The 144,179-nt window shown below is 37.5% G+C and overlaps 1 pseudogene; it reads left to right on the top strand.

Moving 5' to 3' along the window:
* The first annotated feature begins 38,305 nt into the window (after positions 1-38,305).
* LOC119045830 (glycylpeptide N-tetradecanoyltransferase 1-like) lies at positions 38,306-86,114 on the top strand (annotated as a pseudogene).
* The last annotated feature ends 58,065 nt before the right edge of the window (positions 86,115-144,179 follow it).

Genomic DNA, 144,179 nt, shown 5'->3' on the forward strand with positions numbered 1-144,179 from the left:
ATAAAAAAATTAAAAAAAAAACAGAAATGTAGGAACTCTCTTATAGTAGTTGACATGGATTGTGTATATAAGCAGAACATAATGTGAGAAGCAGAGCGTGTTCAGTCTGAAGTTTTTCCCAGTAAATGGAGTATGCAAGAAGCCCCTGTAAGCAAGTGGCCACTAGGCTCTTCATATTTATAAAATTCAAATCCTCACTTGACTATGGGGGAGTCATCTCAGGAGACAGATTTCTTCTTGAGGTTGTCATAAAATGAATCTTTCTTCTTGGGGTTTACATTGCTATTCTCTATTATATAAAGATGTAACAAACAAAGATTTTTCTAATAATACACCATTAAAATGAAAACATACAGAGTATATCAAAGATAATTTTGTTTCTAAAAATGAAATGTATGTATTTTTTAGATCCTAATATTATGACAGGTCACGCTTGATGTTATTTAAGTCCAACTTTCTGGCATGAACAACAGTATTATACATAAGCCACATCAAATTAAGTGTTTCTAATTTTTCTATTTACCGATAAATTCAGCCTTGCACATATAACCTTAAGAAGAAATTCTTCATAATCTTTTCAAATTATAGTAATTTTCACATATGCTTGGTCCATATTTCTGCTCTAGATTGGGTTATATTACTTTGTAAATATTTCTTATGAGATAAACTTTCATACTGGAGGGTTATTTCTCATATTAGGCCTATTCCTTTCATATTCCTATATTCAAAACATGGCATAATATGTTACAGAAAAAAATTTATAACAGTTAACAGTTGTTAAAGACAATAAACAAAACTTTATTGAAGAAGAACTACTGTAGTAGAGTTTTACAGCAGAGGAGAGAAATTAGACTCAACTCTAAATACCAGGACAAGTGGATATTTGTAGCCAAGGAGCATTGTGGAGGTGAGTGGATGGAGAATTGCTAAGAGGGTAGGGGCTCATTGTTAGATGGATTCAACAGGATTTTTACTGAGGGAAAGCCAGGGTACATAAGATATAGCGAGTGGGAGATAGGGAACATGATCAGTTCGAGGGAAGAGGATTTTCCCTAAAGTAAGGGCATAGAATTCTTGCTAAAGCTGGACTAAGCAGGCCAAGGAGAGAACCCAAGATCAGAGACTAGTAAAGAAGAGGATTCAAAGGACCCTGACCCAAATAAAATACGCATGTTCTCTCCTATGTAAAAAAGATGCACTCTAGTGGAGGAGGGATTGAGCAGAGGGGAAAAGAAATTGTGTTGTATTGGCAATCACAGATTAAATATATGTACAAATGTTATAGAGAAGTGGAAAGATAAGAGGCGTGTCAGCATTGGATGTACCTTAGATTAAGGCTCCTGAGTCACCGATACTCTAGTATATAAAAGACTGGCTTTTCACACATCAGTATGCATAAAAATTATCTTGAGGCCTTGTTTGAATTTTATTCTCAGACCCCACACCTAAATATCTGAGTAATTTTAAGGGTCCATGATCCTGCAGTTTTAATAAGCACTCCAGATTATTATTCTATTACAGGTGACCTGTAGGCCACACTTTAAAATAATACTGATTTGTGTTATTTATATTTCTCCTCCCTACAGTGTGGTTGATGTTAGAAAGTGCCCCTGAGAATACGGTGATAGGGTGATCAGGCCCAAATATAGAAACCAAGAGATGTGCCAGCAAGACTGTGTAATTTTATGGCCCCTTACCGTGGTGTAGTTGATAGAAAATTTTACTTAAGAATCTGAAAATGAGAAAACAAAGTAATTGGAGAAACCATTGCAAAAGTTGAGTCTAAGAATAGAACAGTCGAAATAAGGAATGAGCCCTAACAGCAGTAGCTCAGTTGGTTGAACATCATCCCATGAAGTGAAAGATCACCGGTTTGATTCCCAGTCAGGGCACATGCCTGGGTTGCCGGACCAGTCTCCTGTTGAGGCATGTTGGAGAGGCAACCAATCTCACATCCAAGTTTTTCTCCCTCTTGATCTCCCTCCCTTCCCCTCTCTTTAAAAACAAATAAATAAAATCTTCTTTAAAAAAGAGTGAAATGCATATTTTAGATAGAATAAATATTTTCTAAATGGATAAAATACAATGCAATTATATCAATATTCAATGAATTCTTTATTTCAAATGTATCAGTTACAATATTTACAATTACACTAGAAATGATAAATACCCAAGAAGTCTAAAAATAGGGAAATAATTAAATTAATCAGGACTTCTATCCTAATAGGATGTTATTTTCACTACTTTGAAGAATAATGACATTAGTAAGTATGTAACATGTTATGTCAAAAGAAAAATAAGAATCTACAATAATGTCTTATATATGGGTCTTTCCATGTAAGATATGTGGTAAAATTTTAGGTGTTTTGAACTCTATAATTTTCTTTGATATTATATGATACAAAATCAAAGGCTAGACTTTAAATCTTAGGTGAGGTGAATAAATTATATCCAGAATCAGAAGGTTTGGTCATGAATGTTTATTAGTTCGAAGTAAACAATTTTGAAATCAAAAGGTGTTTTGAGATTATACTACTATTAGCTCTAGGTTAACTATCTAAAGCAGTGAGACCCACATGTGGGAAGCTTTTTGAAAATGTAGATTCCTTGGAAACTAGACAAGTGATTCCATTTCTGCAAGTCTGAGTAAGTCCCTCAAATTTGAATTTTTCAAAGGCTGTACTGGTGGCTTTATCAATTAGCAAGAGTTGGCAACCACTGCTGTCAGGAAGGCAATTTACATCTATAAGAATTCCTGCAATGATCAATATATCAAATGACCAAAAACAAAAGACAAGGCGAAACACTGTCAAATTCTACAATGTTTATTGTACATAACATAGTGAAGAAAGTAGAACCTCAGAGGAGGTGAAGAGTAACATGAGGAAAAATACTTGGGAGGGACTTAAGTATTGGCAGCAGAAGTAGGGTAAGATTGCACAAACCAAAAGCTTCATCATCATTTTAACAACCTTCGTGTTAAGTGGGAAAGTGATGAGAAAATGTGACTTTGGAATAACCGGAGATGGCAGTAAGAGAATAGCACCATTTGGGGATTCCCGCTTTCTTACCAACGCAAAGAGTAAGCCCCACATCCCCTCACTAGAGGCCAGGTCCCTTCCCAGACTCTTCCTCCTAAGTCAGATACAGGTTCTGAGGCAAGGGAAGCCTCCTGGGAGACGAGGTTTCTCGGCATTTGGGCATGGAAAGGCATGTGTCGTCTATGCATCAGTGTTTCGTAAGGTGAGGGGAGGCACATCGGAATATGTGTGGAAGGGCAAAACACTTATCCTTTGTGTTTATTAAAAGGAATTATGGCCTTTAAAAGGCAAGGAATAAATAAATCAAGGAATAAGTTGAACTTGAACTTTTGCAAATAGGTATAATTTACTTACTCAGAAGACAGGTGGAGGTGAGAGCCCTTTTAGTGACAAGGAGTACATATACCTGAGTAAGTCGGCCAAGTGTCTTTCTTCTGTGGACTCAATTTCTTCTTCAGTGCAAACACTGTTGTTTATACTTACATTCCTCTGGCTCATGTTGGCTCAACTGACAGAAAATTCGTTTTATGTCACATAGGACCTGGGATTAGGAGGTCAACAAATTTTCTTAAATGGAAAATCCAATACCAGCTTGACTAGAGTTGACTGAGGGGTGAGTGTAAATGAGGCTGTTTGTGATTGGTAGTCATATTGATCAGAGCCTCAAGTTCTAGAATAAAGAGTTTTAACTTGGCCTTACAGTGAAGGTTCCTGAGGATAATGAGAAGATAAACTTGGGTTTTAAAGAAGACAGTCCTTAGCCAGCAGTACAGGAGACGAATTAAAGAGAGAGGAATCAGGAAATGCAATTAACATGCTAATTAGCTAATTACCATGAAAGGCAACCCAGAATACACCATCAGCAGTAGAAAGAAAAAAAAGGTACTGGATAATATAGGGAAGTTTTTTAAACTTAATTAGAGTAATATCGATTAATCATCTGCTAAGTGCCAGTCACTGTTCTAGACCACGAGGACATCAGTGAGCAAAACAGAGCATGTATTCTGTGGGGGGAAAACAAACATAAGGAGCCATAACCAATAAATATAATCAGTAATACATATAATATGTTGGAATTTAGAAGTGTTAGAGAAGTGCAGCATTTTGCAAAATGAAATAGAACGGATGATCGGGGGGCCTCATTGAGAGGGGAAGGTCTGAGCAAAGATTTTTAAGAAGGTGAGTGAGCCAGTACTATGAAGGAAGGGCATTTCGGGAAGAAGGAAAAGGAAGAGCAAAGACCAAAAAGTACGAGTGTGCCCAGGGTATTATTCCAAGAACAACTGCACTTTGAATTTGAAATCTATCTCAAGATATGTTACTTAATTGTGCCAGTCACCAGTTACTGAAATTCGGGATTTTTCTGCTGAAAAGAATCTTCCTCTTTTGCAGTTCTGCTTCAGGTCAGATTGGATTAAATTTCTAAAGGACAAAAGAGGTAGAAGAAGAGTGAATTAAGGAGTCAGCCTTGGGTCATACCCATAAAGTCAGCTAGAGAAAATGAAGGAGGTTGAAGAAACCAGGACAAACAAGACAGTGTCTGTCCTTAAAACCATATAAAGAGATGTGGCTAAGAAAAGGAGGCTCCCAGATGCCCAGTGAAGCAAAAATGGTTAAGGGGGATGAAGACTGCAGAAACAAACAAACAAAGCCCAAACCCATGGGGTTTAGAGCAGGGCTATTGGAGTACTAAGGCTTGAATGACCCTAAAAGACAGCAGTTCCCGCTGACTGAGGACACAAGTTTACAAGGTACCCAACTGGTGGTGTTTCCTATACCAGAAACAATGAAAAACCTGTGCTTTTAAAAATTAATAGTATTCCTAGGCAAGGAGTGTATTAGTTATTCACTACTCGGTAAAAATTAATAATTTCTTAAAATCTGTCTTTGACAAAAAAAAGTGTTGACAAGTTTGAAAGACTAAAAGTAAATGTTAGACCTCAAACTAAAGATGTGAGCAACTTCTCATTCCCTTTGCTCTCCCTGTTTGCTTTGGTTTTGTAACGAGGCACAACAATAGTGACATGTTGAGGAACGGAGGCTCCACATGCTTTGGAGGAGCAATGTTGCGTATTGTTCAATTTGCAGAACTTCTCTGGCCTGAAGTGTAATTTCCTTTAAGTCATCACCAAATATGAGGCCCTGATCAATACGACTACCAATCACAAACAGCCTTTGGTCATCACCAAAGCTTGTACTTATTAATGTAACAAGACTTTTTTTAAGGGCACATTGATGTTCTGGTTTCAAAAAGCCATCAAAAACACATGGTTATCATAGTGTTAAGAACCAAGTCTGTCAATATTTGATAATCTCTTCAATAGCTCCCTTATTGGATTTCTTTTATTTTTAATTATTCAGAATTAATATATAGCAAAAAGTAATGGCTCAATATACTTCTGTAAGAATATTAATAAAAGGATGTGTAGTGGTCAGGGATTTATAAAATTGGTACAGTCAGCTGTGGTTACTGCTCCTTGGGCTATGACCTAGAATTCATTTATTCAAATATCTTAATGTTGTGTGGTGAACTTACCAGGAAAAGTGAGTTAAAACAGTGGGAGATTAGACTTTTAAAGAATGGAAAAACTGGTGGCAGTGAAACTGTACCAGGTGTTAAACTGGTGGAGTCAGACCAGACCTTGGTTCAGCAACTGCAGTACTTGAATTCTGGCTAAGAGAATTCAGAGCCAACACTCAAACCATAAGAGAACATTTATTTAGAAAGCCACAGATGCAGAAGAAGTGAGCTGTAGAAGAAATGGGCTCAGGAAAGAAATTATAGAGGCAAAAGAAGAGCCCTTGGAACTTAGAGAGAGAGAAGGAAAATCCGCCTGGGTGAAGGGCGTGCGGGAAAGCATGGGCGTGATGCACAGAGAGAGGAGCAGGTCCTCAGGTTTGAGGGTGTTTATCAGAAGACCTCAGGAAAGAATCCCAGTAGAATATTCATCAGCTTTCCAGCTGTGTCCTCTTAGGGTCATGGTCTCCACTGATTGGTCAGTGCCAGGACAGGAGGTCATCCATAAGTGTACCTGGTCCTGATGTCAGCCATGGTATTGACTATCTGGTTTTACTGCCTTTCTGGGCCTGGAGCTGAAACACAATGGAGGTCTGGATGTATTTGATGTGGGTAGGAATCTCATCATCCTGGGGGCTTAATGCTTAAAGGCTCTTCTCCAATAAGGGCCCCTTTATTGGTTCTCCATCTAAAGGGGTCTATTGTATAACTAGCAACATGCCAGGAGAGGAAAGGTGAGAGGAGGGTCTGAAGCACATGACCAGCAGTATGAAGTTCAGAGGATCTAAACTGTATGAACAGAGATATGCTAGGGAAGGAAAGATCACCCAGAGGGCGAGGTCCTTGTTTTCCCAGTTTTGCCCCCTGCTAGGGGTGAAGTTCCATACATGGCCCATCATCCTCACTCTGTTTGTGCCTATCCAACTGTCCGCTAACCACAAAATATCTGAATATAAGCAAAGGGATAGGCTTTCTGGAAGGGAAAGTGTGTCAAAATTGATGTAGTAGAAGTTATAAGTAATTTCAGGATTGATTACAAGCAACTTGCTGAAGGAGACGGGTTCATATTGAAGGTTAATATATTACCTTAATTCTCTTCTTTCCTCTTCCTCTCAGACTCCCATTATCTAGCCCCTATTAAAGCCTGTTCTCAGGAAGCGATCCAGTTAGTCTTTTTACTTCATATAAACTTAAATCAGTGAGTTTACACTTTTATTTACATTTTAAATAGGAAAGGAAGGTTATATTTCCATTTAAAATAGTTACAAAGCAACCTGCTAAGGTATGTAAGAACAGAGGAATTTTATGGGTGTTTTCTTTTGACTTGTTGGTTGCACTTTTACATTTATTTTTCCTTCTGTTTTAAATGAAAGGAACTGTGTAGTTCTCGTAATTGCAACATGATCATCATCTTGCTTTTAATTAACCCGCCTTTTTCTATCTCAGGTCCACAACTAAGTTAGCTAAATTTGTTAGAAAACGAAAAATTCTAACTGAACTACTTGTATCTTTTACTATTTATTATTTGATACAGCTATCATTATGTTTTAAATTAAAAATTCTTAAAATCTCAATATTATATTCTGTGATAAAATGACCCCATTTTTCTTGAAAGCATTGTCCCGGAAATGATTTTTTAACAGGTAGCACTATTGGGTTTTATTTCTTGGGAAGGGAAAAAACATCAGTCAGAGTAGTAAGATAGTAATCTAGTATACTTGGTGTTAGGAGACTCAAGGATTTAGCAGTAAAAAGCAATCTTTATTGCAGAAAAAAATGGCATACTTTGTTAAGAGGAAAAGAGTTGAATTGCTATTTTTGACTGCAAATCTGGCATCACTAGAAGTAGTCACTTAGAAATAAAAGCTTCTGTAAAGCTTTTTATTTGAATTGGTCATTTCAGTTGCATAAACAGTGGAATTGTTAATTTTTATAAGCACATACATACACATGTGTTTTACTCCTTCAGTCTAAAATGTATAAGATACATGTTTTATAAAAATAGAGTAAGAGAAAAAAAATAATGTTTTATGAAACATCTCAAAGCTCTACTTTAAAGGATAAAAGAAATGATGTTTTCTCCCTTCCCTAGCAAAGAGCAGCAAAAGAAAAATTGGGGTGGAGGAAGTAAGGGAATCCAGTGAGAAGGTGAGGCTCAGCTGGAACCTGGAGATGCCATAGTGAAACTAACTTGATTATCTCTTCTATCACTAGAGTAGTTTAAGTCAAGTCTGGGGGTGGGGGGAGGGAGGTAAGGGGTGTGTGCGTTTGCACGTACATGTGCATGAGCGCAGGAGACACCATCCAAGACTTAAGACACTGAACCTGAGCTCAGGGGGAAGAATTGGAGGTATAAGAGAAGGAGATATTTGATTATCTTTCAAATTTATGGTTTGACACTCACAATGGCTTTTGTTGCTTTGGAAACATCATTTCACCTTCTCGCGTCTGAATTTTTTTTTTGAGAAAAACATCTACTACATGTCATAGCCTTACAGGAACAATTTAATAGTTCCTGCTAAAAGCCTGTGAGAAATCTCAACACAGAAGTTGCATTTTTGTAAAGGTGTTCTCAGCATCTGTCAATCTTAATTTAACAGATGGAGAACTTGATGGGTTTATTTACTAAGCCATCATTTGCAGAGAACACAGAGAAAATAATTCTTCAGAAATTGTTAAAGTGACAGTTAAATAATTGCCAGAAAATAACAAGTTGACCTTCTTCAGTGGCACTTCTCAATTATGGTTTCAGTGTGCTCAGTTTTATTTCATCAGTTTTAAGTCACAAATAAATAGGAAGTTTCCCTGGGGGGGGGGGCATTGGTGTGATCTTGGAGAAAACTCCCTTCCTCTGAATTTGTTTTATGAGTTGTGGGATTTTCTCTTGACTTGACCATACATGGATGGTCTAGCTATGGCCATCACCAGAGTGGCCTGCAGGCGTCTCAGAGGCCCCAGTGGGATCCACACTAGGATCCCAGACAGAACATAGCAAGGGAAAAGCATCCATATTGTGTTTGTACTAAGAGCAAGAGTGTTTGCTCAGAGCCCCATTTGTCTTTTGTGTATATGAATATCAGTAATTCTTGAATACATTGCTAATACATAAATCTAAAGACAAATAGGCTGGCCATCTTTTGGCTAATGTTATTCGAGCTTTCAATTCGCTTGGTGATTCTAACTTATTCCTGGGGCGAGAAGGGGACAATTTTTTTGAAGAATGATTCATAGGAAGAGATTGAGCCCAATAAGGTCATTTTTGGCTCTTTAATAATAGTTGACTGTTTGAAGCACAATTCTTTACTGATAGTAGGTGTGTCATACTATCTGGGATGGTGAAAGGTATTAACTAGATGGAACAATTAGATTATTTCTTGGTTGCTGCTAAATTTCTAAAATAAAACATCCTTTTAAATTTGACACTTAAAGAATGATTGAAGTAAACAACTTCATGCTATGTATGTCCATAAATTCAAGTGCAGGGATCATACAATTATTGTCTTTTGACTTAACTTTATAAGAAGTAATGTAGTAAAAGTAATTGGAAATGGGCCCTGAATGTACACAACTGAAAAATGCTCCTTGTGGTGAGTACTTTGAACTAGTTTATTTTTCCTTGTGATAATAAATCTATTAATTGGCAAATGATAACAAATAGAAAAGATTTATTAACTCAAAGTTCTAAAACATATTAATTACTTTATAATTAATATTGCAATGTTTTTATGATACTAATCCAATAACTATTTCTAGTTTCCAAATCTCAGCTTCTCAGTTTTTTCCACTTAAGCTTTTAAATATGTTCTTATAAATTTTCTGACTTTAGCTTAGCTGAAGGTTCAAACTTAAAGGACAGTAATAAACCAAAATAAAACACACCAATCTATTTTATTTGCAAAACCAAACCAATGTTTTTAAGCATTATGACACAGTTTATAGTCATCTTGTAGTTATAATGTAAACATAAAATCAATTAGATCTTTTCCAAATCCTGAAACAGTTGTGCCTCCAAGGATAGCGCTCTGAAATATTAATCCACTCTTCTGTAGCATTAGAGAAATGTCAATGAGGTTGAACCACCACTGGACTGCTCTTGTAGTAATTACATACGTTGGACTTTACCTTGGAGTGCCTGGCATTTAGCCTTCAAAGTAGTGTTGAGTTTGAGTCAAGTACAGGAATGAATACGTGGGACATTTACTATAAGACTCTAGAGTCTAATTTCTGCTCTAAACTCTTATATGTTAATTCCTGTGAAGTCTTAAGCATCCTAGTGAAATAAACTTGCCTAATATCACTTCTACATTCCACTTTCTCTTTCAACGGAAGCATAAGGCAAAGGACCATGGGTGGTTTATTCATTCATTTAGGGAACCCTTAGTAAAAGTCTCCTTTGTGTTAGGTAGTAAACAAGGAGGTAAAGGCTTACATTTTAGTAATAGAGTTATACATTAAACACATCTTTTCACCAATCTTTCCATAGATGCAATTATAAGAATCAGCATAATGGAAAGAACAGGGCGAGATGAATAATATAACAGAATGCCTTAACATAGAATGTTCAGGAATCTCCAGGGGAAAGACATAAGGGAAGAGAAATATTGAAACAAAAGCAACCTAACAGTAATGTCCCATGGATATAGTTATTAGGGTATTTCCTCAACAGAACTGTAGGATCACAAATGTAACTGTAAAGGATTTTAATCTTTATAACATATGTATAAATTATTTCATGATACTTTTAAAGTTAAGGTTATTGACATGCCACACATTAAAAAAATTCTTAACTTTCTCTTCATAATCTTCCTTTCTACTCAATCTCATGGATTGACTCAATTCTTATAAAAGTGTTTATAAGCAGTGAATAGACATACATGATGATGAGTGTTTATGTATGACTATTTGTGGAAAATTCGGGGATTCATATACATCAGATGAAGATCAACAGAGTATCTGGTTGCCATAAGACTATGCTTCACCCTGCTACCTACCACCTTTGCTGGATCCTGAACATTTGTAAATGTAAAAAAGCTTACTGTTTCCATGGCTGGGTGGCTCCACTGTGTGGAGCATCGACCCATATACTGAAAGGTTTGCAGGTGCAGCCTCTGGTCTGGGTGCATATGGGGAGCAACCAATCAGTGATTCTGTCTCACATCAATGTTTCTCTGTCTTCTCCCTCTCTCTCAAATCAATGAACATATCTCGGGTGAGGATTAAAAACAAATAAAGTGAAAAATAAAAGCTTACTGTTAAGTTTTTAATTATATGAGACTCTTTAAGATTCCAATAGCTAATGTATTTTATATGATAATGTCATAATATAGTAGTTTGGCACTGAAAACTCTTAACTGTCAATGGACTCTCCAACCTGCATTTCCAGCATCATCACCCATTGCTTCCTGATGCAAATGCTGTGCCTTGGCCAGATTAGTTTATTTACTTTGTGTCTGACATACCTTAAGTTACCTCATTTCCAAGAAATTCCCCCATCTCAAATGCCCACCCACTTTATCTTCTTTAAAAGCCTACTCAGTCTTCGTAATATCATCACTGACCACCTTACTCTAGAGTGCTTTTTCATCTGAATTCCATTTTAGAAATCATACAAGCTCTCTAGTACCATTTCATATTCCTGGATGCCCACCTATTTGGTAACACTTATGAAACTGTGATTGCCTTTCTTGTGTTTTCAAGTGTGCTTTCTCTTTATTGTGTGCATAGGTTCCATTTTCATAACAGATATATATAATGTCCTATATTCTAGATATCCCTTTTATGCTTCAAATTCCTTTTTTCTAGCTTATCTTTAAATTCTTAATGTTAGTTAATTCAAATTCTGTGTTCAGTACATGCATGTTACTGGGTTGAGGAAAAAGAAAGAGATTTAGCTACAACCACCAAGCAAAAGAACTGCTGCTATCACCACCAGGAGCTTTCTGGCTCCTTGGATTAACATGCAATGGATGCAATTCCATACAATATTAATTGCTACCAATCATGAAGCAGTTAAAATACTCCCATAATTTAGAAGCTATACTTGAATTAAAAAGTTTTCTGATTCTGTGTCAAGCCCATTGATTATCTACTACTATTTAGCTACCTTTATTTATTTAGTGGTAACAATTTCTTGAGACTATGCAGAACATTGAATTGGAATATACAATTCCTGCTTACTGTTCATATTCTAGTATTAGTTGTAATTCATTATTAGATATTGTATGTAATTATATATCAACCATAAAAATAAGCATTAGCCAGTTTCCAGGATCTCAAAATACAATAAATCATCTCAAATTTAAGGTACTGCTTTTTTTTCTGTTTTATGGATTGGTTTTTCATGGGGAGGTAAATTATAGGACTATTTGCTACATATAGTTGCCTCTTTTCTCTTAAACTAATGATGAAGAAAAAACAGAAAATGACTTATCAGAAAGGAGTAGCTTCCTTCAATTTTAATTGATAGCTGGGTGATTAATCAAATTGTGACACATCCATGCAGCATAAGGTAGCCATGAAGAAGAATGAGTATATAATTCCTGATATACCAATATAGAGAGTGCTCCAAAATACAGGGTTGGCGAAAGTAGCTTTACAGTTGTTTATATGGAAAATAATACAATAATAAATAATATAAGCATAAATTCTGTGTTTCATATACTCACAAATATAATCTACTTTTGCCCCACCCTGTATATAATGAACAAAGCTTAGTATAAATCAATATGTGTGATATGCTTCTATTTGTGTAAATATAAATTTAAAAAAGTATGGAAGAATCTACATGTATGTGTAAAGATGTACCAGGAAGATTATGCAATTGGCTAATTATGCAAATGACTTTGGAGGAGAGGGAAATGATTAAAATGAAGACATGAGAGGGAAAGTTTTTAATGAGTAACTACATATTTTCTAAATTTTTGACCATGTGAATATATTAACTATTAAAAATAAATAATATTCAAATTTAAAAAATGAAAATACAAGGGAGAAACAAAAGAAAGCATTCATTTCCTTTAGTGTGATGGAGTCAGTGAAAGTTTTCTGAAAAATATAGACTTGTATCAAACCCACAAGAATCTGAAAAACATCTTCAAAACTCCTGTTTTTTATATTGTTAATATTCAAAACGTTTCAATGTCAGGCTAAAAAATGTGTTTAGGGATTCCAAGGAAAACAAAAATGGGATAAAATCTTATGAATCTTTTTGAAGAGCATGGAAGTAGTCATCTATGAAGTCAGTGTATGTGGTCATGAGTGTTCAGTCAGTGTGGAGTTCTAGCACACACATTCAAGGCATGATGGAGAGCTACCATCTGCACTCCACAAGAATGCACTTAAGATCCAAGTGTACTGAGCACCTTCCTCTATATCAAGCACTTTTCTGGAATCTGAAATAACAACAAATAATATAGCAAAAACAAATACGAAAATCCCTGCATTCAGGAATCCTACAGTATTGTTGAAGGTATAGATGATAAATATATGAGAGGTCTGTCTAGAAAAAGTACAGCCATTGTTAATATAATGAGAATGGTTTGCATGACATCTCTGTAACCTGGCATCCAAGGAGAGTGGACTGGTGTTTGCATGTGTAAACAATGACGATTTCAGTGCACTAGTCACTGGGGGCAATAGATGCCATTGAATGAGCATGTGGACTGTGTGGCTGCCACATTCAAAATGATGCAACAAATCGGCATCAAATATTGCATTAAGCTTGAATATTCCTCCACAGAAACTGTTCAGACAATTCAGAAGGCTTTCATTTCAGGGATGATACAATGAGTGCAATGCAAATAAAAGTGTGGCACAAGTGCTTCAAAAAGGGTCAAGAATCTGTTGAAAGTGATCCACATTCTAGAAGACCTGCAACAAGCAGAACACCTGAGAATGTTGAACATGTATGGGCTGCAATCCACAAAGACCGGTGACTGTCACTGTGAGAACTATAAGCTGATCTGGGGGTTCCAAAAACTACTGTGTCCAAGATCTTGACACAGGATGTTAGCATGAAACATGTTGTGGCAAAATTTGTTCTGCAGCTTCTGCTACCAGAGCAGAAGGAACATTGTGCTACAGTTGCTAATGACTTGATTCAAACCATTACCAATGAACCAGATTTCCCAAGAAGGTCATAATCAGAGATGAATTGTGGGTCTACAGCTATGATCCAGAAACAAAGGCCTAGTCATCCCAATGGAAATCACCTGGTTCTACCCACCCAAGGAAGGCATGCCAAAGTCACAGCAAGCAAGATCAAAACCATGTTAACTGTGTTTTTTGATTGGGAATCAAAAAACCTCATGAATATACCTCTCCAGGTCAAATAATTAATAAGCAATACTACCTCAATGTTCTTCATCGGTTGAGAAATGCAATACAATGACAATGGCCCCAGCTGTAGGCAACTAATGATTGGCAGCTTCATCATGACAACATGCCTGCTCATGAATGATGCCTCATGAAGGAGTTTTGGTGAAACATCATATCACCCAGGTGACTCAGCTCCCCTGCTGTCCAGATTTAGTGCCCTGAGTCTTCTGGACTTTCCCAAAACTAGTACCACCTTTTAAGGAGAAGAGATTTCAGACCATCAGGGAGATTCAGGAAAATATAATGAGGCAGCAGATAGCGATTCCAACAAAAAATTTTGCAGAGTATTTTGAACAGTGGAAGAGGTGCTGGGAGAATTGTGTGAGGTCTCAGGGCTCCTACTTTGAAGGGGATGGAGGTGTGACTATCCTATGTACAGTGTTTCTTATATCTTGTATTTTCTTCCATAAATGTCTCTATTTTTCATAGTGTGTAGCTGGATACTTTCAGGACAGACCTTATACTTATATATTTGCTAAGATTGTCACTGACATATTTATAAAAGTCAATGGGGTCATTTCTTTCTTTCCAAGATGGATTAAGGAGGTAAACAAATTGCAAACCAACTGCTAACCATTACTTTCCCAGAGAGTCAAAGATGATGTTCATGCATTTTCATCTGAACAAGGACAGAGTTGTCATTAACTGTGATGGGGAAGACAGTGAGTAGAGCAGTCCCTGGGGAATAAAACTGTAGGAGCTTAGTTCTTCACATTCTAAAATGAGAATTAGTCATTCAAATAGAAATGACAATTAAGTTAATTACTTGTATAAATCTGGAATTCTGTACCCTGGAATATAGACACAAATGTGGGAATCTTTCACATATAGATGGTATTTATAGCCATGAGATACAACCACACCTAAAACAAAAGCAAACTAAAAGGACAGCTAGATCAGGAGTGGAAACATAGAAATGAAGATTTCAAGGAGGGTTAGCAACAGGGGAGTGGGAGGAGGGAAGGGGGGAGAAGGTACAGAAAATAAGTAGCATAGACAGTAGATAGAAAATAGATGGGGGGGCAAGAATAGAATGGGAAATATAGAATCTAAAGAACTTGAGACACATGGTCATAAACTAAAGGGGGGTAATGGTGGGGATGGGGAGTAGGGTGGAGGGGAATGAAGGGGGGAATAGAACAACTGTAATGGCATAATCAATAAAAAATAAATTAAAAAAATTTTTTTAAAGATGTGATCATCATAAGAATGAGTATAGAAAAGTAAAACTTGAAATAGCAATATCAGATTTAGTAAAAATATTAATCAAGAGCCTTAAAATGTATATATCATTTTATTTTTAAAAATCAGTTTAAATTATTCACCCTGTGGGATAATCATAGAAATGCTGAAGGATAATTATTGTCAAGTCATTTTAATAAAAAGACATTGATAACAATAAATGATAGAAAATACTTAAATTGCATTCATTCATTCATTAAAAATAATGGACATATATGTGAAAAATTAGTAAAGTAGATTAAGAATCTACTTGATTTTAGATAAACCAAAAGTATATTTTTGCATAGTTTATTTTTTAAATCAAGAAAGTCTTCCAAATATTAGCAAGTGGTTATCTCTGAACAGGAGATTTTTCTTTTTCTTCTTTATTGTATTTTCCAAATTTTCTATGTAAATTGTATATTCAGAAAAAAAAGTCATCTGTAAGTGAAACAATGAATTACATGAAAACTATAAAGACAACTAACAATATGAATTTTATATAAAGAACATTTTTTAACTTATCATTTTCACTCATTCAAATCATTTATTATTGAGGCACCACCATGGGTGACCACAGGGAAAGAGCCCAAAAGATAAAGTCCTTTCCCACATGGAGCTTACATTTTGACAATAAAGATGCATAAAACTAAACATAAGCTCTGTTGACGAGTAATAGATACTATTAAGAGTAGATACTGTACTAGACAGATATTATAGTCATCAAAGAAGTCATTATCATTTTTCTGCTGTGTCCTCTTCTCTTTCTCCTGCCATCTCCACCCCAACCCTTACCAAACACGTTTATGTTACCTTCTCTGTGAGCTGAACAGAAGAGCTATTATTTAAAGCAGTAATGTGACTTTGACACATAAGACCCTTAGATTAATGTTTTAAAGTTACAATTGGTCATTTTCTATGTGAACTTTAGTTTCAGTGTTTTGGCAGGAGAATGAAACAGAGTTATGTAAAGCTAAATTTAAAAAAAATTAAATGGAGAAAAACAGGTTTCATGATAACATCCCTGAAGTACTTGAAATAGCTAAAAAATTCTTTCTTGTTCACATGTGATCCATTAAACAACATTCCAAAAGTATTATCCTACTATGTACCCCTGTAGTCAATATGCAGGCTGATCAACTTAAGCCTTTTTATGTGGCATTAATTTGCTGTTTCACCAGATGATCTCCAAAAGAAATGAGATTAAACTGTTGCAATGATATGTGATTTGACTTAAAAAATAAATGTATGATTCAAAAAATAAAATATTGGAAAAGGTATACCATCAAGGTTGCAAAATGATTAAGAAGTTATAAAAATAAAACATTCAATAATAGATGGTTGCTTGAAGAAGAGGGTGGTAGTTGACTGTGATGAGCTGTGAGGTTCTCTTCTATCCTGGATTCTCACATGTTTTATACTCTCTGTTTCCTGGTCTCACTTAAAACTAACATCATATAGCGAAGACAATGGATTATTCAATCCAATCCTACATAAAAGAACATTAAAATTTTATTTAAGGAATAGTTATAGTAGCATGTATATATAATACATTTGCATAGGTTCCATTCATTATTTCATTTCTTTAGATAATGTTTAGTAAGAACCTTTTGGGTGTCAAGCCCTGATCTAGGACTTGGGAAATTATAGAAAGCCTGTGCCCTTATGAAATATCCATTTTTGTGGAAGAAACAGACAGAAATAAGAAACAAAAATTTATAATATATCAGGTTCGGTAAATATAATAAACAAAAATAAACCCAGGTATGAAACGAAGTGAAACATGAGTATTATTTAGTTAGCACCGGGCAGCAGATAAGTAATACCTATTTTAAAAGGTGGTATTTGAGCACAATGCAACTATTTTAAGAAAGACAGTTCAAAGCACAAGAAACAGGAAGATCAATGTCATGGAGACGGGACAGGCTTTCATGTTCAAGGAGGAGAGGAAATGGGCTAGGAAATGATCTCAGAGAAATAAATGGGCTACATCAAGAAAAGTCTCATGGACCATAGTAAAGATTTTGGATATTATTTTAGACATAACCAGCCTCCATGAGAGAACTGAGAATAAAGTGACATCATATTCTATAGATGGTGCTATGAATTCTTCCAAACATTTAAAAATAAATAAAAGCAATTGTCTTTTTTTTGTCACTAACTACAGATATATTTTAAGGATAAATTATAAGTACACAAATTTGTATAAATAACAAACATATAAATATACATAAAATATTACAAAAATTTATTTAAAAATATAAAACAAAGTGGGTTTGTTTTAAGAATGCATTGTTTAGCATTTGAAAATTAATATGTTTCAACACATTGACATGATTAAGAAGAAAAATATAATTATCTGAATCAATGCATAAAATAGTTGATAAAATTCAAAATGTATTCAGGATAACTCATAGACCATTCTGAATATATGGGGTAGTCTATAAACAATAAAAAGTTTCTACCAAAATATCCATAGGAAGTATCAAATTTATAATGAAATATTAAAATCTTTTTACCTAATGTGGGAATGAGGAAAGGATGCTTGGTGTCACAAGTTCTATTTAAAATTTTACTTTTAGTTCAAAGTTTGACATCCATTGGACGGCTTGCCTTCTAACCTGCTTTAGGTACTCTTATGTGTAGGTGCATATCTGTTTACTAGAGTTATATCCTCCTGTTGGACTGTTCCCTTTATCATTATGTAGTGTCCTCCTTTGTCTCTTGCTGTAGACTTAGTTTTAAAATCTTTTTTGTCAGATACAAGTACTGCTACCCAGTTTTTTTTTCTTTTACATTTGTGTGAAATATATTTTTAGCCTCTGTGTATCTTTCAATCTGAGATGGGTCTCTGGGAGGCAGCATATATATATGGGTCTTATTTTCTTTTCCATTCAGCTACCCTTTTGGTTAATCCATTTGGTTGGAGCATTTAAGCCATTTACATTTAAGGTGATTATTGATAGATATGTATATAGTGTCATTTTATTGTTAGATTATTTTCCTCTGTTTTTTTCTCTCTCTCTCTCTCTCTTTTTCTTCTTATAGCAAGCCCTTTAACATTTGTTGTGGTACTAGCTTGGTATTTACAAACTCCTTTAGCTCTTCCTTGTCTGGAAGCTCATATTTCTCCTTCAATTTTAAATGATTGCCTCACTGGGTAAAGTAGCCCTGGTTATAGGTCCTTGTTTTTCATCACCTTGAATATTTCATGCCAGTCCTTTCTGGGCTGAAATGTTTCTGTTGAGTAATCAGATGCCATTCTAATTCATGTTCCCTTTTAGGTAACTAGCTGCTTTTCTCTAGGAGCTTTTAGAATTATTTCCTTGTCTTTAAGCCTTGTCATTTTTAATTATGATGTGTCTTGTTGTAGGCCTCTTTGAGTCCAACTTGTTTTGGACTCTCTGAGCTTCCTGGACCTGAGTCATTTTCCTGCACCAGATTCAGGAAGGTTTTGGTCATTATTTCTTCAAATAGGTTCTCGATCCCTTGCCCACTCTATTCTCCTTCTGGTATTTCCATGATGCAGATACTGTTACACTTCATATTGTCCAAAATGTTTCTTAAGCTCTCTTCATATTTTTACATTTTTTCCTTTTGCTGCTCTGCCTGAATGTTTTTCCTACCTTGTGTTAAACATAACTGATTCAGTCCTCTACTTCATCTAACCTACTGTTTATTCCTTCCAATATATCATTTATTTCAGATACTGCATTCTTTACTTCTGAATGGTCTTTTTCTCATGCTGTTGAGTATCCTTATAATCATTACTCTAAACAAGAGGTCCCCAACCCCTGGTCCCTGGCCTGTTGGGAACCCAGTAGTTTGCAGGAAAGAAATGAAAGTCTTAGCTGTCCTTTTACCTCAACACTATGACACCTTATTTTGGAAGGTGAACATGATCTGCCTACCTCAGGTCAAACTCAGGTTTCTAAAAGCCTGAAAAAGTCCCAGATCCCTGATACAACTAACTGAAGGTTGACATAATCAAGAAGACAGAAAATACTACAATAGCTGTATATGCAGTGTGTCTGTGAGAAAACTGAAATGAAGACAGGAGAAAAGGATGTAATCAGGAAAAGAAATTAAATCTAAAGAGATGGTATTTAATTATATATGTTCTTCCTTCAATTTCCCCTTCCTGTGTTTCTGTAAATGGAACAGTGACCTAGTCAGTGGTTGAAGCCACAACATGAGAGTTATTCTAATTCCTTTCTTTCATGCTTGTTAGTCACTCCCCACCTGCTTACCATCAGAAGATTTTCTCAACTGTACCTTAACACCTTCTTGACCTCTCTCGTGACCTATCTAAACTGTTTCCCTGCTTCTGCTCCTATTGGAGGTTCAAAGTAATCCAAAATCTCTGACCTCTAGTTGGAAGCTCTTTCCCAACATCTTTCTTTAAATTCCTAGATGCATGTTCTAAAGCTATGCTCCCAGCTTCTTGACTTTGTGAATGCCTCCTCTGATCCATATCATATTAACTCAGATGTACTGAGACTTATAGTTTATCTAGATACTAAGGAACTGACAAATAAAAGATTTAAAAAACTGTAAATAAAAAATTTGATAAGTATGCATATGCATGCTTACATGTGTATGTATTTTCAAGTGTTTACATACATGCATGTGCATACATGTCTTGTATATGTGTGGTATAAAACACACTTATGTTTTTAAAGTCTTGTGAATAGTAGGATTGTTAGGGATATAAAACATGCAATATTGGTGAGAATACATAAAGTGTGTCCTCTTCATCTCATGTGTACTGTCCATCTCTTGCTACCCTGTAACAGAGTTGGCAGGTTAACACTTTAACACATTAATGAGCACATTCCCCTTGAGTCACCCTGGGTGGAGCACTGATCACAGAAGAGAGCTCTGATTATCCTCTAAACTAGGTTCGCTTTGCTCACCAGTATGAAAAAATTTTAAGATGATAACTTCAATCCATTCTTGTATGGCTCAAGAAGTATTTTATAAAATTATGTAAATTATAGAACATGCTGAATTAAATATGAAACTAAAGAGATTTTTTAGCAGGATCTTCTAAAATATATTTAGTGAGGCTTCTTAAGCTTTCACAAAAAATCCATACCTGCTTCCAGAGCAGTGACAGATAATACAACTGATGTTAGACTAAAGAATGTGGGAAAATTTAATGTATGCATCAGGCCTAATTGTACGTCTAAATTTATGTGACAATTATTTCTGGTAAAAAGAATCCAAAGGTAATAAATCTAAGTATACTTAGTTTATTATAGTTAAATATACTGGTTTTTTCTTTGTTAATTGTTAAAGACACTGTGCTAAACTAATGACAAAGGAAATAAGTCCAATAAGAATAATGAAAGTAGGTTAATCTCCTTAAGCTTGTATAAACTATGTCAGCTTCTATTCTTTCCCCAATAATGTAAACATGATTATAATTCTAAAAAAAATAAGTAGAATATAGTCATTCCCTTTTCTATTTAAAGAAATTCGGACTAAAGCAGAGTTAGTTTTACCTATAAAAAAATCCTTGTAATTTAATACACAGCAGAAAAAATAAGACTTCCAAGGACAAAAAAAGAACTCAATATGTATGCAAACATTTGTAATTTCTAGAGTGGTACAAGTATATACTTTAAGCAAAAGTTAAACAAGGGTTATTCATTATTCAAAATAAATCAGAACAATGTATTACTTTGCAAAGACAAGTTGCCTTCTTTAAACAAAGTGATGCATTTTGAACTTGAACCTGATATGATTTATGGTACTGATATATTTAATGAAAAGGCAGGATATGGCTGATTATTCCTTGGTATTCCAGCATAAACTGTAGGTCATATGAACATGTGGAAATTGATTATAGTAAGATCACTCACAGAGTTATACCCATTCTCTTTTCATATAACACTTGTGGGGGCGACTTTCCTCGCAAGTTCCCCCAGCCACCATGGATGAAAGTAAATATGACTAAGACATGAGGTGATCTGCTTGGGGAGGAGAAGTGGCCATTTTCCCAGAGGAAAAAGGCCGTGAGCAGTAGCCAGTTTCTCAGTGGGAAAAGGTGTTGAGCCCACTCCTCTAGAGACTTTTATTGGATTGTAATACACAGGAATACAGGGCAGCAAGGATCAAACAGTAGATAACATTTTAAAGAAATCTGAGGACTTAGTATGAGTCAGAGTCTGTCAGGAACAGTTTTAGGGTTTCCTGCTCGAACCCTTAACATATGAATGAAAGCACTCTTAGCAGAGCAGATTTCACAGGTTTATCAGGAAGTCTTTGTAATGCCAGATTTCTCCCCAGGACATGCTCTAGCAAGGCAAGAAGCCGCACCTCTCCCCAACAGGTATTCAGGCTTAAGAGAAGTAGAGTCAGGAAGCACTTCTCCCAGAGAATATGGGGACTCAGGCTTTGTCAAAGCCGGGGAGTGAGAGTCCATTGCTCCCTCTTTGTTGCAGCCCTTCCCCCCCTCGAGTCCTTCCATGAAGGCCTCCCAAGTGATTGAGTCTGGCTTAGGTTGTCCCCCACTATGAGGGGTCTTACCTGTCATTTTGACTTAAGACCAAACTTTGGGGGCAGGGAGAGGAAACTGAGGCAATGTCTGCTACCAGAGACAAGCTTTGTCTCCTGTGGCTCGCATTCCAAAGGTCATACCTCGCCCTTAGCCACAAAGGGTAGAGACATAATTCCTAGAACTGGGCAGAGTAGACTACAACAAACACTGTTCATAAGTAACCAAAAATAGCTTTTGTTCTATTTTAGCAGCTTTAATTTTGAGATATACAGAAAGTAAGAGGAAGCAAAGGTAATATATTTTGGTTTACACAAAATGAATGAAAATGGGAAATCATCAGATATAATTTTAAGTTTAATTTAATTCAAATGGCTTTTTGAAAACCCGCCTTTCCTGTTTTCCAAACCTTGGCTAATAATCAAATAATGGATTTCTATTTTCCACCTGTTAAAAAAAACAACTCTATTCCTGAAAGTAGAAAGCACATATTTAATATGGCTCCGATTTTATTAGGAAAACATAGAATCTATTAAAACAAATTCAGCTAAAGCAATTACAAAATGGTCATTTCCCCAGCCTTGTGTTTGGTAGAATGCTCAATGTCTCTCCAATTTCCACAAGAATCCTGCGACTCTTGTCTTTCTTCTGAGTGGCCCCTTCATCCTAGGGTGACACAAGAGGAAAGAGAACCACGAAGGCCAGAAGTTGCCCATGTTCCCTCTCTCCTGGTTCAGTTCATTCATCCCATGGACCAGAAGGCACCTGCACCTGTTTCTGCACCATGTGGTAGAGCCCTGCTACTCAAATAGTTTCTAGACCAGCAGCATCCTTTTCTCCTGGAAGGTTGCTCGGGACACAAGTCACAGGCGCCAACCCAGACCTAACGAATCAGATCCACATTTAATAAAATCTCCAGATAATTCATATGCACACAAATGTTTGAGAGGTGCTGCTCTAGGCTACTTATTTGGTGCCTGCATGCTCTTCCTAATAATAATCCTAATGTTCGTTGGTTTTCTTTAAATGTTGAAACTATGGATAATTCCCTTTTGATTCAAATGATGCCAATAACCAGATGCTTACTTTCTGTTACATCTTAGAGATGCCAATTCGTGTTAAACTAACCCATCTTTTTTTGTGGTGGTTTTCTTGCCCTTACACCATTGGCTGTCTTCAGTGAGCACGTGTGTTCCACCTCACAGATCTCTCACTAAATCTACTGTTAGATTTTATCTCACTGCAAATTAGATCTAATTCTGAAGAGGTAAATTATTTTCTCTATTGAACCTTGTGAAAGGGGAAGCAGGGATATTGGGAATGTGAAGTGACCTCATTTAAACGAGGTTACCAACCAAATGGCAACAATGGATATTCATATAAAATTATTGAAACAATCACTTCTTGGACTTGGCACATATAAATCAACCATTAAAACAACACAAAATAAAAGCATTAGTCATGCTTTGTTTGGGTAAAATATTGAAAATACTTTAAAACAGAAGTATTTGTTCTTGCCAAGTGGTAGGATTTTTGTAATTAATGGCTTCTTCTTATTTTTTTAATAGTCTTTTCATGCTAATGCTTTTTTACTGAAGCATAAGTTCTGAGGCCTTAGTTTTCAAACAGACAATTCCTTTTACATTTTCACTTTGCACTCCTCGCTTTAAGATTACAAAGATATTTATTCTCCTTTCTGATTTTACTGTGGTTATATGGCCAAGAGCACAGACTGTCAGTTTTGGCTTTGCTGACTCATTTTGATTGTAAGATGCTGCTCTTTCCCAAGCCACCTTTCTTCAGTTTCTCTTTCCCTCCTTATCTCTAAGTACTACAGCAACCACCTTATATATAAACAACATTAAATGACAGTTAAAAACTCTTTACAGGTAAATCGAAGTTCTAAAAGGTTTTTTTTGTGGAGCCTTTTTCTATTCCACCTCTCGTAGGTATTTAAAGATGTCTCAGACAGGATTTAAACTGCCTGCATATAATGAGACTGGTTAAGATTTGAGGTAGTTCAAGTATTTCTAGAGTAATCTGGATATTTCAGTGTTTACTTCTGGAAAAAAGGTGATTATATTGAGAAATCATCTCAATTCTCCACTTCCTCTTAATCTCTGCAGTAAGACTTTTCTACCATGACTGCAGTAATCCAGGAGAACTCTTATAGAGGCTGTTAGATTTTATGTGATGGTGGTGTCCTCCTCCATGAATATCTCCCAGCTCAGCAAACTCCTGCTTGTGGCTACATAAGGCTATAATTATTTAACTCCTATTCCTAACTAACCAGTGCTTATCATTTACATAGTGGTTAATCTCTTTAATATGACCAATTCCCTTAAAGGATGAATCATCTAGTGGAAATGGAATTTAATTTAAAGATCACAACAAAAGGCTTCTTCTGGTCCAGAATCTGCTGTTCGCTGACTGATATCCTAGAAGGCACTACTTGAACTCTGTTTTTTTTTTTTTAAATTTATGACAGTGTTAATGCTGACACTAAACTAAGAAGATTATTTTCAAAGGGCATTAAATGCTTTTTAATAAGTTCTTTAGAACCAACGTTTAAAGAAGTCCAGGCCATTAACTGTTCTCTACTGCTTTTACTCAATCGCTGCATTGTTCTCTGTACCTCTTTAATGTGTGACACAAACATGTTTCACTAGTTACCTTGTGTGAGTGATGGAAGACAATTTTCCTGTCTGTTGTGATAAAAGAAAAAGAAAAGGACCTGCTCTTTTACAATTGATCAATATTCCCTTTGTGTTTTCAACAACTTCATTCAGTTATATGCTGTTTTTTTTCCTAAGATAAGTTTCAAGATTTAAAATAAGGCTTAAGAAATGATTTTGCTGTTCAATATTCTACAAAACTTACAACTCTCCATGATGGGGAACGCAGAATATGGTTTTGCTGTATCCTTATTTTGTTAAAATGTGGGCACGTTTGTGCCTTATCTTGTACTGGAAATCTCTGTATTTGGAAGAAGAAAAGCACTGTAACAGTTTCTCCTTTATGGACAAAACTATAACAATGACTTAGAAGCCTTTACTTGCTTTTATGACAGTAAAATGAGATATAAATTCAGCACAATGCTTTTACAAAACAATGAAAGAGTATTTGGGATGGCTCCAGTAATCACTGGTCTACTTGTGTAAACGTACTTTGTTCTTAAAAATGCGGCCAGGATGCTGATGGAAAATCAGTAAGTGGAATTCTGCTTCTTCTATATCGTTTCTGAAATGCCTGGGTTACATAGAACAGGCAGAATCTTTTCAGAACCATAATATTCTAGAGATCTGTACATGATTTGACATTAAGGCTTTTTCTTCTGTAAGACAAAAGAAAAGAAAGTCAGGTAGTTTCTAAAACTGACAGTGACATTTTATTCATGCACACTCCCTCTTAATCTTTGCACTGTACATTTAAAAAAATACTCCAGAGTAGAAGAACATTTTGACATATGAACTTAAAGTTCTCGGTGTGGAAACATACCTGTGAGTAGTTAGTTTCAAAGGAGGTTTTCCTAATTAAACATTCATTTGAACAGATTAGGGAAACTGAAAAGTGATTGATTTATTAGTTTTGCTTAGTTCAGACATTTTGAAAGGAAATATATACTAATTAAACTCTGAGCTGAATCAATACCAAAGAGAAATTTTAATTTGTAGGATTTATCCTCTAGAACAGAGATGCTTCCTTTTATAAATAAATAAAACATGGTCAAGGAATTCTATTTAGTAATTACTTAGAAACTCAGTGAATATAATATTCACTTTAAGTCAAATCAATAAATTCACTTTGAACAAGGACTAAATAGATGCTTTCTTGCAACTGGGAACTCTTAAAAATTATTTAAAAGTGTTAATGTTTTAGAGGATGAGATAATGTCATATAAAATGAATGGATATGATGATAATACACCACATATAAACATGTCAGGAATTTGATGGGATGAGAATTGGTAACAGTCAAGAGTAACAGATGTATTAAAGAAATTAGCCCTGGCCAATGTGGCTCAGATGGTAGGAGTGTCATCCTACCAACCAAAAGGCTGCAGGTTTGATTCCTAGTCAGGGCATGTGTCCAAGTTGCAGGTTTAGTCCCTGAACTGGGCATGTACGAGAGGCAACTTATCAATATTTTTCTCTTGCTTCAAAGTTTTTCTCCCTCTCTCTCTCCTTTCCCCTCTCTCTCTCTCCCTCCCCCTGTCTCTAAAGTCAATCAACATGTCCTTGTGTAAAGATTAAAGAAAGGAAAAACATTAAAAGTATGAAAAAAGCAAATTGATCATTCAATTTAAGGTGCTATTTTGAGGGTCTGTTAATGGAACATTGAATTGTGGATAACTTTAAATAAGTTCCTGTTACTGGAAGGTTATTTCATTTACTATATAGAGTAGTATGTAAAACTTTAAGCTAATTATTGTTCAAAAGATAAGAAACAAAATAGGCAGGGGGAAGTATTAGGAAAGGTGTTGGGAGAATAGGGCAGTGTTGGTGCAACCTATGACTTTGAACATGGTACTTCACCTCTTTTTTTGTTTGTTTGCCTATGGAGACTACTACCTGTTATCACTGCATTTGTCTACAAACAACAGAGAACCAGGTATATACTGGCTGAAAAGGAATACAAGTTAAAATTTCTTTTTACTTATCAAGAAATCCTAAAATAGGTAGCCCAAGGCTATTCTAGTGGCTCAAAAAAATGAGCGTGAATGTCCCAGGCTCAGTCCAGCTCTCCTTAGTTTGTAGGACTGTAGCCTTAAGGTTTGTCCTCCAGGTATATGTCCCACTTAAAGCAGACAGAACAGCAACAGGGAAAAAGCTACAGGTACTCTCTCATCAGGAAGGCCAGTTTGTTTCAAGGGTCAATGGCCAGAATATGGAGACTCATAGACAAAAGGGAGAGTGGAAAACAGAATTGTTATGATTGACTTTGACCAAATTTGATCCAACACCTGGCCCAAATAAGTACATTGGCTCTCTTTAAAAATATCAAGAAAATGACGATGGATTTTGAGTGGACTACCAGAAGTGTCAACCACAAGGATCCAACAGACTCTAGACAGGAAGGAGATTTTAGATGAGGGGTACTTAAATGATTTAAACTCAAGTTTAAGGGCACAGCCTCCGACAGCCAAGTCAGCCATCTGAGGGAATGGTCCTCCACAAGACTACCCTCACATCAGATAGCAGCCACAGATTCAGAGGGCTCGGGGCCACCCTAACTTCAGACCAGCTGGCTACAAATTTGGAGTCCCCAAAGACTCCCTCAGGTCCAATAATTTACTAGAATGACTTAGAGAACTCAACTACAGTTAAAATTACAGTTTTATTAGAGTGAAAGGATAAAAATTGGTACCTGCCAAAGGAAAAGACGCAGAACGAAGTCCAGGAGGGCTCACATACAGAATTTCTACTCGTATTTTCCCATGGGGTATTGGATGACATTACCTCCTCCTAGCTACAATTCAAGACTCAACATTTAGACTCAATAACTCAGGGTATCGCCAACTGAAGAAGCTCACTTAACCCTTTGGTGCCCAGGTTTTTTATTGGGACTCAATCACGTACTGCTCACACGGCTGACCTTAAGTTTTCAACCCCTTCTGGAAATTAGGGGTAATGCCTTTAGTTTCTAGTGCCTCCAGAAGTCAAAACTGCTCTGTGATTTATAAGTGTCCATCATGTATCCCATTGTTAGACTGCCTGGTACCAAAGGCCTCAGGCAAAGACATTCCTATTCAGGCAGGACATTTCCAGAACCAAGAGATCACCTCCAAGTAGCCAGGGGCGAAGGCCAGACCTCTGATGTTAAGGTTAATCTTCACCACACAAAAGGATTGAAAAGAAGTTCTGACACAGGTCTCATCATATAATTCTAGCAAACAAATTACCACCCATTTACATTCTTAGGTTCCTGCCTAATATAGAGCACTGCTTTCCACATTAAATGTGTAGGTTGTTTTGTTTTGTTTGTTTTTTTGTTTGTTTTTGACATTGAACTTTTTCTCCCACTCACATCTTCCCTGTGGTGCAATCATACATCTTCCAACAACACCAGTCTGGAGGAGTGTGAAGCCTTAGCCCCAGAAAACACCAGTATTTCTGGATGGAGCCAAGCTTCCTCCAGGGCAAGATATAGCCTCATCCTTAACATTTCTTCACTCCACCATGGCCTCTGGCCATTCTCCAGCATTCAGCATTGCATCCTGGATTCCACCATGCAGCCTCTATGAACTGGACACACAAGCTGTTGGAAAGGATCCCTTCCTTGCTCAAGAATCTGAGCTCTTGGCTGTGCTGGCTCAGTCCCAACATTACAACACATTCTTGGTCTTCTCAGTGCCAGACAGAGTTTCTCTGCCTCAGATGCCATCCTGTTGTTGTAGTTGCTGCTGCTGCTACTGTAACCTTCTGCCTGGGGAACAGCCACATGTTTCACCTGATCAATCAGTGATCATTTTACTTCCCACATGGCCAGATGCTTGGTGCATCTGCGCATTAAAATCTTTTCGAAATCCCTGAGGAGGATGGAGACAGAACTCTGGGTCTCTAAATTATTTTATGACACCTATAAATATTGCAAAGTAAGTAAAACTGAGGCCACAGAAGTTAAATGATTGGGTAAAAGTCCCAGAGGTAGTGATTGGCCAAGCCAGCACAAGAATCTAGATCCTCCTAGCTTCGTTCCTTGATTTCCCCAAGCTGCCAGCCAAAATGGATTAGAGCCCGCAGACTTTGCTGTATGAGATATTCTGCTTGCAGAGTCTCATGAAGCCTGAAATCAATGATTTCTAGTGGCTCTGTGTACCACAACCAAATCACTGAGGGCAGAGTCTCCTCCCTTCATGACTCTGGGACTATAAACCTTCCTTTAGATCAGTGATCTAATCTAATCTTTTAAGTGTTAAACTCTTGAACTTTTTCCGTTTTATAAAGTCACTGGGTCCAGCTCCATCGATCTGCTTTTACCCTTGATGGAATTATAGAGTTTCAGATAGTTAAAGGAGATAGCTGTCTTTTCACAACGAAGAAAAGGAAGTAAAGAGAGATGCAACAACCATACCTAATTAGTAAATGAGCTGGAATTAGAGCCCAGGCCTCCTTTCTCTCTGCCCACTGTCTTTGAGGGGCATGGTTTAGTTTTCCACACAGAGAAGGAAAAACAAAATGCAGGTTAAGTCACGAGAGACTCATCACCCTAATATTCCTACCCCTGCACCCAATGCCCATTCTGAGAATGAAAGGTAACTAAAAATATAGTTTGTTATTTCTAGTTTGTCTTCTCCAAAGAGGTGGAGTGGGCCCTTCTTCACCTATCCCTTCATTCTGCTGCCTGTAATGCAGACCCATGGCTGGTGCAGCTGTTAGGTCAGGGCCACAGAAGTGGACGCATCAAGCTGGAGAGAACTGAAAAGATGCCATAGCAGCCATGCATTGCCTGTGCAGACTGTGTGAGTGTGTGTGTAAGGGGGAGAGATTTTTGTCTTAATTATGAAATGAAATTACTCTTATTTTGGTATTCTGTCACATGCAGCCAAACCTATCCAACTAAATTTCTAGGATTAATGTGATTTTAAAAGGATTTAACTTGAATGGGTTCATTTTTAATTTGTCTTTTAATTCTTAACTAACATTTAATATCTCCTGTTCCAGAATATATTTCGCCCAGTTTAAGTTGTACCTCTCATTTTGTGTTATTCATCAACCACAATCCACTTTCACTCTTAATAACATGATTTTATATTAATATTTAGCACTTCCTAAGTATATCTTGACTTCCCCAATAGTTGTAATCTCCTTGAGACTAAGGTCCAACCGCTTGTTAGAATCACTTATAGTTTCTAACTCTATTGAGAACACACAAGCCTTATAGTAATTACTAAGAGAATTGTATTAAGTGCGTTATTGATGTCTGTTATCAACATAAGTTACTTATAATAGTTAAAAGCAGCAACATGTCTGTATATATGTTTGTATGTGTAGCTCACAATGTTGTGAAGCAGGTCATTGTATTGATGAACAAAAGTGGGGTTTGGCTACCTGCTCTCGCCCACAAGCAGATTCCAAAGACAAGGGTTGGTAGGGAAGGAAAGACTTCTTCATTAAAAGCTTGCATGATTTGGGAGGACAGGAGATTCCCTGGCTCCAGGTTCATCTCTTCTGGAAAACCCAGACAAAGTCCATCTCTTCCCCAAAAGACTAAAACCCAAAACAGTACCCAGAAATCCCACTCCATCCTTATCTGGGCTTTGGAGCCTAAGGCTGTTAAACTCTGCGGCTTCAGGCTTCTTCCTGGGATCTGCACTTAGGGCACTGCCATCGCCCTGTGGCTTCCAGGACCGATCCTGCAGACACTCCAGCCTCCACATCCACACCAGTGGGTCCCAGAGGAAGTGAGCATTTCTCCCTTCCCTTTGTTTAAATCTCCTCTCAGAGGGTGCAGATCCCCCAACCAATCCTGTTTTTTCCCAGTCTGGACTGACAGGACAGCACATCCCTCTGCCACCGTGTTGACCTTAATGGTACACATGCTGCTGTGTCCCTGGTCCCATCTTCAATCAGGGACCAGAAAGCGGTAGAAGGGCGTTTCCCTTTGCCAGTCTTTCTTGCTATCCTCCCACATGCTGCACGCAAGGCTTCCTCCTGCCGTGTCTACCTGGGAGTGGAGAGATCTGTTATCTCATGCAACACACTGCCTCACGCATTTCCTGCAGCCCCTACCTCACTTGGGGCACTTTGGGGTATCATTAATATCCCTGTTTTGAATTAAAGAAGGAAAACAGAATCAAAGAAGTTTAGAACCTGCACAGTAACCTCCTTACAATGTTCATTCTGGAAGAGATAGAACTAGAACAAACCCTGGCCTTCAGAACACGCATGGACTACCCACGGCACCCCATTGCCCTAAATTCACGAATAACTTTATGCTCTCCATTCAGCATGGCATACCTTAGATAGTGTCCCTGCCATTGAAATCATTAATATGATATCCCTTCATAGTAGCAAATAATTATCCCTTTCCATTGTTCTGTTATATTCTCAGCTACATTCTTGAGGATAGTGGCAGAAGTGGCTTAGCTGTACACAGCAAGCCTGCTTCAACTTTTTTAGTGAGGAGTTATCACTAGAAGGTGACAACCAGCTTCTTGCCCTAACTGAGCTGCCATCCAGCCAGCAGGGTTCCATTTTTAGCATCACATAGTCAGGGACAAGGGGTGGCAGGAGGGAGATCCAAATGGTTTCCTGCACCTCACAGTGGACCTAAATGCCAATTAGTGAATATTTAAATAGTCATAGAATTTGAATCTGTATGACTTGACAACTTCCCAGAAACTTGCTGCCATCTCCCAACCTAATTACAGCCTTAAATATTGTTACCATTAAAAACTCATAATTTTGTTTTCCCTTATAATGTTTGTATTGGATAAAGTAGTCCCAGGGGAAAAAATAATGAAAAATACTCTTCTATACTCTTAATCTTTGATCTGATGCACAGCTGTATCAGATCTATCTTGCAATTTGATATATTCTCAATACTTTTAATTTTTTTTTGTTTATTTTTCAGGTCTCAATTCTCAACTCTGGTCTTTCATTATCTATAGTAGTATTTTCTACCTTGTTATGAGCCTACATATCTTAATACCGATTTAAAATTAATCATATTCCCAGTCAGGGCACATGCTGGGTTTGCAGGCCGGTTCCCTGCAGGCCAGTTCCCAGCAGGGGACCCATGAGAGGCAACCATTCATTGATGTTTCTCTCCCTCTCTCCTTCCCTTCCCTCTAAAGATAAATAAATAAAATCTTTAAAAAAAAGTGAAATGAACTATAAACCCAGATTCTTAAAAATAATTAATCACAACAGCAGCTTCTAATCTCAAAAGCAAACATTCTTCCCATCTCTTTGCATGACTATCCACTCAGGAAGTGGTAGAAAACAGATGGAATGTGCAAGTTAATCTCAGATGATGAGGTACTTTTGTGTAGTACATACATTTTCAAAAAAATGAATGACATTTATCTTTCAGGTGAAAGTGTGAGCACTTGGAGGAAAAGCCATAGAGTTGAAGCCTACATACATAGAATGCATAACTCTCTGGGAACTTTTCTCTTTCAGGAGTAGCCTATGACAGTATTCCTGAGGACATAAAACAAGCTCCATATGTTCATTATAGTACTAGGGAAGGTATCTGAAACCCAGAAAGGTGACTCAATTCTGTGATGTCAACAAGGACGGGTAGAAATTGCTTGATGATCTCCCAAATTTTGGTAAGCTGGAGCTACTCCTCATTGTCCTGAAGGCTTGATTTCTTTGCGAGTAGAGTGAGAAGGCATGACAGCATTGAACTTCCTCTAACACTTAGGGAATAGCTGCCTGTAGTGGTTTTCTGAGTCCTCTGTAGTGCCTAGCCAGTGTTAAAAAGTGGTGCATTTTGCGGTGGGATTTGATGGTGTACCATGATAAACAACTGCCAAATCCTGGTAACTTAACCCAAAGACTTTCTCACTTCTGTTACAGTACAGTGAAGGTTGGGATGGTTGATCAGCTCTACCACTGTTTGGAGACCCAAGTTCCTTTAATCTAATGACCTTACTACCCCCCAAGGTCCAAGACCTCTACTGGACATTTTGCACTTGGAAAAGGATGGAGAACATGGAGGATTTCACAGAGGGTTTTGAAGGCTCGATCCATAACAGTTATTTGTTTGCATCCACATGCCCAATTGCCAGATCTTAGTCACAAAGCACACCTTACTATAAGGGAGGGTGGAAAATGTGGTCTACATGTGAGCCCAGGAGGAAAAGGAAAGAGTTTCGGTGATTGGCCAGCCAGAATGATTATAAATGAGAAAGGAGTCAGGATAGAGAAAAAGGTGAGGATAAATAAGCCAGAGTTGGGAGGAGATGAGATGGAAGGTTTGGTAGAGATACTGCCTTTGAACAAGAGGGAGAAAAACTCATCTGAGACTAGAGAGAAGCAATGTAAGTGTTAATGAGCAGTAGTAGAGGACCGTACAACTATATTTCATTCTAATCTCCAGAGGAACTCATGAGACAGACAGTGGGCCCAAATGCAAGATCACCACATAAAGTGCCAAGAAAGCAGGAAGGGATGAATGTCAGCCATTGGCTGACTCTCTAAGGCAGTGTGCTCTGGAAGCCTCTGTGTCCTCCTGGAAGAGGGCTAACGTTTTCTTGGCACAAAGTCATCTTGTGCTTGAGGGGCCACCAATCATCCCCATGTGTACCTATTTCTAATTCAGCCATCCAGAGAAGGAACCCTATGGGTTAATCGTGGCTGCACTCAAGGCTAGGGGTGACTTGGAGCAGACTACAGCAGCTATATGAGAAGTGGTGCTGTGCCTCCCCGGTGTGGCAGTCTGGGAGCATTCTGGAAGGGACACTGGACAAGTGTTCTCAGGTCTCTGGAGCTGGATCCTTGCATTATAGCTTTGCTATTCTATTTAAAATTACTCTTTATTCCAGTATTTGAAATAGACAGTGGAACATTTCTTTCATACCCTGCAGATTTAGAGACATTAGAAGGAGGCTATTCTTAAAAACTTACCTTCATTGCTAATTATTGCTGAGAGCTTACAGCTACATGGGTTTTGTTTGCTGTGGACAACTGTCAGTGCTAGAAGCAAAGCAAGGTGGATCTAACTTTACCCCTAGCTAATTAGATGATCAGGAGGATCTCTTCACATCTTTCACCCTGCATTGTCTCAGCTGTAAGATGCTCTCATTTTGTTTGTACTGATGGTACCTTTATTACATGATGACCAATTTCCCCTTCAGTTCTAACATTTATAGATTTTAACATATGTGACAAGCACAATCTAGATTCTAGGATATGTAGCAAGGACAATATTTTAAACAAATGTATTTTCATATAAAAATTTAGGAAACCCAGAAATATACAACCTTGCATGTTATTTTTTAATGAAAATAAACCAGACTACTTATTTAGAATGCAAACAAGTTTTATAAAATATCTTTCTACAACGTTTATGAAGCACTCAGTAGCACTATTATAAAGCAGATAAATAGTGAAGTGATGACATAAAATTAAATGTGTTTTATATGTGTATATTAGACCAGTGCTTATCTCACAGTAAACACAATATAAGCATTTATTATTATTATCATTATTACTATTATTGACACTTTTCCCTCATTGGGAAAAATATCAAGTAAACAGTCAACTGCAATAAAAAGTTTTCCTAAAATGAAATAGAATTTTAGTGGAGTTTGTAATGTGTTTTTAGATCCTTTTATTCTGGTGTAGCTTTGGCCTTCTACAGGGACACTTGTAAGCCTTTACTGAAATATTTTCCTTTGTAAAACCAGTTATAATAAAAAAGAATATTAAAATTGTATAGATTTTCTAGCAGATTTGTCTCTTCATGTTTTGGGTCATATAGTATATTTCATTTTGTTGTTTTATTAAAATGTGCTTTAAGTCCTTGAGTTTCTGCATTGGTCACCTTTTTCTCTCTCTCCTTGCTCCTTAATAGCAGCCTTGAGCCTTCACTACTTAAATGCATTGTTAAACATTTTATTCCTCATTATATTGTTACTGGCAATGTTTGCTCTCAGTTCTTGACTTTAGCAAAGAAAAAATTCAGATCCAAGAACTCTACCACAAGAGCAAGTTTATTTAACATGCAAAGAGAAAGTATACTTGAAGAGAAGATTCAAGTGGGCCTCTCAGAGAGCTGCCTTGGCCTTTTAGAAAGAAAGTCACACAGGCAGAAGCAGTGAGCCAGCTGGGCTGCGAGGACTCAGGAAACAAGTTGCAGAGGCAAAAGGAAGGCCTTTGGAGACAGTTTAAGGGGTTAGCCCAGGATGAGCTATTACTGCCCGCTGCTACCCTGGTTGCAGTTCTTGTGAGGACCCTTAAAGCTTAAGAGAAAGAAAGCAAAGATACAGGTCTGATGAAAGATGGTTCAGGTGTGGGAGAGAGAGAGACAGAGCACGTGTGCACAGCGGGTCCTTTGTTTTAAGGGTTTTATCTATTTTCTAAAGGCAGAAATTGTAGGGGAGAGTCTCAATAGAATATTCATCAGCTTTCCGGGTGTGTTTTAATATGCCACTTCATCATAATGAGAGTATAGGGTCAGGGTCATGGTCTCTACTGATTTATTGGTACCAGGGCAGGAATCATTAGTTAATGCTCCTGGTACTAACGTCAACCCAAGTGACGCTTTATCTGGTTTAAGCTTCTGTGGGCCTGGTGCTGAAACACAACTGAGGCCTAAATGTTATCTCTAGTTTGACCAAAACTCTGTCCCTGTGGTCAACAGACCTGAGGCTTTGTTCCTGAGATTATTTGATGCTGATCAGAACTTCACCATCCCAAGGATTTAGTGGTTACAGGAGTGGTTGTGCAAGGGCGAGGGAGGCAGGTGAGTCAGGATGCTCTGTGATGCCAGTTTCAATCAGCTCGCTCTCTGTTTCCTAGCTTCTTACTATGCTTCCTCAGTACGACCAATACATGTCAAATATTTATTGCCTCATCATTATTAAGGTATTTATCTCTATATGAATATAAAATGTAAATATAATACATAAAAGAGAAGAATTTTTAAGATACCCTAGTAGGTTTTTGAAAAGGCTTCAAGAATAACTAAATCTCAAACAAAACTTAGATCTTAGCATAAAATCTTTTCCTATCAGAAAAGCAAATGAAGGCAGTATTTGCATTCTGAATTAGAATGGTAGTAGGCTTCAAAGTGAGTGAATAATAATCATATCTACTTGACATAACCACGTGGACTGTGATGTAATTAAACTCAAGATAATAAAATGTTAGAAACAAACTAAGGAATAAAAAAGTAAATCTTTTTTTTTAATTTATTTTTTGTTGATTATGCTGTACAGTTGTTCTATTCCCCCCTTCATTCCCCTCCACCCTACTCCCCATCCCCACCATTACCCCCCTTTAGTTTATGACCATGTGTCTCAAGTTCTTTAGATTCTAAATTTCCCATACTATTCTTGCCCCCCATCTATTTTCTATCTACTGTCTATGCTACTTATTTTCTGTACCTTCTCCCCCCTTCTCCTCCTCCCACTCCCCTGTTGCTAACCCTCCTTGAGACCTTCATTTCTATGTTTCCACTCCTGGTCTAGCTGTCCTCTTAGTTTGCTTTTGTTTTAGGTGTGGTTGTTAATAACTGTGAGTTTGTTGTCCTTTCACTGTTCATGTTTCTTTAACTTTTTTTTCTTAGATAAGTCCCTTTAACATTTTATATAATAAGGGCTTGGTGATGATGAACTCCTTGAATCTGATCTTGTCTGAGAAGCACTTTATCTGTCCTTCCATTCTAAATGAAAGCTTTGCTGGATAGATCAATCTTGGTTGTAGGTCTTTGGATTTAATGACTTGGAATACTTCTTTCCAGCCCCTTCTTGCCTGTAAGGTGTCTTTTGAGAAATCCACTGACAGTCTGATGGGGACTCCTTTGTAGGTGACTGTCCCCTTAGCTCTTGCTGCTTCTAGGATTCTCTCCTTCATTTTAATCTTGGCTAATGTAGTTATGATGTGCCTTGGTGTGTTTCTTCTTGGGTCCAACTTCTTTGGGACTTTCTGAGCTTCCTGGATTTCCTGGAAGTCTATTTCCTTTGCCAGATTGGGGAAATTCTCCTTTATTATTTGTTCAAATAAGTTTTCCACTGGTGGCTGTTCCTTTCCCCCTTCTGGTACCCCTATAATTCGGATGTTGGAGCGTTTAAAGATGTTCTGGAGGTTCCTAAGACTGTCCTCATTTCTTTGAATTCTTGCTTCTTGACTCTTTTCTGTTTGGCCATTATTTGCTTTCTTCTGGTCCACTCCATTGATTTGAGTCCCAGTTTCCTTTTCATTGCTATTGGTGTCCTGTGCAATTCCATTCATTTCAATTAGTTTCGCCTTCATATGTTTGTCTAATTTGTGGCTATAATCAACCAGTTCTGTGAGGATCCAGATCACCAGTGTTTTAAACTGTGCATCTGAGAGTTTTGCTATTTCTTCATCACTTAGATTTATAGGCTCTGGGGCTTTGGGATCTTCTTGAGCCATTTTTGATCTGTTTGCACTTGTTAAGTATGAGGAGTGGAGCCTTGGACTCCCAGGTCACTGGGTTGTGACTCTGTATGTGGAGTCGGGGTCAGAGCAGGGAAATGGCGGTCCCCTCTGCTGTTTCTCGCAGCTGGGTAAAGAGCAGATCTGTAGGTTCACTTAGGTTGTTCACCGGGGCAGGGCCACTTAGGTCACTGGATTATGACGAGCAGGGAAATGGCGGCACCCTCCGCCGCCCCTTGCTGCTGGGGCTGCTGCCTCTCGTCCAGTCGCCCACTCCCTCGCTTGTCTATCCACACATGAATGGGAGACCACAATCAACCCGCAGCCCTGCTCCCTCGCTGTTTCCCTGCTATTGCTTGCTGAGTTGCCCACCAGGTCCAACCCTGCGCCTGGATTCCACGCACCCAAGTCTGTCTGACCAAGTTTTCCTGTGCTACCCCACTCTGCCATCTGCTGCTTTCGCCCCTCTTACCAGTCAGGCTGAAGAATTTGTTGTTATCAGACTTCCAAAAAGTTCAGTTTTCTGTGTTCTGGCTGTGTTTTCTGTTGCTGTTATTTAGTTGTCTCTAAACTTGGTTGTGTGAGGAAGCACGGCATCTCCACCTGTGCCTCCATCTTGGCAGAAGAAAAAGTAAATCTTTCTTATAAAAAGAAAGGAAATTGAGACTCATAGCATAAATGACTGCCTGAAGACAGTACTGGCATTTAGTGGCAAAACTTAGATCGAGGGGGCCCTTGACTGCCAGTCCCTCTGTATTATACTCTTCTAAGAAAACATGCAGAATCCAATGACTGCATTCTACTCCCACCTAACAGTGAGACCTGGCAACACTCAAGGACCCTTCTGGGCCTTCATCCTCATCTGTAAGATGGTAAATCTGAACCAGACAAGAGTCTAAATCTTTTTCAGCCCTAAACTATGATTCCTTGCCATGGTTTATTTTTCTTAGTAACATACATGAGATCTTTTTCTCAGGCACAATTTAAACTTACAATTTTGGAACTATAACTATGGATATGAGGCTTTTAATCATCAAGATGTTTTTTTCTGAACACTTTAGCTGATGCAATTTTCAGAAATTCAGAAAACAAATTTTGCAATCACTCTTCCTAATGATTGAAAAGTGGGTAAAAGGACAAATATGAGATGCATAATTATATGGTCCACTTAGTCAACAAGTGTGCAGGCACAAAAGTTTAAAAATGGGGCATCTATCAAGCATTTTAACTGTACTTATGACTCATCCTATTACAGATTTTCTTCCATGGGATCTATGTTTATTAGGAGCATGATCTCTGGTTAATGACCTTGGTTCTAATTCTGAGTTTTTCACCTACAAATGATATGATTTTGAGCAAGTGATGTCTCTAAATCTTAGTTTTCTCGTGTGAAATGGGAATAAAAGTAGTATTTACCTCAGGGCGGTTAAGGAAATAAATGGTAGTAATGTGTATCAACATTTAGTATCATACTTGTCATGCAGTAAACACTTAAGAAATGTCTTTTCTGGGTAGTTAATTCCTATCCTGTCCAAGTTGTTATATAAGTTAAACATTGCCTCCGTCTATAATGAAGAGTGATTGGGAAGAAGGACAACATCGCCAAGCAGGGAAACACCTGGCCTGGTGCCAGTTCACCGAGGGAGTGCTTGGTAGGTAGTGGCTAAATGAATCAATGGTTAGATGGCCAGATAACAGTCCAGGGCAACAGGAAGCATTGCTGCAAAACCAATAGTCCTGTAGGATGCAATACCATGCATTTGATTGCCTAATGTCTTCCCCCTTAATATACAAACTCTTAGTTTCCTTATTTCCCCTCCCCATTCAGTTACAGAGCTTGTGTTAGTAAAAAGGAATATGTGAAATGAGGAAATATAATATTTCATAAATTTACACTTCCTTTTTGATTTTATTACTAATCCATAAAAGTCATAACAAATCTTTCATAAAACTTTTTTGCATATATGCCTGAAGATTACTTTAAGCCTATCCTGTTTTTCTTCACTAAAGTGCAAAACTATACTGCTAGTAATATCTTTCGAATTACTTGCCAAGGTAATTATGCCCTTAGTACACTCTGTTCTTTCAAAGTATTTTTTTACATGATTTGACATTTGGTCACCATAAAAAAGATCATGCAACTCATTATATAACTGCTATTAAAGTATCATATATATGATATAGGGCAAGGCGCTATATCACAAGGTGAGGGGCATGGGCATACCTTCTGAGTCATCTGTCATAAAATAGATGACACAATAACGACATTATGTGCTAAGTGATGTAGAAATCCAAATTTGTATTATAGACATATTTCAATGGAATGAACTCTGCCAAGACAATGCATAAAACAATTCTATGTGTAAGGTTCAGTTTTCAAAGTCACAGTTTCTATCTGATCTATTTGAGAAATCTCAGGGAACTATTAGGAGGTGGAGAAGCCATTGGAGCAGACAGCTATTGAGTGTATTATGCCCCAATTCTGTGCCAAGGCATTGCACTCTGGGAATTTTGCATATATTACCTTGCATAAGTCTTACCACAGTCTCATAAACTGAGTGTTCTTACCTCTCTGAGTTCAGAAGCAACTCTCCCCATGTCATCCAATGCATCATAAGCTGAGAAAGAACCGCAAAGCCTCTACTGTTTCTACTCGACCACTTTTCTAGGACAAAGTAAAATTCAATCTTTGATGGGCATTTTCTTCTTACCAGTGTATAGCTCAACTGTTTGTCACTGAATTACCACATCTGGAGCTATTTCATCTTTTTTGCTTACATTTTACTTTTAGACACTATAATAAGAAAGCTGCACTCCAGAAAGAAACACAAGCTTTTATTCACATATAAAAATAGGCTAACGGCAATGACAGGGATGACTGTGACACGGGAAGAAAAGCAAGTGATATTGCCAAATCTATATTAGGAGTTACAGTGTTCATTGGAAAGGAACTTAAGCATCTCACATTGTGAAATCGCATCTGCTGAAAGTGTGGTGCTACAACGGATTCTGTTTGCCATATGGTGTGTTGATAAATCATATTTCCTCAAGAAGAATGCTCTAAGGAAGAATGCTTAGGAGCAAGGGGAATGCTCTAAGGATGGAAGGAGAAAGGAATCCTGCAATCCACACTCGTATGCACTGAATAATCATACGAGTCCAAATGCACTTTGATTATAGCACCATGCACAGTGACTCCACGCAGGCGACGAGATACCAGACTCTGCCTGTCGCACCATTCTCCAGCTATTGCCATCAGCCCGAGTGATGTATTTCAACAGGATGGACCCCCCAAGGATTGCTCCATGGATCCCAGGGACCGTGTAAAGGAGACCAAAGGCAAATGCCACTCATTTTTGAATTGTTGCTTTTATAATTATAACAAAATAAAGGGACAAATAATGAAAAGAAAGTTAAAATATAAAAGTAAGGTCTCCCCACATGGAAGGATTCAGGATTCAGCAACATTATCAAGGATATGTTTAAATACATAATTATGGAACATTCACCAACTCAGAGGTTAGATAAAAAGAATATTGATTTAATCATAATTCTTAAAATTTAGCACTAATGAGGCATTGGAAAAGAAGCAGCTAAACATTCTTTAGTGAGGACTGAACCAAACTCATTTTTTAAATTTGAAAATGTTCTACTTAATTATTTAACTATGACACACAATTGTGCTATGTACAGTTGTTTTGGGGAAACAATTATTTTCAAGCATGCAAGCTGAAGTATTAAAAATGTAATATGAAAGCACCATGGGGAGATTAAAGTAACATAAGGACATCTTTTCAGAATCTTTCACAAATTCTACTCTTTTAAAATATTTTCTTTATTTCATCTTTATTTCATTTGGTTAAAATTAAAAAAATGGTTTTATTTTAACCAGAAGTGTTTAAAGTCAAGAATGTCACTGATTTCTTGAAGTCTAGAGCTCAGATAATGAGAGAATATTCACCAAAGCTTCGCAGAAACACACAGTGGGTGAGCAGACTAGCTGTTCTGCATCTTCACTCCTCAGTGGAGCCCTTACCCGGGAAATCTGCCTTTGCTGCAACCTCGATGAGTAATGAACATTATAGGTGTGCATTTCTTTTCAGGGCACCATTTACAAATACTTGTCCTCCTGTGGGAAAACTGATTCACTCCTCGCTATGTCCAAGGCTTTTATAGGTAATATTGTGCCTCTTTTATGGGTGAAGGCTAGGGAAGTGAAAAGGCTTGGAGAATGGAGGAAATGTGCCCTTGGGTCAGGCCAGAGCCCATTTATGATTTCTGAGCCCATCCTTCAACATTAGCCACTTGGCTACACATTATAGATCACTCTACATTGTAAAATAACAATATATACCTAGTGTCAGAATTACTAATAATACAAGCCAGGTATCTATATAACATACTTACCTCTTTTACAAAATAATTCTGTACCACAAAGTTAATTAACTGTACAGTGCATTTGGAGATAGAGTATGTGATCAAAGACATTTTAACTTAAATACCTTATTTGGTATATTTGTATGAATTACAAACACTGACCAACAAGTAGTCCTTGTTGCCAGAAATTTTACCTTTTCTAATAAAAAGTTATAGATATTTTTACCTTCTCAACAAAAAGCATATCACCTTAATGCAAAGTAATAAAACACCAGGCTACAGAATGGAAGCTTTTCTACCTGATTGAAATTTCATGTTTGCTTTATTATTTAATATCTTAATTGTGTTTTACTCCAAAAGTTTCTATAAAACATAGAAATATTATATCTTAGATTTCAAGACCAATCCAATATTTGACAGGACCCAGGCTGCCCTTACATCCTGTCACTGATTACCAAGGTGACCTCGGATGACACTCCCGCCCACAGTCCACAGCTGCCTGTTGTTTTCCTTTGGTAGCTGCATAGGAGACAAAGACACGTTCTTTGCTTTTTTACTCTTTATTTTTTAGGGAGGGGGGAAGGAGGGAGAAAGAGAGAGACAAGAATGTGAGAAACATCAATCAGCCACCTCTCCTGCACCTCGATGGGAAGAATCTGCACCCCAGGATGTGCTCTGATGAGGAATCAAACTGGTGACCTTTTGCTTTGTGGGAAAGACACCCAACCAACTGAGCCATGTCGGCCAGGGCACATGGTGGTTTCTTTAGCCCACCCAACGCCAATGAACACTGCGTACTTTTCTGTTGTACCTAAACAGACATCACTGGCTTGACTGAAAACCAAGAAGAGTCTGTAGTGAAATTTCATCCTTAGAAAATCAAACCTATTTCCTGCTATCACTTTTGCTGTAATTTCATATTCAGTCCAAATCTTTTTCTGACTATAAGGTTGCACCTACATTTAATTACTTTGCTCATTCAAGAAAAGGTGGGGGACCCTTAATGTATTCACTTTTAAAAAATAATTTTCTTTCCTTCTTCAGAATGTAAACCTTTTTCTTTGGCCATGTTGACTTACCAAAGTCATTTTAGGATCCAAGTTAAGTCAAGAGAAAGTATATACTGAGCTCTGGTTAAAGTCACAGTGCTCATTAATTTTTAAAGTATTTTTATATCTTATCTCTGAAAGAGAATGAAGACAGTGCATAGTACTGTGAGAAAGACAAGTCTTAAGTTATCAGGAAAAATCTGCTTTTAAAGCTCATTTTGAAATGAAAAGAAAAATCAAGGTCTACACCTGATTCACAGAACTTTGAAGCTGATTGTGATTTTTGTAACAACTTAATCTAGTCTACTACATGAAATTCCTAAGGTTTGGTGAAGTTACTAATTGGGGTTTGCTTATTTGGCCACATAACTAGTTAATGTCATTGCTGGAACTAGACTTCACATTTTTAGTGGCTGGACCAAGTGTGCTTAGGTATGGACAGAGTGAGAGTTAGGACTCGTGGAGGAAAGAAGAGTGGGCATTTCTATCCTGAAGTTCACAGAAACTCTCATCTTTTCCGGAGCAGCGCCAGTGGCCAACTGAGCCTTCTTAGAATAGGAGGGAAATTGAGTTTAAATACAACCAAAGCTGGTCTGTCCTGGCAACATGCCGTTAAATAGTATGTTGAACTTTGAATTCAGATGTTTGAATTTTGGACCACAGACCACTGTCTGAATCACCAGAGGTACTAATTAAAGATGGAGATTCCGGGGCCTCATGCAATCTTATTGAATCAGAATCTCTGGGAAATGACCCAGAGAACTGATGTTTTAACAAGCTGTTTAGTGATTTCTGTGAACACAGCTTTGAGAAAGTACTCATGAAGAAGCTGCATCTTCACACACACACACACACACACACACACAAAAAAATCCATGTGTGAGAATTCAGATGGACAGTATTCAGACTTCTGTGAGTTTTGCATATGATGGGCACTCTGTCTCCTCATTAATCCCAGAATCTTCAGGCCTTCCTCTGCAGATGAGACTGGGGAAGCTATGCAGGCCCAGCCCTGGAGGCCCAGGTGCACCTGCTCATTTCAGGGACTGAGATGTCGCCCTTGCATCATGGTGAGCCCCAGGCCAGGGCAACAGTCTCCCAGGTCCCTTGTCTACAATATAGACAAGATATGGATTTGTGCGCATTTAAGGTTCTTATCATCAGAAAGTGGACCTGCTTTGGCAACTTACAAAGCGAGGAAGCAAGAGTGATGGTAGGGCTGCAGGTGTGGGGGCTGCAGCCACCCCGCTGTATTCTTGCTGAGAGGCAGGGGAGTGGGGTGTGAAAAAGTAAGCAGACTTAACAGGAAAAATGGAGATCCCCTGAAATCCCGTAATTGTTTTCTCCTTTTGAATTTATAAGGCATTTTGTAGTGGAAAGACTTCTTTCCTACACACTCTTCCGAATAATCAGAGGGAATATAACTAGTGAGTCAGAATACAAATACAACCCCTTTAATTCCCCCTCCCCAGTTATTTCAAACACCCTGAGTTCATAAAGTACAAGGCAAGCAATTGAATGATGTTCCCCTTCCTCCACAGAATATTAATATATGTGGGGTTTTTTTAACTGAAGGAAGTGTGACTATATTAAATTGATATTAGGACAGGGGCTTAGGTAATTAGGAAGCTATATTTTAAAAGATAAAAATATAAGAAATAGAATTAATTAATAAGACTGTAGATATTAATACTTGATTATTTTTCAAATAACATTCAAATGAATGTAACCCTTTGATTTAAGTGCAGGAGTTGTCTTTTATTATGCGTATAATTTTTATTTCATTTTGATAATTCAAGGCCATCTCCAGGATGCATTATGCTCTCTGTGTCCTCGGAACAAAGGGATCATTCTTGAAGTTTTGTGTTTTAAACACAGTGAAATGAGAGTGACAGTCATGAGTAAATTGATTTTTGAAAAAGATCTCCTCTCATTGTGTATGTTTCTTTGTAGTGTTTTAAATAATGCTGTGTTTTTAAAACTTCATGCATTTATAACTTATTTGCTTCCAAGATATTGTAATGAATGACAATGAGTTCTATACTTCTTTTTTTTTTTTTTTGAGTTCTATACTACTAATGTAACAGAGAAATTATATAAACCAAAGAGGTGTTTCAGATACTCTCAGTGGTATATTTAGTTTGGGGCTTACAGTTTAAGAAAAAGTAATGCAAAAAAAGGACATCCTTGTATTAAAAACCATGTTTTGTAGGTTTTTCTACAGTTCTTTAATTATTTAGAGAGACTGGATAGTGACATGAAAACAAGGACTGCACCTCCTCGTGAGCCTGGGAGGTGTGGCTGTTCAGTCTCCTTCTTGGAGACTCACAGTGAGCACACATTAAAAATCAAAGACTTCAGGACGTCCTACAATTCAAAAGAAACCCATTCAATTTTGATTCCTAGTTCAATTGTTACGCAAATTTAGTTTCATAGCCATAGACATTTTTACTTTTTATACATAACAACATCCTCCACACTTTTCTTTTAAAACTATTTTTGAAACTCTTAAGTTATATAATTCTCATCCTCTTGAAAAGAAGCATTCTACTGAGTATTTCTTCAAGATATAAATTTCTCAGTTATTACATTGTGTAAGAAATTTGCCACCAAGGAAAAGAGACTTTTAAAGGGGACATTAAACAATACAGCAGATAAGAACTACAAGAGAAATGCAGAAGAATTATTTGCATAATCATTTCTTGTGTCTGCTCTCAATGAATTTACATTAAATTATAATTATATATGGATAATTCTATAGTGGGGGAATCGCATGTCATTAAGATGTGCACCTTTCTAGTCATGTAACTGGTACAAGACTGAAGCTCTGACCATGTAGGAACTGGATTTCCCTGAACTCTCTTTATTAAAGATAACTTCCGGCAGTCAGGTGTTTCGTAGGCCTGAGGAGAGCAGATAGATTGCATGCTTTGAGTGGTCTGAGTTCTGATTGAAGGGCAACAGCACCAAAGGCAGGATTGAAACTTAATTAAAAAAGAAGATAAATCTCGCTTGGATCTTGCCCAGAATACCTCATGCAGGGCTGCAAAGCAAATTTCCTCTAGAAGCACATGTCTCTGATCAGGTACCTGGGTTAGGGTTCAGTTAAGACCCCACAGTTCCAAACATTGAACAAGATTTTTTAACCTGAACTTTTCAAAGATCAAGAGCAACTAGCCACTCTAATCAACCATGATAATTTCAGTGTGAATCCTGTGTCACTTTACAATTTAACCAAGTTTTCTTTTTTGAGTGAATCTGCCAGCCTGAGTAAGCCAAAACATACAACCCAATCCAGTGAAAATAATAGAAAATAACTACTCCTAGCTGAGTAATTCAGACATTTGAAATTGTATACAATTACAGTTATGAATGTAGTAGGAGGCAAGGAAAAAGACAAGGAGAAAAATCCAGAATCAAAGTAGAACTTAAACAACTTTTTAAAGACACAAACAAAAACTTGTCATAACCTAGTTGTCTCAGAACCACAAATAAATAAAATAAAAGGTTGTATACTGGTGCAACCCCAAAAAAGTATGGAATCTAAGTCTTATTATGTCATTATAAGTCAATAATGAACATAAAAATAAAAATAAAAGAAATCTTTCCTATAGACAGCCAATATAGTAAAACCAAATTGTAAGTAAAAAACAATAATGATGATGAACACAAATGCAATTACTAGAAATGCTACTGAACAAGAGGTCCAAGGGATGGGGGGGAAATACAATATTTGGCCCGCCTAGGGATGCCAAAAACTGCTATACAACAACAGGGGCCCCTCCCAAGGACATGATACTAAAAATCTGCTGGGCTCTTCTGTCCGCCGCCAATTGGAAAGACATCTCTCAATGCCAGAGATTTGTGAAAAGGAAACAAAATGTTTATTTAATGCTATTCAGGCCTAATGCCTCCACTAAATTATCAAAGCCCTTTAGGGTATACTCCTACACCCACACAGCACTCCCTTCTCCCACTGTCCCAACTCTGGGTACCGTAAATCAGGAAAAGAGCACACGTCTGTGTTGCAGGCTGCTGGCACCGTCAGCTGTGTCACCATGCAGGCAGGATCTCTCTCTAGTTAATCCAAAGTACTATGGTACCCTCTCATGGTCCACTGGCAAGAGTCCTTTGTACCCAGTTCCAGTCAAAGTCTCTCCTGCTTTCCAGGCCCCGCGGCCAAAGGGGGCACCCCAAAGCCGCGTGGGCCTCTTCTACCAAAGCTGCAGGGTTTCTCACTCCACCAAAAGCATGTGGCTTTCTTCTTCGCCTGGCTGCAGGGATCTCCATTCTGGCAAAGCTGTGTGGTTTTCCCTTTCACCTGGGTAGTTATTGCCTCATGTCCTGGAGACCATCTTTTCCAAGCTCTCACGCAGGCCCTTCTCACTCCAGAGCACAGACCCTAGTTCCATCCTGAGTCCCCAGCTACTCCCTTTTCCCTTCCTCAAAACTTGGCCACAGCTATTTAACATATCTATGAAACCAGTTAAAGGTTATAGATATGTTAAATAATCATTCCAGAGGGTAGTTGCAGAACTGTTGCTATGCAAAATACCGCTCAATGGCCCTGGCTCTATTCATCCCTTCCCCCTGGGGGTGGCGGTGAAGACATCTTATATGTCTCTCCAATATTCCCATACATTTTGAATTCTGGACACCATTCCAAATCTTTTTTTGGGTGCCCCCCGCCCCCCGGCTGCACCCTGTATCAGAAACAGAAAGGGGAATACAGAATAATTAAAATAAAGGTCATTTATTTACATTATTAATAAGTATAGGCAATTAGTATAATGTTCTTTTCTTCCCTAAATGTCTGCTTGCTGGTAAATTCTTTTACTTGAATAACAATCCATGAAAATATAAAAATGCTATTGCTTAGAAATATTTCTAAATAAGTGACTTTGCTATGTCTATTCAATTTTTTAGAGGGCATTCATCCATTTTTAATTTTTAGGTTCTGACAAATTCAACTTATGGAAGATCCTTCCAGAAAACATTTTTCAGATTTGGAATGCTTCCTCTCTTAGTTCATTAAGCATTAACTATTCCAGTATATTACACTTGCCACAAACTGTAAGTGTATAAAGTGAAATGAATCTTTCTCATTATAGTCATGTCTCACCAACCAAAAAAGAGTTGGGACTCATTAATATTTAATCTGCCTATCTGCTTGAATATCTGGTACACGTCCATCTACTTAGGTCGCAACCTCCACTTTGCACAGAGGGCTTCACTTGGCTGGAGTTGGATTTTCTGTTAATACTGCCCTTGATGTGATCATCTGACAGGTAGCATAGCTCAGTTTACAGCAAAGGCATTCATGTATTTCAGTCCTAAGGTCACAGCCTTGATGCCGAAGGCAATCTTCTAGTGACTTTTGAACAGACCCGGATGGTTGATGAAGGACGCTTGTGTGTGGATGCCTTAGGTTAAAGGGAAGGGACATTGCTAGTTGCCTGTTAATTAGAAATAATGAGGGAAAGGAAATTAAACCCTGCTGCCTCCTTGCCCCGATTCAAAGAGACATTGATCAATTGAAGTTTCTAAATGTTCCCTCTAAAATTATCTCAAGTCCTTAATGATGCTTGCTCCAGCTCCTGCTCCCAAGAGTTTCTTTCACATTTATAATTTCTGCCGTGTCCAAAGGTGATCCATGACTCAAAAAGATGTGCTGAGGTAAGGTAGGTGGAAGGTGAGATGATTTATCCAGAAAGTAAATTCAGAAGAAAAAGAAAATCTTTTTAAACTAAGAAAATATAATATTTGTATTTTACATAAATATACTTTGGGTGTCACTTGATTATTCCAAGAAACTGCTTTGGGTCTCTATTGAATGGATTGAAACATAAAAGTTATAAACTTTTAAAAACTATTCAGAATATTATTGAATTTTGTTTGACACCAAAGATGACAGCAAATGTGATTAATTGCCACTCATAATTGCAGTTTCATTCCAGTGGTTATTGCTTGTCAGTATCAATTAATAGCTCAACCAAAACCTCATTCATTCCAGAATATTAAAGAATGATGGCTTGTGGGAATTATGCTAAACTAGCACTTTCAATTAGATTTTGAATTTTATAGGGTGCTGAATAATAGTTTATGAGTTTATAATAGTAAGTAGCAATGAGTTATTGTTGAATTGTAATTACTATCATTATGTGTGTTTATCTGGAGAATTGTAATTAGTATTGTCTTCATGTTTAAAAATAGACTATCGCACTTAATTTTTCTCTTAATGTATGGTTTCTGAAGTTCATTATATAAGGAATGGCCTTCAAAATAATCAGTCCTGCCCTGGCTGGTGTAGCTCAGTGGATTGAGCACGGGCCTGCGAACCAGAGGATCACAGTTTGATTCCCAATCAGGGCACATGCCTGGGTTGCAGGCCAGTTCCCAGCAGGGGGCGCACGAGAGGCAGCCATACATTGATATTTCTCTCCCTCTCTCCTTCCCTTCCCCTCTAAAGATAAATAAATAAAATCTTTTAAAAATCAGTCCCAATAACCTGGCAGAAGGGTAGTGATCGTCACTGTGGGTTATTCAGGAGGAACAGATTGAAGGTAAACAACCTGACGAGGTGCAGTTCAAGAGCCAAACCTCTGTATATTCAATAAATAGTCAAAACTCTAAGTTCAAGTTCCTTATTTTATTTTATTTTTTAAAGATTTATTTATTTATCTTTAGAGGGGAAGGGAAGGAGAGAGGGAGAGAAATATCAATGTATGGTTGCCTCTCGTGCACCCCCTGCTGAGAAGTGGCCTGCAACCCAGGCATGTGCCCTGACTGGGAATCAAACTGCGATACTCTGGTTTGCAGGCCCGTGCTCAATCCACTGAGCTACACCAGCCAGGGCTAAGTTCCTTTTTATATTGTATAAATAATTGGCCATATGAGTTTATAAAAACAAGAGTACATAAAAGGACAGCAAAATGGCATGTAGTACAACTTCTTACTTGAAAGGATTGAACTGTGAATTTCATTTTACTTCCAGAATCTTTTTTAATTTTTTTCTAAAATTATTTTGAATTTTCACAGAATTCAAATTTCTGTCAAGCCTCAGAATATGAGAGAAATCCTAGAAATTTCAGTTGATTCCATAAAATATAAGAATAGCACATAGTATCTTTTAAAAGTAGATTGCAGAGGATTCTGCAGTCCAGTCCTAAATTTAAAATTCAGAGCTAAAATATAATAAAATTGTTAATCCAGAATATTCAGAGCATATCGAAGCCATCTAAATGTAGTTCCAGTTCTTTTTGTCTTAGCATTACTCAACAAATAGCATTCGACTGAAAATAAAGTAAAAGGAGGAACTATATGATCAAATGAAGCGAATATTGAAAGAAAGTCTGGTTATTTGGGGAATATGAAGATTTCCCAGTTCATTGAGTTGCTTCGAATAACGATGTGGTAATTGTACATTCACATGATTAAAAAAGAATCAACTAGACTAAGTCACAGACCAGTTTCACTCTATCTAGTTTTCTGCCTTCATCAACTTGATTCATTGAATAATTGCTCAACTTGTTTCAAAATTTTGCCTGTGCTCAAATTATGTTATATTTTGTTATCATTTCTTCATTAATGAGTAAAGTACCTTTATCAGTGTCGTTATCAATGCAGGAAATGTGGGGAACATAAAATTAGATTAGGAATGAATGTGAAGCAGGGTGACAGGAGTGGAAGAACACGAATGTTCTTTCTCTTCTTCCAGATAAATTTCTCCCGCACCTGCTGCTGGGGATGCCATTCACCATTCTGGCAGCACATGCCTCATGTTGAAGACTCTCAAAGAAAAGTTGCAGTTATGGGCTGTTAAACAGAGTCTCCCCTATTAATCTGTGCTATGCATTTGTTTTTGAAGCATAACAGCAGAATTTATGACAGAGTGCTTCGTGAATTAGGTGTCCTATTCTTACCCCCTCTCTCCTTACTAGCTCTGTAACTTAAAAAAAGAGACTTTACTTTCTTTGCCTTGGTTTTTTTCATCTATAAAATGGGAATGGCACTAACAGTCTCATAGCCCTGTTTTGAGGATTAAGTGTACAGATAAACACATGGAAGAGTGCCTGCACATAGGAAGGGCTACATTAAAGTTGCCATTATATTATTGCCTTTGTTTTTTTTTTAATATCAAAGATTGGATTGTCAAATGCTGACTGTGCAATCTCGGCTTATGTCTGAACATGGACTGTCTCAGAACACTGATATACTCTTGTTAATTTTAGCCAATCATTCCTTGTCAAGTTGCTCCGGGACCCTGATTCTGTTTTACAGACTTCAGCTATGTGAGACCTGCAGATATGACAGGTTTGCCTTTACATTTTTGTACAAGTCATTCATAATGATCTTCAGCAAGACATGACTGAGTACAGAGATTTTTAGCACATCCACAGGGGCCTCCTTGCCAGGGTGAAAGTGATCCACTAATTTCACACTGTTTTTACAGTCGTTCCACCAGCTTTGCATCTGCTTAACCAGGTTAGCATTCAATTCACACTTCTCTATCTTATGCGTGACAGGTATTGTGGAATGGCTTCAGAAATACATTTTTATAAAAATAACAGTGCCTTCCTCCAAATTGAAGTTTAATATAGGCAATCTGTAGGTTTATTCAATTATCTCACTCATTGCAGAATACCTACAGCCGTATCTCCCACATACCAAGAACAAAGGGAGGCGAACCAATGGAATAGTCATCGTCATTTTATCATTATTACAGTTTGGTTGCCATGGCTTCCCGAACGTTTCAAAAACAACAGTTCAGAGGACTTCCACCAAGATGGAGGCGTAGGTGGAAGCACTGCGCCTTCTCACACAACCAAGTTTAAAAACAACAAAGTTTTAGCAACAAAAACACAGTCAAACCACAGAAAATTGAACTACATGGAAGTCTGACAACAACGAACCCTTCAGCCAAACTGGTAAGAGGGGCAGAGCCAACAGCAGAGCTGGGTCAGGCAGGAAAGATCCACCAGACCAACCCGGGCATGCAACCCAGGCGCGCAACCCAGGTGTGCCAGCAGCCGTAGGTGGATCCCAGGTGTGGAGTAGTGGGTATACCCACTGAGGGCGCAAGGTGGTGGACTCACTGAGGGCTGACCAAAGTCATACAGTGGAGCGCAGATAAACCGGTGAAGGAGCAGTGAGACAGACCTTGCAGGCCCCAGTGGTGGAAAGTGGCAGAGGGGACCGCCATTGTCCCTCTCTGACCCGCCCCCACATACAGCATCACAAACCAGCAACCTCGGTGGCCCCACCCTGGTAAACACCTCCTCATACGTAACAGGCATGAACAGATCAAAACATGGCTCAAGAACAACTCAGAGCCCCAGAGCCGAAAAATCTAAGCAATGAAGAAATAGCCATACTTTCAGATGCACAGTTCAAAACACTGGTGATCAGGATGCTCACAGAACTGGTTGATTTTAGTCACAAATTAGAGGAACATATGGAAGCTGAACTAATTGAAATGAAGAGAAATACACAGAAAACCAATAGTAATGGAAAGGAAACTGGGACTCAAATCAAGGGAGCAGAGCAGAAAGAGGAAAAAAATAACCAAACAGAAAAGGATGAAGAAACAAGAATTCAAAAACATGAGGAGAGGCTTAGGAACCTCCAGGACATCTTTAAATGCTCCAACATCCGAATTATAGGGATACCAGAAGGGGAAGAGGAACAGCCACGAGTGGAACACTTATTTGAATAAATAATAAAGAACTCCCCCAATCTGGCAAAGGAAATAGACTTCCAGGAAGTCCAGGAAGCTCTGAGAGTCCCAAAGAAGCTGGACCCAAGGAGGAACACACCAAGGCACATCATAATTACATTAGCCAAGATTAAAATGAAGGAGAGAATCCTAGAAGCAGCAAGAGATAAGGGTACAGTCCTCTACAAAGGAGTTCCCATCAGACTGTCAGCTGATTTCTCAAAAGAGACCTTACAGGCAAGAAGGGGCTGGAAAGAAGTATTCTAAGTCATGAAATCCAAAGACCTACATCCAAGATTGCCCTATCCAGCAAAGCTTTCATTTAGAATGGAAGGGCAGATAAAGTGCTTCTCAGATAAGATCAAATTCAAGGAGTTCATCATCACCAAGCCCTTATTATATGAAATGTTAAAGGGACTTACCTAAGAAAAAGAAGATAAAAAGATGAACAGTGAAAGGACAGCAAACTCACAGTTATTAACAACCACACCTAAAGCAAAAGCAAACTAAGGACAGCTAGATCAGGAGCAGAACCATAGAAATTAAGATCACATGGAGGCTTAGCAACAGGGGAGTGGGAGAAGGAGAAGGGGGGAGAAGGTACAAAAAATAAGTAGCATAGACGGTAGGTAGAAAATAGATGGGGGGGGCAAGAATAGTATGGGAAATATAGAATCTAAAGAACTTGAGACACGTGGTCATAAACTAAAGGGGGGAATGGTGGGGGAGGGTGTGTGCAGGGTGGAGGGGACTGAAGGGGGAAATAGAACTTTAATGGCATAATCAATAAAATATATTTAAAAAAACAAAAACAAACAAGAGTTCACATCTTTTCTTCTGGGACACATATAAGTATATCTGTATGGCTCTTTGTTTTGTAGTTGTCCTTTTGACTCTATATCATTATTTTATAAATAATTCTATACTTTTAATAAACCCCATAAATGAAAATAACTCTTGCTGCCCCTGCATAATGGTATTTATCCTTAAGCTTCATATCACATAGGTTGTAATGAGAAACTGCTGGAGAGAACATCAATAACCAAAAAATCCTGCCTCTCGTCCTCCCATGGACCATTATGTTAGGTCCCCAGGACCACCAGGCTTAACATAGTCAGGGACTTCTATCCTGTTCTTGTGTCCTTTCTCCTTCCTTCTCTCCTCATTAAGCACGACTTGGTCATATCAACAGCTTATGAGACTGATGATGCTTTGGTGTCAGTGAATATGAAATCTTAATAACTTCAAAGGGCAATTATGAAATCTCCGTGTCTTTGTGGAATATGCAATACTTTCACCAACTTCTGTATCCTACTTTCTCCACAACAATGTTTAATAACTGTCTGGTACCAAAAGAACTTATATCATGAGAGGATGGTTAAGTCAAAACCAAGAGAGTAGGATTCAAAAATTTATACTAATGGTATCTCAGTTACAAAGAAAAAGTTCCTTCTTTGTGTCTCAGGATACTTTCATTTATAAAATGGAAAGATGAGACTATATTAATGATGGTATACTGAGGGGGACCAGTTTGTCACCCTAGAATTTGCCTTTGGGGATATTGATTATTTTAAGAAACAAAAGACCGAAAAAAACCTTTGATCCTCCACGTTAGCTGCCTAAAGAAATTTGGCTAGAAAAACCTGCTTCAAGAAGGAAGCCTTGACATTGTCAGGTCAGCATACTCACCCTAGCCTACATGAATTCAGCCTGGCAGAAAAGAGGACCCAAGCAAGTCTGTTTGCTAGATTCCCCTCCATGCCCCATTATTTCTGGTGGCCCAGCAAGAATTTGTTCACCGGGCACGCATATTTGCTCTTTCTCATCTGTCTGTGAATTGCCTACTTCCCTTGTGCAATCCCAAACCCTTTCTCCCCATCTTTGAGTCAGAACAACATGTAAGTCTCAATGGCCTCATGCACCCTCAGGTCTCATATTCTTACAGAATCTCCATTTGTACATGCAGCCATAACAAATTCAGTCATTTTCTCTATTAATTTGTTTCATAGTAATTTGGTTATTAGTCTAGCCAGAAGAACTTAGAAAGCTGCACAGAAAATTATTGTTTCTAACCCACTAGTATCAATCAATTACAAACACCTTTATTATTATTACTTTTTAAGATTTTATTCATTTATCTTAGAGGGGAAGGGAAGGAGAGAGGGAGAGAAATATCAATGTATGGTTGCCTCTCATGCATCCCCTGCTGGGAACTGGCCTGCAACCCACGCATATGCCCTGACTGGGAATCAAACCGCGATACTCTGGTTCGCAGACCTGCTCTCAATCCACTGAGCTACACCAGCTAGGTCCTTTATTATTATTTTTTGTTCCTCTGTATAAAGTGGCAGAACAATATGCAGAAGCTTAAAAATGGTGCAGCAGTACGGTACTGTTTGTAATTAATCAATTCATATGCAGTAATTGATCACTTAATTTGTGCTTCATGATGTCTTTCAGAATGAATGTGAGGGGGGACCCCCCAAAATGGAATTATCTTATGGGGGGCAGGCCCTTTGTAACACAGGCTTCCCCCCCTAGGCAAGTGTTCTAGAATCCTATCTGCATCACTGCACCAGCTGGCCTTGTTGGGAGAGGCTGTGTTCAATTTCAGTGAAGTTTTTTGAAGACCCTTTCCACAGGTTTGCCCATTTCTTGATGGGTGATTTATGAGTATAGAGCTCTGAGTGATCAGCAGTTTTTGATCAGAAATTACATGACCTTCATGCCCCACCTTCCCTATTCACCCAGTCTTGCCCCGAGTGACTTTTCTTGTTTCCCTGGAGGAAAAAAGTCTTTAAAGGGAAACATTTTGTTGATGTGGAAGAGGTGAAACCAAAAACAGCAGAAGAAGCCCTAAAGGCATCAAAATTGACAAGTTCAAAAACTGTTTTGAACAGTGGAAAAAGTCTTGATAGGTGTGGCGCCTCAAATGGAAAATGGAGAGTACTTTGAAGGTGATTGAATTTAAAAGTGTAAGAATAAATAACACAATTTTTTATAAATGACTTCCAGGATTTGGGGGGTCCTCCATATGTTTTTTTTTCCTCATTCACCTGTACCTCTTTAAGTTCAAACACATTTCTGATTTATACACATGGTCTGGCAGAAGTAATGCCTGCTTGAGTGTGGTTGGTAGGATACGGTGAATGTCTCGCATGAGATGGACAGCATTTGAACACATCACCTAAAATGTCACACAGTGTGCTTGAGTGTGATATTGTTATGTTACAGAATTCCATGCTTATGATTTTGTAATACAAATGGGCATTATTTGTGTTGGACCCTGTGTAACATGGCAGTGTCTTTCTTATGGGACATGACTTTAGAGATTACTGACATTGAAATAAATTTCCTACAGGTCCTGAAATATTTTGAAAACATCAAGCAGAATGCTAAATTTACTTCATATAAGAGCATTTTTAATCCATAAAATTAACTTGGAATCCCCATAGTAATTTACTGGAAAATGTTAAAGAAGTCAAGCAAAATGCCTCCCTGTGAACAGCAAGCAGGATCTGCCCCTGTGGCCTCTGCCACACTTACCTCTTCAAATTGTCCTTTGAAAATGAGTGGATTAAAAACCCTGCTTAATGAAGCAATCAAAATATTTTCTTTATCTCATGTAATTCTATTCAGAGAGTTATTACTATTTATCATAAGCCTTAAGTCACAGAAATGCCAGTGAATACTTTTTTATTTTTATGAGCGCTCAGCCTTGTATTGGCAAGTGAACAGTCACTCCTGTATGTTTGTAAAGCACAGAGAGAGCTGTGGGTGGGGCCATTTAGATGTTGCCTAGCTCAGCTCCCAGACAAGAAGAGCCTACTCAGATGATCTCAATGGCATAAGAGGAAAAATGGCCTCAGTGCCGAAGTGAAGACTTGGTTAATGAAACGTTCCAAGTCTGTCCAAGCCCAAATCAGAATGCAACGGCGTCACTAGGTTGGATCCGCACTGTGAGTTCCCCAGCCCTCGTTCACTCCATTAGCATTGCTTCTCTGATGACAAGCTGGATTTTAAAATGCGCCTGGAATGATGTATTAGGCCAGGATTTTCCCTATTTACATCAATATATTCAAACCAAATTTCCTTGTGGTTATTGGGGGGGCTGGAGAAAAAAATCTCACCTTTGAAAATCAAGCACAGATATTTCAGCTTCTGTAATGAAGTAGGTATGTTTTCTCCAGAGAATGGAGCAACTGAAATCACATGTTCCAATGAGAGCTCTCTTAAAATCATAACGGGTGTCCTGATAGAGCTGAAGACACAAAACAGCCTTTTTTCCCCTTATTTCAACATGCTGCAGGGAAGTCCCAGAAGTTGAAAATTAGCAATGCTATGGAAGTTAACAAGTAGTACTGTGAGTCATGGGGACATTTTGAGGGCAAATATGCTGCTTTTTCCTTGCAAAACTCTGATATTCAAACCACAAGATGGGATGTGTATAATAGGAAACCTAATAATATAGTGGGAATCAGTTCCCTTCAGCAGAAAGAGAGGAACTTACAAAAGGAACAGATGGTGCTAAGTTTGTGGTCATGGGGAAAAGCACTAAATAGTCTTTGACAGAGCCTGCCCCCAGATAGAATGGCAGTGGTGAGGCTTAAATCATTTTTGGCTTTGCTCACTGGCTTTCTTTGCCTACTAAGTCTTCAGAGAATATATGTAGTTTGCAGCCTGACTTAGCCTTTCTTTGTTAATGTTACATGTCCTATGCTGAATTTGTTTAACCCTGTGACCCCAATTTTGGTTTCAGGACTCTCTTTTCAATCCTTTCCTCTTTTAAAATGCAATGTTATAGAAAGCAAATATTACACTCAACTATTCTCCTTTTAAATTTTGCATAATAACCAGGAAAACCTAGAGAAAAGAGTGATTCTCAGCCTTAAACTGCAGGGCAGAATTGGTTGGGGAATTTTATTTTCCTTTAAATATTGATGCTCTGTCTCCACCCCAGAACAATTAAATTTCTAGAAATATCTAGATTACTGTCTAGTCTGAGCAGTCTGGACAAAGGTAATGTTTTCAAAGTGTCTTCAGGGACGCTGATGTTCAGTAGGAGTCAATAACCTCTGGGTTAAAGGTCTCAAGAAGAGGAAGCTTTTACGTAGGCTGTAGTTCCTGGCCATTCGATGCACTGCTGAGAAAAGAAGGAATTTAGCTAAATCGGAAGCTATTCTTCCCTGATGCTGCACTGCCTACGGCTGATTTTGCCACAGTGCTTACTCTTTTTTAAAAAATCATGATTATGGCTTTCTTTCTCTTTCTCTCTCCCACACTTAAATGGTAGGGGTTAGATCTTAATGTATTTGTCTTGCAAGTTCCTATCCTTTACAAAATACATTCTTGAAAGCCAACCCCTAAAGGACAGAAGTTAGGTTTTTAAAATTACATTTACGTATGTAATTTTTGTTCAAGTTTTTGCTTGTATAGGTGATTGACAGTGAGTGAAAAATAGTGGAGTTCAGTACTTTTTAAACTAAACTGAAGCTTTGGAAAATGGCAAATTAGACCAGTGCTTCACAAATTTTAAACATTCTCGCACCTTTGTAACAATTTTGTGAACACAGTGTTGAGTAAAATAAAGATATTTTGATATAGTTCCTCAAATTATATTGCATTTTCCTCTACAGCCAGACCAATCCCAGTGTAAGCCACAAATGGGCTCACGAAAGGGTAACATTTAAAGTATGTTTCTGCTTTTACATAGATTAAGTCGGACACTGAAATTTGCCATCCTCTTAGATGATGAAACTGAAGCTAAAATGGTTTTAGAAACATACTTTGCTGTAGTTCCTCTAAAACAAAAACCATTCTTAAAGCAAAAGTAGCCCATTAATCTAACAGTCCTCTTCTCCGGCTTCTCTTGTCTAACTGGGCATTTAACTGACCCATTCTTTTTTCTTCTTGGTATTAGGAACAAAGGCTAAATTTCACCCCTCCCTATTATTACACCACCCTCAGCTTTGGGGCCTCGAGGAGAAAGTCACTGTAGCCCCAATGAGAAACTGTATCTAACTTCACAAGGAGACAGGAGGTCCTGCATCCTCCCCATCCAGCCATTCTGTAGAAACGCAAACTACTCCTTGCTGGGCCTATCTCTACATCACTGTATTAATAAGCTTTTGCAAATTACATTGCTCTTCAGTTGTGCTAGTTTCATTTCAACTAATAAAAATGACTTTCTAATATCCAATGTAGGGGATGGAGAGAGGTTGTACTTTGTTTATGAAATCTCTGCAGTCTTGTTTGCAGGACACACCGGCGGTCACTGAGGAGGATACAGTGTAAGAGGCCTACGAGGAGCCCTCCAGTCAGGCAGTGATGGGGGGGAAGTGGCTGCACGGGACTGAAGAGGGGGGTTTGCAGAGACACTGATATATGTTCACTGTAGTTTCTGTTATTGTATACCTGATTTTAACATTGGGGTGGGGAATCAGAATGATCTCGTAAATCTTTTACTGTAAACTGTACTCTCCCCCTCCATTCGCCCCATTCTAAGCTCAATACAAGAAATACTACTGGTATATTCTTTTTTTTCCAAAGCATTTCATCCTAATAAGCCCCTAAAATTATTTAGTAGTATTCCAGTTTGATTCATCTTTAAGGTTTTCATTCCTTCAGAGTAAAGGATCATTTGTTATCAATCAGTAGCATTGATTGAATGCTAGCCACATAGGAATACTTTAAAAACTGTTTCTGTCCAAAACATGCTTATATTTACCTATGAAAACTTATGTATTAGTATATAATCTCAATATAACATATTATATGCTATAGTAGAGGTACATACAAAATGTTTAAGGGCATTAAACCTTAGAAATGCTCAAATAAATTGCTAATGATCACTAGATTTATACTTCTCCAACTGAGTGCCCTATTATTAACTTAGCCAACAATTTATAATCATTCTCTTATTTTGCTCCTGAGATTTTTAATTCATTGGAAAATATACTTGCCTTGAATACAACTGAAACAGACAAAATACCTCTGCTGGGGTGTCTGTCAGTTTAAAACATTTCTTGTGTAGATATGTTGGACACCATTAGATTTCATAGTTCTCGTGAACCAACCATGGTCTGATTTCAGCCCTGCCAAGCCTCCTGCACCATTCGTGCAATTACATCAAGTGAAACTCATGAATCACAAAGTAAGGACAGAGAACTGTATCACAAGATCAACATAATATCCATGAAATCAGAAGATTAATTCCAGAAACACAGGCTTTTGACAAAGAAACCGTAAAGGGGTTTGCAAACTGTTTGAGGAACCACACTCACTATTTCCAGAAGGTAACCACCCTTCCTATTTCTGTATTTGTCTGTTGGGAGTCCTGCGGGGCCTGCGAATTAGAGTGCCCAGCAGTGACTTCTTAGGTCTGCATTATGTTTGGGCTCGTTAATGACCACTGGACTCGATGTGCTTCCTCCTCTCTGTATGTGTGCTGTTGTGATACAGCAGGGCTCCCTTTCATCTGCAGGTTATCAGCAGCTTGCAGGGCCCCCATCAGAGCCAGGACGGAGGGAGAGTTCTCCAGTGAACTGATTTAAATGGAAGGAAAACCAAGTCCATGTTTTTGGTCCATCTCCCAGATTATAGAAACTGACTATCTCATTAGCGATTGAAACAGCAGCTGTTAATGTCTTGGAGCTGGTGGACCTGCTTAATTATCTTGAAATCTGGCTAGATTCCTCTTCTTTTAGCTAACATGGGATTTCACTCTCTCTAAACTTACCCCAAGCAAAAAATTTCAAATGGTACTGAAAAGTGAGTGTTGTTGCCTGTGGCGGGTTTACAGATGTGGTATGCTCTCTTTTCAGTCGTGGCAAGTGGTGTGCAGCCGGCTCTTATGGTTAACACTGTGGTGGCATCACAGATACACTCACACTCTACTCCAATGTACCAGACAAATGTAGTGTCATTATTCTGCAAAACAGCTCTTTCACTAGCTTCTCCACACTACATAGTGAAAAGTAGAGACATGTGAAAGTTAGTCCAAAAATAGTCTGAGTCAATAATCTAGTTTCTTCAGATTTTTTTCTTTTGAAAATGTTTTCATTACAACATTTTCTTTCTTTCTTATCATTATCTTTCCTAAAATGGTTTGTGGGCTACGGGAGAGTTAGGCCATCGAGTACTTTGGCAAAGAGGGCTCCTCCAGGCCCCTGGTGTTCCTGGGTTTGTGCTGACAGGTGTTACATCCCGACACCTGCATTCTACAGGGACGCACCCCTGAATTTATGGAATGGCACCTCCACGGGCTAACTTCTCCTACTTGGGTATATGATCCACAGTCAGCTGTGACTCCTGGTCATGTAGCACTTTTGCCGTGTTTCCCAGGAATTCCCCCAGCTCTCAATCAGCATTCTTGCCATGTGGGCACAGAAAGAGCCAAGAGGCTGCAGCGCGCCTTGCGCCTGGCCATTGCATCCCACCCTCACAACTTGGGTGTGGCATCTCCCTGTTGAAAAGAGTTTATCCCACACTATATGATTTACTCAGGCTGCCTCTGCTCTCAGTATCACCTTAAACTTCTGAAACACACCTGCAGCTTCAGCTGAAGAAGCAAGGGCTCAGTAGTCTACCACCTTTATCACTGTTTTTTTCCCACTTTTTATTTCACTATCTCTTAAGCGGTAAGAAGCAGGCTTTTCTTTTATTTCCCTGTGTCATTTCTGCCTTCTACCACATGGCCACAGGCTTCACAATGTAGTTGCAAAAAGAGCATCTTCTTTTCATTGGGAGAAACTATGATCTATCATTCTCATGACTAGATGTTCGTATTCATGCATTAAGAAATTTACTTCCTCTCTCCCTTTATTCCCTTCCCCCACTCTTTCTCTTGCTTGTCAAGGCCATTATTTGTTAAAAGCATCAAATACCTGCCTCTTCTCTGCGATGTTAGATGTTTGAGAGGATGTGTTTTTAAAGGGTAAATTACAATGCACTAGTATATATTTACAAATATTCTCTCTCTTACCTTACTCTACTTTCAACATCCATCTTAATATATCAACATCTCGAACTACTATGCCTTTCTCCAGTTACTGTGGAAATCATCTCAAATGTTTAAATATTTCAAGACTTGATATTACTATATTTAAGAAATTGTACTTGGTATTAAAGGGGAGGAAAAAATTTCCCCTCAACCCTACTAATTTCTCCAAAAGAGACTCTGGGAATTAGACTGATCAAAAGAGATTACAAGGAAAAAAACAGTCTTATTAACGTGTGCAGTATGCATGCACATGTAAGAACTCAGTAATGAATAACTCATAGAGATGGTTAGAACTTGGGGTTTACGTAACATCTGAACAAAGAACAATACTTTTTTAAGGAAAGTGACAAGACAAAGGAAAAGAGCTTTTAGGCTCTTAGGATGGTAAACTGTAAGAAGATAAATATCCAGGGGAAGTAATAGAAGATAAAGATTGTTTTAGTAAGGTTTTTATGTATTGCAGATTCCTCTCAGTGCTTTTTCGGTGGCGATAAGAGTCTGGAGTTGTCTCCAGTGATTAATAATCACCTTTCCCTTCCGGGTAGAGAAGAGATGACAAAGTTGTGTGTTTGTGTGTGTCAGCTTCTTTTCAATTGCTTTAGCTCGAAATAATCCTTGTATCAGTGTCATATTTTAGGGTGGCATAATCTGAACCCCTTCACATCTCCACTTGAAATTTTAAGAAGCATCGTATATTAAAAATCAGGTTAGTGCTAGGGAGAGAGATCTGAGTTAGAGATTGTAAGGTAAGAGAGCTGTAAAAGAGGAATAAAACATAGATTGCATGAGCAGGAAAGAAGAAACATGAGCAATTCCTCCATATCTTACTGAATCAGTCTCTCAGACCTATGACTAGGCAGTCTAGATAAACAGTTTTGTCTCACTTCCAGAGGTGGTGGTGCAGTGGGAATGGGGTAGCTACTATATGGTGTGAGCACTCAGGCATTTACTGAGTGGCATTTCCGTGTAAACAGAAATGAAACACTAATTCTGCTGGCTAGACCAAACTACAAACTAAAAAATGTTTGAGCAGTCAGTCCTGATTTCTAGATGTTGGGCTTCAAACATCCTTAAGTGGTGGAGTGAGAATAAGCAGTAGCAACTCAAGCAATTTCCGGTTTTGTTGTGTGAGCATCTCTGCTGATAATATGCACATCAGTGACAAAGTCATGGTTGTTTTTCAAAGCAGAGCAGTGGGAGAATCCAGCTCCAGCTGCAGGGTCCTTACTGCAACCCCGATAACCAGGTTTTAATTCTCAGTAATACCAAGTCAGGAGGATGAGAGAAAAAAATCAGAAACCTTGATTTCTACAAAATGTATTAAAATACAAAATCTAGTTTACAAAGAGATGAAAATAGCTCAAAGGTAGTGAACATACAAAAGGGTAGATTATAATTTTCCACTGAAACAGAATTTCTTCCTACAACTCCTTCCCATTTTTCAAAGATAATCAAAGTAAGGGTAATTTGTTTACAAAATAGGTCCAGTCTCATTAAACTTCGTCTGAATATTTTCATAAGTGGAGCAAGAATAGTGATTGATCATATATGGGCTCTTTTTTGCTTTTTTAAGTCTGTTTTACTGAAACTCTTCGTAAGAAATCTCAAGCCAGACTTTTAAAAGCTTCTCAGGGCTGAGAAGTCAAGCCAAAAACTTGCCATTAAACTTTCCCATCAGTACCTATAGACTTGTAGAAATTCTCCCTGAGGTCTCCAGAATATTTTAAGATTCCTAGGCCTGCCAGGGAATGACCTTTCTTACTCAATTATAAGTCTGGGAACCATGTAAGCCAGGTACTAGGTCAGATGATTTTTTTAGGGAGTTTTGTAAGCATTGGCTTTGTAAAGTCAATTTACTTCCTTCATCTGTCTAGTAATATCTGACTCTGTGCACGTCATTCTCAAAAACGATATTGTAGTCAAAGCCTTCATGACATAACCTGGTACTTATGCCAGTACCAGGCTGTTATGTAGTTTTAAGACAGGTATTGTGATCCCTGCTACTTTGTTCTTCTTTCTCAAGATTGCTGAGACTATACAGGGTCTTTTTTGGTTCCATATACATTTTTGGAGTATTTCTTTTAGATCTGTCAAATATGCCATTGGTATTTTAAAAGGAATTAAGTTGAATCTATAGAATGCTTTGGGTAGCATGAGCATTTAATTATGTTAATTTTTCCAATCCATGAACATGGTGTATGCTTCCATTTATTTGTATCTTCTTCAATTTCTTTCTTTAGTGTTCTATAGTTTTTGAATTACAAGTTTTATTTTTAGTAAATAAGTTTTAACTATTTACTTAGTTAAATTTATTCCTAGATACTTTATTATTCTCATTGCTATAGTAAATAGAATTTTTTTCTTAGTTTCTCTTTCTGGTAGTTCATTGCTGATGTACAAAAATGTCATTGATTTCTGAATATTGACTTTGTATCCTGATTTTCTTAAGTAATGAAAGAACTTATAGAAACACGAAATATATAAAATTATTCTGATAAGAAACATTTTTCTTCTAGGCAGATTATTTAACAGATAAAAGCCAAATTGTATTTCTAGCAGATGGAACAAGTTAGTTGTTCAATGAGGCCTAAAGCTTTTTACCAATATATATGCACAAGACCTTTAAGATTTTCACTTATGCTAATATGCAATCTCATGAAGACTGTGGGCTAAAATTTGGGCTAAGGACCCTTTGGAAAAACCAAATAGCAGTTTTTTTCCAAAATTCTCTTTTGTCCTCATTTTTTCCTTTTAATTTCAGGCTATTTCAGATGGTTGATTTAGCCAGGAGTTACGTCTTTGGATATTTACATGGTAAAGTCATGGTAAGATTTACATCTAGGACAATTGCTATTGAAGTTTTTCTTTTCCTTAAGTGTAGACAGTCCAATGAAATCTGTGTGGTGGAAGATTCAAAATACATTCATAAAGAGCTTTGTAGGAGAAGGACCTGAGCTGCTGTGGTCTGATTATGGAGACAGGGGCGGTAAATCTGGGTTGCTGTGTGTCCCAGGAACCGCACTGAAGCCATTTCCTGGCTTTCAGAATTATTGAAGTCTCACAACTGCGTGAGTGCTTTATGCAGTTCTTAACCCCTATTGTAAATCTGATATCCACTTGCTAATCTTTTTTTTCACATTTTTATTGTTGTTCAAGTACACTTGTGTCCATTTTCACCCTACCACTCCACCACAGCCATCCCCACTTCCCACCCTTGATCTTACCCCTCTTTGGTTTTGTCCATGTGTCCTTCATACAGGTTCCTGACAACCCCTCCACTTGCTAATCTTGTTAAGGGCCTAGAAAGGAGCACTCTTGTTCCTGCCCTCTCTCTCTTTCTTTTTCTTCTTCTCATCTGATCTATACATAGGAACCAGTAGGACATTTATTTGGATGAGAGCTCTCTAAAAATCCTTTTAGATATTTTCCAGATCAAAAATAAATTTTCAGGACTTTAGTGGGTATTATACGCATTCCAAATGTGGTACAAACCAGAATGCCTTTTATGCAAAAATCCTGAGGCAACTCTCTAGGGTTAGAGAACTTTTTTTACCATGGACACAAGAGTGGATGCAGAAGATGTGGACTTCATGATCCAAAAGGTCACTTTCAAAGTCAGTAAAAGAAAGCAAAGGATTTCATTGTCACAGAAAGGAAACTAGGTCTCCCACAAAATTGAGACACTTTTAACCGTACACTCCCTTACCTATGATACAGGTAGGTAATATGGCATAAGATTTTCCCAGCACAGACAAGACAATGAAGGGAAAAGATGATAAAGGCCCCTTATGTGCTGAGGCCTCTTATTTGGACAAATTGCCCTGAGAGCGGGCACAGCCAGTAGGGATGTACCTTTGGTTCCCAGCCTGAGGGACGAACGGTCATTGGCAGATTCAGGCCTGACACCTGTGTCTCCCAGCAAGCGGAAAAACCAGGGAGAGTATGCTTTCATTGGATTCAAGAGAAGCTCTCAAGGCCCAAAACAAGGCATTTATTATTCATTCATTCATCATTCATTCATTCATTCATTCACTTACTTACTTACCTAACTGGTGACCCACAGGAAAGCTTGTTTGAACAGACGGGTCTGGTGAAAACTGTAAACTCACCAGTTTGTGAGCTCAGCTCAAATAACAGGCTTGTAGGATATATTGCCTGTGTTTTACCTATGATTCTCTCCCTTATGACAAATGACATAAGAGACAAAGGGAAATTGTGTCTATCAGAAAGAGAAATACATTAATTACAGATAAAACCACATATACCCAAAGAAGTCTTTGGCACAAATGTTTTCTCCTGTTCATCTAAATTTGGAAAGGAGAAAAATTTTATCACCTTTTCTTGACCGGACCCTACAGACAGAAATCTGGGAGGCTGATTTTGGTTGGAATTCTTGCTTTTTGCTGCCTTGGTCAGCAGTGCCCAGATTGGGCAGTAGCCTCCAGGGTAAATGGGATGTCCCAGGAATCCAATGTGAGTTGCCAAAACTGTAAAGAAGGAAAAAGTTCTCTACCCTCGTAGGTTCAGTGACCAGGCCTTCAAAGTAAACTGACAAAAGACAAATCGAGAAGAGAAAACCAAACACAGATTATTAACAGGTGTGTTAACACGTGCACACGAAGTGCACAGCGCAGCCGTGCGTGAGTCAAACTGGTGGTTAGAATAAACAAAGAACAATGAATTTTTGGAGAAGTGACAAGACAAGAAGGGGAGTTAGGCTCGTAGGAGTGGTAAACTGTGAAGAAATTAGTGGAAGGTAAGAGCTAATTAGTAAGATTTGTTATGCAGATTTTTCTGGTGCTGTCTTCAGGCTGATAAGAGTCTGAAGTTGTCTCTGGTGATTAAGACTCTTGTGGTAGAAACAGGGAAAGCAGAGAGTTTTTTTTTTCTCCTTGTGTCTGCTGCCTTTCAATTACTTGAGCTCCAAATAATCTTCATGTCAGAGTAGCTGCTTTGGAGTGACATACCCTGAACCCCTTCAGTACTGATTATATATACACAGTGCGTGAGATCTTAATGAGTCACTTAAACCCACAGCAGTAATTCTTAAGCTTTTAAATGTCATGGTGTTTTTAAGACTGATTTCTTTTTAAAAGTGGATTTCCAGTTCCCCTCAAACATTTTCACACTCACAAAATTTTGCTTAAATTTTAGAAATAATACCCAGATTTTGGGTTCTCCATCTAGTCATCTTCCAGTCATGACAAAATAGCTCCTAACTAAACATTGCTCTAAAACAGTTATAATAGAAAAATAATAATAGTAGTAATAATAATAATAAAAGAACCAGCTGTTGGAAGGTGTGGGAGAGCTACCAAGACAGCCAAGCTCAGGGTACTAAGATCCCAATAAGAAGGGGAACACATTCAAGTGAACTTGCATTTTTTTCACTTTTCATCCCAATATTCCTGTCATTCTGCAGTGTTATGGGCTGAGCGGCTGAGCACACTGTGGTGACCTGAAGTTCTCAGCAGTTTTATAAATCTAAGGAAATGAAAGTTAAGATAAAGAATAAGAGTAATGCCAGGGTCTATGGTGCCAAGATTCCCTGGGGGAAGGAAATAGAGACATGAGCCCTTTTTTACCTGAAGCCTTTGCTACTAACTAAACTTGAAAGTTAAGCAGTTCTCTTAGTAGTGCCGTGGTCCTAAGCAGACAGAAATTGTGGTTCAGTGCCTATATTTAGGATGGAGAGAGAATTCATTTCCAAAATACAGATATAGGTCCCATGAGTCGGTTTAACAAAAAATAGAAAACCCCTTTACACATTGGACAACTGATGTGACCAGACACTTTACCAAAAAATCTGCCCTCTGTTGTGAAGGTACACAGCTCACTACCTCACTGGTCTTTGGAAAATTGCAAATTAAGTCCAAATTGTATACAGCTACACACCCAGCAGAATGGCCAAATTTTTTTTCAATGACAACTGTGGTATTTGGAATAGGTTGAATTCTTACACACTACTTACTGGCGGGATATAAATTTGTGTATCCTCTCTGGAAAACTGTTTAACAGTTTTTCCAAATCTGTTAAGACTGAACATTCATTCTGTATGACCAAATATTGTACCCAGTAGCACAGAGTAGCCTCAAAAGACAGATATAAGAAGTTTGTAACAGCAATATTCATAATATTAAAAAATTAGAAACAACTCAAATATTCACTGTTATGTAGTATTATATATAAACAAATTTTCATATATTCATACTATGGAAGAATATACAACAGTAAAAATAATATGAATGCTTTCCTGAACATAGTGTTGTTCATGTTAAGCAGGCACAAAAGAATGTGTACTCTATGTATACTATACACACACAGACACATATATAGGCATTAATTCAAAAACAGACAAAACTTATTTATGGTGAAAGGTCAAAATAGTAGCTACACTTTACCCTTGCATTACTAACACCTAGAACAGCATAGGAAAGTGTCTGGGTTATGGGCTATTTCTTGAAGTGGGTAATAGTTGTACAGGTGCATTCATTTGTATTCATTCATGAAACTGTATATTTTTTATTTGCAGCTTTTTGTGTATTTATAGTATTCTTCAGTTTTTAAAAAGTCTGCCTAAAAGAGTTGTTCAATTTATGGGAGACTATTGGTTTTGTACACAATCCTTTAATCCTTCCTTATTCCACAAAGCGATGAAGAAAGTCCAGAAGACCCCTTTGGGGCATCCTGCACAATGATGAAACAAGTCACCTTTGAACTGTACATTTAAAGTTGGTCATAACAAAGGGCCTGGTGTTTGGAGTTATATGCTCATCAATATGTCACATGGAACAAGAATGTCAGAGTATTGATAACTAGTTTGAAGCTAAATTAAGAAATATGGGGGATTCATTATATTGTTTTTACTTGTGTATATTTTTGAAAATTTTTAAGTGTTTTTATGGAGGGAAAATATAAGCATCTACCAATGCAGTAACAAAAAAAAATTATATTACAAACATAATGGAGGAAGAGAAAGAAGAGTCAGGAGAAGAAATAATATGAAGTATTGGATGAGAAAAATTTAATTTGCTTCAGCTACAAATTTTATTTATTTTTTAAAGATTTTTAAAATTTATTTTTAGAAAGAAGAGAAAGGAAGAAGAAAGATGAAAGAAACATCAATGTATAGTTGCCTCTCTCATGCCCCCCACCCCAGTGGGGACCTGACCAGCAACCCAGGCATGTGCCCTGCCTAAGAATTGAACCAGTGACCCTTTGGTTCACAGGCCAGCACTCTGTCCACTGAGCCGCACCACCCAGGGCTGCTTCAGCTACAAATTTTAGTTAAATATTTTGTACTCCTACTTTTTTTCTAGAAAACTAAACTATGTTCCTATTTCTAGGGCATATTTTGACCCGATCTTCTCTAGAAATCTTAATCACTACACTTGCCTCTGAACTCCTGTTGCTCAAATATTATTTGTTGTCACTTAATCTTTATTATATTGTATGTGCTGCTCCATTGTTCTGCTTTTATGAACATTATTTTTCTTTGAATATTTTACTGCATGCCTGGGAACCTTGTCATGTCTGAGAAATGCTGAAGATTCAGTATTTTTCACTTACAATTTATCAATCTTGCATTACCATTTTGTGGATAATATATTTATTGAATACTCATTGTTAGTCAGAACCTTTTTGAACATGGCTTCTTAGATGCCACATATTAAATATGTTTATTAATTTATTTACTCCTCGGAAAACCCACATGAACTTGCTGTTATTATCCTTAGTTTATGAATCAGGTAACTGAGGCTCAGAGAGTAGGTTACAGGGCGTCACAAAGTACATGTAGGAGCTGCAGGACTAAATTCTCAAATCCACCTAATGCTGCCTATTAATTCTTTATTAGGCTGAGCATAGTGCAGTAGGAAAAGAACCTACCAGGGAGCTCCAGGAATCTAAAGCATTTCCTTTTAGATTTCTTTTTGAAAATTTATTTATATATTTATTCATATTTTTTATTTATGATTTTAGAGAGGGGGTAAGAAAGGGAGAAAGAGAGAGAGAGAAACATTGCTGTAAGTAATGTCGATCAGTTGCCTCTCACAGGCACCCCAACCAGGAACTGAACCTGCAACCTAGTCATGTGCCCTGACCAGGAATCAAACCGGCTACCTTTCCTTTTGTGGGATGACACCCAACCGACTAAGCCACACCAGTCAGGACCAAAGCATTTTCTTTAGTGTTGACTTTTTCTTCATTAAAGCAGAATTTTCTTTACTTTAGAAGCCATGAGACACAAGGTGGTTTCTCATTGAAACGGAACTTGTATTTTCTTCACAATACTACTCAATATTTGAATTGCGCCATTGAAATGTAGGCCTACATTTCTGCAAGTAATGTTAAATTGTTCACCACTAAACTCTATTTGCAAATTTTTCAGGCTGGTATTTCAATATATTTATGTTATCTTAGAAAAAATTCTAACTTCATGAGTTAATGAAGAGGGAATCTTAGCTAATTCTTTTACTGTTCTTTAGAAACAAAAGCCAGGTCCCATGTGGAGTCAGAGAAACACCTGCCACATTGTATCAAAAAGGCTCATTAGATGGAAATTTAGAGCACTGTTAAATATTTGAGGACCAGAAATTGACTGGCACTGGTGAGAATTTGCTCACTGACCCCGATGAAGTCATTGCACCTCTTTAAACACGCTGTCTCCTCTTCTTAGTTGTCACATACTAAATGTGCTCAGGAAACCCATTGAACTTCTGAAAATAGCCAACTATGACTGTACTTATAGATGTATGCTTCTTGTTTGCAATAAGGCTTCTAGTCAAAACCTGTGGGCACACGAATGGAAATCACCTAAGGTCTCAGAAGTCCATCATCACCACTAACAACACTTTGGCATATATTTCTTATTTCTTTTTTCTACACAAATATTAATCTTGTTAATATTAAATCAAAAAGGGGAAAATTGAACATTACCATAGATTTCATATGTTTGCAAATTTATAAGTTATTATGTGCATTAAATCTGAAAGACTTACTAGAACCAGTACAATTTGAGACTTTTTATACATACTGTTAAACCATCTTTTTTGAAAATCTGAACCAGTTTTCACACCCCCCATAATAGCATGCAAAAGCACCGGTTTTCCATACCCATTCTTACAATGCTCATTATTTTTTCATCTTTATCAGGTTTCAGTGGTATCTCAATATTTTACCTTGCCTTTATGTGATTACTAAGGTAGTTGAATATTTCTCTGTTTGTTGACATTTGAATTTCTTTTGGGAAGACTTGTTTATGACATTGTTTTCTATTATGCCATTCAGGATTCTCTTACTAATTTGTAAGTTCACTCTTTCTCTCTTGCATTCTCTTTCCCCTTCTCTGTAAATACACATACATACATAATATAGATATAAAGATGTATACCTGTACATTTGTTCAGATATATATCTATTTATATACGTACAGATACATATACTTATAAGTATATTAGGCATTTTAAAAATATTTTTATACACAAAAATTTTAAAGTTTTTCAGTGGTCAGACCTATTAGTCTTTACTTTTCTGGTTTTGGCCTTTTCTGTTGTACTGAGGAGAGCCTTCACTACACCAGGTTTTCATAAAACTGTGCATTACTTCTAATTGTTCTGTGACTTTATTTTTTTTTCAAACTCTAACCTGACTAAAAGTAATTTGTTAAAAGATGTAAGGTAAGGATCAAAAAAATTTTTTTAAATAACTGCCTACTTGTTCTAATGACATATGTAAAATAATCTATACTTTGCCCACACATTTAATATCCCAAATTTATCACACACTGTTGATACAATTGGGTCTCTTTCTAGTCTGTTACCTCATTCCATCTATCAGCCCTCCTATCCCAACACTAGTACCACTTATTGGGATGTTTATATTGTGTTAGAATTATGTATTATTCTGGGGGAAATCCCTGTAATCTACTTAAAATGTTTGTTACAGATACCATAAAACACTGGCAGTTTTCTAATAGCACAAAATAGATCATTTTATTCTTCATTAGTATTGAAAGCCATAACATTCTGAATAATAACAAGCTCAGCAATCAAACTTGGGTCCATCTCCATTTATGCTGCAGGGCTTTAAGGAACACATTTTGTATATCAACCCTATCTTTAACATCATTTCTTTACTTCCTCTTTGCTCCATTGCCTGATTTGATTATTTTTAAAATGTTTTAAATTGTGTTTACATCTGCTAAACACCTTACCTCCTGTTTTGAAATGAATAGGAAGTGTAAGTGTAAGCTTCCAATAGATTCTCGAAGGAATTTATGATCATAAATTTTAAGAACCCGTTTTCTAGACCATTTATAGTGACTCATTAATGCACAAAGTGAATACAGTTTTACAAATTTCCCAACACCACCCTATTTAGTAAGTCTTCATGACCCAATGACACTGACATTTCTTTAAGAAATATATGCAAATTTAAATTATTAATGTCTAGAAGGCTGATGCTGAAATAAAGCACCACTCACAAAGTCCATGGCATAATGCTTATGCCGCAGGATAATTGCAGTGAAAACACTCAGGTAGAAAAACAGAATATATAACAACAGAGAATTGTATCTGGCCTGTACCATATGCCATAACCATTCATTCATTCATTTCTTCATACATAAAACTTGTACTCTTATGTGCTAGGCAGTATGATAGGCACTGGATTTACATCAATGAACAAAACAGACAGAAGTCTGTCTTGGTGGAACCTATATTTGTAGGGGAGGACACAAATTAAACAAAAAAAGATAAGTAAAATACTAAGCTAGATGTTGCTAAATACAATGGAAAATTGGGAAGTTTGGAGGTGTATGTGAGAGGGTGGAAACTTGAGACAAGCTAGCCAGGAAAGTCTCACTGTGAAGGTGATGTTTGAGTTAAGATTCACTGTCCAAGAGCCCTGACTGGCAGCAGGCTGAACACGTGGGGGAACAGGAGGGAAGTGGTGTGGGTGGAGTACAGTGAGGTAGGGAGGCAGAACAACACATGATTAAGTTAGACGCATGGTTCAGGGACCATTGGAAACCTTTATCTCTTACAGCAACATTGGAGGATGTAGAGTAGAAAAGTGATTTGGTCTGACCCGTATTTTAACAGGCTCATTCTAGCTACTGTTTGAGAGTAAGTAGCAAGGGACAAGGTCAAAGACAGAGGGACCAGTAGGGAGGTTATATTTACATGTATGTGTAGATATGTACATATGTATCTATATGAATGGATCCAAGCTATTATTAAATGAAGACAGCAAGTTGCAGAAATACACATATACTGTATATCATTTATATTAAATGTACACAACCACACACACTCCCATCTATTTTATATCCTCATGAAGTCTGTAGGTTAAACATAACTTAAAAGTATGAAAGTGTACCATAAATCTTGTAAGAACTCATAGGGTCTACAGGGAGCGGGCAAGGAAATTAGGATGAGAATAGCCATCAGGTGATTTCAGCCTTGTAAATACACTTGGAATTTTAAAAAATAACAATGAATCCATGTGTACTTTTGTGATTAAAAATTAAAGTAATAAAAAATGAAATTCTTATCGTAAATTGAGGATAATAGAAAAGAAGAAACAGGTACAAGAAGCATCAAGTAAAATCCAAGGAGTTCCCATCAGACCGTCAGCTGATTTATCAAAAGAGACCGTACAGGCAAGAAGGGACTGGAAAGAACTATTCCAAGTCATGAAATCCAAAGACCTACATCCAAGATTGATCTATCCATCAAAGCTTTCATTTAGAATGGAAGGGCAGATAAAGTGCTTCCCAGATAAGATCAAATTCAAGGAGTTCATCATCACCAAGCCCTTATTATATGAAATGTTAAAGGGACTTACCTAAGAAAAAGAAGATAAAAAAGATGAACAGTGAAAGGACAGCAAACTCACAGTTATTAACAACCACACCTAAAACAAAAGCAAACTAAGAGGACAGCTAAATCAGGAGTAGAACCGTAGAAATAAAGATCACATGGAGGGTTAGCAACAGGGGAGTGGGAGAAGGAGAAGGGGGGAGAAGGTACAGAGAATAAGTAGCATAGATGGTGAATAGAAAATAGATGGGAGGGCAAGAATAGTATGGGAAATATAGAATCTAAAGAACTTGAGACACATGGTAATAAACTAAAGGGGGGAATGTTGGAGGGGAATGAAGGGGGGAAATAGAACTGTAATGGCATAATTAATAAAATATATTTTTTAAAAGATCCGTTGGAATAAAGTGAGGTGGATGCGAAGGGGAGGAGTCCCCAGACTGGATGACAAGGGATGTGGTTAAACCACAGAGAGTTTCTGAGGAGGAGCCAGTTTGGCAAAGGAATTTTCAGGAACAGTAGATTTAAAGTACGATTAAGGAGGAAAAAACCAAACTTTCCACTTTGTTTTGAATATATATGTATTTCTAAGATATAAAAAAGGGCATTTATTATATACCCATCTCACAAAAAAAATTAAGTACAAGTGTCCAACACAACAAGAAGATTGAAAAGATAGAATACAATATCTGCGGTGGTTATATGGGTGGAGATACCTTTGCTATGGGAACTGTCATCGTGTGCACATTAGGATCTCAGACTTTGCTGCTTCCTACCTGAGTGGTGTTAGAAAAATGGAAGCAAAGTGATTCCTTAGCACACGGTGCTCAACAGATCCTATATTGTTTGCTTTTACTGGATAGTTTGTATATTACCATAAATTTCTTTTTCAATCAGGACAGTATTAGGATAATTAATATTCTGGATTAAGTGCTGGACTAAAATGCTCTGACTAGGAAAATAATGCTTACTTTTCCTGATTTGTGAAATGAGAAGACTATGAGTTGATATGTATAATAGAAACCCAATTTGTAGCCCTGGCTGGTGTAGCTCGGTGGATTGAGCATGGGCCTGCAAACCAAAAGATCACGGTTTGATTCCCAGTCAGGGCACATGCCTGGGTTGCAGGCCAATTCCCGGCAGGGGATGCACAAGAGGCAACCATACATTGATATTTCTTTCTGTCTCTCCTTCCCTTCCCTTCTAAAGATAAATAAATAAAATCTAAAATAAATAAATAAATTATAAAAACCCCCAATTTGTCATCATACCAAGACATTTTTCCAGAGTGTTTTTTTAAACTTTATGAAATTCAGTAACCACATACTCTCTTATGCCTTCACAGCCTCACTTTATAAACATGTATGAAAAACTTGGAGAACGAGCTAAAGTATAGGTAGCTACTTGCTCTGAACGTTAACTGTGGAGCTAGAAGTCAGGGGTCAGGAGAGGGTGCAGAAGCTTGGGAGTTAGAGGCAAGTCGCGGGGGATGGAGCAGAATTCCATGTTATGGGGGGCAGAGAATGAGTCATGATGGAGATTGCAATCAAAGAGCTACATGGGGCAACTAAAAGTGGTTGTAAAGCAATGGAGGCAGGGGTAAAAACATACAAAAACAAGTCATTGTGACTGTCTGCTCTAGACCACTCACCCACACCAGATGCTGTCTCATTAATCTGTGTTGCTATTTTATTTATTTTTTAAATTTATTGATTTTAGAGAGATGGTGAAGGGAGGGAGAAAGAGGGGGAATGAAACATCAATGTGTGGTTGCCTCTAGCACATCCCATACTGGGGACCTGGCCTGCAACCCAGGCATGTGCCCTGACTGGGAATCAAACCAGTGATGCTTTGGTTAGCAGGCCTGGGCTCAATCCACCGAGCTACACCAGCCACAGCTATTTTACTTCTTAAAATTAAACACAGTTATAACAAAGATGGTCATGTTAAACCATAGGTAATTAAAGCCTTCACGTTGCCCAAGCATATTCTGAAATATTCTGCCTTCAGCCCTGACTGGCATGGCTCACTTGGTGAAATGTCTTCCTGCAAAATGAAAGGTCACAGGTTCAATTCCCAGTCAGAGCACATGCCCAGGTTGCAGGCCAATCCCCGGTTGGGACATGTATAAGAGACAACTAATTGATGTTTCTCTCACACATCAGTGTTTCTTCCCCTCCCTTCCCCTCTCTCTTCCCCCTCTCTAAAATTAAATAAATAAAATATTTTTTATAAAAGAAATGTTGTGCCTTCATCCATGTGTGTGTTTATAGGTTTACAAAAAATTTTGTAAAAATATTCTATTCTTTATTCCATTTCATATTTAAAAATAAACTGGACATGTGCAGAGTCTCACACTCAAACACCACGGGAATGCCCAGCAATGGCTGGTGTCTTTCACAGATGACTTCCCCAAGGGGGAGGGGGAAAGATTCAATTATTCACTTTAGAAATATAATCTCCAACGTTAATCCCACCAAAATGTGACTAGCATGCCATTCAGTACTTCTCTAAATTGAAATATAAGCTCATGTATTTCAATAGCACTAAAAAAGCATAAAAATAAAAGTTTTTTCTCTATTTTAAAATGTCAAAGACCCTTTTGAGAGAAATTAAAGAGGCTGTTTTGCCTCTGTGTTGTTATATGTATGCAATGGTTATTCCTTTTTATTCCAGAGGGGTTTAAGCTTTTCAATTTTTTGACTTTAGCTTCTTACCTTCGAATATGGCCATTTTGTAAGAGGAGGAATTGCTCCTAGGAGCCTTCCTAGGAGAGATAATTGTGCAGGACTCCTGGCCTTCTTCTTCAATGGTACAACACGCAGCGGTCGGTAATGGTTAATTACCGGTTTGTGCACTTGCAGTTTGATCCTCTGAAGAGGGAAATTAAATTTCTTCTTTTTAGCATGAAAGAACATAGATATTTTATGAGTGGGCTCATCTTATTTAGACTTTAGGGCAATGCCTTGAGCATCTGTTTAGAACAGAATAGAAACAACCTAAGCTCAGAGAATGACAGACCATGTGCTAAGAGCGCCATTATTTAATAGGAAAAACCTAAGATATCACATTCCTTGTTCGACTGCACTTGTTGGATTTAGCATTGGACTGTATTTTCAGTTACAATTGTATATACTTGTTCATTTTGTGGAAAAAGAGAGGTATAGTGCGCTGTGTTTTACAGAGCACCAGCGTTGGAGCCATTTTTATCCAAGTTCCAAACATGACTCCCTCTTGCTAGTTGCACAAACTTTGAAAACATTATAATATTTCAAGTGTCTTTTTTTCATCTGTAAATATCAGGGATGAAATATCGAAATAAATATCTAATATTACTATACCTTTGAAGGATACTTGAATTAGAAATAATGTGTACATAATACTTAGTATGGTATACGCCACATAGTAAATTTTAAATGAATGATAGAATTTTTGTTATTGAGATCCACACAATTTTCCTGCTCTTTAGTTTGTCCCCCTATAATACATAAGATTAATATATAATATTGTAGAAAACCATACACACTTAAATCATATACGTTAACATAACCACATTAATGCCACAGCATTTGAATAATTTTAAAAGACACATGAGTGACAGGCACGATTATTACAAGGTTTTCGAAGGGAGGCCTCACTGTAGTTATTTGTAAAAGTATGTCATAAATAACAGAGATGTATGAACTAAATGGTATAAGATTTATAGAAATATATTGTAGGCTATAAAATTATGCAAATGTCAAATTTGGCCCTGGAAAACACTTTAGAGACCATCCAAATCCCTCCTATTGAGGATGATAAAAGTGAGAATTAGAGTATGTATGACTTACCCAAAGGCATGGGGTGGTGAGTGGTGGAACGAAACTCTAGATTTAGTGACTACTGGTCCAGAGCATAATTTACTAGTGCTGACAATGTGTGTCCATTTTTTATGTCATGTTTTAATGGGCCATTTACTATCCTTCTAGTTCTTTAACACCTCCTTGCCATAGCTACCACCTAGAGTATGAGTGTGTAAAATGTGTAAGAAAGTATGAAATAATGCTGCCAACTGACATTGAAAAGATCTATTTCTGTCTCAGAGAAATGTGACGGCTGTGGGGTTTCCATATCTTGCCATTATCACCTGTCTTCCCTGAATTAGCTCCAGTTTGCAGAGTCATTATCATGTGTTATCTGGTACAATTTTAAGTGAGGTGTTATTGAAGCTAAAGCCATACAGTTCTATAGTTTCATTTAGGAGAAATATTTGATTCTAAATCTAGGCAGCCATTTTTTAGATATATGTTGAAGTCACTCGTTCTACTCTTGGGGGGAAAAACACATAAAAAATGGAAGTACAATAAGAACAACTTTGCTTCCCCAAAATAGCATCCCAAGCTATGTTCAGAAACTTAACTCATTAGATTTATTTTTTAAGATATTATTTATTTATTTTTGAAGCAAGGGGAAGAGAAAATAAAGAGAGGGAGAGAAACATTGATGTGTGAGAGATACATCAGTCAGTTGCCTCTCACACACCCACAATTGGGGACCTGGCCTGCAAGCCAGGCATGTGCCCTGATGGGGAATCAAACCAGTGACCTTTGAGTTTGTGGGAGGACACTCAACCCACTGAGCCACACCGTCCAGGGCTCATCAGATATCTTTATTTATCAGAGGGAGAAAGTAATGGTAGGAAGGTAGGATGTAAAATAGTCCTGAGACTGAGAGATGCCTACACAAACTAAACAATTCTGACTTGTCATTTGGATATAAACTAGTAGGTGGAATTACATTTACCCCATTATTGGAAAATTGAAGCAAGACTGGAATAGCAATCAATCGCTGTAAGCCACCTTTATGTTCAAATGCTCAATTCTGGTTTTGCGTCTCTGTCTGTCTCCCCCGCCCTGGATACACACACACACACACACACACACACACACATGATATGGATATAGATATACACACATATGTATATTTATTTATGTACATATGTGTGTATACTATGTGTTATATACTGTACATCTAGAATGTGTGTATTTATGTATATACTATATATTATAGAATATATTTGTTTTAATATTCCAAGGAATTGTAAAAATAAACTAATACTTTGTCAAATTTAGGGAAACTCAGCTGATGTTACTGGGAAAAAGAGTCAATGCAAACTGCCTCAGATATCAGGTGTTATGCAGAATTTGAATTTTGTCACCAATAAAGGATAGTACTTCTGAAAGGGAAAGAGAAAATAATACCAAAAAATTCTCTAAAGCAATATTTGGGAAATTTCTACATCATAGACTCAGATATAGACTCAGTTATAATCAACTTAGTAAACCATGAAGAAATAAAGTAAACTGTTTTTCTCTAACACATTCTCATGTGGTATGTCCAGTATTCATGTTTTGTGGAATAGGTTCTCCTTGATCAGTTTTAAGTATTTATTATATATATAATAGGCCTCAACAATAACACCTGAACTGGCTTCAGTTATTTCATTTTTGTTGGCTTAAAATTTTAACTGCTTAAAACTCTTAGCAGATAAACTCTAATAAAAGTAGCTTGATTAATTAAAATGTGGGAGAAAGGACATACATTCTATTCTCTCTGCTGATCTTTTAGACTATCCCATGTTATATCACAGAATAATAGACTGCAAAGCTTTTTAAAGAGGCTATCTGGTCCAAATGGCCTTTTCTTTAAAAATAGAAAGAACAAATCTCAGGGAGTCATGACTTGCTCAAGGTGAGCCACACAGCACGTAAAATTAGGGCTCTTCGGTTTACACTTCTCACTGTTACCCTATGATGCCTGTATCTGCATTTGTTTTCGATAATGGTTGTTAGCTGCAAAATATTCAGTTCTCTCTGATTCAAAAATTAATAGAACCAACAATACATTATGATGAATGGAATTTCATTATTTTTCATTATGTTTTGTGTGAGTTTTAGAGTCTGGAGGATAATGTACCTATAATAGAAGATAAAGTAATCAAAGAGGTAAAAAAATAATAAGATTCTACTTTATGAAGGTAACAAATTTACAAACAGATTATATTTTTGCTTTTGGTTTTCAATGATATTATCAAAATCTTCATCTGCACAGCACAGTGCACAGCCCATTACAAGCTTTGTTATAAATTAAACTTCACCTTGCTGCACAGGTGACAAAAGACAGGTAGTTTTTCACATTGCATGTATTTGAGAAAGCTGTGATTTTGTGGATTTATTTTTCTAAATGTCATAGGACTATCCCCAAATTAAATATTTTTGTTGTATCACCAAACTGTGTGTCCATTTGTAGTAGAACATCTCATTTTACATCTTATATAGTGCTAACTTCAGATAAACATAAACTAAAATCAAGTTCTTTGCCACTGTGTATGCTGATATACTGTTAAAATTATTATTGCTACAAAATTGAATAACTCTGATTTTCTACCAAATGCACACCTTTTTCCCATTTCTGACAGGTTATTTCTGTCGGAAAGTTAGTAGAACCCAGGGTATCAAAACACTTGGTTGTTGATCATTAATTATGGATATGGAAAATGACAGCAATAAGCAAAAATGGGACATTTATCTCTTTTTAATCTGTATATTGTGGATACATGTTTCCACATGGATACCTACCTTTGTAAGCATTTGATGTTATACATTACCAGTCTACTTTTGTGTGACTTGATGCATTATTTCTTTCTTTCTGTCTAGAGACAGTCAATTTATGATAATAAAAACTCTTAAAGGAGAAAAACTTCAAAGTATGATTATGAGTAAAATGATGTTTAAATCGAAAGTAGCACAAAATTCAGTGAAAACCTAAGAAATTACCATGATGGCAACATCCCAGAATCAGTCACTCTGCCCCTTTTACAGCTCCATGGCCACAGTAATATGGAGAGAGGCCAACCCCGTAAAATCATAAGATTTTGTAGCTTTTCCCAATATTTGGCCACTAATTTTTGTAACAATTTTATTGAAATTGTAACTGTGGACCTCACGCAGTTCTCCCAATTGCCATCAGCTGCCCCATCATATTTTCCTGAATCTCACTGATGATCTGAAATCTCTTCCCTTTTCAAGGTGATTTTAGTTTTGGGAAAAGGCAGAAGTTGCAGGGCATCAAATTTGGCTGGTAGTGGGGCTGAGTCACCTGGGTGATTTGATGTTACACCAAAATACTCTGCAGGAGACATGATGCCTAGTGGGTACGTTGTGATGAAGCTGCCAGTGATCAGTTACCCATAGCTGGGGCCTTCTGAATCATCTGAATAGTTTCTGTGGAAGAATGTTCAATCTTACTGCAAAATTTAATGCAGCTTCATTGCTCTACTTGCTCATTTATTGCTCTACTTGCTGTTGAATTCTTTTTTGAATTCAACAGCCACACAGTACACATGCTTACTCAATAGGATCTTCCACCCCCACTGACTAGCACAGTGAAATCATCATCATTCATGCATGTGCATTCCAGTCCACTCTCCTTGGCTGCCTGGTTACATCGATGTATGGCAAACCTTTATCATTATATTAAGAATGGCTGGACTTCTTCTGGACAGACCTCCAGATAAACTTAGTAGTGAAATTTCTAGCTTATTTAGCCATTTTTTATTTCTTAAATAAAATTCATTTTTATAGTTAGCTAGATTCACATGCAGATAAACTAAGCAAAAACGGGCACAACCCAGGGCTCCAGCGCTGGAAAATAAAGCCTAAAAACACCTATTGAAAAGGTGCCGGGAAAGACTCCTAGCTTCACGGGAGAATTCACTGGAGAGACCCACAGGATCCTAGAATGTACACAAGCCCACCCACCCAGGAACCAGCACCAGAAGGGCCCAAGTTTGCTTGTGGGAAGTGACAGAGGGGACTGAAATCTAAGAGAGAGCAGAGCAAGCGTCATTGCTCCCTCTCTGATCCAGCCCCCACATACAGTATCACAACCCAGTGACGTGGGTTGACCCACCCTGGTGAATGCCTAAGGCTCTGCCCCACATGTGTAACTGACACAACTGACCAAAAAATTATGGCTCAAACAGAAGAACAAATCAAAGCCCCAGAGCCAATACTTTTAAGCGACCAAGAGATAGCCAGCCAATCAGATGCACAGTTCAAAACACTGGTGATCAGGATGCTTACAGAACTGGTTGATTTTGGTCACAAATTAGATGAAAAAATGAAGGCTACACTAAGTGAAATGAAGCAAAATGCACAGGGAACCAATAGTGATGGCAAGGAAACTGGGACTCAAATCAATGCAGTGGACCAGAAGGAAGGAAGAAACAACCAAACAAAAGAATGAAGAAACAAGAATTCAAAAAAAAATGAGGAGAGGCTTAGGAACCTCCAAGACATCTTTAAACATTCCAACATGGGAATTATAGGGGTACCAGAAGGGGAAGAGGAAGAGCAACAAGTGGAAAACTTATTTGAACAAATAATAAAGGAGAACTTCTCCAAGCTGGCAAAGGAAATAGACTTTCAGGAAGTCCAGGAAGCTCAGAGAGTCCCAAAGAAGTTGGATCCAAGGAGGAACACACCAAGGCACATCATAATTACATTACCCAAGATTAAAATGGAGAGAACTGTAGAAGAGCAAGAGATAGGGAGATAGTAACCTACAAAGGAGTTCCCATCAGACTGTCAGCTGATTTCTCAAAAGAGACCTTACAGGCAAGAAGGGGCTGGAAAGAAGTATTCCAAGTCATGAAAGGCAAGGACCTACATCCAAGATTGGTCTATCCAGCAAAGCTTTCATTTAGAATGGAAGGGCAGATAAAGTGCTTCTCAGATAAGACCAAATTCAAGGAGTTCATCATCACCAAGCCCTTATTATATGAAATGTTAAAGGGACTTATCTAAGAAAAAGAAAATAAAAAAGATGAACAGCGAAAGGACAGCAAACTCATAATTATTAACAACCACACCTAAAACAAAAGCAAACTAAGAGGACAGCTAGATCAGGAGCAGAACCATAGAAATGAAGATCACATGGAGGGTTAACAACAGGGGAGTGGGAAGAGGAGAAGGGGGGAGAAGGTACAGAGAATAAGTAGCATAGACAGTGAGGAGAAAATAGACAGGGGGAAGGCAAGGGTACTGTGTGCAATATAGAAGCTAAAGAACTTGTGACACATGGACATGAACTAAAGGGGGGGAATGTGGGGAAAGGGGGTGTGCTGGGTGGAGGGGGATGAAGGGGGGAAATAGAACAACTGTAATGGCATAATCAATAAAATACATTATAAAAATAAAATAATATAAAAGAGTAATTTTGAAAGTTTTTTTATTGTTATCCAAAATAAGAAACAAGTCACATCAAAACCCACATACCATTATAAGTAAAAATTTCAAGAATGGATTCATATTTTATATAGCTCTCAGAACCCATAAGAGTTTCTAACCACAATTTAAAAAACCATCGTAGAATATTTGCAATTGGGATAGACTATTGTTTTTATCACAGACCAATCTGAGTTACTCCTCTTTCTTAGGAAACTATGAAAATTCTTCCCATTCTATAAGATCATGAAGCAGCAGAGGAAAGTATAGCAGGCAGATTGGACAAACAGCAATTTACAGAGGCTGCCACTAGCCTTTTCTGAGCTAAATGACATGCAGGAAAGAAAGCATAGAGAGACACACAAATGGAGAGAGTTCTAGAGTAATGAACAGTAATCACGGGCAATTTGTAAAGCATCTCAAAGGAAAGAAAACCACTCAGAAATGTGGCTAAGATTTATTTTCAAACAACCGCAACCTTAGAAAGAATTGCAGGATGATATGCAATTTATGTTAAAGGCCTTGATATAGGGAAATGGCCGTCTGCCATAGACCAGTGTAGACTCACAACAAGCAGAAAATAGATCAACGATCAAGGCCTAAAGTACAACGCTCATACTAGTCTTGATGAGAAATACTTCTGTTGGGTACAATTCTTTAAAGGTTTTCATAACTTCTAGGAAAATAAATTAAATATTTTATGCCAACTATATATAGGGTAGGGCAAAAGGAGGTTTATAGTTGTGAGTACGTGCTACCGGGTTTATTCTTGTGTATTATCTATTAATTATTGTACTATTGCTTATACACACAACTTTAACCCTACTTTTCCCCCATCCTGTAAATGTTACCTGTACTTTGTTGTGGGCTCAAATTATATTTAGCTTTTTACTATAATCCTTTTAAAAATATGTTTTATTGATTGTGCTATTATGGTTTTCCCAATTTTCCCCCTTTGCCCTCCTCTGCTCAGTCCCCTTATTCCCTCCAGCAATTCCCAACCCCCGCCCCCAGTTCCTGTCCATGCATGTAAGTTCTTTGGCTTCTCCATTTCCTGATCCTTGACCCAGAGAAATCATTTGTTCATCTAACCTTTTCTGTTGCCTTTACAAAATCCTGAGTTAAAAAATAACTATATTTATAGGTGGTTATTTGGATGGAGTGGTCCCAAGTGACAGTTGCCACAAAGGAAGGAAAGGAAGGTAAACAGCACCTCTTGTATGATATTCCTGTAGCAAAAATTATTCTTGTTTGATGGGGTACTATATGCACATGAGTGAGGTCACTGCTCTACCAATACTTAGTAGGGTCCGATAAAATGCCACTATTGCCAGATGTCCTGTTTGAAGAGCTTCCCTGGCTTTCCTCTTGACAGTGAACAGGAATTACACACAGGTGTAGTTTTTAGTGCATACTCCACACCAGAAAGACAAAAATCCAATTAAAAAATGGGGAAAGGACCTGGACAGACACTTCTCCAAGGAGGACATACAGAGGGCCCAGAGACATATGAAAGGATGTTCAGCATCACTAGCTATCAGAGAGATGCAAATCAAAACCACAATGAGATTCCATTTCACACCAGTCAAAATGGCCATCATTAACAAATCATTGAAGTGCTAGGGAGGTTGTGGAGAAAAGGGAACACTAGTGCACTGATAGTAGGAGTGCAGACTGGTGCAGCCACTGTAGAAAACAGTATGGAATTTCCTCAAAACACTAAAAATGGAACTGCCTTTTGATCCAGTGATTCCACCACTGGGATTATACCTTAAGTATCTTGAAACACCAATCCAAAAAAACCTAGGAACCCAATGTTCATAGTAGCACAATTTACAATAGCCAAGTGCTGGAAACAACCTTAAGTAAATGTCCATCAATAAATGAGTGGATCAAAAAACTGGTACTTTTACACAATGGAATGCTATGCAACAGAAAGAAAAAAAGAAACTCTTACTTTTTTTGCACAGCATGGATGGAACTGGATAAAACTGGAGAACTTGTTTTATTGATTAGTGGAACCTAATCAATAAAACAAGTGAGCAAAATATAACCAGAGACATGGAATAAAGAACAAATTGACAGTGACCAAATTGGAGGAGGATGAGGATAAAGAGGGAGAGAAAGGGAAGGGACAAGTCAAGGAACATGTATACAGGACCTAGGGGCACAGACAGCAGGGTGGGGATTGACTGTGTAAGGGAAGGGAGGGGTCAGTGAAGAGCAATGGGGAAAAAGTGGGACAACTGTAATTGAACAGCAGTAAAAAAATACAGGACAGAAAAAGAAGTATTTACAAGGCATACCTCCTATTAAGATAATAGCTCTAATTCTTCCTTAATGTTGAGCAGATATGAACTTTCATGTGATTATATATCTACCTCCATTCAAAACTTTATGCATCTCAAAATTTGAGCCACAACATGATGAGGTGGAAGGACCCAAGCACGGGAGTCAGAAGACACAGATAAACGCCTGCTCAGACTTTTGTAGCTGTAGCTCGGACTGCCTCCTAATGGAAGTAAATATTAAGACAGTCAGTGGGTGGAAGGGAACAGAAACTCCCATGAGCACCTCAGTGACTGTGAGAACCAGAAGGACAACAGCTACAACCAGGGTGACTTGAGTCCAGCCAATGACACTGGAGCCAAAAAGAAGAAAAAGAAATAAAAAAAGGAAGAAAGAGAAAGGCAGTGAGATAGTTTCAGCCCAGGATCAGCTTTTAAAGAAGAACTCTTTGCCAACAGAGAGGATCCAGGAAAATGCTGAAGGCCACTGAACTGTTTTCAGTGAACCAGGGACCTGCCAAAACAGTAGAGGGAGCTAGCAAGAGAAGCTACCAATTCCAGGAAATGCAGCCCATCTCCAAACTGGGAGAAGGACTAAACACCCAAGACCCCGTGGAGCCTGACAAAGACAATATCTGCCAGGAGCCCTACACCCTGTCCCAGGGCTTCACCGGGATGTCTTGGACCTGGGGGACCACGGTGTGCTAAAAGAATTATACACCCTCCTGAATGAGAATTACATGGAAGATGATGACAACATGTTTCAATTTGATTACTACCCAGAATTTCTTTTATGGGTTCTCTGGCCACCTCTCTGGCTCTCCCAGTGGCACTGTGCAGTTCAAGTGGTCTCGAGTTGGAAACTGATTGGGCTCATCAGCACCATCCCAGCAACATCCACATCTGTAACACAGAGAAGATGGTGATCAACTTCCTGTGTGTCCAAAAGAAGCTGCACTTCAGGAAGGTGGCTCCAGTCCTGATCCATAAGATAACCTGATGGGTTCACCTGGAAGGCATTTTCCAAGCTATTTATTCTGCTAGAGTAGTATTACCAAAGTCTGTCGGCAGCCTTTGGTAATACCACTAAACCCACAGAAGCTGACTGAGATGAAGTTCTCCCACCTGACCAGCAATATGAACATGCAAAATACCATGAAGTTCTACTGACTGCCAGAGTCTCCCAGACACCTGGACTGCAACCCATGGGGAAAAAGGATATTCTAGTAGTGCACCAGCTGCTCACCAGGTACCTGAAGCAGTTTCACCTCACACTCGTCGTGAGCCAGGAGGTGGAGTACTGGTTCTACCCACAAGAGAATATCACTGACACTTTTGTGGTAGAGAATGCAATTGGTGAGGTGACAGACTTCCTGGGCTATTTTTATACGCTTCCCTCCACCATCATGAACCGTCCAACCCACAGGAGTGTAAATACTGCTTATTCTTTCTATTATGCTCACACTCAAACCCCTCTTCCAGACCTCATGAGTGATGATGCCCTTGTTCTTGCCAAAATGAAAGGGTTTGACATGTTCTCTGCACTGGATCTCGTGGAGAACAAAACCTCCTTGGAGAAGCTCAAGTTTGGCACAGAGGACGGCAACCTGCCGTATTATCTTTGCAATTGGAGGTGCCCAGCATGGGAGCAGAGAAGGTCAGGCTGGTGTTACAGGAACCAGTTGCCAGTGAGGTTCTGGATAAATCCAGTGAGGATCAGACCAGGAAATGGAGCCCCACCACTTGGTCCAGTTTTCACAAGTATGAGGAAGGATCCCTGGCGAAGGGAACAGCGGTGACCCGGCTTTACCCAAGGGCCACTGAACTTGACAATTGCATCGTGATGGCACAGGCTGTGTGATGTCACCTCTGACTTTGTCTCTGGTCTCTGTTTTCCAGTTAATCACATCCTATGCATCTGTGAGCAAAGGAATATAACTGCTGAAAACTACCTCATGATTGGCATATTATGGAGTTAACAGGTGAATAATAAAAGTATATATATTATTTAAAACAAAGAAAATCAGCAATCTTTTGGGAACCTGGAAATCCTCAGAGGTGAAAAGGGGGACACACTGTTGTCCTGGCCTTCCTCACAAGGTTATTGGGAGAACTAAATGAGCCAAAGTATGTGGAAGTTCTTCGTAAACTGAACATTACTACACGAGGCAAAGATGAACCCCCTGAGACAGTCCCTTCTTTTACATCTGTGATTTTTATAATCTAATCATCTATATATTTCTCCTTGTGATACTAACAAGTTGTTAGAACTTCTTTCTTTGCCTTTCTGTTCAAGTCCTCATTTGACAGCCAGTTGCCTGTGAGTGTGATCCTTACCTCTTTGTCTTGCTGGATCTCAGCTTGAGTCCCCATTCCTTGTGGTTGGAATTGTTCTCACTGGGAGGTATGCTATTGTGAAATGCAAGAAACTGCCAGCTTGTAGATCGAAGCATCTGAAAAACACGAAGCTGAGGAGTAAACATGTAAAACATTTCTTCAAACTACAGTCCTTAAGAAAAATTTTTTAAAAATCCACTTTGAACAAAAATGGCCATGACTTTGAATAATTTAAATTTCTATGGCCTAATTGAGTTACCTCAATTAAAACAACACAATAGGAAATTTTCAATAGAAAAATTGCCAGAGAAAAATAATTAAAATAATTACTATGTTTAAGAGGAGATTTTCTGAATTGAATGTGTTGTTCATACTAAAAATCTTAAATCATTATAAACTACAGTAATTATTTTGTTCATATTACAAATACACAATAAGTACTCTGTTCCTAAATTGATTGTGGCCTCCTTAGTTGATGAAAGGTAGCTCCCCAATGCAGGGCAAGCATGCCATAATTGCTCAGCTGTTTGTATATTATTATATTTGATTACAAACCCCACCGAAGATGGCAAGGATTTGCTCCTCTGAAAGAAGGAACTTTCAAAGGATTTAGGAGTTTTGCCATACATATATCAAGAACATAATGTGATTGGTTACTGAATATTTAGTTGTATATTTTGATACTAAAACCTCTGTTAGAAAATTTACCTGGAATCCTACAACTGTTTTATTTTGTAGATTACTGTCATTTTCATTCATTTTTGCCCTGGGGAAAGAAGGCATTGTGCATTCATGCATTACACCTTTAATTAAGATAATACTGTATCTATGGACACCCTAGGCATGGCAAAAACGATTCACAATAAAAAAAGAAAGGCCAAGAGTGCACATCTAAAAATAGTGTTCATTAGATGTGATAGATCTGCGGAGTTGACTAGTACAAATCAAGAGAAGGAGAGAGGTAAAATCATTGGGAAAAGTATGAAAAATACTATAAGGAAGGTAGGTACAGGGAGTATACAAAGGTAGAAAATGGAGACAGATAGGCAAATTTGGCGTTAGGTCTATGATGTCCACAAGGAAAGATGGGTCAGGAAGCAGGAAGGGAAACAGAATATAAATCTGGGAAGATCATAGGCAAAGAAGACCAAGTGAGACTTTGGGAGCTGTACCCTTTAAATAGGTTGTGATGTCTGTTTTTGGAGCAAACATATTCTCTGCCCTGTGATTTATAGTCATGTAAGAATGCACAGTGTGTGTGCTATAATGAGAGGGTATGCACTACAGTGAGGATTACAATGGAAAGAAAGCACTAGTCCTTCTAGGGTTATTTTATGTAAGTGAAAGCTTCTTTCTTCTTTTCTTTTTTTTTTTTTTTGAGGGGAACAAAACATCTTCTTTTTATATCCCCAATGCTTTGGCATAGAATTGCACTGTGAAATGTATTGACCCTAAAGTCTCCAAATAGAACAAAGAAGTGGTGTGTGCCATTTTCCCTCACCACTGGGGGAATGACTGGCCTAGAGTGTCCACAACGATGCACTCCCATGGCTGGTGCTTGGTGCTGGCCATTAGCTGAGATGAGGCTGTCAGCCCAAGTACCTTGGGTCTTGTCCACATGGCCTTTGTATGTGGCTTGGGTTTCTTATGGGTTGGTGGTTGGATTCAAAGGAGTATACCCAGCACACAAGTGGAAGCTGCATATCTCTTAAAGCCTAGCCTTGGAAATTGTACAACAACATTGCCCTTGCATTTCTTTGGTCAAGACGAGTCTCAGGAAAGGCCCAGATGCAAGGCAAGGAGGAAGAGACTGGGAGGAGTGGCAAAGAATGTGCTGCCATCTCTATTTCACCGCAGCTACCCACTAGGTTCTAGGCATTCTGGTAAGTGCTTCGTACATTGTATCTTATGTAAACCTCAGAACCACAGAGCATGTTAAATACCATTTCCTCAGTTTGTCAAGTAAGAAATTTAATGATCAGACATATTAAATTGTGGAGTTAATAAATGGATTAGTTGGGATTTGGCTCCAAATCTCTCTGCCCCAATAAGCAATAGGTAGAGAATGACAACTGCTTATGCATTAATTAGGTAAGTTGAGTAGCTCTATTAGTACATTGCAAGATGTTAGTTGGGTCCCCCCCCAATTCCTATTAAGATAATTAAGATTGATTTTTTTAAATACTATATGGCTAAGCTGATTCAGTTGTCTAATGGTACTCACTTTGCTTCTCCTAGATATTTCAAATAAATGGGTATGGTGAGTCCTTACCGTTTAGACAACTACAAAGATGAGATTGGGGCAAATAATGCTTCTAAGTTTTTCAATCATATCCAGTTCTGGCTTGATCAAATTACTTGATAGAAACCTACATGGCATGTGCCTACCTGAATTGAAAGTAACGACTGTTACAACTAAATTAAATCTAAAAGAATTGTACTGTAAAATATGCATAGGCATCTAATTTTTTAAACTCAGAAAAAAAGTATTCTCTTAAACTCTGTTACTGCAGTTTTTCTTTAGTAGTCTATCTGTTTTAGAATCTGTTCTTTAAGGCTATAGAAAGTTTTGACAAAAAAAAAAAGGCCATTCATTCAAAAGCAGTTTTGTCTACATAAACAGCTGGCTGGGTAGATTTCTTTCTTTTTTTTTTTCTTTTTTCAGTTTATTTGTCAACCAAACAGATCAATTATGTGAGTATGGCTGATGAAAAAGATATATAAAACTGTTTGAAATGTTGAAATTTATTCTTAAGGATAAGATTACAGGGCTGGTGTGATTTATTTTAGCATAAAGATAAAAAGATTGAGGAAAACAAAGTATTCTAAGTTGGAAGAGCTTTCCTGTTGCAATACACATGTGCCTGTGTAGAAATGCCATAGTAGGGTAGCTGGGCGCTTTACGGATAAATTTTACCAAGAACAGTATTGTAAGTGCAAGATTAGACTTTCAAACAAGGGTTAAAACTCTTTTGCTGCAAATTCCTTTAAAAACAATGACTGTTCTTTTATAGTTTGTAGCACTGAGGGGTCAGATCCTATATGAAGGCATGAACATGAAGGACTTTGCCTGCAAAAGGTCCTGTGGGTGATGATTTTATGAAACATTTTAATATGTGTCCTCGGGTTAATGCTTGGGAATATAAAGCCCAACAAAGTTAATAGCTTAATCAAAGTTATTGACTAAATCAATGATAACAAAACATAGAGTATTAGAAGATGATTTTTTCCTTTTTTCTTCAGTCAGTAGAGTCTATTCTTTGTAGAAAGATTTTTTTTAAAAAGGAAAGAAAAAATAAATAAAAAAGTGAAAGTCAGCAGTATCTAACTGCATTTCAGTACCTTCCATCCTGAAAAATTTAACACTATAATTTTCTCTGTTTTGCTCACTAAGAATTCAGTATAGATATTCAGCAAGTGTCAGACTCTGGGGTCCTCTTCTGGCTCTTCTGTCTCATGCACAAGGATAGAACAAGTAGAATTGTGGAGCAGGTCGTGACTTCTGCCCGCGTTCTCCAGTCGGAGCTCAGTTATATGATCCTGGCTTACTGCAAGGGAGGCTAGAACTTGTAACTTAGCTGTGGGCCCCAGAGAGAGAGCCAGAGAGAGAGGGAATAGGCAGGAGAAAGAGTAATAACCTAAAAACGGATTCAAACAGACTTTCAAATCATTTGCTAAGCATGAACTACAACACTGCCGTGTGAAACTGGAATGCATTAGTGCTTCCAGCAAGACCATTTTTAGTCCTTTAAAAATATACTTTAAGAACAGATGTTGAGTTTTTGTATAGACTCCTATTATAATTTCACTGGAAAATCAGACTTGGTGTGAATTCTACTAGAAACTCTCAGGGCTGAGCAATGAAACAGTGTAATTTTTAGCAAGTGCCAACAATTTCCATGTGAATGGGGTCTTTATGAAACATATTTTACCACTCCTGTGGATTAATAACATGTTGGCATAAAAAGACATGTTGAGCTCCGTGCAATTATCCTTCCATCCCAATTATACTGTGACATTAAATCTTGTGACATTTAATAAGAAAGGCCATTTCACCCATGGCTACCTCTCGTGCAGGCGATTTATGCAACAGTGTTCCCATAGACAAAATTATGAAAAGAAGGCATTCCAACATGCTGATATGTCTAACCACCCGTGCAAATTAAATAAGGTGCAGCAAAATATATAAATTGTTACTGTTATGATTACTTGGTACCTGAGACAAAGGAAAGTGAAATTAACAACACTGCCTTTGAATCCATCAAAATTAAACAAATGTAAATGGATAACTTAATAGGGGAGGAAGTTGCTTAGCAAACAGGGGTTCTGGAAGTTAGTTTTCCCCAGGAAAGGAATTTAAAGCTTTTTAAAATAGTGTATGTCTATCCAGCTTATTTGGCATATACATAGCTTATTTTAAGCTTTTAATATATTAATGTAATTTAAGGTTTTGCTGTCCTAAATCTCTACATTTTATTTGTGTGTGTGTGTTTGTGTCCTTCATCTGCCAATGACTATATAACGTATTTTCTTCCAAAGAGTCGTTGTGTCTAACAATGATTCTGAATTTACTGAGTTTTACTGTTAAACTGTTCGTATGGGGTTAAGTACCAAAGAAGAGGAAAGTATAAGAGGTGCTGATAAAATATTTGTCAAGGCACCTTAACATAGTGACTTCTATTTCTGATCTTGAGACTATTGACATGATGGAAGACATCAAAGGGGATAGAAAACAGATCTTCAAGTCAGACATTTAGAGGCTCTGACATTCAGACACTTAGGTCTGAAGTGACCAGAAGGAATTATTCTGTTTACATACATAAATTTCCCAGTTCTTTTCTATTTTAAATACAAAAACCTAAAGTTTTCAAGAGAAGCTGCTAGATTTACAAAAAGCGGTGTTGTCAGGGAGCTGAGAAGGGTGCGGGAGGGAAGACTTTTCTCCTCCGTCCTCTTGGGTTCTATCACTGGGCCTGAGAATGCAACTGACAAAGGAGAGATTGACAGGAGAAGAGCATACACGTTTTATGTGATGTTAATATCTGGGCATGTACAAGAGGCCTTCATGCATAAGAAATAAAAACGTGAAGGGGCAGGTAGGCCTTAGAGCTGTTTTATCGTTTTAAGGAAGAATGGTAAAATGCAGAGATGTGACAGACTAAGGAAATGGGGGTGTGGACGAGAGGCAGTAAACTGCGGGAAGCGACCAGGAGATACAGAAGGGAAAGTAATGGAAAATGAGGGTCATTGTAGTAGGTTTGTTTGCATGAGTGCATTTTGGTGTTTATTGTTTACCCCAGTGATGAGAATTCTCTCTGCCTGGTAGAGGCAGCATATAGTTCTCATGGGAAATATGTGTCCTGCTTTTAGGTAGAAAGAGGGAGGTCAGAGAGCCCTTCCTGCATGCAGTTTCTCAGTCACCTGCATCTCCAAATACGCAGCATGGCAAACTCCACGTTTTGGGATCGCTTGTTCTGATCTCTGTAAGAGTTTTGTATTCTTTGGTTAGTATTTGTATGTGTATAATTCTACATAAATAGGAAAAAATAACTAGTCAAATAAAGGTCCCTCTTAATCAAATAGTTTGAAAAATTATGACTATAAAATTTAAAGCCTTTAAGAATTTTAATGCTCAGGTCCATAGACAAGAAATGGTCTTAACTACAGAATATCGGAATGGAACTACTCTGATGACTACCCTTATCTACGATAGAAGTAGATTTAAATGACCATAATTTTGATGTTAAGAACTGCCCCTTAATATCAATACTGTTAACCCAGGGTCCCTCCCTTGTAATACTATGGCCTCTAGATGGGTGAGGTCTCATCTGGCAGGAGAAAGGCCTGCATTAACTCTGATGGGATTGACTCCTAAGGATCCTAGAACAGTTAATCTACGGGGGAACAGACACTATGAGAGTATCCTTATCATCTGCTGCCCAGTCTCATGCTAAATATTGCTTATTGAGAATCGGATCCATGACTTATTTGTATGACATGGCTTCTGTGTGGTTTATTAGTGCCGACCTAGCCAGAGGATGATCAGTCATCATGATCATACAAATAGTTTTGGATATCCAAGCTGTTTTAGAGATTGTAACACCAATAATTCACTTTTTCTGTTTTATGATTTAGATTTAAAGGGAAACTACAAAGAAGTAAAACTGTAACTCTCTGTGGGGACTGTCTTTACCAATGGGAGTTTTTACTGTTTCAACTAGTGAATATGTGTGACAATGTGCCAGTTCGAGTCCTTTGAACTACAAGTGACAGAAAAGCCAACTCAAATTAATTTAAGCAATAAGGAAACAGAGCATAAGATTGGATGGGTCTAGTGGCTCAGTTAATTCCTCAGGTCCAAGTTCTACTCGCTCTCTCTCTGTTTTGCCATCCAGAGTGTTGTCTTCATCCTGAAGCTGCTTTCCCTTTGATTTAGAATGATTTCCAGTGGCCGCTACATTCTACCTTGTTCACGTCAAGAGGTAAATAGATTAGCTTTAACTGTTCTCTCTAGTAAGAGGTAGGAAGAACGTTCCCAGCAGTCTCCAGTACATGTCTCCTTATGTCTCATTATCCATTGTGTCATACACCAATCTTGATCTAGTCACTAGTGAAGAATATGAAATTCCCAAAGACCATTCACAATAAAATTAATTCCCTCAATTCCTCTTTGCTTCTCATGGAAAAGGAAACAAATGGATCTTGAGGACCAGTCACACCCAATGTTTACCACAGTGGAAGTGCAAGGAGAACAGGCCCAGAGACCATTGAGAGGTGGCCGTGGAATGAAGGTGCTGGGGGCCAATGGGACCACTCTTTCGCCAGAGAAGCATAGAAACAATACCAGCCAAGCTAAATAGTAAAGTTAAAAGAGGAAGAGAAATGGAATATCAAAAGTAGATAAGAACTATTTCATTTTTAAAAAGAATACTAAATTTTGCAAAAAATACTGTTAACAGTTATATTTTATTTTTCTGAGAGGAAGGTGAGGATATACTTAAAGAGGATAAGAGAAAATAGGGAGACATGAAGTGCTGTCTTTTAGTTAACGTTAACTCATGATTTGGAATAAAGGTTACATAGGAGAAAGACTAACCTATTGATCCTCTTTGCATGGATGTATTTTGTTGGTATGGAAAGATTTAACTATGTAAGTGTTGACATATTGGGTGGTTTGTTACAAGCAGGCAGAGTATATAGATAATAGAAAATTCAGCTGTACTTATAATCAATGGGCTTGTCTTTATGATGGGCTGTGATGAGCCTCCCCCCTCCCATGCACGTTGGACAATCATGTTCTTTATAGAAAGCCTGTATCCACATCCTTTCTGGGATTTCTGTTTCCAGGGAGAGATTTGCCATATCATAATCAAAATCGTGTGCAGCTGCCAGCTCCAAAACTTACATTATTACTATCCAAACATGTCAATACATAGCTTTAGGAGACTGACAAATCCCCCCAATCCAAGTAGCAACTGTCAGTGAGGCATGCTATTGTTACCGAACAAGAGGTCCGAGGGAGGGGCAATACAATATTCGGCCCACCTAGGGATGCCAAAAACTGCTATACAACAGGGGCCCCTCCCAAAAAAAACAAAATACTAATATCTACTGGGCTCTTCCGTCCGCCACCAATTGGAAAGACATCTCTCAATGCCAGAGATTTGTGAAAAGGAAACAAAATGTTTATTTAATGCTATTCAGGCCTAATGCCACCATTAAAATATCAAAGTCCTTTAGGTTGTACACCTACACCCACACAGCGCTCCCTTCTCCCACTGTCCCAACTCCGGGTACCGTAAATCAGGAAAAGAGCACACGTCTGTGTTGCAGGCCGCTGGCACCATCAGCTGTGTCACCGTGCAGGCAGGATCTCTCCAGTTAATCCAAAGTACTGTGGTACCCTCTCATGGTCCACTGGCAAGAGTCCTTTGTACCCAGTTCCAGGCAAAGTCTCTCCTGCTTTTCAGGCCCCACGGCCAAAGGGGGCACCCCAAAGCCGCGTGGGCCTCTTCTACCAAAGCTGCAGGGTTTCTCACTCCACCAAAAGCATGTGGCTTTCTTCTTCACCTGGCTGCAGGGATCTCCATTCTAGCAAAGCTGCGTGGTTTTTCCCTTTCACCTGGGAAAATGAAGGTCCGCACCCTGCCAAAACCAAGTGGCTCCCTCTTTCACCTCACCAAGAGGGGGTCCTCACTCTGCTGAAACCGCGTGGCTCTCTCTTCATCTGGCCAAGCGGGGGCCCTTCATGTCTTGGAGCCAGTCTTTTCCAAGCTCTCACCCACGCCTTCTCACTCAGGAGTGCAGCCCCTTGTTACCTTCTGAGTCCCAGCTACTCCCTTCTCCCTCGCTCCAAACTTGGCCACAGCTATTTAACATATCTATGAAACCAGTTAAAGGCTATAGATATGTTAAATAATCATTCCAGAGGTTAGCTGCAAAACTATTGCTATGCAAAACAGCTCTCAATGGCCCTGGTTCTATTTGTCTCTTCCCCCTGGGGTGGGGGGGTGAGGACATCATATGTCTCTCCAATATTCCTATACACTTTGAATTCTGGACACCATTCCAAATCTTTTTTGGGGGTCCCCCCCTTGGCTGCACCCTGTATCACTATCACTAAATATAGATGCCCACAGTGTTTCCTCTAATGACATTCTGAGTGGGAAATGAGAACCACGCCTGGTAGGGGCGATCATTCCAAAATGTCCACCTTTCAAACAATTTTAATCTTGAGCCAACTCAGACCTCAAAATCTGGGAACAGGGCAGATCTCTGTGTTTGGGACAAATGTGTGTGGCTGACGATGGGAGTGAAGAGGAAACCGTGTCTGCATCTGAGAGAGAGAGTCTAGGGACCAAAATCTGTGTCACAAGCCAAACAAACTAAGACATCAGGCTCCAAGAGCAAACCTTAGTGCCAAAGTTGTTTTTAGGAAATTCTCTTCCTGGTTTATTTGGACAAAAAAAGAATAGCCTACTATTGAGACCTTGTTTGATCATCTGATTAATTTTTATGTTTATTAAGTTTGCTGTAATGCTTCAGCTATCATATTTCTGGACAACAGGACAATCCTAGGCATACATACAGTTTCTCAAAGGAAGGTTTGTTTTTATTTTTTATTTATTTTTTATTTCAATTTTATTTTGCATCAGTTTCAGGTATAAACACATTTGTTTTAAGAAACTGGGGCTTGTATGCCATAACATTTTATACCTGTTAAAAGTAAAACAAGCTGTCTTTTCAGGAGATTACCTGGAGCCCTTCATCATTTTCTTTCACTTTCTCAAAATTCTCCTTCCGGCCAAATCCAGGCTTCATGTTAGAGTTTCACTGATAAAGGTGTTGAAAGTCACATAAAGTCAGTTTTGCATTAAGGCCCTGGCAAGATAGCTGCTTTCTGAAGCATTATTTATGGTGTAAGTAGACATTGTTAGGGAGTTGTAGTTAAGAAATGGTGTGGCCTGCAGTGCTCAGTGAGAGGGATATCTGTGAGAATGTCAGGGAACCAAGCAAATTTCCAAGTGGAGGAGCACCCGCCCTAGGGTCACGAAATTGCATCCAGGTCACACAAGCTGCAGCTTTGTGGAAGTGAGTTAACAATAGTGTCACAGACCGGAAGTCACCAAAAGGCTATTTTTTTTCCTTGTAAAACCTAATCCTTAATGTTTGAAACCCATGGTTTTAAAATGAGCATTTAATGCCTACCTCTTAGTTCTCTCACATTCTGTTGCTGCAATGGGAGAGTTGGGCCAGCACACCTGGAGCACACCTGTTTTAACCTTAAGGATGACTTTGCCTCATGAAAGTTATTTTTTCCCCCTGTCAAGTTTAAACTTAAAACATGTCAGACATGGAGACTCAGTAATCATTTACCATCTGGGAAATAAAATCCATCATATTTCTTCTCTGATGGAAAAGAATATCTAACAGATTGTTTAATTTGTAATAAAGAACAAGTGGCCTCTTGATGAATTGCTTTACTTTTTAACATTATTGGGGAAAGGCCGGTAACAATATCTTTGTATATAATTATTAACAGTGGGAATTGTGAGGGGTTGGTGACAGCCTGTGGGTAAACAAAAGAATTGACTTCATTCTAAAGAGGTAGGCAAATCCATCGTTTGTTGTGAAAGGGCATTTTAAACAATTAGCACGTTCTATGAATGGTATAGTTTGTCGCTTTTACCACTAGATAGTTGATTTATGAATAGTGGACCTAAAAAAAATCAATATTTTCTACCCTACAGTATGTTTGTAATAAATGAGGTATTCATCTTTTTTTAATATTTTACTTACATATTTTTAGAGAGAGAGAGTGATTGACGTGTTGTCCCATTTCTTTATACACTCATTGGTTGATTCTTGTCTGTGCCCTGACCGGAATTAACCCGCAGCCTTGGTGTATTGGGATGACGCTCTAACCAACTGAGCTGCCCAGCCAGAGGGAGACGTTAATCTCCTAAAATATTTGCTAGAGTAGTATTCCATTGCGTAAATGTACCATAGCTGTTTCGTCCACTCATCTACTGATTGCCACTTGGGCCATTTCCAGATCTTGGCTATTATAAATAATGTTGTGATGAACATAGGTGTATATATATTCCTTCAAATTAGTGTTTCAGGTTTCTCAGGATGTATTTCTACAAGTGGGATTGCTGATTCAAAAGTCAGTTCCATTTTTAATTTTTAAAGGAAACTCCATACTGTTTTCCACAGTGACTGCACCAGTCTGCATTCTGACCAAAAGTATACAAGGGTTCCCTTTTTCCCATCCCCGCCGGTACTTGTTTGTTGATTTATTGATGACAGCCATGCTGACATTTGTGAGGTACAAATGATGTTTAATGAGTTGTACACTTGAAACCTGTATCAGTTTCACCCCAATAAATTCAATTAAATTTTTTTGTCTCAAACAAGGAGTCAAATGCTTTAAATAGACATTATTGAGACATTTTAGTTATTTATTTGGGGGGGGGGTTATGAAGTACGCTTTCTACTACAGCTTCACCATTGTGCTTTTGCATTCTGAATCAGCATAGAATTCCAAAGTGCAAACGAACCAGTTCTTTGGTAATCCTCTGCATCATAGTTTACATTGAAACACTGAATAATGTTTCCACTATAATCCACTATGCTGTGTATATGCTTTGCAATAGGGAAAGTGAAGCACATTTATTTTTGTCTTGAAGTCTCATACTTGAAATTCCTTTGTCTTTTTCATTCGCTTTTCAAAAAATTAAATAACTTTTGCTATTTTCAGATATTTTGAAATACTTATATATGAGTTTTAAAATGGGAAATTATTAAAAACCCACTTTGCCTCAAAGAGTAGCATGTTGGTACTGATAATAATGCCAGGCTTTAACAGTGGGTTATAGGAGAATTTATGAAGAGTTAACATCTTGAGAAATTTTTTAAAAGATTTTATTTATTTATATTTAGAGAGGGGGAAGGGAGGGACAAAGAGAGTGGGGGAAACATCAATGTGTGGTTGTCTCTTACACGCCCCCAACTCAGGACCCGGCCCACAATCCAGGCATGTGCCCTGACTGGGAATCGAACCAGCAACCCTTTGGTTCACAGGCCAGCACTAAATCCACTGAGCCACACCAGTCAGGGCACATCTTAAGCAATTCTAAACCTTTTTTATTTTTTTGCATTCTACATATTAACTCATATTTTTTCATCTTATGTATAAAGCAGGGTGTAATAATTCTGTTTTAATGTATTTTATACACATGTTAGATAAAGGAAAGAAAATATATGAAAAACAAATACCAAACATCTATGAGCATACGTTTTACTTTTCATTTGTCTTCTTTACATTTCTAATTTTTTAGATAAATGGGCACATGACACTTCTATAGGGAAAATAATGTTTTAACAATATTCTTCAGCACTTTTCCTCTGAGGATGTCTGCCCAGCTATTCTGGAAGGGAAGCCCAGATTTGACAGGACAGGTAATTGAAAATTAACTGATTTTTTTCGGTGCTTCATCTTTTGGGGGGCACAATGAAAATTACAATATTTCCACTTTTTATTTTTAGAATATTTACTATCTAAAAAAGATTTTTCATGAATTTAAAAATAAATATCAAGGATATTGTATTAATTATAAAATCATCAACATTTATTTGAGTAAATTTCTTAGTAAACTAGAACTAAAGGTATTTTTCTTGCAACTATAATCTACAAGAAAGAGGAAAATATTGAAAGCGTGCTCATTAAGCATGAGGGTAAGACCAAGTTCCCAATATTATCATTTCGTATTTTTCTGAAAGTTCTAGCAGATTAAATAAAACTATAACAATAGATAAATGTATACATGTTGGAAAAGAAAAAGACAAAATTATCAAAATTGTTATTTGTATGTACTACAAACATCTGCTGTGGAAAACCTATGTAAATCAGCACATAAATACTTTATAAAATATTTTAGTAAGTTGGCTGTACTTGATTACCCTGAAATCCATTGCCTCTCTGTATATATCAGTCATAATATCAGTATCAAAAGGAATGAGAATAAAAGCTTCTTCTTGTAAATATTAGACATATGAAACATCTACCAACAGATTTTATTTTTAAAAAAAGAGGCAAATACTCTGTGAAGCAAACAACAAAACTGGTTGGAAAATCTAAATATGGAGAAGTTATCAGTTCTCCTTGAACTCACATGTAAATATAAAGAAATCTCCATGGTCCTTTCACAGGGTTGTGAGAAAGTATAGAGTTTTAAAAAAAAACATGAATCTAAAATTCATCCAACAAAATAAGTAGGTAAGTAGTTCAAAATTCTAAAAATGCATTTGACCTTATTAAAGGTTCAGAGTTCTAATAGGTATTCTAGAGTACTAATATTTCAAGTGGCATAGAACTGATAGCTATTCAAAAAATTATACAGTTCAGTGGGACATACTCCAATGTCCAAAAACTGACAGAAGTTCAAATGCAAATTGACAATGTAATAAACATATTTTACATATATTAGAAAAGAGTAAAATATTTTATATATTAAACCAACACAATTGGTTTAATTGTGTTTAACAGCAATAGCTAAACCAAGTGGTACAATTGGTTTAACAATAGATAGACGATAGACAGATTGATAGAGTTATAGATGTAATTGTACTTACAGGTTACTGGTAAGTAAGTTCCAGATGGATTTGAATGTGAAAATTAAGAACATATAAATGCTAAAACAAAATATATAGGAGTTTATACATAAATATTGGGCTGAGAATAAACTTTGTAAACATAGTACTGATGTCATAGATGAAAAATGAAAAGATTGTTGATTTACCCACATGAGAATGTAAAAATTTGTGCCATATATCACACTATTGAAGAGTTGAAAAAATAAACAATAAATATTAATAAGATTTTGAATAGAATACTAATATCTTTGATGAGAAGAATAATAATACCTAGCCCTTATGTAGAACTCCTTATGTGTTAGGCTCCATTCTAATTACTTTAAGCGTATTAACTAACTTAATGCTCCTAAGAGCTCCGTGCAGATGGTGCTTTATTATCCTTACTTTTCAAGCAATGAAACCGAAATATAAAAGATTTGTAGTTAGATAATTTGTGAATAGTGGAGCCAGAATTTGAACCCAGGTTGCCTGGATATTGAAACTGCTCTTCCTACACTGATGTAGGACACTCAACACTTAAGTTATTAACAATCAATGGGATAAAGATAAATGTTCAACTAGAATAACAAACAGAAAGGGTGTTTTCCAAATAAAAAAATACTACAGTCACTAACAGTTAGCAAATGGTAAATACTAATGGTAATCAAAGAACAAAAAATAAAAAGAGATTGAATATTTAATTTTTCACACTAGTAATGATTAAATCTCCTGAGGAGTTAAGTGTGGGGAAACAGAACTTTTAAAAAAACTTTATTACTTATATTATTTTTTTATCTTCACCTGAGAACATGCTTATTAATTTTAGAGAGGGACAGAGAAAGAGAGGGAGAAAAAACATCAATGTGAGAAACTTCAATAGGTTCCTTCTCACACACGCCTAGACAGGGGAGTTGAATCCCAACCTTTTGGCTTACAGGAGGATGCTCCAAGCAACTGAGCCAAGCTGGGCAGGGCTCATTTTTATTATTTTTATGTGGAATGTTTATGTGTGTGTGTATATATATATGTATATATATATATATATATATATACACACACACATATACAAAATACCTACTGTCAGAGTACTCAATTAAAATTCATTTGATTTACAAAAATAAGACAGCAAAATAACTTAGGCCCCTAATACTGTACAAAGCTAAAACTGACTTAACAGTTGTAAAGATCAGAATCTTAGTGTTACAGACCATTCATTTGTTGTGAAGGTACATTGCAATCTACCCAGAGTGATAAGTACTGTGCTAAGTCTGTCTACAGATTTCCAACTAATCTCTTTCTACAATTATAATTCTCAAAAGAAGCTTGCTATCAATTAGACCTGAAAGCCAGGGCTTTGCTCCACAGTGGGGAAGGGTTTTTTTCTTTCCTAACCAAGGAGAAGCATTATCTCAACTCTAAAACTATTAAATTTTCCAGAACTTGACAACAATTTACAGTCTTAGATAAAACTTTTTTAAACACCTTCAATAGTCTTTCAAAAAGTGGGGAGAGGGAAGGGAATTTCAGGGGGAAAGGGGAAGGGTTTGCGGGAACAAGTATAAAGGACACATGGATAAAAACAAGGGGGGGTGGAAACGGGAGGGAGGCTGGGGGTGGTGGGCTGGGATGAGAGTAAAAGGCAGAAAACTGTACTTGAACAACAATTAAAATAAAATAAAATAAAAAAAAAAAAAAAAAAAAAAAAAAAAAAAAAAAAAAAAAAAAAAAAAAAAAAAAAAAAAAAAAAAAAAAATTATTTTGACTTAAAAAGCAAAGAAAAATTACCATCCTGCATTTGGATTTTTATAAGTTAAAATCTCTGGGTTTTTAGTATGAAAAGTAACTGTTTCATTGTTTAGTATTAAATGAACTCTAGCAGTCCTAGCAGTTGAGCCGTCTCTTATAGTAAATCAACAAACAGGAACTCCTCATGTGTGTTGATAGATGACATTTCTAGAGGGCAGTTGTGTGAACTGTATTAAAAAGTTTTTAATTGCATACTTTGACCCAGTAATTATTGCCCTGAGAAAACTATTAAGTGTTTGCTTATGTACATGTGTACACATTATTAAAATAAGTTTGAGTTTTATAGACTGAGTGGCTTATAAACAACAGAAATTTATTTCTCAGTGCTAGAGACTGGAAGTATTTACAAGCTCAAGTCACTGGCAAATTAAATGTCTGGTGAGAGCTTGCTTCCTGCTTCAGAGCTGACTTCCTTCTTGCTGTGTCCTTGCATGTCAGAAAGGGCAAAATTTCCCTCTGGGGTGTCTTTAATAAGGGCAATAACTTCATTCATGAAGCTTCTACCCTCATACCCAGATCACCTCCTCATTCCATTACATTGAGGGATTTTAATATCTTAATATGAATCTTGTGGGGACAAAAACATTTAATCCATAATACCAGGAATGTATTTTTTATCCCCCTCTCTTAGCACGTTGGCTTTTCCACTTTAGATTTAAAGCCTCGTGGTCAGAAGATGGGTTGCCTCAGCCGTAACCATCACATCCTTCATATGAAAATGTTAGAAGCAGGAGAATAATGGGAAGGGGTGGTGAATGCTTCCACCTTGTGTGCTTCTCTCTTTTTAGCGGAACAGATTTTTCTTGGACTTTCAACATTGCAACTTTAAACATGTCATCCCTTTGTAATGCTTTTTATGACAACATCGATCTCATGATATTTGATGACACTTTGAAAGCTGTAATTCACCTTGCCTGTGCCCATGTGTGTGCATGCGTGCCCACAAACACAGTCCAGTAAGAAAATGGCAGAAAATATCTCAGTTTGCAGGTGATTGATTAATGATGTATTGCAATTACTGAAGATTTGGGGTTGTGATGTCACCAGGAATTTGATTCCTATCCTACCTCTACCCATTACTGGCAATATATGACCTGAGGGGTATATTGCTTAACTCCTCTAAATTTCAGAGTCTTTATCCAAATATTAAAATGAGTCAATGTGCATAGCATCTAATGCCATCTGAAAATATCAGACCAAAATCTCCTGGCAATGTGAAATAATGCACATGAAGTATTGGCTTTAAACCTGGCTTATAGCAAATGTTCAAAAGGGGAGGGATTTAGAGGAACTAGTATAAAGGACACATGGACAACATCTAAGGGGAGTGGAAATGGGAGGGGGAGCATGGGGGGTAGATTGGGATGGGAGTAAAAGACAGAAAACTGTACTTGAAAAAATATTTTTTTCAAATCTTCAGAATTGTTCTTTACCAAATACCATATTTTTCAGACCATAAGACACACCTAGGTTTTAGAGGAGGAAATTTTAAAAAATTTTAAGCAAAAAATGTAGTAAAATATTTAATAACATAAATAACATGATACTTCACCAATGTAAATGTAAACAGAACTCAATAGCAACATTAACAGTAATTATTCCTTCCAAATTTGATGGAGGGGCAGTGCATCTTATAGTCTGAAAAATATGATACATTTCTATAATAATGTACCTGGGATTAATTAAAATTCAGCTTAAAGTCAAACTGGCTGGTCTGTTTTCTTCCTCTCCATGTGTTTTTGGTTTTTAGTGTTTCAGAACAAGATGACAGTTTGTACAGGAGAGTTACTAGATGTCTAGCAACATCTTCCCTTGGGTACTTGTGAGAATTTTACATCTTAGTGCTATTCTGTCTTACATACATTTAGTAGGAACCTCCTCTCTCCCATGGCTTTAAAACACACCTGGATTTTGATGACTGTCAGAAGTACCACTGCAACTCAGAATTATCTGTGGTTTCTTCTGCTCCCTTCCCACTGAATGCCCTCTTTGCATTTTTACTTTACTCTTTAGAACTTACCACAATTTGCAATTATAATCATATGCCTAATAACTTTGCCTACCCCTCAGACTGAGATGCATGAGGACAGAGATCATGGATCTCAATCACCCAGCATCCTGTGGAATGAATGCCTGATCAACACAGTTGCTTTTCGGAAGAACACATCTGTGCTTGAATATACTTTTAGGGCAGAGATCATCATGTAAATTACACTCTGCCTTTTTCCTCCTGGCATTACATTAAGAAAATACAGTTTGGAGGATACAGTAGAACCTCCCAGATAGTTGTGACAGTTCTACCTTGTATGTTTATCTGTAGAGATCCCAATATGTAAAAATAACATTGTTTCTTGTTATATTACAACATGATATTAGTGAATTATTTGTATTGTGTTCTATTCTCAATGCCTAGCTCGGTGTGTACAGATGGATGGTGCCCAGTAAATATTTGTTAAATGACTAAGTTTAAACATGAAGCTCAAAAACTTGCAAGGGTGAGCAAATATGTGTCTTCCTTTAAAATAGCCATTTGGTCTCCAATAATTTTATATCATGTTCTGTCTTACACACGTTATTCCCTAGGTCTTAGCAATGATAATCTTTACTTCTTGTAACAGAAGTGCAGTTCAAAACAGGTGCCTGTGTGGTGATGTCCTTCTGCCAACAGTGTTTGTGTCACATTGTTGTATGTGGCAGATAAATGTCACCAGCCCAAACTTCCGAGCTGTGTGTAGGATAGATGAAAGGTTTAAGTCCTAAAAGATGAGCTTTATCCAGCTGCTAGTTCCAACTGCCAGATTTTTTTTTGTAGTGAAAAGTAATTAATACTTCAGAGCATCATTTGTTCATCCAGTCAGGCAGTTGGTCAGCAAACATTGAGTGACTGCAATGACTAGACACAATGTTAGGGACAGATATATACCAGCAACAAAATAGGCTGTCTTCATGGAGCTTACCGTCTGGTGAGTATGAGAACCACTAAACAAATAAATGCTTCAACACTCATTGTACTAAGCAATTAAAAAGCACAAAAAGTACATTTTAAGAGATAATAACAGGAGGGACCTACTTTCATTTAGATGGCTGAAGTCTGTGCCACTAGACCCTACAGGACAAACAATATATTAGGCCACACTTCCAAGACACGTAGTCAAAACAGCTCTACCTAACCACATAGAAACAAACACAGGGAGGGTGCTAAAACAAAGAGTCAAAGAAACATGGCCCAAATGAAAGAACAGATCAAAACTCCAGAAAAAAAAAGAGCTAAATGAAATGTAGATAAGCAATCTATCAGATGCAGAGTCCAAAACATAAGGATGCTCAGGGAACTTAGTGAGGACCTCAACAGCATAAAAAAGATCCAGTCAGAAATGAAGGATTTAGTAATTGAAATGTAGAACAGTTTACAGGGAAACAACAGTACAGTGGATAAAGCTCAGAATCAAATCAATGATTATAAGGAAGCAAAAAACAACCAATCAGAACAATAAGAAGAAAAAAGTTTCCAAAAAAAATGAGGATAGAATAAACAGCTTCTGGGACAACTTCAAGAGGCCCAACATTTGCATCATAGGGGTACCAGAATAAGAAGAGGAACAGCAAAAATTGGAAATCTATTTGAAAAAATAATGAAAGAAAACTTCCTAATTTGGTGAAGGAAATAGGCATGCAAGTCCAGGAAGCACAGGGAGTTCCAAATAAGATGGATGCCAAGAGGCCCATTCCAAGACACATCATAATTAAAATAACAAAGGTTAGAGATAAATAAAGAATCTTAAAAGCAGCAAGAGAAAAGAAATTAGCTACCTACAGGGGAGGTCCCATAAGACTGTCAGCTGATTTCTCAAAAGAAACTCAAAAGAACTCAAAGTTTCTCAAAAGAACTTTGTAGGCTGGTAAGGGATTGGCAAGAAATATTCAAAGTTATGAAAAGCAGAGACCTATAGCCAAAATTGCCTTACCCGCAAAGCTATCATTTAGAATCAAAGGGCACATTAAAAAAAAAGGGTACATAAAGTGCTTCCCACATGAAAAAAACTAAAGAAATTCATCATCACCAAACCATTATTATATGAAAAGGTAAAAGGACTTATTTAAGTAAAAAAAGAACAAAACTATGAACAATAAAATGGCAATAAGTATATACCTATCAACAATTGATCTAAAAAATTAAGCTAAGGAAACAAGAATAGAGACAGAATCATGAATATGGAGAGTGTTTTGATGGTTGCAAGTAGAAGGAGGGTGTGGGGGAATGGGTGAGGAGGTGAGCGGATTAAGAAGTATAAATAGGTAGTTACAGAATAGTCATGCAGATGTAAAGTGTAGTATAAAAAAATGGAGTAGCCAAAGAATTTATATGCATGGCCTATGGACATGAACAAAGGTAGGGAGAATTGCCTGAGGGAGTAGGGGGTGCTGGGTGGAGGTGGTGGGAAAAATCAGGACAACTATAATAGCATCATCGATAAATATAGTCTTAAAAATAAAAATAAATAAATTAGATGGCTGGCAGATAGGCTGCAGATGTATACTCATCACCTCTACATTCTTTCTCCTCAGTCTTCTACAAAGACTTAGCAGTGAATTTCTAACCTTCGACCTCTGACCATCGTTACTCTCATTTATGTTGGAATTCTTCAAAAGCAAGAACTGGGGGTTCAACTTTCTTAAATATGCTTCCTCACAGTTTTCCCAGGACACCTGCTGCAGCACAGCACAGAGCTTGTAGGAAGCTACAACTGAACACACATAGTAATTATAATTAAAATGAGAACCAAAACAATTTCCTATCTGCCAGCACTATAATGAACATTTTTACAAATTATTTTATTTAATATACAAAACAGCCTTAGGACATAGAAATGATCTTCACTGTGTTTGTGAGAAAATGACTTCAGGTACCTGGCACAAAGTCAAATAGCTCTTAAATAAGTGCTGGAATTTGACTCCAGGTTTATCTACCCTAAGACTTTAATTTACATTTGCTATCTCTGTATATTTATTATATCTCCTTTCAATTTCTTTTCAAACATGGCTTTGTACACATGGGGTTAGCTCTTTGTCATTTGGAAAAGGGATTTGGAAGAATTTTTCGCTTTTAGTTAAGGGTATGGAGGTATTTTTCTATTTCTTTTATTATTTAAAAGTCCTGTTTGTGTTTGTTTTTTGCATTAAACTATATGAAGAATGTTCATGAGGAACATCTAGCATTTATTACTAGGAAATGACCTATAATTACCTATTTCGTTAAAAAAAATTACTGAACAGTCGTCTAAAGATTGGTCAATCCCAACTGACCAACTAGCTAGTGATTTTCTATCAGCTTAAAGTATTTACCTTCCTCTTGGGCCAAATTTCATTCCATAAGAAACAGAGGGCCAAGCTTAATTGGAAAATAAATCTCAGACATGCATCATGAGGAGTATAGATTTTATTTTATCCTACAAATAACTTGTCATGGAGGCGCCTTGAACTTCAGGAAAAAAATTGGAGTTCTGCCGACAGAAGCGCAAGTAAAATAGAAAAGTATGAAGCATTCCATCTTTTTCTTTTAAACAATTTAAAATCCAAGTCGTGCACCCTTTTTTATAAAAAGTATAGACCTGTCTTCAACTCCAAAGGCCACAAAATGCCACAGAAATAAAAATCGATAGCTAACCTGTGAGGCTGTGCCGCCTGGGTCACAGCCACGATGACCTGCACCGGCACAGTCCCCTGGTAACGGGTTTGTTATGCCTTTACTTGAAGTGCTTTTAAATATTATGTAATAGGCAGAAACATTTGTTTTTAACCATACATCATTATTTAATGGTACAAAAAAAAGCAGATTATCTGTGCTCATATAAAGTGATTATTTGATTAGTAAAATAAAAATATAAAAAGTCTAAATATCAGAGGAAGAAATTGGATATTAAATATTAAACCAAGCTATATTCACACTGATTTATATTTTCACATTCAGGAGGAAAAATTCACTTACACTCAACCACTTCGTGTCAAAGGAGACCTTTAGGTTAGTGTTACAATGAACTGCAGGGCCTGGCTCATTCCAAATGATGGTTTCTTCGAATTTTGCTTATAATTAATTTTCTTCTTTTTAATCTTTGGAAACTGGCTTTATTTCCTTCTCCCATTTAATCTCTCCATCTCATGTAGAGACTGCCTATTGACTTTAAAGTTATCTCTGGGTGTGACAAATTAAAGTAAGGCTGTAAAAATCAATGAGTATAGAGATATTCATAATGTTTGCTTTCTGCTTGAAGCCAGGTCATATAAATTGGAAACCACTTGGATGTCAGGCATATCAATGTGTAGGTTCCTTTATACTTTTTTCACATCAGGGATTTTAAAATTTAAGCCATGGCAATGGTTGCTGAAACCTCCAAAACAATTTCTCTTTGAAGAGAACAATTTTCAGCTCAATTGAAACCATAGCAGTTGGGTTAGGAAAAAGAAAAAGAGATGATTTGAAAAGAAACAAAGTTGGTCAAGAGGAGAATAAAAAATATCTTAGTAAATACCATATTGTTTCTTATTTTTTAAAAGTGACAGAGGCCCCTCACCATATAAAATTTTATGTTATAAAACCATAGAGATAGTTCTAATTCTAATCCAAGCACACATGGATCTTCTGTGCTTCCCCCATTAAGTATCTGTATCTTTCTCTCCCAGTAAGAACCTTTGCATTCAACAGCCCCAGTGTATTAACTAGTTTGTTCCATCCTGCCATACACCACAGCGAGAAACTCATGAAATCAAAGTAATGATTTCTTTATGGTTCTATGTCAAGAAGTTTGATGTCTGGATATTATATTTTGAATCTGAAAATGTTGCTAAACAGGCAGTTTTCACCAGAAATAGATGTGGAGAAAGCACACACTTCTTTTTACTTTTTGATTCATTTTATTTAGAAAAACGGAAATATTTGGCAAAGTTCTATTTTTTCCTTCATAGTGATTTTGGCTTGCCCTCTATCTTTCTGTAATATCCATTTAGTGAATAATTAAAAAATATAGCATCTTTATCCATGTGTTTCTTGCATATAGCATTCTGTGAGATGCTAATAAACAAATTATTCCCACAATCAAATAATACATTTGGTAAATATTGAATTAAATGTATTTATAGTCACTGTAGGGACTGTAGGGTCTCTTACTTGATCACAGTATCTTTTCCTCATGCAATTTTCTTGAAAACACAAAGCAATTATTACAGCGTGTGGTTTCACATTAACACAATTATTTCATTGCTATCTTCCCTCCACTAAGGGAATGCTCCGGGAGGGCGAGAACCTTGCCTGTTTTTTTCTTGTCGTTTTCCCTCCTGTGTCCAGCCCAGTGCACAGCACAAGTGCTTTTAATGACTTCATGATAGAGCTCTACCATACCCACCCACCTCCACACCACTGGCTCTGCCTACCCCTTCTCTGCTTTTTCTGTTTCCTGTGTTGCACTGAAGGCGGTCTGATGTAAGGTACATATTATCTAGGTCATTGTTTTCATTTTGCCTTCTCTAAAATCTCTGCCCACAGGAGCAGAGTTTCTGTCAACTGTGTTCATCCTGCCAACTATCATTAAAGCAGAGGCTGATATGTAGTAGGTCCTCAATAAACATTTGTTTCACTAATGGTATACCATCTGTTTTCATCCATTTGGTCAGAGAAAGGAACCTTAACATTAGCAATATTTTCTTAGTTCCTTTTCTAACATAAACAAGAACTCTTTCATTGATCACAAAACATTCCAGTCTCAGGCAAAAATAAAATGATGTGGACATTGTTGGTCTAATTATGGTTTGGGGACATTTTGAGGTCTAATTAAGGCTCAGACCTCAAAAATGCAAATACATCCATCTGTGATGTACATATGTGTGTGTATTTTGTGTGAGTGTCAGGTTTTTAAGGTATAATTTATACTGATATTGTTTACCCTTTTTCAGTGCATCATTCTATAAGTTTTGACAACACTGTATAGTTATTTAGTCATCACCATCATCAAGATATAGAATATATTTCCAACACCCCCCCAAAATTCCCTCATATTTCTTGTTGCTTATTTCCTCCCCCCATTCCATAGTTCCTTTTGGACAAACAACCACTATTTGATTTTTGGTCCTATGGTTTTGCCTTTTCTAGAATGACCATGTAAATGAAATCATGCAGTGTGTAGCCTTTTGAGTTTGGCTTCTTTCTTCTAGGATAATGCATTTGATATTTAGTTGTATGGCTACATATATCAGCAGTTTACCCTTTTCATCACTAAGTAGTATGCCATGTATGAATGTATAAGTATTTATTTATCCCTTTACCAGTTCATAACATTTGAATTATTTCCAGTGTTTGGCAGTTATGAATGAACTACTGTGAACATTTGTACACAGGTTTTGTGTGAGCGTTATCTTCATTCTCTTGGATAAATAACCTGAGAGTAGAATGGCTGGGCCATATGATAAGTATGTGCTTCCCTGTTTAAATAAACTACCAAAAACCATTTTCTGATGTGGCTGCTCCCCTTTGTATTCCCACCATGAACAATGCATGACATGTCTAGTTGCTTTGCATCTTTGTCAGCATTTGGTATTGTCAGAATTCTTATTTTGAGAGATTTTAATAGGTATGTGATAGTAGCTTGGGATTTGAATTTGTATTCCTTTAGTGACTGATAATTTTGAGTAACTTGTCATGTACTTTTATTCCATCTGCATTTACCCTTTGTGAAGTTTCTGTTTATTTGCCCATTTTTTTAAAAAATTGGGAAAGCTGTTTTTCTTATTATGGAGATTTGAGAGTTGTTTTACATATTCTGGTGAGCAATTCTTCATCATATATGTAGTTTCCAAATATTTTCTCCCAGTCTATATCTTTCTATTCTCTTATCAGTATGTATTGTGTTTTTGAGCTCAAATTCTTTTTCTAACATGGTATCCTCTTGTGAATTTGAGATAAACTAAAATTCTTTTAGTGGAGGTAGCTCTTCATATGTCAATAATGCAGGTTAATGTCACGTTAACTCTACTCAAGTCTATGGGGGACGGAGCTGAGATCATTGCTTTTACAATCATTCCCTTATTTGGAAATTTGGCTTGCTGAACCATTCAATCAAAAACTCAGATTGTGTCTTTACCCCTTATCCTAAATGGGTGGATGTATGGCCTATTTTTCAATGTGGACAACTTTGAAGATGGATGTACCAGGCCTCCAGATTTCATCTGGATCCGCAGTTACCAATAGGACTTACCTGGAATGGTACAAATAAAAAGCAAAGTGATTAGTGGATTTAAAAATCCTCATTTTTAGAATTAACGAATTCACATAAATAGTTGTAAGAATTCACTCACCATCATCTTATATCTCTAATATCACTGAACTAAGTAGATACAACAAAAAAGTAGGGGCAAATCATTTAAAGTTTGTGGAACTTTGGTGTCAAGTTACCATACTTTCATGTTTATTGTATCAACTGTAAGCAGTAAGGGCCTATATTTTACTTATATATTGTTTATTATAAGTGTGTGCAGAGAAGTAAGGTAGTAATCTGTCATATCAGGGATTTCATAGGTTTCAGATCTCTTAGTATGGTAAGTTTTTATAAGTTTCAAATTTCTTAGTATGGGAAGCTTTTTGTTCTGAGAAAATTACTTGGATAGTACTAAGTGGTATAGAAGAAAATGCACAGGCAAAGATACAAAAAGCCAATGATCTACACTAAGATCAGTAGTAACAATTGTTAGTGATTAGAGACTACCATGAATTAGACATAAAAGTAGTAAAAGTAACCTCTCTGAATTACATTATATATCCAACAGATGATGGGTTGAAGCAGAGATATGTTATGATTGCCTAAAAAGGCAAACACTCCCCTTAGATATGACTTCCTCTTAGATACAGTTAGTTAGATAGTAACCGTATTGAATGAGAGCATATCTAATCAATGAGAGGAGAGAACTGTTCATCTTGTAATGTCTAAGAGACAGGAAATTTTGGATAGTGGCGCTTCAGTATAAACGTCCCATTGGCAAGCCCAGCAGTGTTCTGAAAATGGATATACTGGGCATATTTGACAAAGTTATTAAACCTAAGAATCATTTCAATAACTTGCCTTGTTTTAATTTGGAGGTATGCATACAGCTGGTAATTTACTTGTCACATCGATCACACAGATGAGAATTCCAGTGCATACTTTGTTGTATTTCTCATCATGAATTAATAAGTGAACACTCTGATTTATACATAAATTAGGATGATATGAGCTCACCCTGAAAGAGAGAGTTCCTCTATGGAGTCATTTCATGATTTTTCTTTCCGCTTTTTTCCCCGCTAACTTATTATTTTATCGACATATTTCTTTAAATTTACTTACACCTTTGTTTTTAACTGAGCCTCAGGCTAAAGAATAATTATTGGGGTTAGCGTACTAGTATATTGCATGGACCTAAAATTACCTTGCATATCACACTTGGTAAACACCGCTCTGTACCTTGGCAGATTTACAAATGTAATGCCTTCCTATGAGAAGCCAGCTGAACTTCCCCAGTGACACAAGCTGATTAAGTGCTTTTTACATTTGAAAACTACATACTAATTTCATGACTAGGCATATCATATATCTGGTGTCAAGGACCATGTATAAAGGACCCATGGACAAAGCCAAAGAGGGGTAGAATTGAGGGTGGGAGGTGGGGTGGGGGATAATGTTGGAGAGAAAGTGGAGACAACGTACTTGAACAACAATAAAGAAAATTATTTTCCAACTCTAAACGTTACAGTGCTAGACAAAACTATGTGAGGCATATCTAAAGAACAGGAAATAAAACACAGACAAAATGTGACCTTAAAGAATTGAGTTAACCTCTCTAACCTCCATTTTCCTATCAGTAAAATAGATGTGCTCGTATTATTAATGTCTTAAGGTTGTTGAAAGGATTAAATGAAATTAGATGCATAAAATTCACTTGTAGCATTTTATGAATAGACTTCTTGGTTCGTGATAAAGAAGATAAGTGAGTAGAGGAACAAGTTAAGCAATCCCGCAAGGGAACAACGAATTTCATCTCTTCATGAAGTCGGGGCACAGTAGTTTTTCCTTGTTGGTGATTTCACTTCCCGTGGTTTCAGTCACCCACAATCAATAATGTTGGTCCAAAAATATTAAATGGAAAATTCCAGAAATAAGCAATTTATAAGTTTTAAACTACATGCCATTCTAAGTAGTTCGATGAAATCTCTTAAGTCCCACTTTTTCCTGCAGAATGCGAATCACCTCTTTGTGCGGCGTAGCTGTGCTCTGTGCACTCCCTGCCTGTCCGTCCCTTGGTTGCCATCTTGGCAATCAGATCAACTACTGAGACATCATGGTGCTGGTGTTCAGTAACCTTTATTTTATTTAATAATGGCCCAAAACACGAGAGCAGTGATGCTGACAATTTGGATATGCCAAAGAGCTCTAAATCGCTTCCTTTAAAGGGAAAAGGTGAAAGAATGTTCTTGACTTAAGAGGAAAGAAAAAAGCCATATGCTGACGTGGCTAAAATGTACAATAAGAACAAATCTACCCATGAAATTGTGAAGAAGGAAAGAGAAATTAATTAGTTTTGAACTCCTGACATATCATCTGAAAGTTAGTAGTAGTCAAGCACCATGTCATAGCACCTACGTCATTCCATCATCTTATCTGCTCACATCATCACAAGAAGAAGGGTGAGTACAGTACAATAACAGATTTTGAAGGAAAGGCCATATTCACATAACTTTTATTACAGTTATCATTATAACTATTCTATTTTTATTATTATTGTTGTTAATTTCCTACCATACCTAATTTATAAATTAACTTTATCATAGGTATGCAAGTACTACAGGAAAAATAATAGTAACTAGGGTTTGGTATTATTTGTGGTTTTGAACATTCTCTAGAAGTCTTCAAACATATCTTCTATAAATCAGGGGGTGCTAATGTGATTTTCTTTGAAAAAGTATGGAGGGTAGAATCTCTAGATTATAAGAAATTTTAAAGGCTTTACATCCAAATTCAAGGTGTGATTCTTAAATACAGGCTTCCTCAAAAAATCTACTAATGATATTTGAAAATAATTGGAGACACTACAGTAGTTACTAGATATGATATTTGAGAATTATTGTTGATTTAGTTAACTATAAAAATGGCCATGCAGGATAATGTTCTTATCCTATAAGTATTCAGGAATGAAGTTCATATCTGTAGTTTAATTGGAAATGATTCAGCAAAAAAATAGGTGAGTGAAAGACAGAGTAAGCAAATTGTGCAAAATGTTAACAATCTTAATCAAGATGTGGATATATGGGTGCTTATTGTACCATAGTTATTCTTTGTATATTTGAAAATTATCAAATAAAAACTTTTTAAAAGCAATCTATATAGGGAAAAGCTTTCAAGGCGTACTATAGAGCAAATTTAGTCAAATGCTAAGAGTTAGAATAACCCCATTGCACACATCTTTCTCTTTCTTTCTTTCTTTCCTTCTTTCCATTTTTTCTTCTTTATTCTGGAAGAATAAACAAGAAATTTTAAATCATGGTATATTTTTCAGAAGAGAACTCGAATTCAGAGAAGGAGGTTTTATCTTTTAATTTATTTTCACATGATTTGAATTTTTACCATGTTTATGTATTAACTTTATTTTTAATATTTAAACAGATAATTTAAGTATTATTAACTAGTTAGCTAAAATTATTAATGTTTCTCTGAACGAGACTTTTCCTTTGAGATAGCAGGGAACCATATTCTGAAACCAATGCTTTTGTGCAAAGTACCAGCTAAAGGTAACTGGCTGACCACAAAGAAAATACGAATTTAATCAGGACACTAAAATGAAACTGTTGGCACTACAACATTTGTCATTTATCTGAATATAATAAATGTCCAGATGCTTGCTTTTTATTTTATAAAATTTTCTTTAAAAATGTATATTATTTGGGACTTCCAGACAAGATGGAGGCATAGGTAGACACACTGTGCCTCCTCACACAACCTAAACAAGGACAACAACAAATTTAAAAACAAAAAACAACCAGAACTGACAGAAAAATTGAACCGTATGGACGTTCGACAACCAAGGAATTAAAGAAGACATTCATCCAGACTGGTAGGAGCGGTGGAGACAGGCAGCCAGGAGGAGAGGACTTGCCGCAAGGCAGCTGCTGGAAGGCCAGGTGGGTGAGGCAGTGGCTTGCAGACTGGGCCAGTCCCACATTCGTGTGCAGATAAATCAGGAGGAACAACTGGGGAGTGAGACAGACCTCACAACCCAGGGCTCCAGCACCAGGAAATAAAGCCTCAAATCTTTGATTGAAGATACCTGTGGGGGTTGAGTCAGTGAGAGAAACTCCCAGACTCACAGGAGAGTTCTTTGGAGAGACCCCACACGGTGTTAGAATGTACACAAGCCCACCCACCCGAGGTCAGCACCAGAAGGGCCCAATTTGATTGTGGGTAGTGGGGGAAGTGACTGGAATCCAACAGAGATTAGAGCAAGTGGTGCTGTTCCTTTATGGCCCCCTTCCCCACAAACAGTGTCAAAACACAGCAACATGATTGCCCTGCCCTTGTGAACACCTGAGTCTCTGCCCCTTACTACATAACAGGTGCGCCAAGACAAAAAAAAAAATTACCCAAATGGAAGAACACTTCAAAGCTCCAGAAAAAAATACAACTGAGTGACGAAGAGCTAGCCAACCTATTTGATACACAGTTCAAAACACTGTTTATCAGGATCCTCCAGAAACTCACTGGGTTCTTCAACAGCATAAAAAAGACCCAGGCAGCAATGAAGGTTGCATTATGTGAAATAAAGAAAAATCTATAGGGAACCAACAGTGATGAGAAGAAAACCAGGACTCAAATCAGTGGTTTGGACTGGAAGGAAGAAAGAAACATTCAACCAGAAAAGAATGAAGAAATAAGAATTCAAAAAAATGAGGAGAGGCTTAGGAACCTCTAGGACATCTTTAAATGTTCCAACATCCAAATTATAGGGGTGCCAGAAGGAGAAGAGAAAGACCAAGAAATTGAAAACTTATTTGAAAACGCAATGAAAGACAACTTCTCCAATCCGGCAAAGGAAATATACTTTTAGGAAGTCCAGGAAGCCCACAGAGTCCCAAAACAGTTGGACCCAAGGAGGAATACAATAAGGCACATCATAATTATATTAGCCAAGATTAAAAGGAGAAAAGCTTAAAGCAGCAAGAGAAAAGAGACACTTACCTACAAAAAAGTTCCCATACTGTCAGCGGATTTCTCAAAAGAGACCTTACAGGCAAGAAGGGGCTGGAAAGAAGTATTTGAAGTTCTGAAAGCCAAGGGCTTACATCCAAGATTGGTCTATCCAGCAAAGCTATCATTTATAATGGAAGGGCAGATAAAGTGCTTCCCAGATAAGGTCAAGTTCAAGGAGTTCATCATCACCAAGCCCTTATTATATGAAATGTTAAAGGAACTTATCTAATAAAATGAAGATAAAAAATATGAACAGTAAAATGACAACAAACTCACAGCTATTAGCAACCAAACCTAAAAAGAAAACAAACTAAGCAAACAACTAGAACAGGAACAGAATCAGAGAAATGGAGATCACATGGAGGGTTATCAGTGGGGGAATGGGAGGGAGGGAGAGGTAGAAAAGGTACAGAGAATACGTAGCATAAATGGTAGGTAGAAAATAGACAGGGGGAGGTTAAGAATAGTATAGGAAATGTAGAAGCCAAAGAACTTATATGACCCATGGACATGAACTAAAGCAGGGGAATGTGGGTGGGAGGAGGTGTGCAGGGCAGAGGGGAATAAAGGGGGTAAAATGGAACAACTGTAGTAGCATAATCAATAAAATATATTTAAAAATATAGATTATTTGAATGATCATTTTTTCTGTTAAAACATAATTTTTTTAATTTCTCTTGGGGAACAGGGATAATGGAGGAAGAAGAAGGTATGTGGGAGGGAGTCATGCAATTGAATGGTAACACCTAGGTATCAACAGAGGAGGGCAGAGAACTGAGATGTGAAGTCCTCCAGTCTTTACAGATCAGGCAGTGAAGTAAAGGCCATCGAGGAGACGAAAGCACTACAGAGATGAGAGAAAAATCAGAACGGTGTGATGTCCCAACAGCAGTTGACTATAGTGGCCAAGGGATCCATATTTAAAGAGGGAACAATCGACATTATCTACTGAGAAGGACAAAAAGTGGCCTTTGAGGTTAGTGACATGATAGTCATGGATTCCTTGATTTGGGGTTAGAATGCACTGGACTGAAGAGTGAGAGAGAAACAGGAACAGTCAGTACAGAGAACTTTAAGAGATTTGGCAGGAAAGAGAAAATGAAAGAAAAGACTAGTTGGTAGGGTCCACAGGGTCAAGTGGGGTTAGCTTCCCTTGTTTATTTTTAAGGTAGAAGAGCCTTTGATTGTTCCACTGCTGACAGAAAGAGGCCAATAAAAAAGGACAGAAGGATCTGGCTGGTATAGCTCAGTGGATTGAGTCCCAGCCTGTGAACCACACGATTGCAGTTCGATTCCCAGTCAGGGCACATACCTGGGTTGCAGGCCAGTTCCCAGCAGGGGGAGCACCAGAGGCAACCATACCTTGACATTTCTCTCCCTCTCTCCTTCCCTTCCCCTCTAAAGATAAATAAATACAATCTTTGTTTTAAAAGGACAGAAGGAGAAAGGAGATAATGGGTATAGTGGGGTGCCCCCAAAGAGGGCACAGTTAGACTTAGAGAGGATGGGGAGGATCTTTTCTATTGTAACATAAAATGGGGCAAAAATAAAAATTTTTTTTAAAGTAATAAAATTCCTCTTGGAATATGGCTTCTTAGTTGTCTATGTTGAACAGCAGTTTATTTTGAGGATGGTTAGCTACAAATATTCTTTAGCGCTTTTTCTCCTTGCTGTCTTTCTCACCTCTTCTTTCCTGGAGAGATTTAAAAAGAAGTTTGACTGAACTCTACGGTCACAGGCAAGCTCAGAGCAACTCTGTCAGCGGCTGAATAGATTAAGACTCTCAAAGCAAGGTTAACTTTCCATCACTGGTTCTTGTCCTGCCTGCTGTGAGCTTGATGGGGTGGGAGCAGACACCCTCTGGGAGCAGTGAAATAAAGGGGCTTTCCTAGTCCAGTCTCACCTAGAGAACAGGGAGGACCCTCATTGTATTGAACTGAAAGCATTCTCTGTGGCAAGGTGGATAGTCATCAGTGTGGCTCTGTGGCAATTCCTAGCCACTATGCCTGGATAGTGTTCAGGCTATTCCAGATAGTTCTATATTTCAACTCTTGCCCCCACCTACAGAAATGTATACAGAGAATATAATTAGGTACACATTTACATATTGAATCAAGATGGATTTTGTTTGCTCCTACTTCTAGTTTGTGAGGCATAGGGTATTTGAGTGGCATATAAGGGCCATAAATTACTCTGCTACTCTTTAGGAGACAAAAATATTTGGGGATCCTTCTATCACCAGTACCCTAATCTCCCCAGGCACTACCAACGCCACACTGATACCCAGAACAGTCCGACGCCTTCACCCTTGATTCATTCCTGGTTTGCATTGCCTACTCTCTCTCTAACATCTCTGCCCAGAGTCGCCAACTGATAGTCAACGACAGGATGAATCAGTAAGACTTGCAGTGTGACCAAGGCAGGGAGTCTGAATCAGGCAAGCTGCTTGATTTTTATATGACAAACATTTTTATGTACAGGTTACTATATGGTACTTCCTTGGATACCAAATAAGAACAATAAATGGTATATCTGTAAATTCCAGAACTACACGTGTGCTGTGGAAGTAGGTCCATGGGTAAAGCAACCTGCAGGATCTTATGTAGTCAATTTTAAAATTAAGCTTGGGATCAATAATTTCAAAAATATTTCAACAAAATATAAATAAAATGTGTTTTGGGTTACTATATTATAAAAAGACATTTTTATATTATCATTGCTAACATAAAATAGCATTGGGCATGGCATTCACATTTCATAAATGAAAACATGGTGTAAGGAAATGACATTTTATGAATTTACAGCAAATCGATTTTTAAATGATCTTATTTAAAGCAAGTTGCCATGGTCTTTGGCTTTCCATAGACAACAGCTGTCTTGTTTTCCCTGTATGATGCAGTAAGATTTGTGTTCGAGGCCTCATAAGTCAAAGACAGAGGGAAAGAAAAGAGGCAACACATACCCAAATGGCTCAAAAGCATGACATGGTTGTTAGGGCTCAGTGTAGGATGAACTTGCCATCTCCCAAAATGGTAGTCATTGGAAGTGCTAAATTCTTGTGTTTTAATTATAATTTTGAAGTTAACACTGGTTCCTTTAAGTTTTATGAATTTATTGTATATATTTGTGCCTTCATGAAAGAAACAGTTTGTGCTAACATCCGTAGCAAATAAAAATTTTAAATTAGAATCTTATTTATAGCCTTCAAGTGTTACTTGAATATCATGTCTTTAATTACTTTTAAAAAATGACAGCTGCCCTGGCCAGGTGGCTCAGTAGGTTGCAGTGCCGCCCCATATGCCAAAAAGTTGCAGGTTCAGTTCTGATCAGGGCACATACCTAGGTTGTTGTCTGATTCCTGGTTGGGGGCATATGGGAGGCAAACAGCTGATATTTCTCACATCAGTGCTTCTCTCTCTCCCTTCCTCTCTCCCTCCCTCCCTCCACCTCTTCCTTTCTTAAATCGATTAACATATCCTCAGGTGAGGCTTAAAAAAAAGTTTATACAGTAAGAGGAACACTAATCTACGATTCTAGTTACAACTCTGCCATTGATTAGCTTTAGAAACTTAGACAAATCACTTTTCTGGCCCTTGATTTTTCTGGTCTAATAATTCTGTTCCAATATTTTATGGTGACACTTTAAATTCCATAGGCTACCTCTGGTGAGAGCAAGGAGCTATGCTTAGTTAATAATCTCAGAAGTTAAAACTTCTAATTAAGGTATAGTTTTACGTATGCTTAAGATTAGAGTTAGGAAATATTCACAGGAACCTAGTAGAAATCTGTATGTACTATTTCCTTCCAGGACATATATGATCTCTTACAGACATAAAGATAGAAAGTTAACTTCAGTGGGGCCATTATATGTAATATTAAACCTAGGAAATGTCATGTTACAAATATGACTTTACAGTGCTGTATAGATATGTAAAATCTAGTTTATCTATACTTTTAAAATTAACATATATTTTAGTAATCAGTTTGCTTTTCTAATTTGAAGTTTGAGGCTTACTGAATTTATTCATTTTTAAATATAAACTGACAATCCTATAAAGATTATTCTTGTCAAAACAGAAACACATTAAAGAAACAAAGTCCATTCTTTCGAGTGACTTCTTCACATTGTTCGTTTATAATAAATGTGTGAGCACATTCAAATTCCATGCTTATTTGTTCATAGACTATTATTGGTTCAATTTAATCCAGGAACTATATACAGGGTGGGCAAAAGTAGATTTACGTTTGTTTGTATGAAAAATAGCACAATAATTAAGACATAATAAAATAAGAATAAACTGTATTTCACATACTCACAAGTATGAGCCTACTTTGCCCTGCCTTGTATTGAGCAATTACTGTAAACTTAGATAAACAGACAGACAGAGGGATAGAAAGACAGTATTATGGTTCATCAGCCTCCCACCTACTTTTTCTCATGCAAATAAAGTAACCTTGCAGTTCCAGTACCCTTTAACAAGTTTACATAATCTTTCTCTGGTTTATCTGTGTGTAAATGATATATCACTCTTTGGGTCCAGACAACAAAGCATTCTGCTACCTTGTTGATCAAAAGAAATAATTTAGTTGCTATCCAAATCATTGTAGACTTTGCTTGTTTCTGCATACACTACATCAGTTCTACACTTCCTTGAAGTCAAACCCAAAAGACCCCACCTGGAGAAATGACATGCTTGCAAGTAGATGAAAGGAAACTTCTTTCCAGGTTACCCAGGAGACATTATAATTTGAGAAGCTAATAAAATTATTTTAACAATATGTGATGGGTTAGAATGTTATTTATCAACATTGCTACAGGCAGTAGTTTTATGTAATATGGTCTTCCAAATAATGTCTCTGTAGACATTCTTTTGAACTAAGTAGTATGCATGATAAGAGATGTGCCAAGTGGTTATAAAATATTTACCTGACTATAGAAGATATGTTTTTTTCTTAGAAAAAGTTCACTTCACACCCTCCACTGCCGTGAATGCTGCCCAATGCTGTCACCTCAGCTGAGACAATGGTCTAATACACGACCCCATCAGTGGTCCTCAGAGGCACCCGTGTCTATGTACTGGGTGTTCCTGGGTCACAGTTTTTCAGGCAGATCTGCTTTGGATCCTAGTTATAACCAGTTACCTATGCTTTCCTTTTCTATTCTCATTGAAGGCCTTGAAATGTATGTGCACATATACACACACACACATATACACACACATATATATACATACATACACACACACACACATATATATATATACATACACACACATTTTTCTCTCCTATGGCTTTATTTTGAAATTATCAACTATCTTGCCATCTAAAAATTTGATACCCTAGGTCAAAAAGCTTTTTTTTATTCATGTATTTTACTTTGAGTTTGACTAATTTTCCCCCAGAATCAACTCTCTGTATTAGCTGGGTTGATGTAGTACAAACCAGAAGTCATAAATTAATGCTCCTTGAACCAGTTATATCCCACGGATGGGTTTTATTTACACTGAATGGTACTATTAAAATTTAAATTAGACACCAGCAATAAAAATGGGGGGTCATATGAAAATTTCCAGTTTCTGGCCTTGTTCCAGTTTTCCCCAGCCTCCTTATTCCAAAGCTGACAATAGGCATATCTGACTCCTTTCCATGCAGCCTCATCTCCGTGAGCTTATGAACTTTGGACCACTGATCTAGATGGACAGACCTGTCCTCCCACTCGTGAGCATTTTAGACAAATTATTAACTTAACATTTCATGAAATTTTCTATATTGAGCAATGGTCTGAGAACATCTTTGGGGATATTATACTTGAACTATCTATTAAAAATACCTATTTTAAAGCCACTCCAAGATGAATGTCTTGCATTAATCTCTTCCTCAGCTTAACCCTAGTCAACATTAATTGAACACAGATGAGAGAAACTGGGGTTAGGGATGAAATACAGATATTTAAAAATATGAAGTGTGGTATCAGAGTGCTCGGAGTTCAGCAGGAAAGTTAGTTACACTGCAGTAAAATTCTATCTGTACTACTTTAATCGCCGTCGTCAATGATTGGCTATCCTAAGTGCCAGGCGTCAGAACAGTGTGCACGTCCTTAGGCACTGCCTGCACTTGCTCACCACGTGTTGGCCCCTGAAACCACTCCAGTCAGCCCTGGTCCTGCAGTGCTCTGCAGACACTGTTCTGTGTAAGGCCAGCAGCTGTCTCCATCTTCCTAAATCAGTCTGTCAGCCTGCAGGACCAGGGGTAGATTATTCATATTCTGTTCCAGAGTCTCCTCCTCTGTGAAATGATGACAGTATCAGTACCCATCATGGATAATTACATGGGATAATCCACGTGAGGATGGATTGTATGGGATACCATGAGGACTGCAGTGATAATCCATGTTTGGCAGATAATAAGGTTACAATACATAGCTATCACTATTATTATTAATTATATGCTACTACTGCCACTAGTTTTTTTTGTTTTGTTTTGTTTTGTTTTTTGCATCAGTGAGCATTCCCTTGTTTTTGAAACACCTTCTGCCCTGGTTTGCTGACATCAACTCTTCTGGGTTCCCTGTAGTGTGACTGCTTGGTTTTCTTTTCTGGCTGCTCCTTGTGAGGCCTGCAAACACTGGAGGGCTCAAAAGCTTGCCACTAGTCTTCCTTCCCTTTTCCCTCTACTTCCCCTCCATAGTAGTAATCATACCTGTTCTGTTCCATCCATGCTCTTATGACTATGGAATTTATATCTTCATTCCTCACTTTTTCCCTTCTCTGCATATCTATTAGGCATCTTCAACTTGAATTCCTGATTTCTTTCACATTTTGACTCTTTCTCCAGACAGTCCATTCTCCACAAAGAAACACAATTTTTTAAAAGTTCCAAGTCACTCAGTGCATCTCTGTTGGTTGACTGACTGCTGTGAGCACCATCTATTTGCTGACATCCCTGCCACTGTGTGACAGCTGCTTACTCACTGCATACTTGGGGAGACAGGATTCAACAGCACTCACTGTTTCCAGCTACGCTGTGGATTTGTAACTTGCTGCTGAAATTCTAGGGGAAAAGGAGAGTGATAATCACCAAAGATGACTGGTCATCAGGGGATCCAGCAAGAGATTTCATTTTTGCCCTGAAAGCCAGTGTATCTAAGGCTTACCTTTGTATTCATGTATCATAAAATCAGCTGATATAAAAACTGAAAAATTCATGCCACAAGCCACTGTTTTGTCCACGTTTCTTAAACCAAATAGTTGATTTTGTTTTCTGAGTGTGTTCTTGGATTAGTGTTGTGTAAATACAATCAATCAGAAGATAAACCTATCAATGGTTCTCCAACTTGTCCTTCCTGAGACCTTCTTTCAAGACTATGATAAGTAGGTATGAATATACATAAATGAATAAGTACAATTAATGTGTAAAATGTGTGATCAAATGAGTGCTCTTATAGGGCTCATCCTGCATCATTTCTCCACATAAGAATCCAAGGCTATATTATGTGTAAGAATAAAAGGGGCCTACCCATTATAGTGTTGCTTGGGAATGCAGTTTACAGTATTTTTTAAATATACCTTATAATCATGAAATAGATTATGTTATATGAGAATAATTCTTCATACACTAAGCTTTATGTATATTCTAAAATTCTCATTTACAAAGAAAATATGAAACTAATGTACATTAAATCTGTCTTTAATGTTTAGCGGAAATGATTTATCTACATTAAGAAGAGAAATTCAAAGCCTGTCCCCTCTTTGTTGATGACTGAAATAATATTTGTATATCATCTTTTTTATCACCACTGTAACTAATCACACATAGTGGTATGTGATGCAGATTAGGCCTGGATCGTAAGACACCCGGTTTGCAGCATTGCCTACCTATTGGCATTGTTGGTCATGGAGGTCACTGGCATGGCATGCATGTTCATGCCTACTTCTCCTGCAGAAGCAAGAAAAGAAAAAGCATAAAATTAAAGTTGTGCATGGAGAATTTGGAAGGTCATACCAAAACCTGGTTTGGAATGCTGACCCAGGAAACTGATGAGAAAAAAGAAGAGAAGAAAAAGGTAGTAAGTCCACATTCCTCAAGACTTACTCAAACATGCCATAACTCCATCCCCCAAAGTCGCCATGCCAAGTGGGAGAGATCCCCATGCTGCCTAACTCTTCCAAATATAACTCATTCTCCCTTTCAGGAGGTTCATCTGAATTGCACTATTTTTGTTTATAAATGTATAAGGTGTGGGTAACTGACAATAGGATTTTTTATAGGTCTGAGAACCTCAGGTGCCATGTGCAGCCTGGTCTGCATCATCATAGAAGTGTTTTATGCTTATGCTTTATGCAAATGGAACTACAGGACTGAAGCAGTTGCTTTGAGTTGTCTTGTCATTACCTCCATCTTTCTTTCATGCAGACACTGTTAATGTCTATAAAATGGGTGGAACTGTCTATGAGGAAAGAAGAGAAGAAAGGAGCAAATTACAACCTAAAACCAAAGTGTAAAGGTAAAAGAGCACAAAATAACCACTGAAGTCCAAGATTTGTTTCTGAAGGTGCTGTTTAGAATCATTAGCAATAATTAGTTTTTTATCATGTTGATTATTTGTTTTGATACTGGCGGACATGGACAATTTTGAAAAGAGTTTTCAAAAGTGGATCTAAAGTACGAATGTGTATGAACAAGTTTAAATGAGATGCTTCAGATGAGAGAAAACAAGATATTACTGGTAGAAAACAAACAAAAAGCCCTTGTTATCTGGTTTAAGAAAAGGAGGAGACTGTTTTCTAGAGGGCTTGAAAGTTGTGCCACTGTTGATGGCACTTACATCACTCTCCAGCCAAAGCCGTGAAGACTCCGTGCACAGCGTAACTAAGAAATATCTTCCAAGATCACCTGTTAACCTGATCTCAAAAACATTTTACCAGCTTTTATTCTGAGTAATATATTCCTAAGAAATTTCCCTTTGCACTTCCCAGTGGGTAACTCCTTTCCATTATTTACCATGTTGCCTTTGTCATCTAAGTTCAGCACCATTCAGAGTCAGAGCCATGTTTATCTCAAGCCCTTAACTGGAACTGCCTGTTTACTGGAGAAAGTTTAAAATATCCCTTTAGAATATTTCTGAATATGTTTTGCATTTATTCATAGTACAATACTACAGAGAGTACTGGGCCAAGAGCTTTCTTTATCTCTCACCGTAACCCACTCCTCTTGTTATATTTTAGCCAAACACCTGTAGAAGGAGGCACAGCTATGGGACCAACTGGAATTGGACTCAGCCACCCACCACTATTTAGGAAAGGCGAGGCTGCCTGAAGAACTGGCCGCCATAGGCTCATCACTCTGATCTATTTTTTATGGCTTTTCCAGATCCTTTCTAGCAATATTTTTTTAAAGTAAAGAAAAAAGAACTACTATAATGAAACATAGTCTTTAAAATTCTTAGCAATATTTTACATACAATCTTCTCTAAGATGTCACTAACAGCTTTTTGAAGAAAGAGAGTGATTCACATAAGATACAATATGTAGCTGTCAAATTGTGGACTCAGAAGGGGAAATCTGTGGACATTCCCAGGGATAACAGGCACTGTTACGTTGCGGTCTAAGTCACCACCGAGCTTCACAGTGCTCAGGACTTGTATTGGCTGCTGCCAATAAAATTGACAAGTAGAGGCTTGCAGCAGTTGTGAAATATCTGTGTTTATCATCAGTAGAATGACTTCCAAAACTAGGAACAAAAATGTAGAAGTGACTTGTGGGTAAATTACATCTGCCGGAATTCCCTTTCCTAGTGAACAGTTTTCTGTGCCTTTTCTTAAACCATGGAAGGTACAGGTTGGAAGAAAGCTTAGAGATTACTTTTTTTTTGGCCCCTTCCTTTTAGAGAAAGGTATCTAAGGTGCGGTAAAAACAAATGGTTAGATACAAAGGGTAAATTATATTTCCCAAAGATAAATTGTGAAAGGCTACTACAACTTCCATAGGAATCCCTGAAAGTGTAATAAAAATCTGAGAGCAGTTCTAAGTAGACCAGACAGGTTGGGTAAAGAAATAGATGACCTCCTTGTGTTAGACTATTTGGTCTCTCACAGGGAGGATGTAAGGTTTCTGCCAAGCTCACTTTAATCTCTTCCCTGGGGTGAAGGGAGAAAAAGGGAACTATTTTATTATTACCCAGTTCTTCCCCATTCTCTCACCTTCTAGTCTCTGCCCATCTGGCAATCCTTGTCTAACTCCTCAGTATAGCTGCTGACACAGCAGAAGCCGCCTTTCGTGAGATTCTGAGTGCTGTTTTTTCACTTTGTTTCCCACCTTAACCGCATCCACAGTCACATGATCCAAGTAAACCCATAGCCACGACAGTGGGAAATTTTGTAAAAATGCATTCAGCAAGCAAATCCAAAGTGACACAATTATGAAGGCATTCATTCACTGAGGGTGAGTGAGCACCCACTCAGCCTCGTGAGAAGAAAAAGGAATAAAATGGCAAGGAAAGAAAGGAATAGCATTAGGCTGCTCAGTGATCATTTGTTAGCTAAATGTAATATTTTTCTGGCAATGGCTTTTGAAAGACAATTTATTAACAGATTTTCTGGGACCTTTTTGCATCATTAATACAATCTTATCCGAAAGGGTTTTTTTTTTTTTTTTGGTCTTCTCTTGACTCAATCAATAGGCATCTTTGTGCTACTGGGTCTTTTTTTTTAAATTCATTCACTTACTCCTTTAACAAAAATTTTTATACTTAATGTTCTCTTTTCCATCTCAGTTTTTCTGTTCTCTACTCTCAGCTATTTTCGTTGATTCACCTGTTTGTTCATTTTTTTATTCAATAAAGTGAGAACTTCCTGTGTGCCAGAACAGTGCAAGGTCCTGTGATAGACAGGTGATGAGGATACTCGTCAGCAGGCCTCGCCTTCACTGTGCCACTGGGTCTTGAGAAGTGTTTCAGAAATATTCTCTTTGAAAGCTAAGTGTAAAGTTCATTTGTCTTAGTGTAGTTTGTCATATCGTATCTGTTTCTGACACTTAGTGTCCTCATATCAGATTCTATACTGGAAAACTGCCTTTATTAGAATAGATTTTTTCAAAACCCTGCCAGATGAGCCATCTTACAACTAGATATGAACCTTCTCAACTGTATTTAAGGTACATCACAGAGCAAAAGGGGCAGCATGTCCCATGAAGGCACCCCACGCAGCTTGCACAATGAGTCAGGGAGGGATCTCTCACACACAGATTTTCCTGAAAAATCAACCAGATTGTTATATACATCTGAGTTTATGTTTTCTACCTGGTTTGTGTTTCTTTCACCACCAAGCACCATCTTACACACAAGATTTTTCTCAGGTCTTCAAAACTGAGCTGAGAATGAGCAAAAAAGAAGGGAAGCACAGGAAAAGCATCCTTTGGAAGAAGCAACAGCTTACTTGCTGGGTGGTATTCTGTGACTACATTCCTCCGTATTTGATAGCAAGACTTTTTTTTCCTTTATTCATTGTTCTAGTTGGTATACACAAATGCAAAAGGAAAGGCAAGGAGTCCCTCCATTAAATAACTATGCAATATGCTTGTTCAATTATTCATCTAGAGTATCTACACAAGTTGAAACCCCTTAAGAGAGTACTCAAAGTAGTCAAATGACAACCTTCAAGTCTGTACCTCCTGACCTGGGTCCTCCCTTTACCTCCTGTCCTGGGTGTTTTGTGCTACAGGAAATCTCTACCCTGATATGCTCCTGGTTTTCAAATGCTGACTGTCCAATTGTTTATGTTCTTCCTCCCAGTCTAGTTCCTCTTCTCAATCACTTCTAGTTTTTCATCTGGCAAACCTTGGAATTACCAAAGAACTTTTAGTCTAATAATTCCCTTATAGTGGTTGGTCACTAAGTTCCATGTCCAGATATCCTTTTATTCAATTTCAGGGTCATTATCCTAGCCCCATAATAATCTTGCCTGGATTACCATCAAAATTTCCTACCATATTAATCATCTTTTCTATTATGATTACCCATGTTTTCAGTTAATCATCAATACAATTACATTTATCTTCTATAATTCTGCTTTTATTATGTCATAGCCTTGTTCAAAATTCTTTGATGAACCCTATCTGCATGTAGGGTAATGTCCAAACCCTTCACATCAGTATTTAAGGACTTCATTTGTCATATCCTAGGCTTCATATCCAATTTAAGTTTCTTTCTCTGAACAACATAAACTCTTAGAGTTCACAAAGTTCTCACTGTCTCATCTATACTCCCTGCCATGTCCATCTCACCTCTACCTTACATCCAGGTAATGTCTCTACCCATCCTGTCTATAACCAATTCTTACGTATTTCTTTTTTTTAATTTTATTTAGTTATTTTTCAAGTACAGTTTTTTGTCTATTTCTCCCATCCCAGCCCCCCCTGCCCCGTCTCCCCCCTCCCTCCCATTTCCTCCCCCCCCCCCCGTCCTCATCCCTGTGTCTTTCATACTTGTTCCTCAAAATCCCTCCCCATTTTTCCCCTTAAATTCCCTTCCCTCTCCCCTCTGGTCACTGCCCAACTTGTTCTCTATTTCAGTGTCTTTGTTTTTATTCTGTTTGCTTGTTTGTTTTGTTGTTTAGCTTCCTGTTAAAAGTGAGATCATATGGTATACTCTGGTTTCTCTTCAGATCGTATAAATCTTTCGCCTTTTACTTACCTATTTCTTAAGATACAACATAAATCCCATTTACCGTATGAAGTATCATCACCTCTCTTTACCCCACACTAATCTATACATTCCTCTTGTATTCACCTGTGAAGATATTTCCTCCCAGGCTTTTCTTTCTTGGAAGGTTTTGGATTATTGATTCAATCTCTCGCTGTAGGTCTGTTCAGATTTCCTATTTCTCCTTAAGCCAATTTGGCAGTTTCCATGTTTCTTGGATCTCTTAACTTTCTTTAATCATGTTTTATCTTTCCTCCCATTTTCAGAAGTTAAATAAAGCTGAAAGTCAGAAGAAAAGTGTTCTCCTTCTGAAAGTAAATCTAAATGGAAATACATTAAGCCACTCTTTTTACCAAAACTAACTGAGACAAGAAAATATCTCTACTTTCCATATAATAAGTGGTCCTTCATTACACAGAATCTGGCAGAACTAAGGCCTGCTTGAGTGTTGTTGGTAGGGTAATAATATGGGTATATCAATTTATAGTTTTAATTTGAACATTTCACCTAAATGATATGTTTGTGTGTGATATTGTTATGTTACAGAATTACACGCTCATGATTTGGGAAAAAATAGGGGCATTATTTCTTCCAGACCCTGTATATTCCCCATGCTTTGAAACAAAATTCTTATTGAAAGCAAATGTTAAGTCTGACCTCCGAAGCCTTTTCTAGATCTACATTTTCCCCAGAACTATAAATTGTCCTGCAATTGTGAGAAAAGTTCTCTTAGTATTTTATGTAGTGAGCTTCTGCTAGGCAACTTACAGTACAATTGTTCCAATCCTTGTCATGTTGCTTCTCCTAGAAGTTGTATATCGGCTTTACATGCATATCCAAATATATTCCTGGAAGAGCAGCAAAGGGGTTTTTGTGAGAAAAAGAGGGAGAGGGAAGGAGGAGGGGAGAGAAAAAGAGATGGCCACTTTATTTATAGTTATTAATTGCTCTGAAAGGAGGTAGAATTTAGTAAAAATAGTATTACCTACACCCCAAAATGTCTTCTGGTCTAACCTGCATCTTCATTACTTTTCTTATATATTTAGTACCTCTCACCATCTGAATAACCAAAATCATCTTTCAGTCTTTTCAGTCAGCCTAGATGATTAATGCTTCTCCATTCAGGGGGAAAAGAGCTATCTGCTAAAACACACACACACACACACCATCTGCTTGTCCGAGTTCATTTATTCAGTAACATTTATCAAATACCTTCTATGTGTGACATATGTATTACATTGGACTTCAAGTGCACAAATGTGTTTTGTCAAAGATCCAGTTCATGAGAATCCTGCTTTTATCACTTGCAGGGTTCAACAGTGCAGTTGAACAAAATAGTTGAAGGCTCACATACTAGTGCAAGTTAAATGATAATTTTTCAGTGACCTACAGCTTCTGCTGCCTGGGAAACATTTAATGGTGTTACCCAGGAAATATCATGACACCGTACAAAGGGACATCTGTTTGCAACTCTAACCTCGACAAAGAAGCAATTCTTCTTGCCTAAAGGAGTAGAATAAATCCCTTCCCTTTGCCCCAGCATGCCCCACATCACTGATCCGGCAGAGAATGCTGAATGTTCACAATGCACAATGCGGTAGGGTCAACCAAACCAACAAGAGTAACACCAGGGGTTAACAAAGAAAGCAGGAAGCCAACACTTTGCTGCATGTATTGAGAGGAAGCGAAATCTTCGAGTCATTGATAGAGGTGGTACCCAGCACAGTCTCAACAGCCAAGAGTAAGATAATCTACTACTAACTCAGAGTGCAGGAATGAGGAAGAAGCCAACCTCTCTCAGAACAGACAGCCTGGGAAGGAGTGGCCCTGACTACAGAAAGGAGGGTCAGCAGGGCCAAGGCCAAATGCGCTTGTTCTTGCTTTCATGGTGTGGAATTGTGGCTAGACCTAGGATTGAATTCCATCTCTGTCACTGTCCCCTGTGACATTGTGAAAGTCACTGAACCTCCCTGAAACTTTTTTTTTGCTTGTAAAACAAGCTTACAACAGTGCAAGAATTAGAGAAGTGCATATAAATTAGGCATTCAGTAAATGGCAGCTACTTTTGTTTTGGAGTGGGTATTCAATCATCACATGAATCCATTAATAGTCTTCTTAAAATTTCAACCTGCCATTTGCTGTTAAGATGTCAGCTGAGGATGCCTGCCTCTCAGATGCCTTTTAAATGGCTTTTTTTGTGCCTAAAAGCAGTACACCTGATGATGCCCTTGTTATATATTACAGATGACCCTTGAATAACACAGGTTTGCATTGTGGGTCCACTTATATACAATTTTTTGATAAATACATACAGTACTGTAAATGTATTTTCTCTTCTTCATAACCATCTAGATAAAATTTTCTTTTCTCTAATTTACTTTATTGTAATAATACATGTAACATACAAAATATGTGTTAACTGATTGTTTATGTTATCCGCAAGGCTTGCGGTCCATAGTAGGCTGTTAGTAGTTAAGTTTGGGGACAAGTTAAAAGTTGTAAATGGACTTTTGACTGTGTAGGACATCACCACCTCTGACCCCTGTGATGTTAAAGGGTCAACTGTAGTACATATTCGCTGTCTGTCTCACATCTCCTACCTCTGTCCCCTACACACCGCGGCACAGGCGCCGACACAGGCCTCATCACCTCTGTCCCCAAGGACTGTCACAGTTTTTACTCAAAGTGGGTACTCAAAGTGCATCTATTCCAGTACTTTCTTCCAAATTTTCATCTATTTTTCACTTGAAAATTAGACAACAAGAAAAGTGAAGCATTTCATACATGTATGTATGAACATGTATATGTATGTACACCAGCATGTGTCTGTGTGTGAAAAATGGGAAACCACATCACCTTCACTAATAGCCAGATGTCTGCACATGCTAAAGATTTGCTAAGAATACCTTTCTGTTTAATGAAGGGAATACCTATAAATGGGCCTTTTACAAATGTTTACATATATTACATGCTAATAATAGTAGCAGTTGAAGAATACTGCCCTGTTGTGCATCATAAAGTAAAATGCAGTCATTTAATATATGTGACTATTTGTATATATATACCCTAAAAGTATTTAATACAAGAAGGTCTAAAAAGATCAGGATTCAGAACACCAGGTGGGTACCTAATTGTGGCCAACATGGACATTAACCATGGGGCCTCATTTCCTACTCATTGTTTCTCATTTTAGTCTTCAGGCTTATATATAGCAGTTTAGAACATGAAATTTAGACAATTTCATGAGCTCTTTTGTTAAGACCCAGCCTCATCAGTGATGATCTCACCATTAATTATTTCTTAATAAGTAGCTTCACCCCAACATCCCAAGAACAATTTGAACTGTCAACAATAAAAGATAGAAACTGGAGAAAGAGCAGAAATACTTCCCCAGAGTCACAGAATTATCAAGCCTACAAAATGCAACAGCTTCTGAGGTCAGCAGGCTCAACTTCCCTCCCCGTGCTCAGACCTCCTCCTCCTGGTCACTCACAGGAGATGAGAGAGCCTCATACTCCTCACGGGTGTTCGCATTCACTAAGCAGTGCTTGCACCCAGCCTGTGCTTACATGTCCTTGAAACCATAAGAATTAAAGTGTCAAAACTATTTTAGGAACCAAAAGTTGTGGGTGCCACTACTGCCATTGACCTGGTGGGAGATTGTCAGTTGGCTCCATCTTTGTCCAGTCCATCCCACTCCTGGCTGTCCAAGGTCCCACCATGCATTTGGAGGGCTTCTGAGTGATATCCTGGGATGTTGAGATGGGATCTACACCCAGCAGTGTGTAGTTTGTGTCGCCTCTGCTAGTTAACATCCTGACTTTAGCACTTACTCGTTTTGTGATCTTGGGCATGTCAATTTTGTGCCTCTTTTTCCCCTTCCATAAAATGGAAATAACAGTAGGATTGGTGTTATAGGATTCTTGTGAGGATTACATGAATTACTATTCATAGCACAATTAGACTGCATGGCGCTTAGGATATACTTAATACTAGTTCTCCGAGTATTAGCCTCCTCCAATGGAACTGAGAACCAGCATATAGCTCCTTACTACCAACTTCTGCTCTGTTGGCAAGCTGTGACCCTGGCTGTTGGACCGAACTCTGAGGTCTGACCCTGTGAAATCTCTTCTAGTCCTTCTCCTTCCCTTTCTCTCAGTCCAGAGATGAATTAGGGGTACGAGCTTAAAAACTTATTCTATAAGTCTATATCAGAATTTTCTCTCTTCTATCCAGACCAACTCTGTTGTTTTTTTTAACATAGGACTTTGTCATTTTGACTCTCAGGTTCTATAATGATACCTTTCATATTCCTCCTAACCAAGTGATTAGTGCCTTTGTTTATTTGGGGAAGATAGAGAAGGTCTCTGTCATAGAATTAATGATGACATTTTATGAATAAAGAAAGGCAAAGGGAATGGATTAGTAGTCTTGGAAGCAGTATTATGCCATATAAATCTGAAACTATACTTCTTATGTAAAGATTTACACTAATATCTTATTCAAACCTATTTAATCCTGACTTTTTTTATAATACTGAATGAAACACACAAATCCCACTTGAAGCTGCTGGCAAAATGATTGACTGTACTTGCTTTTAAATTACAGCTTAAAACAAGCAAGAAGGTAAACAAGGCTACTTAACTCTGTAATCTAGAATCTGAACTTAAACAACGTTCAAGTCTGAGACAGGCTGGCATGTATCGTGATTCCATTATGTAACTCACAAGAGTAGAAATTATCAGCTGAATGGAAGAGGGTGGGCATTCAAGAATTCAGAAAAAAAGTAAATCTGAAGAAATGTTTCATTGACCTGTCCAAATCACTGCCTTTTATTTCTCAACCACAAACAACATGGACTAAATTTGATTTTGCAATCTTAAAAATAATAAGTCAGGTCCTGAAAAATTAACATATTATAGTACACATGTAGAAATTATGGAATCACATGGAAATAAAATACCACCCTAGTAAAGGAGCTGAGAACAAATATTTTGGGCACTGGCAATTTTATTTTCAAATGAGAATACATTTAAAATTATTGACAGTTGGTAAATTATTTTTCCCATTTTTCTCTGTGTTGTACAGATGGGAGGCTAATGTCTTCCAAACTGATTTCTTAGTTATACATAAGTGTAAATTAGCCTGTGCAAATTACAAGTTTTCTGTGTGTGCTTTATTAAATCCTATCAGAGCTGCTATAAGGACAGATTTTATGTTGCCTAGTTAGTAGTTGTGAAAATTAGCCATGTAGGTTCTTGGGTTACTTTAAATATGAGACAGTCTCACAGACTCAGCTAGCCCTGCTGTTGTGCTCCGCTCCCATCCCATCCCACCATCTGCATTCATGGGAGGAGGGACTGTGAGACTTCCCAAGACAGTAGAGGTCTTCAAACTGAAGGCCACTCATTTCTCCTCCTGCCCAGAACTTCCCTGTACACATGGTGTCCGCCCACTCTCCCCAGGTGATGGAGCCCAGGGTCAATCTAAGAAATCAGTCATTCTTAGATCTTTCCCATGGTTCATCACCTGGGTCTAATTACACAATGGCTCCATGGGGACTTTTTGAGAAGGAATGAAAACAAGTAAGGTTGTAACAGCAGCAAGTTCCAGCATAAAGCACATTGTTAAATAGATACATTTTCAGGGTCTGGCTTTTTTTAATAATTACGCTTGGCAGGGTTGAATTTTCTTATTAAGTACTAACCTTTTCAACTCTTTTCGGTGTACATTTCCATTAAATATCTAAGGACTCTAAGTGTAAACCATCATGATATTGAGGCAAAAGAATCGTGCTTCAGTGTGTTGTGCTTCAAGCATGGAATTGGAAAGAAAAAGGCATTAAAAGTGAGAATAATGACAAGGCATTCAGTCATTGAATTGGCGTATTTGAAGGTTGTGACTTACCCTGGATTAGGCATCCTAAAGTTTATTGTTGGTGCAGAAAAGGGAAAACTGATTGCAGTTATAGTATGATCTATGCAGACTTTGACCACATTCACTTAATAAATACTCAATTTTGGCACTTCCCTAATAGATGTTGTATCTGGATTTTGGAGATATTGCAGTGAAGATGATACAGTTCACCCTCTGGTGAGGGAGATAATAAGGAAAGGGGCAACTCAGAAAGAGTGCAATAAAGGTCTGTGATCGGGAAGCAAATAATTTTTTCAGATGGATGGAGGGTGGTACTGTTCCCTGAGACAGGCAAAGTTCACAGATGAAAGTATGCTTATTGGCAAGTGGAGGAAGACGTGTTCATTTTGGTACCTGTTCCTTTAAGGTATCTGTGGGATATTCAAATGGGAATGGCTGTTGGACAGTTGATTTTGTATATTTTGAAGCTCAAAGAGATATTTGGACCACAGAGTAAGATCTGAGGAATTGTCAGCTTTTGATCATTGAAACCTCAAGACTGACTGAAATTAACAGGAAAGTGTAGAGAGAAAAAAGCAGAGTCCAGGGAAGAAACCATAAGGGTCGCTGACATTTAAGGGGTGGGCTGGGACAGGGTGATCAAATAACAGCCCGAGGGGCAGTATCAGTGCTGAAAGATGCCAGCCAGTGTGTGCCCACAGCAAGAAGGGGCAGGGTTGGCACTGGTGAATTAGGTCCTCAGTTACCAAAATGTTTAGGAAAGACCATCTGCTTGGAATTCATATAAAATTTATCAGTTAAATTTAGTTCTAGTGTGAAAACATAAGACATTAAATTTGGACAAATATCTTATAAGTTCATTTACCAAGAGTTACAACTAAGAAGCAAGTTATGAGGTTTTTTTAACCCTTCCTTAACATTAATGGTCAGGACATTTACCAATAAACATCAATCAAATTGATGTGGTATATTTTATAAGACTGTATACTATAAGAATAGATAAGCACATATTTATTACTGTCAAACGGATATGATTCCCTCAAATAATTGGTTAAAGTGTTTTGATGATCCATGCTTCTCTAGCCTTTCCCTATTCTTTAGAGAACAAGCACATGAGCTCTATCAATTTGTCTTAATAATCAGAGCATAGCTGAGCCCAGCAGGTAGAATTAGGAAAAGTCTTATCCCCACCAATGTAAAGAAGAAATTTCTAACTCTCTCTCAGAAACACAAGGCTGTACTATAAAGTTCCTATTGTGTCTACAAATTGGTAACTATTCGTTGTGTATAAATTTTGTGCCTAGAATTATTGTAGGTTCTGGAGATAAGGCTGTGCGCAGGACATAGGCAAGAAGGAAGGAAGGAAGGAGAAAGAGCCCCTGAAACTGCAAGACTTACATTCTAATTTAGGGAGGCAGAATATAAATACAATCAAAATTTTAAATATGTAAGAAAAACTATCAAGTACTAATGAGGGCTATTGAAAGAACAAAAAAGAATGCTGTGGTCATATATATCATGACAGATGCTGGTAGAAAAAAATTCTTCCAGAGATGAATAAATTGATTATTTAGGAGAGAGAAAGTTTAACTGAGTAAAATTTTGAGAAAATAAGAGACAACTGGATCTAGAACTAAATCTGAGGGATTAGTCTTGGACAGAACAACATCATCAAAGTAACAAAAGGAAAGGACTGTTTGCTCATGAAAACGGACAATGTCTGTATATTACCAGCCCGGCTGTCCGAGCACCTGCCATCAGCAAGTAAAGGCTTTTATTTTTCATGGACTACTGATTGCTAACCAGTCACAAGCACATTCCTGGCAAAGTGTATGGATAGGTTGATATATTTCTTCATAGGAAGATAAGGCATTATTCCTGCTTGATATCTATGTATTTCTATGCAGTTTGACTGCAGAATGGTATATAGGAGATTTGAGGCCCTTAAGTAAACCCTGAATGGCTGCTGTCATTGGAAGCCATATCGATTCACATATGTTGTTGGAGTTTGAACCGGATGATCCTGAGAGTCATCCCCAAGTCTAAGAATATATGTTAATATTATACAACTGATTGCTAAGGAACAAAAAACTCTAATTCACTTTTATCTTTTCAAACTAGTTTTCCAAATTTTCTCCCAGAGTGTAGATATAAACATAATAATCATTTATCATTTTTCTTATTTTAGTTATCTTTTATTACTACTATTTAATGGCCCATTGAGTTTATTTTGAAAAGTCTATAATTCTATGATTTAGAACTTGATTGCAATTTGTGAAAACAAAAGAACTACATTAGAGATGGAAACAAGCATGGTTGAAATTGTGGAAATGGTATAGAAGCTTTAATTGTAGAAAGCATCTTTGGTTAGTTCCATATATTTTTTGTTGGTAACTTTTTTAATATTAAAATTTTGGGTCTTTATACACAGTTGTTCTGTCACACTTTTTGATTCAAAGTTGCAATGCAGGTTCTACAGGGTAGTTCAATATGCATATAATAGACAGAAGCCTTTTGGCAAGTGACTGGTCAGATGAAAGTTTCAGTATTGAAATTTTACTAGCTAAAAGCATTGATATTTTATCTTATTAAATAAACCATAAGGGAAACTTTAAAAATCGACACTATGCATATTAGAAATTTTCTTCTGCCACATTATGGAATATTTCACTTCTTATTTCTTCAATACTATCTAGATGACCTTGACTCCACATACATTTGCATAAATTATACAGATGTAGGAAAAATTATAAGGCAAAATAGTATTTTCAGTGGATTCATGGCAGTGACACAAACACTAAAAAGTCTACCTGTGCTGGGGTCTCTCTTCTCGCTCTGTCACCACCAGCCTCCCGTAAAGCCTGAAAGTCATTTCTGAAGAGATCATTCTAACCACTCCAGTTGGAAAGTATTTCTGTGGTTTGATGTGGGTTTTTTATGGGACGACTGTTATCCCTACCAGATCATTAGTAAGTGAGTCTTATGGCATTTCAGAGAGAGAGAGAGAGAGAATCTCCTCCCTTCTTCCTACAGTGGTGAAAAAATGTCACTCCCACCCCGGAACCAGAGCCTCGGCTACTCCTCCTAATGAGTGATGAGTAATGGTGATGGTTCTTCAGTTCCAGAAGCAAGTGATACCCAGTTCCAGTTTTTACTTTCAGTTTCAGGAAATCTGTCTTGCTCTGAGTCTGGTCTTGCTCAAGTAGATTATTTCCTAGAAAGAGCCCTTGTTCAGGATACCACTCTCCTCCGTATCATTGGCCCAACTCCAGATAGGTCTCCTTATTTGTAAACTAACATTTCATAAACACAGGCATGCTCTTTGTCAGGAAAATTGGAACTTTATGCAGCATGTTCAATAAGTGGATTTGGTCACTTGAGCCTTTAGAGCTCTTTCTTCATAAGCTGTTTCTAACTCTTAACAAAGATGCAAACCCTGGAAACCACCTCTCGTTCTTTTGTCCTCTCTCCTACTAGCATGGTTCTCTATCTTATGAAATGAGAGTAATGATGGGCAATGCAGTGTGTGCTCTAACTTATGGAAACGGGAATAATGATGGGTACTGAGGTATGTACCTGGTCTGGGCTTTAAGGGACCAGGAACAGTCCAGTACATCAGGAAACAACATTAGTGCAGTTCAGATCCCTGCAAGTGAGATTCAGTACAAGGAACAAGCTTGTTGTTCTCTATGAGTCAAAAGGTATCTCGAGAGAAGATTCTATTATTGTGATTGGACTTTTCAGGTCTCAGAGGCCTGAGTAGTTTCCACAGTCTAATTGCTTGCTTACTCTTTCTAGAATAATTCATTAAGGGATTGTATGAATTCATATGTGTGAAGAACCTACAAAGTATAATTTGTGAGGGTCTGATTCTCCTTTCATTATCCATGTGAGTCTCACTGTGGCTAGAAGGTGCTAGCTATGCCTCTGTGAGCAGACTTCTAGGGAACTGCCCTTATTTTACCAAACGAAAGATACAATGATGGTGGCATTTAAAAAATCTCATCAGAAGGTTTTCACAAACTGAAGCATAACTGCTACCTGGCTGCCAGGGATTACATGATGCATGGCATTGTAAGATAAACCCTACTTCAGAAAGGTTAAAAAGTGCACATGTGTGCAGCTGAGAATCAATGAAATAAGATAATATTTCTGCCCCATCACATTTACACATTTGATAAATAGCCTTTGAAGAATTGTTCCTGATGGTTTGTCATTGTTAATGCAATTTGTAGTCCTCAGGTGTGTGTCTGACTAACTGAAAGGGGAAAAAAAGGATAAACTATAATCCCTTGATTTTCTTCATCATGCAGTGGAGCTTAAATCCTCAATGCAGGATGGATATTTACCATCATCACTCAGGCTACAACAGAAATTAATTGAATAAGTGGGAAAGTATTTTTTACTTAGGAAGCAATGCAGTCACCCTCTTATTCCTCAATTACAGTGTGTAAAATCTTGTTGGTATTTTATTGAAGATGCTTTTCTGGCTCTTTGTGTTTCATTAAACCCCAAAGCAATTTCTACGATATACTATGGCAGGTACAGAACTGCTGCTTGAGTTGCTATATGTAAATGGCCATCGTGGAGGGACATTAACTCACTGTAGCACCAGGAGGACCATTCTGTGCAGTTTGACCTTGAGAATATACTAATAAAACTCTCAGTCTCTTTCTTCTCTCTGATCTGTAGTTCTTTACTGCGTCCGTGAGAAGAACTGAGCTTCCAATAACAGAAGGATGAGGATAAGATGCTTCAAGAATGACATGTTCTTTGCCATGTTATTATGATAATCAAATGTGAAGCCAAAGGATGAATTAGTCAAGGGTTATAAAAGCAGTAAAACATATGCTTTCAGCTTATGGATTCAATGTTGCAACAAGAAGCTACACTATGAGATAATTTAGTACCAAGGTGGGACTGAAGACAGGAAGGATGGCATATACTTCTCATCCTCTCATACAATTTCTATAAAGGAAAAAATAAAACTTTCAGAAGTATGTGGAAACTGTCTAAAGCACGAAAAATCAGCTCTATTCATGGTAGACTGTTTTGGCCCTATATATATTTTTCAAAGAAACAGAAAAAAAAACTGTAATTTTTTCCTAAACATAAAGAATGAAAACCAAAATTGCAAACTTTGATATATAATTAAATGAAAATGTTATTATATTATAATTATACTCCTCCTCCCCCATTCATGCTTTGCCCAGCCATGTGAAAATTTATCACTTAGATGCTTGCCCGGAAGTACATCTTTTTGTGTGTAAATAGCCTATAATTTAGTATTTTTTAGTAATTTATTTTACTATCACAGTCATGATTGGTCATGGTTTCTTTTAAAACAATTATTTTTTAAATATGTCAAATTTGTTTAAAAAGCATACACTTTTAGTCTGCACATACAGAAAAAAATAAATATGAGTTAGCCAGGAAACAAGTATTGTCCTGCATGCTGTTGTGTGAAAAACCAACTATGTCATCATCTGTAACAACCATGCTCACTTGGCACCGCTGTGAAATAGCATTCTGTCTCACATGGATCATTGCATTTGCTGCCTTATTTCCACCTTGCCCCTAGAAATTGATTCTCTCCACTGCAACAGAATGATCCTGTGCAGCATCTTGGAGATCATGCAAATTCTCTGTTCAAAGCCCTTCAATGGTTTCCTATTAAAATGCTAAAGACTGCAGAATGGCCTGCAAAGCCCCACCTCTCTAGTTTCATCTTCTGTTCCTTTCCTGGTTGTTCACTCCACTTCAGCTACATTGGCCTCCTAGGTGTCTTGAAAACACACCAGCCCTATCCTGGGAACTTTGTACCTGCTCTTTCTTTTGCCTGCATTGCTCTTCCAAGGATATGTATGAGCATCACTCCCTCATCTCCTTCAGGTTGGCTTTAATGTCAACCTTTTCAGCGAGGCCTCCACTGACTATCAAAAGTTGCTATCTCAGCCCCCACTCCACTACCCTTCTCCTCCTCCTCCCTGTCTGTAGTTTTTATCAGAACATGTATGTGTCTAATATATTAATTCCTTTTTGTTTTGGTCTGTATTCTCCACTACTCTGAAGAACCAAATTTGATGAAGACAAAGATTTTTTTTTACTATTTGATTTCCTATTATATCACAAAGGCCTAATAAGAATTTTTTTTTTATCAATGTGTGGTTGCTTCTCATGTGCCCCCCCACTGGGGGCCTGGCCTGTAACCCAAGCATGTGCCCTGACTGGGAATCGAACGAGCGACACTTTGGTTCGCAGCCCGCACTCAATCCACTGAGCTACGCCAGTTAGGGCAAGAATTATTGATATTTATGTTTATTGAATGGATCTCTGATTACAAAAATAATTAATAGATATTATATTATAATCAAAATTTATTTTCAGAGTATAAATTACAAGATCATAAAGCTATCTTAATACTTAGTTTTTTAATACTGAACTATCAGATTATATTGGATATTTGTTTTTATACCTATTGCCCTAAAGCACAAAGCAATCAGTGGTGGAGAGGATTAATTTACAATTCAAAGAATTTTTCATTTTGAAATATGAAGTTTACTAAATGTTTTTTAAATCATCATGATTTTGAAGTGGGTATAAATTTTGTGGGGAAATTTCAGTGATTAGATTATTATAATTGGGCTTGAATCAAGTTGAGGGGAAAAGGTAGATCTGTAATTTATTGTTTTAAATATTTTATTTATTGAAAAACACATTATGAGAGGATGACCAATTTCATCTGGGAATGATAAATTTAATATATAATTGAATTTATAAAACATTAATTTAGATAGTGCCTCAAGAGATTTTCTGTCAGTCATTTCAAATTTTAATTTATATTGTGTGCATTAGTCAAGAGAAACAGGATATATATGTATGTATGTGTGCCTATGTGTGTGTGTACATATCCCCATTATGGTATTTATGTTTATGAAAAGGTTTATTATAAGGCATTGGCTCATGCAATTACAGAGACTAAGTAGTCTCAAGATCTATAGTCAGAGAATAGAAACTCATGAGGGCCAATGATGAAAGTTATAGTTGGAAATTTAGTGGGGTTGAGACCCAAGAAAAACTGGAATTTCAGTTCAAATCCAAAGGCAGGAGAGGACCAGTGTCCTAGTTCAAGCCATCAGACAGGAGGGGTTCCTTCTTACTTGAAGGAGGACCAGCCTTTGGGTTCCATTCAACTGACTGCGTGAGGACCACCCACGTTAGAGAGGGCGCTCTGCTTTACTCAGTCTTCATATTCAAATGCTATTCTCGTCTTCATGGACACACCCAGAATGTTAGACCTAATATCTCAGTGCCTGTAGTCTAGTCAATGGACACATAAAATCACCATCACATTGTGTTCCAGATTTCTTTACCATTTATAGATTGTTGCACGTAATGACTCTAGAATACAACTACATGTATTTTCTCTGTCTATAAAAAGCAATATGTTGTTTATTAAGTGAAAGATGAACATTTCAAAAACTATTTATGTCAAAAATTATTTTTTAATCTCTAAAGTTTTTTTTAATTCAAAACTCTAAAGAAAAAAGCAAATTCTAAGGTGAAAGATTATGACAACTTTAAAAGTGGGTTTCTATTTCATTTTAATAATAATATAACTATAATATTTTATCTAACAAGGGGCTTTTATATTATTAAATTTTATTTTAAGTTTTTATATGATTGACAGGAAATGAGACATTTCAGAAATACTTTTTTAAAGTAGTGACAAATATGTGAAACAATATAATGGCTCAAAACAAATATAGTCCCGAACTTTGATTTTATCAGAACTACACAAAGCTCAACTTCATCTATGAGTATATTATCTTCAGTGCTCTTTCTTTTGGTTCAGTTAATAGTTTTTCATGAAATTCCTTGATCTCAGCATTCCTATTAAGCTTCTTTGGCTCAATTAACCCTAGGAAGAGAACTAGGTACATACTCACTTTCTTCTCCATAGTTCCCAATAATATACCCAAACATCATGGTGGGAAAACAGACCCTGGAACTTGACAGTGAAGCAAGAGTTGATCTATAAGGGATGATGGTCAAAGTACTTACCAGCTGGTAAGCCAAGGTGTCAACCAAGCAGAATACGTACCATAAATGTCATTACTAAATACATGTGCCCAAAGTTCTCAGTGGATTTTGGAAGCATTTGTCACAAAAGAAGCCAGTGATGTTTACTAAGTTAATCATGCCTATAAAATGTTACACTTTCTTTGGTATGTCATCACACTTTTGCATTCCAAACTCTAATTTACAGGCCCTACGGCTTTCAGAGGACATAATAGCTTGAATGTGATGTTGACATTTTCACTGAATTTATCATGGAAATTGGCATTTCATGAAGATATTCCACACTAAATAATGCATGTGAATAATTTTAACCTGAAACTTCTCAGCAAGTTCCAGTAAAGCACTGATAGAGTTCATTGAAAATGGACTCAGAGTGTGCGGTGGGGAGAGGGGGGTTACAATAGGGGTCACAACAAAAAAATAAAAACCATCCCTCAGAAACGTAACAGTTAGGAGTGGGAAATGCATAAACATAAAGAGTCAGAAAACTAGATCAAATGTGGTGATTCCTGTGAAGAGGCACAGGAGAATGTTACAGAGCATCGAGCAGGACAGGGAAGGCCCTTTCTGTTGGAAGACCTCACAGTGGCTTCACCAAGAAGGGGGGATGTACAGGACAGTACAAGAAGAGTCAAGTGAGTGAACAAGCAGGTGAAGGGAGGAAAGCTTTTCTCTTTTTCCCTTCAGGTTTTTTGGTTCATCTAATATGGAATTAATATATGACAGATAAACAGGATTTGAACAAATTTAATTTTGTACATATCGAAGCTTCAAAGATATGAGGCTCAGAGCTGTGACCAAAGCAGACAGATTTAAACCTTTTAGAAAAAAAAACAAGAAACCTGTGGGGAAAAAAATAACAAGGCAAAGAAGTTTGGGCTTGGAGTAGTATATTAGGGAGGAAATGGAAAGATTCATTTATTTAACCTTCTTGGCCCTGAATCCCCTCTCTCTGATAACAAGGGTGCCACAGATAGGAAGGGTACCTTCATTCATATGGGAGGGTATAGGAAAAGTACCTTCAGTTGGGAAATTTATTTCATGCTTTCATGGGGACAAAAGAGGGTCAGAGTGTCCTTCTTGCACCTGCTGTTTCTTAAGTAGCTTTGATTCAAAATAACGATTTCACTCATATGTGGAATCTAATGAACAAACTGAACTAACAAGGAAAATGGGGACAGACTCATAGATGAAGGGTAGATGATGGCTAGTGGGTAGGGGGCAGGTTAGGGAGTGGAGGGATTAAGCAAAAAGGAAAAAGGACTCATGGACATGGACAACAGTGTGGTGATTGCTGGGAGGAGGAGAGTATGAGGGGACTAAATTTAAAAAATCAAATATATTAACTTAAAAAATAATCAATAAGCCAAAGTTGCATATTTCAGGGTAGCATATTTTGCTCCCCTTCATAGATTTGGAACTATCTTGTAGTAAACTTAAGTCGTAAACTTAACTAAGTCGTAAACTTAATGCCATAAGTAGTAAAAGCATTGTACTCAATGTGAAAAAAAAAAATGAAAGAAAAAGTGTTATCAAAATGGACAATAATTAGCTCTTGAAATAAGAAAAACTGGTACTAATTCTTATAAGAGATCAGGTTGATACTTAGACTCTGATCCTTGGAAAGAATATTTGCCAGTAATCATTAAAAATTCCAGAGTTCTAATGAGTCCCCTTTAAGGGACACACTTTGACAAGATGACTGTCTTGCACACTACCTTACTCATGGTGAG

This window comes from Artibeus jamaicensis, unplaced genomic scaffold (assembly GCF_021234435.1).
Source record: "Artibeus jamaicensis isolate MK-2021 breed Jamaican fruit bat unplaced genomic scaffold, CSHL_Jam_final contig_391, whole genome shotgun sequence".
Taxonomy (NCBI): Eukaryota; Metazoa; Chordata; class Mammalia; order Chiroptera; family Phyllostomidae; genus Artibeus; species Artibeus jamaicensis.